Here is a 144,179-nt window from a genome sequence, read left to right on the forward strand (position 1 = left end):
AAGAAACTGGTGATTAAAAACAGCTCCCGAAAGTGATGAAAGAGTTACCCTATGAAACCGAATGGTCTACGTCAGCCCCGGAAAAACTAGATACCTAAACCCGTTAAATGCCTAAACTAATTAAATGCATAAACCACAGCGAAAATGAGCCTTCAATTAAAATTTGCGTCACCCTTGAAAGAATAGATGCATCATGTAGAAATGCTCGCGTTAGGCACCGTGCAGCTGGAATTAAAGAAGCAATGAAGATAAGAAATAAAAGGCACAATGCAGTATTCTTTCAACATCATTTCTTCACGGAACAGCTCAAAGAAAAAAAAGAAAGACGTGACAGCTGTGTGCATATTTCTTTGAATAAAAAAAAGAGTTTAAACAAACTTTCTCCTCATGAAACCAGCGCTAGGAAAAATGGAAGAAAAAAACAAACGTAATGAACCCATAGCTCTTCACTCAGACCGTGCGCCCTCATGTGGGTGGCGGCTCCCAGTTCATTCCATCCAGCTCCCCCTCTCCCGTGAGCTGCTTGCGCTCCAAAAACAAAAGCTTCTCCAATGTGCTCCTCCTTTTTTTTTTGGATGTGTGTGCCCTACGCTCCAAATTAATTTGTTCGTTGGCCCCTTGTGCCAAGCTCTCGCTCCCGTGTGCTCATCAATTGCTAGGGGTCACCTCTCCACATACGTGGATTGCTGCTGGATGTGCTTCTTTCTTTTTCCTTCCTGCACCCCCTCCTTTCGTAAACAATGTTCCAATTAATCCCCCGTGGCAGCTAGAACTCCCTATTCTAAAAACTGTGTACACCCCTCTTCAAGGACGTGGCTTCCCTATGTTGCTGGATGTGCACCCCTCCTCATACGTGCTGCTCTTTGGGAGTTGCTCTCCGTGCCAATCAATTAGAGGAATGCCCCCCCGTGTGCAAGCAATCTCTGGGCCGCTTCTCTCCTGCCACCACGTGCTGCTCTCTCTTCATCCACCAGGCCCTTGCGCGTGCTGCTTGAAGGCTGTGTTGGTGCTGTCTCGCTGGACAACATATCTTCATGTGTGGGCGTGCTTCTCCAATTGCTCGACACAACGTTGCTTTGCTAGAAAATGAAGAAATTTGGATGCTGCTAGACTGGACGTGTTGAAGGCCTGCTTCTTGGACGCACCCCCCTATTTCGCTGGATGCACCTCCTAAAGCAAGCCAACATTCTCTCTTCACCGTGCACTCCACTTTGATTCCAAAATATGTGGTTTGTAGAATGCTTTGCCAAAATGAATTCTCCATGGGCCCTAGGCCGTGTGCAGCTGCTGGATACTTGTATCTCTCATTCAATTTCCAATTGGAAATTCAAGCTTCTTTACGTGTGCAAAGTAAAAATGAATTTTCACTTTTGTTTCTCATTTTAGTCTAAAATGTAATTGATGAGAATTTTCTCTTTCAGTCCCAAAATATTATCCAACAATTTCCCTACAATTAATAATGCAAATAATTAGTCTGAAATAATTCAAATTAATTAAAATAAGAATTTTTGATCAAATTGAGCACAATTAGGAAAAATGAGAAAATACTGGACATTTAAGTATAATTCCCTGATTAATTCTAGCACATTAAACTAAGTGAAGTGAAGAAAATATGGACTCATCATAATAGACCACACTTAGTCTTTTGCACTCCTAGGCAAAATCAAGACGCAGATCAAGGAATAGCTCAAAGGACATCAGGGAAGTGACACAACTCAGCACACAGTTCTCAAGGAATCTGGACCAAGAAAGGAAGTAGACAATATCCAACATAGAATCAATGAGAGAAAGCAGATACTCATGAAATCATCCAAGCAATTAAAGACATGGCAAAATGATCAATCAGCTCAAGAGGTGAATCAAAAGTAACAAAACCTCACAGATGCACTATCAGTGTTTCTCTCAAGTGTATAAGGTAAAGAATTTCAACTCAATGCACTAAAGAAAGCAAACAACAACAGACTTAGCAAGACTCTAATATCAACACTCAAAACATATGCATGTTCAAATCAAAAGGTCTTTTGTGGGTGAAACGGGGCCAAGGACAAGGGAGGATAAATATGGATGAGAAGCTACAAACCAAAAGAAATAGAGGAGCAATGGGGGACAAGTGAAAATACAATCAAATTACACCCAACCCTCTAATTCAATCCTCTTCTTGACTCCATGATTCACAAATTTTTTTCTCATTTTTCTGTATTTTTATTTTTTTATCCGGTCTCTTTTTCTTTTCTCTCTTTTCAGAACAAAACTGTAAAAGACAAGATACACATATATTTACAACAACAAAACAAGAAGAGGAACTAACTAGCCAATTCATCAGAATCCCCAAGGAGACCACACTTGTTCCCAAAACACTTCCAAAGCTCCAAAATTCCCTAAAGTTAAGGTAACCATGGTTTTTCACTTAGGGTTAGTGTATGAGCTTCAAAACAAAGAAATGGAGAAAGTATAGGCTCAAAAGGGGTTATCAAAGGTTTAGAACACAGTAGGCTTATTTGGCTAGAGAGGCTCAAGAACAAAACTGCCTTTATCACTTCCAAACATGCACATCAATCAATAATTATCAACAAGAGTTAAGCCAAGGCATATGTGCAAGCAATCAAGAGACATATCACACACAAGAAAGAACATCAAGTGGCTCAAATCTCACACAGGGTAATTTATGTCACAATCAAATCAACCTCTCAAACATCATAATCATCTTCCCAAGCAAAGAAAAGCAAAGATTTCAAGCCAAGTATCAATGAAGTGAAGGTCAAGTCTATAAACTAAATAAAGTCCAGAAAGCAAGAGAAACATGCAAACTCTACACAAGACACGACCAAAATAACCTAGAAAAGAAAAAAATTTAACCAAGAAAACAAAAACTAACAAAGAAAAATAAAAATCTCCCCCAATAGACCACACTTAAACTACACAGTGTCCTCAATGTGTCATAACCATAAGATTAGAAATCAAATCAGTGAACAGATCATGGACAAGTGCAATAAAAGTAGAAAAAGGGGGAGAAGAGAGAAAGAAAACTCCCCTGGTCATGGTGGCAGTTGCCAATTTTGGACTATCAGGGAGATGTCGTCCACCACAGGATCCAGCAAGGAAGTTTTAAGGAAGAACTGCTTCATCCTCCAAATTTGATCGAGCAGGGAAATGTCTTCCATAGCTGGATCTAAGAAGTGATTGTTGATGAGCGGGTTCAGCTGGTGCCTATTGATCTTCAAACTATTGTGTATGTAAGCACCCTTGTCTTCCACTGCGGGTGCATGTTGGTCAAATTCATATGTACCTCCTGTAGCATGGTTAGTACATTGTGGCTCCAAAGAATTGACACACAGGGGTATAACACCCAATCCCAGTGTAACAGGCCGAACAACAGATAAACTCTCAGAACATGAATCAATTTCAAATTCAGAAACAATATCAACCACAGACTCAGATTCATGTTCAGTGCATGGAGAATAAACAAACGAATTTGATATCAAAAATTGATTCTCATCATGCAGAGAGGAAGAATTAAAAACAGACTCATCAACAATACAATCACCAACATACCTATCAATAGCATAATCATTAAAAGCATAATCATCAACAACATAGTCAAAATTAGGTATGTTTACCTCCACTTCCTTGAAGATTGGTAGAGTGTGGGAAAATGAAGGTGGTCTACCTGGTTCGGAATTACTGCTTATTTCTGCCTGCTCTTCAAAATATTCATCAGTCTCCTCAGGTGCAAGAGTAGGGACATCTGAAGGTGGGAAAGTATGTGGCGCAGTAGTAAGCTCATAACTCTGCTCCCCATCTTTTATGTGGATGACACTAACATCATCAGGAATTAGAACAGTCTGAAATGGTGATTCCTCTAAATCTTGAGACTGTTCCTGATTGAGTTGAGTGGTCATCTGCCCTATCTGATTGCTCAAACATTGAAGGTGTGCTCTGTTCTCTTGCTAAAACTGAAGGTTCTGCAGGGTCATCTGCTCCAACAACTCCTGCAATGTAAGCTCAGAAGTAGAAGGTTGAGGAGCTATCTAGGCAGAATCATAAAGTTGCAGCTGTTGTTGTTGCTGGACTGGCGGAGGCATACAAGCATTCTGAGATGGTGCTTCCTGATATTGCTGTGGAGCATCATACCATCCCAAACTAGGGTCATTCCATCCAGGATCGTTGCTGTAACCATACTAAGCGGGGAAGAATTCATCCAAGAACATATGCTTAAGATCTTCCCAAGAAGTGATAGATCCTGGAGGAAGACAATACAACCAATCCCTTGCTGCTTCTTGTAATGAATGTGGGAATGCCCTTAAGAACATGTGATCAACCGGTACATGTGGAGGCTTCATTGAAGAGCAAATGCTGTGGAATTCCTCCAAATGTCTGTGTCGGCATTCACCTGCAAAACCATGAAACTTAGGCAGCAAATGTATCAGTCCAGTCTTGAGAACGCAACGAACATCATCCTCAGTAGGTGGAACCGGTTCCCAAAGAGAACTCTCAGAAGTCGGAGGATGAGCCATATTGCTCTCAACATACAAATCAGCAGAATATGAATCACAATCAGAGTAACATGCAGAAGGAGAATCATAATCAGAGGCACTGGCAGAATAAGCAGTATTCACAAAATCAAAATAGGTAGACATGGAAAGATAAGGGGAAAGGTAGAAAGGGAATGCTAAAAATTACGAAACAAACAAAACACAACACAATTGAACATGCGACACGCACACACAAAAAAGAACATCACATCACAAGACAAGACAAAACACAACACACACTAACACAACGAAAGACCTAAGACCGAACCGTTGGTCCCCGGCAACGGCGCCATTTTGATGAGAGGGTCGCACCTCACACAAAAATTGATTACAAGATTAATGCAGTATAAACTAGGAAGTGACTCCTAGGTCGTCTCTCAAGGACCAAATGTGGTTTAGTCTCAGATCAAACACGTAGTGGGGGGTTTTGAAAGTGTTTTTGTGATTCGAATTGAACTAAATGAAAACTGGAAATTAAATACAACCAAACATAATTGAAAACACTGAAATAATTGACAAAGCGTGAAGACCGAACGGTTCTACATTGAGACCGAACGGTTTCTAAAACAAGTGACTGAATTGAAAATGCAGGAAGATAGAGAAGTTGATAAAAATAGACAACAGCATATTGAACAGAAACAATAAACCGAACATAACTGACAGTATAGTGAACGAAAACAGTAAACTGAACAATCCTAAACCGAACAGTGCACACCAACCAGCTAATTAAATTGGGCTTGATGAATTAATAAAATGAAATAAAATTGAACAAACTGGTGATTAAAAACAGCTCCCGAAAGTGATGAAAGAGTTACCCTATGAAACCGAATGGTCTACGTCAGCCCTGGAAAAACTAGATACCTAAACCCGTTAAATGCCTAAACTAATTAAGTGCATAAACCACATCGAAAATGAGCCTTCAATTAAAATTTGCGTCACCCTTGAAAGAATAGATGCATCATGTAGAAATGCTCGCGTTAGGCACCGTGCAGCTGGAATTAAAGAAGCAATGAAGATAAGAAATAAAAGGCACAATGCAGTATTCTTTCAACATCATTTCTTCACGGAACAGCTCAAAGAAAAAAAAGAAAGACGTGACAGCTGTGTGCATATTTCTTTGAATAAAAAAAAGAGTTTAAACAAACTTTCTCCTCATGAAACCAGCGCTAGGAAAAATGGAAGGAAAAAACAAACGTAATGAACCCATAGCTCTTCACTCAGACCGTGCGCCCTCATGTGGGTGGCGGCTCCCAGTTCATTCCATCCAGCTCCCCCTCTCCTGTGAGCTGCTTGCGCTCCAAAAACAAAAGCTTCTCCAATGTGCTCCTCCTTTTTTTTTTGGATGTGTGTGCCCTACGCTCCAAATTAATTTGTTTGTGGGCCCCTTGTGCCAAGCTCTCTCTCCCGTGTGCTCATCAATTGCTAGGGGTCACCTCTCGACATACGTGGATTGTTGCTGGACGTGCTTCTTTCTTTTTCCTTCCTGCACCCCCTCCTTTCTTAAACAATGTTCCAATTAATCCCCCGTGGCAGCTATAACTCCCTATTCTAAAAATTGTGTACACCCCTCTTCAAGGACGTGGCTTCCCTATGTTGTTGGATGTGCACCCCTCCTCATACGTGCTGCTCTTTGGGAGTTGCTCTCCGTGCCAATCAATTAGAGGAATGCCCCCCCCCCCGGTGTGCAAGCAATCTCTAGGCCGCTTCTCTCCTGCCACCACGTGCTGCTCTCTCTTCATCCACTAGGCCCTTGCGCGTGCTGCTTGAAGGCTGTGTTGGTGCTGTCTCGCTGGACAACATATCTTCATGTGTGGGCGTGCTTCTCCAATTGCTCGACACAACGTTGCTTTGCTGGAAAATGAAGAAATTTGGATGCTGCTAGACTGGACGTGTTGAAGGCCTGCTTCTTGGACGCACCCCCTATTTCGCTGGATGCACCTCCTAAAGCAAGCCAACATTCTCTCTTCACCGTGCACTCCACTTTGATTCCAAAATATGTGGTTTGTAGAATGCTTTGCCAAAATGAATTCTCCATGGGTCCTAGGTCGTGTGCAGCTGCTGGATACTTGTATCTCTCATTCAATTTCCAATTGGAAATTCAAGCTTCTTTACGTGTGCAAAGTAAAAATGAATTTTCACTTTTGTTTCTCATTTTAGACTAAAATGTAATTGATGAGAATTTTCTCTTTCAGTCCCAAAATATTATCCAACAATTTCCCTACAATTAATAATGCAAATAATTAGTCTCAAATAATTCAAATTAATTAAAATAAGAATTTTTGATCAAATTGAGCACAATTAGGAAAAATGAGAAAATACTGGACATTTAAGTATAATTCCCTGATTAATTCTAGCACATTAAACTAAGTGAAGTGAAGAAAATATGGACTCATCAGTCTCCAAGGGATCAAAATTCAAGAACTTTAAAGCCCAATAAGCCCAATGCTCCGTCTTCACTGCAGATGACATGCTTTCCCATAGACTAACTCGAAAGGAGATATTGTTGATGGATTGGCAAGTGTACCAAATCGCACAAGTAATATAAAATGGTAAGACCAAGTATCGTATCCCTGAAGACTCTCGACAGTAGACAGTTGTGTGATAACTCGATTAATTAAGACTTAAATAAAACGAGATTGTTGGTTTCAAATGCAAAGACATAAAATTAAATATGAATGCAAATTGATCAATAGTAGAGTAACACAAAGATGAACAGATGTTGTTTAATATGAGATAAATATGTTGTTAGGGTTTGATTTCACCATGTTTACTCTCATGACTAGTACAAAAATAGTGTGCAACCTTGAATATTTTGGGCCTTTCACGTCGAATTTGAGAACAACGTCATATCGGAAGACGTTACTAAATCATAAAATCATCAAATTCAACCTCAACTCTCTTATTCACACAACTTAACAGAAACACATGATTCCAAGCAAGTTTCTAAGCAGAAAAGGGCGCATTTAGTATTAAAATTACATCACAGATAACGGTATTTTCAACCATTATCACAACCCCAAACTTACAACTTTGTTTGTCCTTAAGCAAAACAGATTGTAACTCAGCTTTTCAGAACAATCACTACAATGACTCAACCTTTTTCAAAAACTTTTTCTTCTAGACAAGAAATCACTTTGATCAACTAAGCATACAAATGTCAGTTAAGATGAATAGATGCCTTATTCAATTAAAATTAGTGTGATGCTCATGTACTTCAACGGATGCTATCCTTAAGAAGGATCAATCAACCAAGAAGAGATGCAATCAGAAATTCAGAGAATTATTCCTCAACAAAGGAAGTGTTTCACTCAAGCACTCAAAAGTATATGACTCAAGCACTCAAGAGTGTATCACTCAACTCACAGGTGTATAATGAGGTTTTGGTGTCTTTTTCACTCTGCTATCACAATGTCACACAATTTAATTTTGCCTTTAATTTAGCCACAATCAAACATACTCACAAGCAGGTTGTCATCACAAGGACTTTTCATGGCTTGTAACTTGGCTAGGCTAAGAAGGAAATTGGTTTTTCTGGCCAACAAAATCCTTGAGTTAAGATGGACATTTATGGTTTCATCGTTCAAGCAAAAACTCTTTCTTTTTCCTAGCTTTCCCTTGCATTGAGCTTTTCTTTTCTTTTCATTTTTCTTTTTCTTTTTCTTTTTCTTTTCAAGTATTCACTGCTTAGCTCAATGTTTTTTTTTTCTTTTCCTTTCTCAATCTTTCCAGCAACCCCAAACTTGAACCTTTATCAATACCTCACAAGTATTCACAACTCAACTCAAGGTAAATAATTTAAAATAGGGTTTTAAAAACATGCTTAAGGCTAAAGGTTCAAAGGATGGAACAAACTGTTCTCTATTTATTTGGAAAAATTCATGAGTAGGCTAAAAAGGGATAAACAACAGATGGCCATGATAATGTGAAACATGCAAGCAAGTAATCCAATCACAGAAAATTTGGGCAAAATCATTCATGCTTCCAAAGTAATAACAATTATTCACAAAAACTCTAGAGTGCAATCCTCATACAGGTTAAATTCAAGTTCTAGAATTCAGAAAAACACCCTGCCCAGTATTTCAATCACAACTACCTCTAGTATCTGTTTCACATGTTAGAAGCAACCACCTATGTATCTTCACATCATGCATCATCTCAGCATCAACCCAAACAATAAGCATAAAAAAGTAATACTCATCAAAACACAACATCAGAAGAACCCAACCACTGCAATAAGATAGAGCAAAGTACATCATTCCTATACTATAGAAAAATAATAAAAATAGGAATATAAAAAGAAACAATAAAAATAACAACAATAATAAAAGTAGTAGAAGCAATAGAGATAAAAGAAATCTTGTTTTAGTACCATCCATCAGTAGATGCTTTCATCTGAATCTTCCAACATCCATCAGTAGATGTCAATCTTTCTCATCTTCCTCAGCATCCATTAGTAGACGTTGTCATTAACACCCATTAGTAGATGTTTAATCACATAGCATCCATCAGTAGATGCTTTCTGGGTGCCATACACTCCAAAACCCAAAACTTGAATGGTTGGATGGTGCAAAAGTGGTGAAACCTTAAGGTTTTGGTGAAATGGAAAGGGGGAAAGTGGAGAGAGCACTTCGGAGAAGTGTTTTGAGAGGCTAGATTGATGAAAATCAGAGAATGGAGGCTTGGGTGAAACCCTTGGGGTTAAAAACAGTGAAATTGGGCCAAGCCCGCTCAACCTTCGTGCTTAAAAATCCCACCTGCAAACACTACAAGAAATATTGAAATTATATACGGACTATTATATACGGATTTAAATCCGTATATAATTTAAATATTTTATACGGATATTACATACGGATTCTAAAAAAAATTATATACAGATATTATATACGGATTTTCCGTATATAAATTCCATACATAAAGTTGGCGCGTAGCGGCGGGAAAATTTCATAAGGATATATCCCCTGGAATTCCATTAACCGTATCTAAGTAGAATGAAGTATATTATATACGGATTTCAAAAAAAAAATTTAAAAAAATGTATTTTTATTAATTAGAAGCTGAAACGTATCATTCACTGTTATCCCTCTCGAACCGTCGAGCTACTCTCTCTGAAAACCTCGAGCTATCTCTCTCCTCGAACCCTCGAGTCCTTTCTCTCTCGAACCCTGGAGCTGTCGCCGTCCCTCTCTCGAGCCGTCTTCGCTCTCCCTGACCCTCTCTCCAGCCCTCTTCACAGTCCTTGTCCGTCGTGCTCTGCTTCTGTCTCCTCTCTCTCTATCGAAGTGTCCGTCGTGTTCCGGCGTTCACCAAGCAATCTCCTTGTTCGTCGGGTGTCGTAGTTGGATGCTGAAGGAGTATCTTCATTTGGTAAGTAAACCCTAATCCTAATGCTTAGTAATCGATGAAATCGTTAATCGCGAACCCTAATCTTTTTCGTTGTTTGTTTTATTTGACACATTTGTGGTTGGTCTCGCAAGCCGTGGTTGGAGTTTAGGAAGCATCGATTGAGGCTAGTGTTTGTCAGTGGTATGTAGGACTGAGACATATACCATTTGATTATGAAGGCCCTTAGTGAAGGAACCAAAGGTGAGTGAGTTCCTTTGCCTTTTGAAGTTTCTTAGATGCAGAAAAAATTGTTTGTACTGTGTTCTTTTGCTTCATTTGCTTAATAATATGTTGTTACAGTTGTCAATAATTTAATAATTCTAATTCCTATTTGTACACCCTACATTTCGCAGTCTAATCATATATGCAGCATATAAATAGGAAACATTAATGAGAACAATGTTATAACATGCAGTGTGCATAAATGTTAGCTTAATCTTTTCTCAAACAAGGCTATTGCAATGCTTTCAATTTGTATGTGTATTTGGTATATTTTGTTTGGAGAAAAACATGCTAGGAGCTTTACTGTATTCCTTTGGTATATTTGTTGTCTATAGGTCATCTAGCATGAAATAGGCACAGGACAAGCAATGCATGAGTGTTTTAATGGAAAATAATAATTATTTTTTAATTAAAAAGGTCTAAGGTCTAACCAAACAATAGAAATTCAATTGAAACTATAGAATTAGCGTCTGTTAAAAGTAGTTTACAACAACTTCAAAAAGACAACATCATAGTTACAACGTCATCCTAAAGGAAAATTCACTATGTTGAACTACAATAGAATTAGGACAGATATTTGACTTAGTTTTTGCTAAATAATGTAAATTTGTTGTTCCATTTTCTGAATGAAAATTTGTTTTCTCCTGTTTCTAGTGTAGTGGTCGATCCTTCCAATCCTTCTAGAAAGTATAAATTGTTTAGGTTAGATATTCTTTTGCTCATTATTATGAAAAATAAGATGCATTTAGCTTGGGTTCTTATATAGAAATTATGAGTTTTAATTTTTGCAACTTTTTTGGGACTAAATACAATTTACTAATAGTCAGGTTGTAAAGTAGTGGGACTTATAATCTATTGGGTGAGAATGCCAGTGTAAGCCTGTAATGGGATTTGCCAGATGATATTTGATATTTTTGGTGTATTCCAACATCTTTTCTATTTGGGTAGCACTTTCACATGTTTGGAAATACTTTTCTCCAAGGAAATTATCGCATATTTCTTTTAGCTCCCAGAGAAAGCTGGAAAAAAAAATAAAATGTCCATTTCTCTAAAATCACATATACCATGTCTGTTTATGATATATTTTATATCTCGTGCTTTATCTGTTTATGATTTGTAGCGTATATATTCAAGTGGAGATGTCTATCCAAGTTCTTCTAATCTTCCCAAAGGAGAGTATACTTTACAGTTATATTTGAGGTACATGCCTTTTCTTACCATAAACCTGGGATGAGAGTGCATATACTTCTTAATAGTATTAGTTCACTACTAGCATTCATCCGCTACTAATGAATTGAAATATATTTCAAAATTTACAAAGTCAAGTAATGTCCTTAAATATATTTCAATTCATTGGTAGTAGATGAATTCTAGTAATGAACTAATACTGTTAAGATAACTTGAAAGGTTGATTTATTTATTATACTTCTAATAAGAAAGCTAGCATAGCACAATTTGAATGTTTCTTGATTCATAAAATATTTATGCATAAAAGATCATTCAACTTAGTCCCTTACTGATAGAATACCAGTTGAGCAGAATTCTTAAATCACACAAAATACATACAATACAGCTGTATTTACTATGCGAAGTATGAGGAGACAAAACAGCCACTTTTATCTATATTCCCCCTTATACATACTTTTAATAGCATTGGACTTCTCCTTACTTTGTCGTAAATTGTCAACATAATGGTTATATTGAACATATTCTAACAATATATAGCTGCTATGATACTTATGATTAAACCTAATCTAATAATAAATTAACTCCTATTTTCTACCATTAACTGCCAAAATGAGAGTTATCATTACACTTGTATCTAATAAAATATTAGTTCTCACGATTGTTCTCATTGGTTCCCGTCACTTGCCTTCATAATAGTTCATAATTATTTGTTTCAGGCATGACAATGTGCAGATTTTGGAAAAGATGAGGCACTTGGTGTTATTCATTGAGCGAAATTTGGAAGAGAAGGTAGTTTATCATATCAATTTTAAGTATTTCACAAATGAACAATTGTTACTGAAGTCTAGAAGAGCTTTTCAACTATGATTGAAGGTTTTTGAAGTAGCTTTGAGAATGTAACTCATGGTAAAATTGGGGTCGAGGGACCATAAATCTTATCGAGGGTAGAGTTTTGAAAATATTACTAAATGGTATTTTATCAAATCACGTGGCAGCTGTCTTACACAAATCAGATGATGTGTTGGGTTAGACGTGCCCAAATTAAAGAAGCTTTTGCCTGGATTCTCGAAGTTTTATAATTCTCCAAATGTTTGACACTTGTGTTTGAAAATAATTTGTTTGTAGATGCCTTTATCAAAGAGTGCTTCTGCTGTCTAGCCGTAAATAATTCCATGTGGACCACTAGACTTTAGATTAAGTATTCTTTCTATCTGTTGACTGATTTTCTTTTTATGTTTTGATTGTTTTAGGATGTAATTCGGTTAAGCTTTTTCTCTCAACCTGATGGCCCACTGATGGGGAATGGTTCCTTTAAGTCCTCATCACTAGTTCCAGGGTATGTGAGTAGGTTTGTAGCCTTGGTTTAAATTTCTTCGTGTAATTGTGTTGACTTTTGGTTATTGGCAGTATAAAAGAAGGGCTGTTTATTGGTCCACCACAAAAAGAAAAACTTCCCAAGGTACATTGTTATCCCCTGTCAACATTTCAGATATTGCTACTGACAGTATATAACGGTGTTTGTAAAATTTCTGCAGAATTCTCCACCCGGATCTGTATTGCTAGGGACAATTTCATATGGGAATCTATCATATCATATGTAACTAAGGATATTGTCTAATTACATGTTTTCTTTTGAAAGATTGACGAGGACAAGGGAAAAGGTTCTTCCTTATCTTCCAAGAAGAATGTTACAGAACGCTTAAATGAAGAGGTACTACGAAAAGTCATACATTAGCAGAAGAACTTCCTTTGGTTATTTGTTTTCTGTTTTTACTTAAGGTTCAATTCATGCTCATTTTTGCATAACTTTTCTTAAGGAAATTGTGTTCTATTCGATATTTGCACCTTATAAAAATTCAGCATTTGAAATATTAGTTGACTTCTTTTTCATAATATTTTAGATAAAAACTCTTAAGAAAAGAAAATAAGAAAAAATCTGCTGAAAATTCTTTGCTGTTTTGATAAAAATGTTGCAGGAAATTATTTGATGTTTGGATATAAAAATGCTGCAGAAAATTGTTTGTTGTGTTGATTCAAATGCTACATAAATATTTTATTGTATTAGTTGGTTAAAATCTTGTTTAATATATATTTGTATAGTGTGGATGCAGGGCATATATATTTATTGTATGGGATGTTAGTCTTGATTGATATATTGTTATATATATTACATTTATTACGTTATATAAGCTAAGATAAGTTTTCGAAACCTGTGTCTTATTTTTGATAAATGTTGAAAGTTTTCAGTGAATTATATCTTTTATTAAATAGTTGTAAATGTTTATCTATATTAGATGATTTTTGGCAATTTGTTAGTTATGTTGACTTTTATCAGAAACTCATAACTATTCAATGCAGATGCAGATTCAACTATTTTTTTTTTATAAAATCATAAATTATATACGGATTTTTCCGTATATAATTATATACGGATTTTATATACGGATTTTCCGTATATAATTATATACGGATTTTATATACGGATTTTCCGTATATAATTATATACGGATTTTATATACGGATTTTCCGTATATAAATTATATACGGATTTTTCCGTATGTAAATTATATACGGATATATCCGTATATAACTTAGCTACGCTTCTTTTATATACGGATTTTTGTCCGTATATAATCCGTATGTAATATCATTTTATATACGGATTTTGGAGGTTATATACGGATTTTGACCGTATGTAACTGTGATTTTTCTTGTAGTGAAAGCCGCCGCCAGGGCGCCCGCGAAAGGACGCCTGGGCGGCGAGCGGTAGTGTATACCCCTTAATTTTTGAACTATTTTGGGTTTTCCCGGCCCTGAGTTCTCAAATTGAACCTAAAATTTTTAATTTCTTTTCCCTAGCTCTCACAGCAACACTCAAATCAAACAATTCACCTCTCTCCACCCCTCAAACATTCAGTTCTTTTTAAAAAAATTAAACACACAGGAAAAAAAAAATTCACACAATAACTGAATTAAAAAAATCCCAAAAAAAATATACAAATAAAAATAAACTCAAACCAAATAAACAAAAAAAAATTAAAAGTTTTCAAGACACTGGGTTGCCTCCCATTAGGTGCTTCTTTAACATCACTAGCTTGACCCAATAGGCTCATGTCTGGATCATGGAATTCCAACTTTAATCTTGGTGTTGTCCCTTTTGTCTTCACACCAACTTATCTTCAGCAACTTCCTCTTTGTAGGCTTGACTTCAAGACCACCAATCTTTTCAAGTACAAATAACGACATCAAGTTGATACTGGACCCTAAATCAATTAGGGCTTTCCCTATTTCATTACTCCCAATAGTGCAGGGAATAGTGAAACTTCCCGGATCTTTAGCTTTTGGAGGAAGTGGCTTCTGCAAGATCACATTGCAATTGCCTTGTACCTCAATTGTTTCCTCCTCTGGACTTTTTCTCTTTTTGTTGAATTTCTTCAGGAAGTTAACATAACCGGGAACCTGTTGCAATGTCTTAGTCATAGGAATTTTAATCTCCAATTCCTCAAAGATTTCCATGGATTGCTCAAACTGTCTTTCCTTCTCCTCCCTAGAATAATTCTTTAGGTAAGGAAGAGGTTTTTCATATAATTCTTTCTTTTTTTTCTTATCCTCTTCCTCTCCTTTTTTTCTTTTCTTCCCTCTCTTTTTCTTTTTTCTTTTATTTCACTCTCTTCTTTTTCTTTCTCTACATCTTTCTCTTTTTCGCTCAAACTTTCTTCTTCTTTTCTCTCTATTTTTCTCTCATCTGAAACTTTGTCACTTCTAGTAATAATAGCTTGACATTCCTCTCTAGGGTTAGCGTTCATGTTACTCCCAAGATCATCCAGCTTCTGAATTATGTGACCAAGTTGCTTGATTTCTTTTATGATGAGAATCAGACATTTGCATTAACTGTTGAAGTGTCTCATCCATCTTAGCCCATCTTTCTAATACAGAGGATTGTTGCTGCCATTGTTGTTGTGGTTCTCTATAAAATTGTCTGGCAGCAGGCCCAAACTGACTTTGATCCATGCTTGAGTGAGGTTCCCACCAGTGGTTGAAATTACCTTGGTGGAATTGAGTGCCCATATAGTTAATTTCTTGTTCGAATTGCATCTTGCAAGCATTAGACACAAAAATCCTAGAAAATACTGTTAGCACAAAAACAAAAATAACGACACAAAACACAAAATAAAAAAAAATAACAAGGATAAAAATAAAGTCAAAGTTAATTGAGAATCACACAAATAGAATAGTTTAAACCGTGAGTTCCCGGCAACGGCGCCAAAAACTTGTTGATGGGTAGGCAAGTGTACCAAATCGCACAACTAATATAAAATGGTAAGACCAAGTATCATATCCCTGAAGACTCTCGGCACTAGACAGTTGTGTGATAACTCAATTAATTAAGACTTAAATAAAACGAGATTGTTAGTTTCAAATGCAAAGACATAAAATTAAATATGAATGCAAATTGATCAATAGTAGAGTAACACAAAGATGAACGGATGTTGTTTAATATGAGTTGAATATGTTGTTAGAGTTTGATTTCACTAAGTTTACTCTCATCACTAGTACAAAAACAGTGTACAACGTCGAATATTTTGGGCCTTTCATGTCGAATTTGAGAACAACGTCATATCAGGAGACATTAAATTGGCATCGAATTTAAAAAATTTGACGTTAAATTTAACGTCGAATTTTATCAATAAACGACGTTAATCAATTTTTTTATATTTTTAATTAATTGTGATCCTTTTTTACAACTCTACGAGACCTGTAAAGCAAAAAAATAACAATTTTCAGTTTTTGGTATTTTGTAAAGCATGAACTATGAACGTGTAATATAGTATCAACAATAAACAACAATGACAAACAAAAAACAAGTTCAATCAAACAACAACAACAAACAAGTTCATCCAAACAACAACAACAAACAAGTTCAACAAAAAATAACAACAAACAAGTTTAACAAATAAGTTCTTCAAAACGAAAACTAACCTTGGTTCAACGAAATAAACTGTTGCATCAAGTGAGAGAGAAAGCAAAATACGCCTATGAAGCACAAGAACACAAAAATAATCGGTCAAAACAAACGAAAATCATACATAAAGTAGTAAATTAACATGCATTTGTATCAAATGAAAAAAAATATTACCTGTGATGGTCGTCAAACTTCGTTCAAGAAAAGTTTGAGAAGAGAAGAGGGTCTGGCGTGCTAAGATAAAGTGAATGAACTTTCAATCTCTCGCTCAAATTTTTCTTGAATTCACAAACCTTTTAACGTCTAGCACTAGGACATTCGACATTTTATATCCTTTTACGTCGAATTACAATTATAAACGACATTTAATAATTGCATTTATTTACAAAATTGCCACCGGTCGTTTTTAACGTTGGCTATTTAGTCGTTCGACGTTAAACGCGTGACGTTATACGTTGTTTTTGCACTAGTGCATGTATATAAGAATTCTTCGTTTTGAATTAATGTTAAGGTCACTCATTAAATTACTTAGAACCCGATCCATCGGTGCAATAAGCCTGCCTTAGTTCCTAGTTCATGAAATTCCTAGCGTTCCTAGAAAATTAAGTCTGAAGATCAAGAGCATAAGACGACCAATACTCATACCCTCATCCCTGAGAAATATACCCTTGGGAGAATTCAACAAGAACCTGAATTGTAAGGAACCTCCCAACACTCATGCAATTCACAAATCATGCTACTAAATGAGTTAAATAGAGCAAGCATTGAAACAGATGAATTCCCTAACAATTAATGAAAAAGCATATAAATTAAGAACCAATTGAAATACATGAGAGTTCACAAGGTTACATCATCCCCCAACAACAAATAGAGTTTAGTTCCCCATAGACATGGAGAAACTAGATGAATAATGGAAAAGCATGAGATAGTGAAACCTAAAAGTAGAAGAGGAAGCTCCCGCCTCCAGATCCGCCTTCAAAGAGTAGAAGAGTGTGATGTTGTGTTGCTCCAGCCAGAGATACCAAACCTAGGCTGCTAGGGTCCTTTAAATAGAACATAATAGAACAGAAATAAAGCCCAAGCCTGAGTCGCCAGCGCTCAAGTGATAATGCTAATTCCTACCATTATCTAAGCATCATTTTAGTAGCAAAATCAACTCTTCTTTAGCTTATTACTTGTTTAAATCCTCTCTTTTATTTAGTTTTAGTATTTATCTAAATTTTGAGCTACATTACGTAAATAATACTCTAATCCCTTGTTTTCTTTTACCTATTTCAATGTTAGGAAGATCCTCCATTACATTGAAGAGCCTCGGTGATCCAGGAAGTCATTGATTTAAAAGTCATTTTCGCTTAAGCGAGAATAATTTAGCTTAAGCGAGAATGACTATCTTCTCCAAGAAGTTTATTCTCGCTTAAGCGAGAATAATTTAGCTTAAGCGAGAATTCGGGTAGTATATATACTCACGAGGCAGAAAGAAAAAGGGTCTTTGGTTCTTTGGAGGCGCGATTTCACGTCTGGAGCTCATGGAGGGCGCGAGGAGCTTGTGGGAACATCTCCTCCTCTTCCTTTGGGTCTCCTTCTTCTTCCATCTTCCATGTTTGTAAGCTTTACGGTTCTCCATGGAAATGGAGAACCAGATTCATCTTGTTAGGGTTAGATGTAGCCTATGAACTCTTGTGTAATGAATGATTGTTTCGTATTTATAAATTCCTTTTCTATCTATTACTAGTATTCTTGTTTCCGATCTTAAAGTTTGCATGTAATGGGGACGTTCATGACTTGATTTTGGGGTTTCATTGAGCCAAGGATGGGATATGAAATCTTGAACTAAAACAAGAGTCCTTGTGGGTCATTGAGCCAGGGATGGGATATGATTCACATGTTTAGATCCTACCATTGATCAAATTGCATTCATGTTTATTTTATTGCATTTGCATCCAAAAACCCCAAAATTTGTTCTTTAGAGTCTTAATTAGTTGAGTAATCACATAACTGTTTAGTGTCGTGAGTCTCTTGGGAAACGATACTTGGTCTTACCTTTTATTATTACTTGATACGAATCGGTACATTTGCCAAGGTCTTAACAAGTTTTTTGACTATGTTTTTGGCGCCGCTGCCGGGGACTCGTGGTATAACTATTCTATTTATGTGATTCTTAACCGATTAGATTTTTATCTTTTTTTTTGTCTTTTTTTTTTCATTTTTTATCTTTATCATTTTATCTTTTTCTCTTTTATCTTTTTCTCTTTTTCTCTTTTTCTCTTTTTATCTTTTTGTCTTTTTAGTTTTTTTTTATCTTTTTATTTATTTTTTCTTATTATCTGTTTATCTTTTTATTCTTATTTTTATCGTTTCATCTTTTTATCTTTTTATCTACTTATCTTTTTAACTTTTTTTTATCTTTCTATCTTTCTATCTTTCTATCTTTCTAGCTTTCAATCTTTCTATGTTTCTATTTTTTTATCTTTTTATCTTTTTATCTCTTCATCTTTTTATCTTTTTAATTTTTTATCTATTTATGCTAAATGGGTTCTCTAGTGCAGTGTTCTTCAGTGTTTGTAGGATCAAATTCGAAAGTCTGTACTAGGAGTACAAGATCATCAAGAGAAGAAGTACAAAGAAGGTCACAGGGCGCGCCTGGGCGCCCCACTAAGGGAGTTGAGCGCCATCCTTCAAGTGTCATGTTCACCAAGTCCTGTGCATGAAGTGGTTAAAAATATCAAAGAGAATGAAGTTAGTGAGATTGAGGCTCCTTATTCAAGGAGGGTTAAGATGGTGAACACGAAGATGTTGCAGATAAGTTGGTGTGATGAAAGCAAAAGGAACACCAACGTCATAGATGCAGATTGTTGTTAATGGTGTTAGGCTCTTGACGTTAAACAAGCACTTATTGGGAGGCAACCCAATTTCTAACTTTTTCTTTTGGATTTGAATTTGCTTCGCTGGAATTACAGCATCTACTGATCGATGTTGGACATCATCTATTGAGGGATGCTAGGAGGACTCAGATGACAGCATCTACTAATGGATGTTGCTACGATGAGGGTGATAAATGATAGCGTCTATTGATGGATGCTATGTGATTAAGTGTCTAATGGATGCTACTGAAGGCGTCTACTGATGGATGCCGATGAAGATGAGAAAGATTAGCATCTATTGATGGGTGCTAATGAGAAGGTTTCGCATCTACTGATGGATGATGAAAGATTCAGATGAGAGCATCTACTGATGGATGCTATGCTACTAGACATCTACTAATGCATGTTACTGACAACATCTACTGATGGATGCTGCTGGATCAGGATTTTTATGTTTTCGCTTTATTTTATTAGAATTTTGTTTTATTTTTATTTTTGCTTATGTACTTGGTTTAATGAGTTGTGTGCAATGGTTTGGTATGATGTGATAAACTGTTGTTTGTGATGAGTAATATTCTTGTGTTTGCTCTATTGTTCTATGATGCATGTTGAGTTAATGATTGTTGAGGCTTTTTAAGCATAGGTGGTGGTTGCTCATAGTATTGTTCAAAACAGATGCATGATTTCAATTGTGATTAATATGATGGGCAAGATGTTTATCAAATTGTGGAACTTGAGTTAACCTGTGAGAGATTGGGCTCTAGAGTTTTTGATTGATTGAATAATATTGCTTTGGAAGCATGATTGATTTTTCCTAATTTCCTATGATTGAACCACTTGCTTACTTGTTACAAATGATCAAGGCAATGTTTTCCCTTCTCCCTTAGAGCCAATGTTTATAGGTGAACCCAATAAGGATCAATGTTTTCTCTAACCTTTGCACCTTAAGTCTAAATTTGAAAAGTGGAAAAACGCTTTTTGAAATCCTTACCTTGAGTTAAGTAGAGTATATTTTGTGGTAATGGAGAATGGTTCAAGTTTGGGGTGGTGAGAAACTAGAAAGAACTTTGTGAAATTCATTAAAAAGCATTGGGCAAAAGAAAAAAGTGAAAGCAAAAAGCAAAGGAGAAGAAAAGAAAGAAAAGAAAGAAAAGAAAAGGTTAAGCTCAATGCAATTAAAGTTTGGGAATGAGTTGAATATTGATTTTTCACATAAAAGAAGAAAGAGAGTTGAGATTTAATGAGAGTTGAGATTTAATGAGAATAAATGAATTGTGCACTCTCTTAACTCAAGGATTTTGTTGTCTAGAAAAATCCATTTTCTTCTTAGCCCAGCCTCAATACAAGCCTTGAAAATTCCTTGTGATGATAACTTGCTTGTGAGTGTGTTTGATATGTGGGTAAATGAAAGGAAAAGTTGATTCATGTGACATTGTGATGGTAGAGTGTAAAAGTGTCAACTCATTATACACCTTTGAGTTGAGTGAAACACTTTCGAGTGCTTGAGTGAAACACTATCTTTGGTGATGAATAGTTCCATGCACTTTATGATAACATTCTTGCTTGGTTGTTAATTATTCATGAGGTTTACATCTGTTGTGTATGTCTTGATTATGTGAGCACCATAGTTGAAGCTTGATTGACTAAAGCTTCATTATATCTTGACTAATCTTTTTTTGATGAGCAAACATGAGTGATTTACTTGTCCTAGAGGAAAATGCTTTTTGGTATGCTAAACCATTGTAGTATGATTGCGTTGAATCCAAGTTACATTTTGCTTGAAGACAAGAAAAATTTCAAGTTTGCGGTTGTGATAACAGTTGAAAAACCATTATTTTTATACTTAATTTTAATATTAAAAACACCCTTTATGACTTAGAAACTAGCTTGAAATCATGCTTTTGTTTAAGTTTTGGAAATAAGAGATTTGGATGGGTTTTATGCTTGGTTTTCCTTGTTTTGATAGGAATTAAGATGAATTGGATGAAAGAAGTTGAAGTAACAAGGAGTTGGAACCCAGAAAAGACAGAAACAGTACGAGACCGAACAGTAGGATGCGGGAGAATCCAAACCGAACGGTTAAGAACCCAAACCGAACGGTTACTGAGACTGACTGAACGGTCAGATAGAGGAGAAGACAAAGACCAAACGGTTCATAACAAAGACCGAACGGTGTGAAGGTGGTGGAACTAAGCCAAACGGTGTGAGCAAGAAAGACAACTGCCGAACGATGTAACTGAGGACCGAACGGTTGTAGGAAAACATAGGCAAATCAAACAGTTTGTGAGAGGAGAAGTTGAATGAAGTGGTAGAAGTCATGTCGAACAGTCAATAATGTAAGATCGATCAGTCAAAAGTGAAACCGAACGGTCATGAGTCATTTGAGAGCCGACGACGTGGGCTTGGACCTGTTTTCTATTATTGTTATTGGCTTGAACCTGTTTTCTATTATTTTTATGTTTTATTTAAGGACTTTCACGTCCTAGGGATTGTATCTTTTGATGGCTTGAGCATAGAAACACATTTTTCACCCCTTGAGGGCAGATTTGGGGATGCGAGAGTCTCTTCTTCTCTTTCTAAGGTTTTTCTATCTCTTCCATTCTTTCATTCCATTGTTCATCTAGTTTCTCCATGATAATGGAGAGCTAAACCTTATTTGTTGTTGGGAAAGATGTAACCTCTTAAACTCTCATGTATTGAATTAATTCTTGATTATATATGCTTTACTTCATTAATTGTTAGGGTTTTTCCCCTTTGCTCTTTGCATGCTTTGTTTAACTCATTCAATTGCATGATCATTGATTTTGTTGATATGGACACATACGGGGAAATCTAGAACTGGGGAAACACTGGTGCAGAATTGGCCTTTAACGTCACCCCATAGACGTCGGTCCACCAAAACCCCAACGTAAATAATTGACCGGTGGCATAAATGTAAATAAGTGAGTGTGTAGACGTCCGTTAGAGAGGGTCGGACGTCCATAATATTATAGACGTCCGTCCCCCTCTCACAGACGTTTAAAAGGCTGAAGCATTGAACTCTTCAACTACCCTGTCAGCCTCTTAGACGTCCGTTCTGGAGGGCGCCAGACGTCTATAATATTATAGACGTCTGACCCCCTCTAACGGACGTTTAAAAGGCTGAAGCAATCAACTCTTTAACTCCCCGTCAGCCTTTTAAAAGTCCGTTAGAGGGGGCCGGACGTCTATAATATTATAGACGTCCGACCTCCTGTAGAACAAACGTCTAAGAGGCTGAACGCAATTAACTCTTCAACTACCCTGTCAACCTCTTAGATGTCCGTTCTGGAGGGGGTCGGACGTCTATAATATTATAGACGTCCGGCCCCCTCTAACGGACGTTTAAAAGGCTGATGGGGGAGTTGAAGAGTTGATTGCTTCAGCCTTTTAGATGTCCGTTAGAGGGGGCCGAACGTCTATAATATTATAGACGTCCAGCCCCCTCCAGAACGGACATCTAAGAGGCTGAACGCAATTAACTCTTTAACTACCCTGTCAGCCTCTTATACGTCCGCTCTGAAGGGGGCCAGACGTCTATAATATTATAGACGTTCGGCCCCCTCTAACGGACGTTTAAAAGTCTGACGGGGGAGTTGAAGAGTTGATTGCTTCAGCCTTTTAAACGTCCGTTAGAGGGGCCAAACGTCTATTACCGTTGAGCGACACTTTTCAGTACCCGTTGGCAACGCTGAGGGGAAGAAGTGAAATGCGCTACTACCGCTGAGCGGTATTTACCGCTGAGCGGTATTTACCGCTGAGCGGCACTTTTATGGGCTTGGGCCTACTTTTCTGTATTTTTTAGAATAACATATAAGCTTTAGGACGTCCTAGGGTTTGTATCTTTGGTTGGAACGAAGCAAAAACACACTCTTTCACCCCTTAGAGGAGGATTTTGGATGCTAAGGCTCCTTTCTCAACTTTGTAGGATTCTATCATTCACTTTTCCATTGTATTTCATCTAGTTTCACCATGAATATGGTGAACTAAATGTATTTTGTTGTTGGGGAATCAATGTAAATCCTTAGAAACTCTCCTGTATGGAATTTGTTCTTCAAAATCATCTTTATGATACATGCTTTCTTTCATTAATAGTTAGGGTTTTTCCTCTTTGCTCAAAGCATGCATTGTTTAACTCATTCGATGTCATGATTATTGATTTTGTCGATATGGACACATACGGGGAAATCTAGATGTGGGGAATCTCTCCCAAAAGTATATTACCAACCTAGACATAGGAGTATGATAGTTGGTTGCCTTTAAGCTTCTGTTCACTATAATGCATGATTAATTGCTAGGGAGACAAGACATTGTAAACTAGTTATTATGATTAGGCTTTCTTCGCCGAGACATCGGGTTTTAAGTAATTTAGAAAGTGGCATTAACATTAATGCACTACTGGAAAAATAATTATTTCCGAGGGGTAATTACCGAAGGCCTTGTGGCCTTCGGTAAATGTATTTTACCGAAGGCTTTTCCGAGGGCTTGTGTAGTATCACTTTACCAAAGGGTAATGGCCGTCTGTAATGCACAGGAGTGATTACCGAAGGTAAATGACCGTCGGTAAGTGAATGATGTATATGAAATTAGAAAGTGAAATATTTCCCTCCCCTCATTTCGCGAAAACCCCTTCTTCCCCAATATTGAGATTCTGTGCCCTTCCTCCCTCGACGAACTGAGTGTGTCGCGTGTGCAGACTGCTTCCCACCCTAACCATCATTAGGATACGATTCTTCCCCAGTCCTCCATTATAGGTGAAGTCTCCCATTCTCCCATCTCATTTTCTTTTCCTGTTACTGTTTTCGAGAAGGCGTCAGTGGTGGAACCTTTCTTCTTGTAGCGTTTTGCAGTGTTCTGAGCTGAGGAAGGTGGTGGGTGGTTCAGTTGAAGGCTACCATTGTGGAGGGAAGATATTGGAGGAGGCGGCGTAGACGAGGCGGCGCAACCAGGGGAGTGTCGCTCTGTGAGAAGGTCTTCCACTACCGCTTCAGAGGCTATTGAAGGGGCTACTGTCGAGGTAAGTTGTCATTTTCATTGATGAACTATAAAAGCTAAGAAGAATGTGTTCTGACTTTGTTCAATGTATGCTCAGAATTAGTGTGTGCAATACGAATTTTTATAGAAAATATTGTTCAAAGTAGTCATTTTGATTGCTAATGTATGTTGATTATGAAAACTGATAACAAATACTGGATCAGAGTAAAAAGCTACTGGTACACCTAAAAAGCCAATTTCAATAAGCATAACTAGTGAAATACTAAAGATAACATTAAAGCTGAGTCCTGTTTCACAATTTGGTGTGTTTGTCTCTGTTGAAGCATGTGAAGGTTCGTTATAGAGCATGACCTAACCATGTCACTTGGTAAGGGAATCACGGGAAGGATATCACAGTTGCATATCTCAATCATGAACCCATCTGGGTGATGAAAAAACAACTGATCCACTTTGATGCCGCCTTCTTCCACCGTTCCACGCACGTATTCTATCTCCATTTCCTCAAGCTTCTTCTCCACTGCTCCCATTCTTTCACACTGTTTTCATTCATCACAAAAACCAAACAAACCATGTCAGTTTCCTTTTGTTCAGTCATTTTGTCAAACACACTGTAATTAATTTCAAGTAATGCTATGAAACAAATTTCATTTCACACTGAAACCTTGCCTGGAATGGTATGTGATTATCTTTCGGATTAATTTCTTTCTTTCTTTGAATGTTGCTGGGGTCCTCTACTTGAAGCAAGTGAATTCCAATTCCATATCCGAATAGCCTGTACAACAATGACTAAGAAGGAACAGAGTGAGGAGAATTTACCCCAGAAGAAAATAACATAAAAAAGTTTGATTCATTTTTTTGACATTTTTGTTCAACTGTGTTGATGTGTCCCTTTCTAGCTAGGGTGAGACAGGAAGGATAATGAGAGTTTGTTTTCTTGGGATTCAAAAATGAACCCACTATTCCTGCTTGGATATGGACACTCTGCCCTCTTAAATTATGATGTCAGGTTCTGCTGACATTATTTTCCTATCAAACTGCAAAATATTTTGGTTTCATTTTAAACCCTGAATGCTATTGTTTCTTTAGGTTTTCGTACATATGAGTTCTTGGCTTGCATTTTTATCTCCATGTATCTTTCTTCCTTAAGGATTATTCAGCATGCTGGATTTAACAATCATCAACATTAATCACCTTGTTCTGTTGTTGGATACATATAATATGCTCAAAATTTGTTCAAAAGTGAATTATTTAATGTCATTTGATTAACATATTACTAATTTGCATTAACTTGTTCTGGTTTAACATCTGACTTTTTTTACTGATATAAATAGTTAGCATCCCTTCTTCATAACATGTTTTATCTCATTTGATACATCTCATCTTTTACAACAGTTACTGTCTATATTAATGGTTGTTTCTGCATAAAAAACATAATAAATTTAAACATTAATGGGTTTTTCTGCATAAAAAAAAACAAAGGGCTGTGTTGGGGACCAGTAAATGTTTACCGTGGGTGTAGTACTGAGACACTGACCAATTTTGGATTTCTGGAGTAGTGTCTAAACAGTGTGGGGTATTTTAATTCCCAAACTCAGTGCTCTAACTGATAACCTTTTGCTGCCTGATTCCAAAGCTCGTGAAGTCATCATGAAATTTTAACGCCATGCCTCATGGTGGAAGTAACTTTACATGTTCGGATTGGTTATTGATTTGAGTTAAGTTCATATGTATGTGTTTTTGTGAATTGGTTATGAAAATAATTGTATGTTCTTTATGGTGCTATAATGTTGAGATTGATTTCTAAGAGAAGAGTACCGTGTGAATTCCATTGTTAGATATATAGTACCAATTTGATCATTTGATGTAAAAGACAATTTTTTGTGTTAGTGTAAGGATAATTCAATTACAAAATATCATTATATATACATCTAAGTTAAACACTAGACACTGTAACTTGTCACAGTCAAGGACTTTGTTTTCTTATTTGGATTTAGTGAAACTAGACATATGTATTCATAAGTAAAAATGTATGCAACCAGAGGAAGAGAAGTGATAACAACTTGTCTGGTTTCATTGCTTTGGCAGAGATTAATTGATGCTACTGTTTGATTAACTTCTTTGGATATTGAGTTGTCAAATATCAAAGAATTTGGTTTGTTGAATTCTGGTGCAGTATGATAACCTTAAGTACACTTCTATTTGATGTCTTAGGTCAGTTTTTAAAGGATTTGGGGGCAGAAGGGGAGGAAGACAGTGTAGAAAGAAGACTTGATCAGGAAAGGATAACAAAGGCCAAGGTATGCTCACCTAAACTGAAATTGCATGATTATATGTGATATGTTAAGTTATGTTGAATGGAGGTTACGATGTTGTATACATTGAGTTTTGTGAAACTTTGTTTTGTATTGTTTGAATTTGATTGTCAAATATGTAAGAGTATTTAGACTTAGAACCTAGAACCCAAAAATTGACTATAGGAGTTGTCAATTTTGACAATCTTGCTTGCTGGACAGCCCCTATGAATTGAGTAAGACCATATACGTTTACATAATCCAAATCATAAGACATACCTAATTTATGTATAAAATCATGATATAGTTATAAACTATATAGATTAAAGAAGTCAGTAAAGAAAAAAGAGTTCTATTATGGAACATAAGCCTCCTATTATGCCTTGTTTAGTAATACAAATTACTTTTATCAACAAAAGAAGAGTAGAGTTTCTACTTTTCCATTCTAATGTCGCCTGTTTCATTTGTCTTGGTAATTTACCAAAATAAAAAAGAGATAACAGAGAAATTGTTTAGATCAGATATGAGATACCAATAAAGGAGAAAGTAGATGATACATTTATTTTATCCAAATTCATGTTATCTAAGATGGAAAAGTACATGAATTGCCATTATTTTAGTCCCCAAGAACAGAGACACATACAACAGTACACAAAAGTATTCCTATTGATGAGAGTAACTAAACAGAAACAAATTGAATACTAGAGCCCATCCAATTTGAATCTGTTCCTGGAATCTTGAAGTGGTTTTTTGTTCCTAATTAAGCTGCACTATGAATTGACAATTTGTGCTCCTTCTCCACTTCCTAAGATGCCACCTATTGAATGAACACAGAAATCATGAACACATATTATTCAATGAGAAGGCTTGCTTCTCCTCTTACATTAGCATTACATTTATAAGGGAAATAAAGTAACTACCCATTTCCTTTCCAACTCAGTTTGGCTGGAACACAACTCACACACACAGCCCATACTGACAGCACACACACAACTCACACTAATCATTCTAACAATAATTCTAACACCACCGTAGTTGGAAAATGTTTATAAAACTGGACTGCACATTATAGAGGCCTTTTTGTATCATGTTTGATCTGTGAAGGATATAAAAGACAAAGAAAGTGAATACAATTGAATTGTATTCTGGTTTCAAATTGTTAAATTTGTTTCAGTTATTGTCCTCTGATTCTGAAGCTTTGTACAACATTTTATAGTGTTGTTGAAGGTTGCTTAAGGTGTAGCCAACCATAATAAGCAATGTAATGCAATCTGCATACTTTGGTTGCTCAAAATCCTTTCCATTTGACTGTTTCAGAATTTCATTGTACCTTTTCACCTTGCTGAACTTGTTTGAATTGTTTATTCTGCACTATACTAGCCTAAGAAACTTCACACAAACTGTCCTAACAAGTTTAAGATGGTAAATCAATGCTAATTACAAAGTCACACTACAAAACAACTTAGAACTCAAAATATGACACCCTAGAACCTAAAACTAGTTAGTAGAATACACTAAAAGTGGTCATAATGCAAACTGTATTAAAGTAGTAACCAAAACAGTAAAAGAACTATGTACACAAGTTTTAAAACATAAAAGAAAGATAGAAATGAGTGGACAATTCGAAAACACAAAGAAATAGAAGATTTGACTATTTAGTGACCTAAAATTACACTACACCATGGTAAATTTGGTAAGAATGATGATGAGCAATCTGTTAAACAGGCCTAAAAGTCTCTACACAAGTTGTTACCTCCTAGAAATGACTAAGAATGGACTGAAGAACTGATTCCTATTACAGTATCTTGAAATCACCAGTAAAACCTCAAAAAGGCTACTACAAATGCACTACAATGGTCAAATTTTGATGCCTGCACTAAACTAGCCTACGAAACTTGAAACAAACTGTCCTAACAAGTTTAGGATGGTAAATCAATGGTAATGAGAAAGTCACACTACAAAAACAACTTAGAACTCAAAATATGACACCCTAGAACCTAAAACTAGTTAGTAGAATACACTAAAAGTGGTCATAATATTAAAGCATTAACCAAAACAGTAAAACAACTATATACACAAGTTTTAAAACATAAAAGAAAGATAGATATGAGGGCACAATTCGAAAATACAAAGTATACAAAATCAAACAGCACTAAGAATGTATGCTGCACCAGAAAATGGACTTTAAAAGTGTGCTTTCAAACCCAAAAATGATTGGCAGTGTTTGTAAAGCTTAAGTGATGATGATAGCAACTTTATATCATCAATTTAAAGGTGTTTAAACATTGAAACAACAAGGAATCATAGTAAACTCGAAAATCACTAATTCACTTCCAAATTTAAGCAAAATTAACGGTTTTGGAAGTGATTTTGCCCTTGATGGCTAAAATGTGACCAAATGAACAGTGCACACAAGTTTAAAATGGTCAAATAAACTTTTTCAAACATTCACAATGCACACAAAGGAGCAGATGCTTCAAGTCACTGCTGCTATAGCCAATTATGCAGCATTTTTAAACCAAAATTAGCACTAGAAGTTTCATTTTTTAGTACCTATAAAAGTGTACTTATAAGGTGAGAAATTGTCATTTCACCTAATGTAGACTCATTCTAAGGTATGTAAACATCCTAACAAGTATAACTTAGTGAAATCAAGGTAGGAAAGTACTGAAAAACAAATAATAACCTAAAACTAAAAGTTTTAGTATTTAGCACCTAAAAGTGTGTTCAAAGGGTGAACAATTGCAAATACAACTAACGTAGACTAAATTTAAGTAATGTGAACATCCTAACATGTCTAAAGTAGTGAAATAAACCTAGGAAACTATTTAAAAGCAAAGAATTAGGTAGAACTAAAATTTTGAGTAGTTGGAAGGTATAAAAGTGTGCTTAAAAGGTGAGAATTTGCAACCACACCTAATGTACACTTATTTGAAGTAATGTGAACATCCTACCATGTGTAAAGTAGTAGTGGAATGAAGCTAGGAAACATGTCAAAAGCAAAGAATTACCTTAAACTCAAAGTTTGAGTTTTTAGAACATAAATACTTTGGGTATTTTAACTAATGTGATTGTCAGTACATACTTTTATAGCTATTTCATTGCCTCAATTATGTTTATATGTATTATATATCCATGCTTCTATAGATATTTGATTGCCTAAATTATGTTCATCTTTATATTGTATGTTCATGTATATTGTCTTTCATTTATTAGGCTACAACTTGATTAAGTTAAGTAGTCATTTAAAATCCTATGGTACTACCAACTTTCTCAATGAAATGAGAAGGGTAAAAATAATATAAACACTTAGAACGTACAAAATATGTGGAAGTACTCTAGACAAGAGAACTTCAGGTGTAATAAGTTGTCTCCTCCAACTTTAATACACAACCCCTTAGGATGTTTAATGCATTTCAATACTGAGGACTTGTCTTTGCATGCCCTTATTGAATGCCTATGACCATAGTGTTGAAATTGCCTTCCATGTTCGACTTCAGTAGTAATAGGTTTATTACTTATGTCACATGGAGTGTTGCTGTTTTGGCTAAGTTTATATTTGTTTGGCTTGTCACAGAACATGGCCCATTTTCCCAACCATCGTGGATGGATGTACGACCGTTGTTATAGTGGAAGGAGAGGTTTGAAAGAATCTTTTGTCATGGGAGTTGAAGAGTTCGTGGAGACGGCACGACGATATCAATATTATGCCCTTGATGGAGGGATTCGATGTCCATGCATCAAGTGCGAATGTACAAGCATTCTGAAAGATGAAGTCGTCAAAGTTCACCTTTACCAAAAAGGGTTCATGCCTAATTACACGGTCTGGACATTTCATGGTGAAGAAATTCCTTCGACCTCCACTGCAGCTGAAAAACGGCTTGCATCAGGTTCGAATACTGTTGTACATACATGTGAGATAGATCAATTTGCCTACATGCAAGAGATGGTCGACCATGCTCTTCGTCACCATGCTGCAGAAGCAGACGATAGTCATGATGAAGAGCCTCCAATGAAACGACGCAGAGGTTTTACAATTTACTGACAGAGGCAAATCTACCTGTATTTGAAGGTTCATCTGAGTCAAAATTGTCAGTGTGCATTAGACTCATGGCTGGCAAATCTAATTGGAACGTTCCCATTCAAGCAGTGGACTTCTATACAAAACTGATGTTAGATTTGACACCACAAACAATTTGATGCCGAAGAATTATTACCAAGCCAAACAATGTGTTTCAAAGTTGGGATTGGATGTGAAGAAGATTGATTGTTGTGTTAATGGATGTATGTTATTCTATGACAATGACAGTGGCAAAAATGATGCATTGTTGGTGGAATGCAAGTTTTGTGGCTCACCTCGATATCAGACAATGCATGCTGGACGGAGGCAAAAAAAACCAATTCCATTAAAGTCCATGTTCTACTTACCTATAATTCCAAGATTACAAAGATTGTTTACTTCAATGCAAACAGCAGAACACATGACATGGCATGATGGTAACAAAACTCCGGGACTTTTGCGTCATCCTTCTGATGGTGAAGCTTGGAAGCACTTCAATCGTAAACATGCATCCTTTGCTAGTGAACCGCGTAACGTCAGACTTGGTCTATGCTCTGATGGGTTTACCCCGTACATTCAGGCGTCTGCATCACCGTATTCATGTTGGCCCGTGATAGTTACACCATACAATCTACCACCTGAGATGTGCATGACAAAGCCTTACATGTTTTTATCGTGTATAATACCAGGTCCATCTAATCCCAAATCATTGATTGATGTTTACTTGGAGCCTTTGATTGATGATTTGAAGAAGTTATGGAATGGTGTTTGGACGTATGACGTTTCAAGGAGGCAAAATTTCCTTATGAGGGCAGCCTTGATGTGGACTATTAATGACTTCCCAGCGTACGGCATGTTATCTGGTTGGAGCACACATGGTCGATTAGCTTGTCCACATTGCATGGAACATACAAAGTCATTCCAATTGAGTCATGGCCGGAAAAGTAGTTGGTTTGACTGCCATCGACGGTTCTTGCCCATTGACCACCCCTTTAGAAGAAACAAAAAGGCATTTCGAAAAGGAAAGTTGAAACGGATATGCCCCCGCCAAAGTTGACTGGATCACACGTGTGGAGAAGAGTGAAAGACTATCCAAAAGTCACTGAATCTGGTCAGAATAGGCTAGAAGGGTTTGGGGAATGGCATAATTGGACTAAAAGAAGCATATTCTGGGAACTTCCGTATTGGAAGGACAACTTGCTAAGACACAACATCGATGTGATGCACACAGAAAAAAATTTCTTTGACAATGTCTTCAACACAGTCATGGATGTTAAAGGTAAGACAAAAGATAATGAGAAAGCAAGAAAAGATTTACCTTTGTATTGTGGACGAAAAGACTTAGAGTTGAAGGCACAAGGTAACGGCCGATTATTTAAACCAAAAGCAAATTACACCATGTCAAAAGACGAGACAAGAATAGTGTGTGCATGGATCAAGGAGCTTAGAATGCCAGATGGATATGCTTCTAACTTGTCCAGATGTGCCAATGTTCAGAACGGTACTATTCAAGGGTTGAAGAGTCATGATTGTCATGTATTCATGGAGACTTTCATCCCTCTTGCGTTCAGTTGTTTGCCAACACACGTGTTACATCCACTGATAGAAATCAGTAACTTCTTTAAAGATTTGTGTTGCACGACACTAAAGGAAGATTCCCTTAAAAAGATGGATGAAAATATCCCGATTATTCTCTGCAAATTGGAAAGAATATTCCCTCCTGCATTCTTTGATTCAATGGAGCACATTCCAATTCATCTTGCATATGAAGCTTGGCTTGGGGGACCCGTGCAGTACAGGTGGATGTATCCCTTTGAAAGGTTTATGGGAGAATCCAAACGGTCAGTTAAAAATAAAGCTAGAGTGGAAGGCTCAATTGTGCAGCTTACTTGCACAGAGAGACAACTTATTTTTGTTCACATTATTTCAAGAACTTCATGTTGTCTCCCACTCATGTCAGAAATGAAATGCAATGGCAAGTTGAACCACGTGAAGGTGCATTATCAGTTTTCCGACAATCAGGCCGTCACGCAGGGAAAGAATTCACTCATTGGTTAACTGATGCTGAATTCAACTCCGCTCATGTCCATGTCTTGATCAATTGCAGTGAAGTCAAGCCGTACCTTGAGTATGTCATCATCCATCTCTAATCTATCAAAAGGTTTAATTGTTATACACTAATTAATTTCATTTGTACCAGCTCATTTGTTGTGGCTGAGCAAGTCACAGAAGGAAATACTTCTGCTAGAATACACTCTGAGTTTCCCCATTGGTTTAGAAATCAGGTCCGTAGTTTTGTCCTTCGTTTAGAGCAAGGTTAATTTGACTGTTGTAGGTATAATTTTGTTAGTACCTTTGTAGGTTTTTAATCAGGCATTAACTCCCACGGTTCAAGAGTTAAGACATCTCTCCAATTGGCCAATGAGATGTGTCAAAGAATGGCACACTTACTTCATCAATGGTTACAAATTCCATACACATGAATGGTCTAAAGGAAAGAAAACATCAAATTGTGGTGTGTATGTCAAGGGCCTAACAGAGGGGTCTTATGATGATTTCTACGGCATCATTCATAAAATATATGAGTTAGAGTACAACAGCACTACTTCTCCAAACAGAGTGGTACTGTTTTATTGTGAATGGTTTGATCCTTCTAGAGCTGGTACTAGAGTCGATCCACGCTTTAATATTGTCGAACTGAACCAGAGATTAAGATATGGGCCTTTTGATCCTTTCATTCTACCATCTAATGTCAGACAGGTTTATTATGTGCCATATCCACCATTTCGCAATATTGACAAGCGTGGTTGGGCCGTAGCAATACAAACGAAGCCTAGAGGTCGCATAGACTCAAATGAAGTTGAGGAAGATGTAGCCTACCAACTTGACCAAATGTCACAATCACAAGAAATTATCGAAGTTGAACGTATAACCGCATTGGTCGACCCTGATGGTGATGGAGATGAATTAGAAGCAACAATACAAGGTGATGAAGAACAAGAGGAAGAAGAAGAAGAAGAAGAAGAAGAAGATGAAGAAGAACAAGAAGAAGAAGATGATGGTGATGATGACGATGAAGAAGAAGAACAAGAAGAAGAAGACGATGCTGAAGATGAAGATGAAGATGATGATGATGACGATGATTGAATGTTGAACATCTATTGTAGCAAATTGGACTATCATTTCATTACCATTATCTAAAATACCATCTTTAACTTGTTTGCAATTACGTATACATTGACTTTGAAAACAATTCATCCTTTATTTGTTTATATTTTTTTCGCTTTATTTGTAACCATTTGAGTGCAGTAATGACAGGACAAGGTTCAGAGCGTCCTGATAAAGGAAAAGGGGTAGCAAGGCCTACAAAGAGGCAACGGCAGGCACCAAAGTATGTACTTAGGGTGCCTGCTAGACTACCTACCCCTGCTCCCGGTACTACATCATCTGTGGGGCCTTCTCCTACCCCTAGTATACAGACTCCTACACCTGCAGTAGCCCCTACTCCTCCTCCTGCAGTACACCCTTCTACTACCACTGCAGTAGACCCTTCTCCTCCTCCTGCAATTGTATATTAATTTATTTTTTTAAACATCAGCCAATGGACAACCGCCACGTGGCATTGTGAAAACTGTGTCAAGAAAACATTGTTAAAAAAACGTTTTGCTTATTAGATATACCCACAAGTAGGAATGAGACAATAACAATGAATTTTGTAGTTGACTTTGCACAAACAATTCAAACGTAAGAGTTGTCAACTATGATGATGGTTGTCAAAAATATCTTTTTGTTTAATTTCTTATTGTAGGTTCTCAAAATAAATACTTAATTTCAAAGGCTTTTCTGGAACCACCCGAATTTTTGTCAGCAACGACATCGTTGTAGATTTCAATACGTGAAGACAATTAAATCCAAATCTATACAAAACATTTACAGGAAAATTCCTTGTGTAGGAAAGAAATTACTCCAACATTGAATTAACTTATATAGATTGTGTTTCAGTAGAGATGTGGAGACCGAAATACAAACCAAATAAAACCGGACTGCTTCCTTTTCTCAACTCTGTGATGATGTTTCCTCTCTCTTTCTACGCTCCGTTCTTTGGGTAAAGGTGGGCTGGGTACCTGCAAAGGCACTCCGACGCTCAAGTCAGTGAGAGTGATTAGATCAAGAAATCTTTTCTTAATTCTCCTTAGGGAAAAACGTACCTTTTTTCTGGTGTGCTTCGTATATTTAAATTAACATAATAAACCGTTTACCTGAAAATCCGGTCAGTTACGGAAGTGGAAGTTGTAACCGTCGAATTGTGCGCTGACACTGAGTCAATTATTTCCACGATATATGGTCGTGATTCGCGGCGTTATTCAGTCAAGGTGTGTAACTGCTTAACTGCTAGATCACGTTGTCACATTCTGTATGTCGATCATCATTCGTGTCGACCTAAGTGGATGACGTGTCGGACGTATGTCTCATGTCGCGACATCGCTTATGCGGCTGTCTGTCGAGCCTCTGTATGTCGATCATCATTCGTGTCGACCTAATTGGATGACGTGTCGGACGTATGTCTCATGTCGCGACATCGCTTATGCGGCTGTCGAGCCTCAAATGGTCGATAGCGTCACGTGGTCGTACGCTATTACGGTTGGTTATCAAGCGATCGACCAAGCTGCGTGGTCGAACGTCATTACAGTAACCTTCAGTGGTTGTTATTGGTTGACCGTTGGAGGGTTGGGTATCCTATAGTACAGATTGTTTTTAATTATCTTCAAATTTTTGAAATATTATAACAATTTAATTTAGAAATAAAAATCGAAAACGGTAGTTTGAGATGTTCGAGTCTTTTTCTTTCAAATTAAGAGACTAAGGTGTGAAATAGCACTTAAGAAAGGAAAAACAAAAGATAGTTTTACTTTTCATATATATATATATATATATATATATATATATATACAGAGAGAGAGAGAGAGAGAGAGAGAGAGAAATCGATAGATTCAACTTGAAGACGTTTCCTTCAATAAAATCCCTTTATATGTAACATCCATCTATATATAGAAGAAGGATGTTTTACACAAGCTATGATAGCTACATAACATGGATGTTTTGCACATGCTATGATAGCTGTGGAAACATTTTAAGGATTTAATAACTAATTTCTGGAGCACATGCACCATCTTTGAATCCAAAAACTCCATCATTTTCCTTCCCATGTATAAATGTACGGGGGAGCATACCGAGCTCTAGCCATTAATGGAAGCTTCCCATGGAGAGGCTAGGAATCTTGGTTGCATCGTGTTTCTTGGGGTTTGGAAGTACAACAACTGCCAGTATGGCACCTATGGCAGCCGCCACCGCGCCCAACACGAACGCCGGCAAGTTGCCACCACCAAACCAAGAATCCCATGGTCCACTAATTGCCGATACAATCATCTGTGCAAACCAAATATATAAGTCTTCGTTGAAATTCGTTCGTCCACCAAGGAAGTTGTATATGTTCTATTCTAGAATTCTTGATATAGTTATGACAAACGTAATGAAATTTCAACGTATTAAGTAAATATATTCTAACCTGAGGAATCACAATTGCAACATTGAGAAGACCCAAAGATAGTCCTGAAAATTTTGAAGCAAACAAAAAGGTTACACATTTTTATTTAGGCTTAAACATCGCCCTTTTTTCCATTAACATTAAGAAATTGGTAACTATGTATATATATATACCTTGTCCTGCTCCTGAGTTGCTAGAGTAGATAGAGGCTAAAGCAAAGGGAACACTATACGTAACCTGGTTACACGAAATGTATTAGTTTTCAGCAGGATAAACGACGATTGTAATTTGATGAAAATTAAAGATACAATTCAGATTTTTTTTGAAAATTCTTCTAAATGGTATCTAAACAAGTGATGATGGATGGAAACCCTAATATATTGTTGCACAAATGGTGAGTAAAGATAGAAAGATTACCGCCAAAGGAATACCAAGGACGCAGAAGAAGGCTAAGGATCCAGCTTTCACATTCATTGAGGGGTTTCCAATGAGGGCAGGGTTAAGGGCACGTTGATGCTCAGCGATTTTTGCAATGGGCACAGTCATTGCCATGCAAACTGCGAGAATAACATTAACGATTGCCCACAACCACTTGACTCCACCAACCAAGCGACCTAGTGGTTCTACACCCAAAGACGCCACAGCCAACACCACTGAATTCAACATGAGCCCCAAAGAACCAGCATGCACACCATCATCGTATGCCTTCTGACCCACATCACCGCCGTACACCTCACGACCCATCCAGTCAGTGTCGAACAACACATATGGGAACCACGCAATCCATGTAATAGCTGTCACTAGCATCAACATCCACATTGGCTTCTTCAGTCCCTTGAATGCAACGCACAACTCTCCGCAGAAGCATGAAACGTGCGTGTTCTCTGCCTCCTCAACCTTCATCTTCTCAGATGCCGGAATGAACTGAGGGTCATTCACGCAAGAGAGAACTATAATGCATAGAACAAGAAGAAGAACGATGGAGAAGAAAAAGCAACTCTTTAGGTTTGCGCAGAAGACGTTGCATGCCTCAGTTTCTGTGAAAGGGAAGATCTTGTGGAGACCGTCATAAGATCCTGCGGCATAGCCCAGGACGTTGCCGACAGCCATGAAAAAAGAGTAGAACGAGTTTGCGGTTCTCGTCTTCTTCTGATCGCCGGCAGCCAAGTCACCGAGGAAGGCGCGACATGGACCTTGGAGCATGTTGTTGGCAACATCTAAGATCCAGAAGCCAATGACGAAAATGGCGACGGCACGTGGACGGGTTTTCTTGGTGATGTCATCGCCAGCTAAGTGTCCTATATCGGCAGCGAAGCCAATAAGAATAATGGCTATGGCAACGAAAAGTGCACCGGCGAGGATAAAGGGACGACGACGACCGAAAGGAGACTTGCAATGGTCACTGCAATAGCCTACAATGGGCTGAACTACTAGGCCAGAGATGGGGCCACAGAGCCAGATGAAGGAGGCCCAAGCATGAGGAACTCCTAGGGTTTGTACATATGGTGTTAGAAGGGAGAGTTGTAGGGCCCATCCGAATTGGATACCGGCAGCGATGGATGACACCGCCACCATTTTACGGAGGGGACTAGGTTCCCTTTTTGGTTGCTCCTCCATTATTATTTGGGAGGCCTATAAACCAATGAGAGACGTGAAATGTGCTTTTTGCGCTTTCGGTGTCTCTCAGTGGTGACCTCTGGACAAAGAATTGGTGCATGTGCTCAATTTAAAACCGACACATCGAGAGGTTTATATAGAAGAATTAAGGTAGTAATGGTTTTAGGTCTACCATGAATGTAGGAGACACTCACGGTCATTATTAATGACTGAGAACGTGCACCATCCATTTATATGCTACATTCTGTTTTTAAGAAAGTTAGTTGGTAATGAGTGGCAATGTTTATGCTATTTGTTATGTCTGGTTTTTTTTGTTTCTAGTATTATTTTTAGTTCTAATTGAGATATGTGGTGGTAATCGGTCTTTGAGTAAATAATGATAATAATGAGTTAAATAATAATATTAATGTATGTTATTATATTAATGAAATTCTTTAGGTGATAGTTCATTTGATATATCACTGAATAATAAACAATTTTAATTTTAATGATAAAAAATAATTAATTATTATGATTACTAATTTAGATTTTAATTTATAAATTAAAAATTATTAACAATTAAAATAATTTCCAAAAATTATAATTGGTTTTTAAATTGATAACTAAAATAGTTTTTATAGTAAATTTCTAAATTATTCATTAATATTAGTTATTAAAGTTTTGACAACAAAAATATTAGTTTTTAATTAAAAGATTGGTCTCTAAACATTTCTTTTGTCACTAAAGATTGGGATTATTTAAGAGTTATAAAGTAACGCCTGAGATAAAAATATTTATCTTTTAAATTTTGTTTTATATGTAAAGTTAAACTGAATTATAGCAATATAGTAAATGTTTTAAGGTGTGTGACTTGTATTATTGAACCATTGTTTTATTAGTATCTTTTTTGCTGGTTTCAAAGTTTTACGAATTGTGAATTTATGTTATATTTGTGATTGAAGATTACTGTAAGAATCATGCATACCTTTTTTTTCAAAAACAAATAAATACGTATCCCGTCCGGTTCGTTGGGTCGTCAACTTTATCATACTCTTAGTTCTTGGAAATTGGATAGTCCTTATCAAAGAGTTAATGACCCATCGGTAACACACCTAATGATTGATCTGTAATGCTAATTAAACACCTTTATAGATGATTGATATGTAATGCTAATTAAACACGTTTATAGGTAAAATATGTTTATCAACCATTGAGTCGTGATTAGGGCGATTTTAATTGAAATGATATTCTAAAACTTATAAATACAAGTTTAAGGTAAGAAGGTAGGTGATCGTATGTATTACACTGTTGATAATTGACTTTAATTACAAAACGATCATTTACTGACTTAACTATTAAAGTACCTTTTGTAGGTCATCTCCCGCTCGGTGTAAGGAATATTGAAATAAAAACTTAGATTTCTAACCAGTTTCAAGGTTGTTTGAAATTTGGTGTTGAAGATAATTTGACCCCACTACCAAAACATTTCGACGCTCATAGTGGGGCTTGAGAAGATTGAGAATAGTAGTCCAATAGTGACCACAAGGAACGTGGGTAACACGGTGCAAGGAGGACAAGAGAACCATAAGGATCTAATGGAGATGATAATGATGTTGTAGCAACAAATGTTGGACATGCAGAAGAGGCATGAAGAAGAGCTAATGACCTTGAGAGTCGAACATGCGGCTGCTTGGCAGGAGCAGACTACCCAAAATTCTACTCCTAGAATGGCTTCTTGGCCTATCCAGACTAAGCCTGAAGAAACCACCAAGCTCATGCAAAAGGAGAGCACGGGAGTGAGTAAAGACCATAATTTTGTTCCAATAGTGAACACAACCGACTTATTGTTGTTCGTAAGTGTCATCATGGAGACGTGCATCCCCGAATAGTTGGTCCCACCAACCTTCAACATGTATCATGGATCATCTGATCTGGATGAGCACCTGAAAATGTGTTACCAATGAGGAGCATTGGTAAATTTGAAGATAAATGATTTTGATGATGTTGCAAGAAGATAAACTGTTCTAATTGTTTTAAAAGCACTTTGTAGATTATAAATGTATTAGGAAAGGCTTTAAACATGTAATACTTAGAAAAAATTGTACTTCCAGAATTGTTACACATTTAATCGATTATCAGAAGCTATAATTCTGTGGCAGTTATAATTCATCTCTGCGAATTCAGAATTGTTGGCTATATAAGGTTCTTCCAAAACTTTAAGAAGAAAACTCTAAGCTTTTTGAGAATACAGTGTGTCTGAGGAAGTTCTAAAAAGCTAGTTCAAGTGCTTTGCCTGGTCTCATGAATAGGAGAAGCTCGCGTTTCGTGTGTCGATAGTTGGAGCGGTTCTCTTCGAGTTGGCAAGGTGGTCATCTTCCGGTTCGTTCGTCGAAGGAAGGTTTTATCTCTCTGTTTTTTATTCACTCTTATTGTAATTTGTGAAACTAATTTTAGTGAAAACGTTAATCACTTTTTATAGTGATTAACAATTGGACGTAGATTCTTTTGAATCGAACCAGGATAAAAATCCAGTGTATCAATTTTTTCTACTCCCTACTCTCTTTATTGTTTTATGCACATTAACTGTTTGATAAATTTTCTCTAAAAAAATTGTTTTTCTAAAACGGACCATCAAAACTTGATTTGTGACCGTAACACGCTTTCTGAATATTTTATTCCGCTGCGCGACTCTATAACGGTACCGATTGTTCCGACAATTGGTATCAGAGCTTGCTTTGATAGTTTTACAAATTTTACGAAAATAGGCGGTCATAACCAAGTTTATGCTGAGGGTGCTTCTATTGACATACCTCCTTTGTTTACGGGGGAAAATTATGCGTTTTGGAAAATAAGAATGCAAATATTTTTGGAGTCTATTGACAAGGGTATTTGGGAAGTTGTTATGAATGGACCAATTGTTCCCACTATTTTTGTAAATGATATGCAGGTAGAAAAACCATTTTTACAGTGGACTATGGATGAAAATAGAATGACACAATATGATGTTAGGGCTAGGAACATAATTTTATCTGCACTAACCCTTGATGATTTTTTCAAAGTTTCTGTTTATGAAAGTGCTTAGGAAATGTGGGAATTTTTAAGAGTCACTCATGATAAAGTCATAGATGTTGTTAACTTGACATTATTCGATTCAAGCTCCTCATGCTCAAACAATTCAAATGAGCAAGAAAATCTATGCTTAATGGCCAGCAATGAATCATCTAAAAGCCAACTCTTGAAGAAAAAGAAGGACAATCAAGGCTCCTCATCAAGCTTTAAATGTTATTTATGGATGATGGAAGCTTAGACATGCTTAGAATGACCTGGACCTTGCAGACAAAGCTTCAAAAACCGAGAACAGTATTGGTGCAGCGGATTGAAATCAGCAGTGTGGATGCGGTGGAAATTGAGTGAGATTGATTGATGGTTGGTGTGTTTGAGTGGAATGAGTATGTGTGGGAACCTCACAGCTCAGAAGGCCTTCCTACAATGGAAGGAAGCTAGAGGAAAGGGAAGAGAAAGTAGAGAGAATAAATGACTCAAGAGCATTAGGGCTGGAAGTTAATTTTAGCAGCAATTTACTAAGCTCAAAAGTTCTTTACATGGTGAAAGAGGTCTCTTATTTATAGGGAAATAACAGCCTCAGATCTGAAATGACATTCAAAATGAAATGACAATTAAACTGAAATGAATGGCGCCAATTTTGGTTTGGGCAGCAGCTCACACAGCTCATGTGAATTCTTGGGCAGCAAGTTTGAAAAAGGAAAGCGCCAAATTCTGTTTTGATGGTTTTGGTCAGCAGCACACATGTAAAACACCTTTGTTTGATAGTTTGGGCAGCAAGCTTTTCCCCCAAGTCTTTATATTGGCAGCTGCTTTTTATTAATCCTACAAAGCAAGGAAAAATGTGCTTTTAATTATGGGAAAAAGAATCAATGTAAATTACCTTCCATAAAAGCAAAATGGTAGGTGATCCTTCTTCCTCTTGAATCCTCTTTGCCATGGCTCTAGTAAGAGGTCCAATATGCGCCTTAGATGGTCTTCCATCAGACCCTCCCTCTTGAAATGGATCTGTCCTCAGATCTGATTCACCCTGTTGATCATTCCCTGTGAAAGGAATTAAATCGCAGATGTTAAAAGTATGATTGACACCATAACTTTCAGGGAGATCTAAGATGTATGCATTATCATTTATTCTTTTGACCACCTTGAATGGACCATCTCCTCTTGGACTAAGTTTGGATTTCCTTTGAGAGGGAAATCTTTCCTTTCTCAAATGAAGCCAAACTAGGTCTCCTTCTTCAAAAACTATTTTCTTTCTCCCTTTGTTGTTGTATTCTGCATATTTTTGAGTTTGTTTTTCAATTTGGATTTTGACCTTCTCATGTAACTTCTTGATGAACTGTGCTTCCGAATTACCTTCTTTATGAAAAAAAGAAGATGATTCTGGAAGAGGTAGTAAATCAAGAGGTGTGATAGGGTTAAAGCCATAAACAACCTCAAAAGGAGAAAGATTAGTAGTTTTGTTGACTACTCTATTATAAGCAAATTCAATGTGAGGTAGATGTTCATCCCAAGATTTGTTATTACCTCTTAATATTACCCTTAATAGTGTAGATAAAGATCTATTTACTACTTCAGTTTGCCCATCAGTTTGTGGGTGACATGTAGTAGAAAATAGAAGTTTAGTTCCAAGTTTTCCAAAAATGGCTTAGAAACTTCACATCTCTATCAAACACTATAGTTTTTGGTAAGCCATGCAATCTCACTATTTCTTTAAAGAAGAGTCTAGAGATATAGCTAGCATCATCTACTTTGTGGCAAGGTATAAAATGAGCCATTTTACTAAAATGATCTACTACCACAAATATAAAATCATACCCCCTTTGAGTTCTTGGCAATCCTAAGACAAAGTCCATGCTAAGGTCTTCCCAAGGGGTATTAGCTATAGGAAGAGGTGTATAGAGTCCATGAGGCATAATTTTGGACTTAGCTTGTAAACAAGCTATACATTTAGAACAATGCCTTTGAACATCTATTCTCATGTGTGGCCAATAAAATTTACTTTTCAAAATATTTAGCGTTTTATCAACTCCATGATGACCCATGAGACCTCCTCCATGACTCTCTTTGATAAGAAGTTTTCTAATGGATCCTTAGGGTATACAAAGTTTTCCTTTATTAAAAAGATACCCCTCAGAAAGATAGAATCCATCAAAAGAATTCTTAAGACATGATGAATAAGTAGATGCAAATGTTTCATCATTTTCATATAAATCTTTTATGTCATCAAATCCTAATATTTGAGATCCTAGGGTTATTAACAATGCATGTCTTCTAGATAAAGCATCCGCAACAACATTAGTACTCCCCTTTTTGTGTTTGATGACATAAGGAAATTGCTCAAGATATTCCACCCACTTTGCATGCCTTTTGTTTAGCTTTGCTTCCCTTTAGTGTACTTGAGAGATTCATGATCAGTATGTATTATGAATTCTCTAGTTACCAAATAATGCACCTAAGTTTTTAAAGCTCTAATGAGGGCATACAATTCTTTGTCATAGGTAGGATAGTTCAAAGTTGCCCCTCTAAGTTTTTCACTAAGATAAGCTATGGGGTGTCCTCCTTGTATTAGAACAGCTCCTATACCTACCCCAGATGCATCACATTCTAGTTCAAAGGCTTTGGAAAAATCAGGTAAAACTAGAATAGGTGCATGTGTTAACTTGTGCTTCAAAGTCTCAAACGACAACTCTTGCTTATCACCCCAAAGAAAAGGTTTGTCTTTCTTGACTAGCTCATTTAAAGGAGTGGCTATGGTGGAGAAGTCTTTCACAAATCTTCTATAAAAACTTGCTAATCCATGAAAACTTCTCACCTCTCCTACATTTTTGGGAGTTGGCCATTCTTGTATAGCCTTGATCTTCTCTGGATCAACATGTACACCTTCTTTTCCAACTTTGAATCCAAGGAAAATCACACTTTCTTGACAAAAAGTACATTTGTCAAAGTTGGCAAAGAGATGATATTCTCTAAGAAGAAGCAAGACTTTTTTTTACATCAAAGTAGACCACTACAAACCTCCCTATGCATTCTCTAAGAACATGGTTCATTAACCTCATGAATGTACTTGGAGCATTGGTCAAGCCAAAGGGCATGACTAACCATTCATACAAACCAAACTTGGTCTTAAAAGCAGTTTTCCATTCATCTCCCTCTTGAATTCTTATTTGATGATATCCGCTTTTGAGATCAATTTTGGTAAAAATGTTTGCTCCATGTAATTCATCCAACATGTCATCTAATCTAGGAATGGGGTGCCTATATTTGACAGTTATATTGTTGATGGCCCTACAATCTGTACACATCCTCCAAGATCCATCCTTCTTAGGAACCAACAACACAGGCACAACACAAGGACTTAAACTCTTTTGGATCCACCCTTTATTCAACAATTCATTGACTTGTTTCTCTATTTCTTTTGTTTCCATGGGATTGGTCCTATAGGCTGGCCTATTAGGAAGGCTGGCCCCAGGCACTAAATCTATTTGATGTTCTATTCCTCTTAAAGGTGGTAATCCACTTGGTACCTCTTTAGGAAATACATCATCACATTCTTTTAAAAGTTTCTGCAACCCCTTTGGTAGAGAACCAAGTTCATGATTTATTGAAACAAGTGCCTCTTTGCAATAGAGAAGAAAATGAGGTTGTCCAAGAAAAAGATTTTTAGAAATGTTCAAAGTTTGAGGTTGGACAACTTCCTTATTTGAGGCATGGTTTAGGGTTTTCTCCTTTCCTTCTTTCCTACTTTTCTTTTCTCCATCCAACTTCTTTTTAAGAATTATTTGATCCTCTCTTACTTGTGAAGGTGTAAGAGGACACAACATAATTTTCTTTCCCTTGTGTTGAATGGTGATTTTATTGGTGACTCCATCATGTAAAGCTTGCTTATCATATTGCCAAGGTCTTCCAAGTAATATGTGCCCAGCTTCCATTGGTACTATATCACAAACAATTTGATCTTCATATTTGCCAATGGAAATGGGTACTCTTACTTGTTCTTTAACTACTATTCCATCATCCTCTTTGATCCATTGAAGTTTGTAAGGTTTAGGATGAGGAGTAATGGTTAAGCCAAGCTTCTCTACCATTCTAGAACTACAACAGTTACAACAAGAACCACTATCCACAATCATTGAACATGTCTTTTCCAAAACTTTACATCTTGTGTGGAATAGGTTCTCTCTTTGTGACTGTTCTAATTCTACATGTTTACTTTTCAGGAGTCTCCTTACCATAAGTAAGTCACCATCACAAGGTAAAGCTTCTTCTTCTTCAGAAGTGGATGTTTCAGACTCACTATATGAAGAACCCTCACTTTCACTCTCATGCTCAAGGATGTAAGTTGACCTTCTATTGCGGCACTCAGATGCATAGTGCCCTTTTTCCCCACATCTAACGCACTTAGTCTCCTTACTCTTATGATCTCTTGAAGGTTCTTTGACTTTTTCTTTTCCTCTCTCTCTCTCTAACTTCTTCATATCTTGGCTTGGTTAGACTACCCTCCCTCTTGTACTCTTTCTTATGGTTGGAACTATGAGGGTAATCTTTCTTATGGTTGGAACTATGAGGGTAATCTTTCTTAGTGGAGCTTTTCCTCTTGAGTTGTTGCTCCACCCTCACACAAAGTTGGACTAATTCATTGAGATCATTGTAGGGTATAAGTTCAACCCTATCTCTTATGTCATAGTTGAGTCCACTTTGGAACCTAGCAATTGTTATCCTTGGTTCCTCTCTTATTCCAGCTCTCAACATAAGCAACTCCATTTTCTGCCTATACTCTTCAACACTCATGTTTCTTTGTTGGAGTTTGTAGAGCTTATCCATTAATTCCCTATCATAATAGGCTAGTACATGTCTTCTTCTCAAGGTGGTTCTCAACTCATTCCAATATCTGATGGGAGGTAAGTGTCTTAGCCTATAATCCTTGACCAAGGCTGTCCACCAAATTAAGGCATAGCCTTGAAAGCTTAGAGAAGCCATGGTGACTCTCCTTTCATCATCTATTTGGTGGCACTCAAACAATTATTCAACTTTCATTTCCCATTCTAGGTACTCTTCCACATCATCCTTTCCATGAAAGGAAGGAAGATCAATTTTGGGCTCTCTTGGATGGTTCTCTCTAACTCTATGATGTCTTCTAGGAGGCATTTGGTAGTGATCATCATTGTGGTGACTACTATATTGCTCAAGCTCACTATGAGAAGATGATGATTCTTCTCTTCTCCTATGGGAAGATCTCTCTTTCTTTTTGTCTTGATTAATCAAAAGTTGACTAATCATGTCTTTGAGCTCACTAATCTCTCTATCCCTTTGTTCAAATTTTTGCTCAAATTCCTCCCTTAAAGAACTCTCACTATGGGGTTTCAAACTTCCTTGCACACTTGATTGACTCGATCTTGTCAAAGGATAAGGTTTTCACAAAGTTTTCAAAATATTTGACAAGTAATGAGTGAAAAGATTTTCACAAGCTTTCTTTGTTTTTGGTGAAAAATTTCTAAAGAGATTCTAGAGGCAAAAGATGTTTCTAAGTAGCTCCCAGGAAGAAGAGGTGACTCACAAATGGACAAGCTTAGAAACCAAGTTCTTCCTTAGCCAGAGTTTCCTTAGAGTTATCTTTTACCTTAGTTTCTAAGTAGAAATTCTTCAAATTCTTTTCAAATGTTATGAAATGAACCTAAAACCAAAGAAAGGTGGGCTAAATGCTATGCAATCCTATATACCACGGAGACTTAAAAAAAACAAACAAAAAGATTAAGCAAGAAATTAAAGAAAGCAATAAAGATGCAAGAATGTAAATGTTAGACGGCCCTAAGTGAAAGTGAAAGTGACACTTGGAGCCCCTTGACACACTTCCACACTAAAGAAAACGAAATTGGAATATTACAATGTTCAATTGTGAACTTGGAATTGCTTCAAGAGCATTTTCCCAAGTCACTTAACTCAAAACAGCAAAAGTAAACCGAAATACACTTTTCAAACAACAAATTCCGTGATATAGACTTGAAATGAGGCCAAGAATTTAATGAAAACTTTGTCTTCTTGCTGCTGCATAAAGCTAATTGAATTGGAGATGCAAGTTGTTGCTGTAACAGAATTTACAGCTTGCTGGACAGTGATGTTTAGCTGCTGTTGAGTCTTCCTTCTTGCTCCACTTTTAATGCTTAAACCACTTCCTAGGAGGCTACCAATGTAGGAGAAGGATTCTGGTGCTGGATGCCCCAAACAGCTTGCACATACACTCCAAAACTCAGCAAAATCACACCAATCAGTTTAAAAATCTGCACCAAACTATGCTGTTGTTTTGAAACTTAGGATGCCAAAAAATAGACACAAACAATTGGAACAACACACAAATGAAAGTAGGTACACAAGAGGAACTTATCAAAGGCACTAGAATGGATGAAGAAAGCAAGAAAAACACAAGCACAGTTCAGAAATTATTCCAAATGCAAACTGTTTGATAATTTTCAGAAGTGTTTGATAAAATGCCCCAATGAATTTCAGATTTTGTGTTTTTGATTTTTCAGGGCCTGTAATCTGGATTGGTTGGTTCTAACAGCTTTTTAACACTTGATACTTCTTCTTTTGATCATGTATTTTCATTTTTAAACATTGAACCAAATTTTTCACAATCTAGCAATGAATTTTGCACTAAAATTACCAAAACAGTGGCTGGAAAACAAAAACTGCACTAGAAAAATGAACTAAAATAGTGGTTTTGAAACCCAAAATGAGTGGCAGTGATTCAGCAACTTTGATGAATGTTCAAACAACTTTTCTTGGTGATATTAAACATGTTTAAACTCTTAAATAGCTGAAACAATGATTAATATTCAGAATCACTAATCCACTTCCATTTTTAACTCAAAAATGATGGTTTAAATATCCAATCTGCATCTAAATTCATTTTTGACCAAATGAGCAGTATTAACAACTTTCAAACATCCATTTAGACTTGCTCAACCTTTCCAAAAGCACAGAAACAACAAGATTCGAAAATCACCCTTGCTATGGCCAAATTATGCAGCAAAAACCATCAAGGAACCAACCAAATTTAGCTTTTCATGGAATCAAAAACTGGACAGCAAAGGCAATGACTCTAAGAAGTGTATAAACACAGATCTAAGCTAGATTTAATGTGCTTAGCATGACCAAAATTCAGATTAGACCAATTCAAATAGATTAGCACGGTGAAGAGCTAGAATTTCAAGCTGAAATGGTGAATGGTTAAGGATTTTGAACAACCACACTATGCATACTGCATTTTAGTGCTTATTCTGGTTTGCTATACCTTTAGACACATTCAACAACATTATACAATGTTGTACCAAGCTCCAGAATCAAAGAAAAACTGCTGAAACAGTTTTAGACGTGTTTGATGAGTCAATATTTTCTCAATTTCACTTAGTTTATTGTACCAGATTTTATTAGGGAATTGTGCTAAAATGTCCGGTATTTTTCCGTTTTTGCTAATTATGCTTAATTTGACCAAAAATTCTTATTTTAATTAATTTGAATTATTTGAGCTAATTATTTGCATTATTAATTGTAGGGAAATTGTTGGATAATATTTGGGACATTTTGGAGGTCAAAAGAAGATGTGACATAAATTTTGTTTAAACTAAAAAGAGAGAGGTGTGGGTTTCATTTTTCTTTATGCACATGGGAGTGGTGTATGCTTGAGAGAAAAGGGGTGCAATCCACACGTCTAGGGCATCTCTGTCCAACACAACAAGCAAAATGCAAGGTGCTACACGGCCATGACAACTTATTTTGGCAAAACAATTGGAATAAAAGTGGGAGCCACCACACTTTTTCTTGGCTGGAACGTGCAACACATACACATGATGGGCTTCACATTCCCAGCACATTTTGGTGAGCACACGGCAAAAACATGGGCCCATGGAAGCAAGCATTGGAGGCACACGGAAAGGTCCAGCAAAGAAGTGAAGACGTGGTGCTGGAAGAAAGAAATTATTCACGGTCCAGCAAATGGGAAGTTGCCACGGCCCAAAGAAAAAAAAGGGGGCTGCACATTGGCAGAAAGGAGGTGCAGCAGCAACTCACGGTCCACCAAGCTAAAGGGAGAGCCTACGTGAAGAAGCCCTGAGGTCTGGGAATTGTGCACACTTGGAGGGCTCCAGCCGCCACTTAAAAAGAGGTTTATTTATTAGTTTAAGGGGGGGGAGCTCTTGGTATTACTCCACTTCCATGATTCTACACATAGAGAAGTTACGGAGGAGTACACCCAGCATGGATTGAAGAAGGAGAAAGCAAACTGGTGTGGAGACTGGAAGGAGAAGCATTCGGCCAGGAGCAAGCCAGGCACTACTTGTTTGTTCTTTCACTTTGAATGTTTTTATTTCAAGAGAACTGTAATGTGTTTTTCGTGATGAATGAATTGGTTGATGTTTATTCCTTTTCTTGAATCCTGATTGCATATTTCATTTAGCTTCCTGCTCCTTTATAAAATCTCTTCTTGCATTTTGTAACCTTTGGGAAGGTGATTCTCGGCTTTGTGTTGAACCAAAGAACAAGTTCATTTATTTTGCTTTAGCAGTAGAGTAGCAAATAGATTTCCATCACCTAATCAGTAAAAGAAAATAACTCAAAAAGAAAGTGTTTATTTGATGAGGGAGTTCTCGGTTTCGGTTTCTTTCAATTACAGAAGCAAGGTTTTACTTCTTTTAATTCCTTAGATGCTAGAGAAAGATGCTATCACTTAAAAGAAATGAACCCAAAAAATTGTCAAATTTGAGAAAGAGCTCTCGGTGTAGTGGAGAAGAGAGCCATGTCCAACGTTGGAGATGTGGTGTCACGGTTTAGTAAGGAGAAAGTGGTGTGTTGTCACATATGAAGGGTTTTAATTACTTAGGATGGTGACTTTCTTTAGTGGTATAGTTGAACACGGTGATAGCTTTCATTTCAAATGCTTTTGGGAAATAAGTGGAGCATGTGGTGATTAAAATAAAATAAGATGTTGGAAGTGCACCATTCACGTAAGGAGTAACCAAGAAAAGCATGTAAATTATTTTAATTTTCTTTGGATTGAATACATGGATGTGTCACGGCTAAGGAGGTAGTTCTTTATAAGCATTTGCAATGTTTAATTTCTTTTGGTAGATGAATGGGTCATAAGTTTTATTTTCTTTCATTTCCTTTGCTTTAAAATATTTTATATCATATTTTGAACTGATTTTCTGTATTTTAGATGTTTCGGATTGATTTTACTATTTCAAGTTGCTGTAATTTCATTTTAATGTGTCAATTTCGTTTTTACTGTCTTAATCTAGTTTTACTATTTTGAATTTTATTTAAAACGCTTTTTTTTATTTATTCGCAACCAAACCATCAAACCCCCCCACTATGTGTGTGATCTGAGATTTGAACCACAAATTGGTCCTTGAGAGACGACCTAGGAGTCACTGCCTAGTCTATACTGCATTCTTTTATGCACAACTTTTGTGGGACGTGCGACCCTCTCAACAAAATGGCGCCGTTGCCGGGGACCAACGGTTCAGTCTTAGGTCTTTTGTTGTGTTAGTGTTGTGTTGTGTTGTGTGATGTGTTTTAGGATGTTTAGGTAGTCTTGTTTGGGTTTACTTCTTTTATCAATTTTTGTGTGTTTAGATTTTTATCATTTTTGTATTTTGTGCATTTAGTTGTTGTTTCTGGAAGTTTCAAATTATGTAAATAATGGTTTTCCCCCATGTTATGTTTCTATATGTTTGGTTTAATCTTTGTTTGAATTGGAAGTCCAGGTCTGAGACAGGTTTTGCACTACAATAGAGGAGATGACAGATTCTCAAGACTGGATATATGAGCTGATCAAGAGTCTTCCCAAATTCCATGGGTTGGCACATGAAGATCCATACAGGCACCTCAAGGAGTTTTGTTTGGTGTGTTTGTCGATGAGGCCTGTTGATGTTTCAAAGGAGACAGTGTTGATGAAAGTGTTTCCAATGTCCCTTCAAGGTGCAGCAAGAGACTGGTTCCTATACCAATATCCTTTTGATAGTTGGCAGGAAACACAATAGAGATTCCTCAACAAGTTCTTTCCAGCAGCAAAGGTAGTCAGCATTAGGAGGGAGATCACTGCCATTGAGCAATTTCAAGAAGAAAGCCTGGCAGATTATTGGAGAGGTTTAACAGGCTCTGCACAACCTGTCCAAACCACCAAATTTCAGAGCATTTGCTCTTGATTTACTTTTATGAAGGGCTCCTGGACAATGAAAGGATATTAGTGGATGTAGCTGCTGGTGGATCTTTGATGGACAAAACTCCAACAGAGGCAAAGAAGTTGCTCTGCAAGCTGGCGGGTCAAAATCCAAGTGAGGTAGTAAAGGAAAAACCTGAGCAGGTTTACTGTAAACTTGAAATCCCTACTCATGTATCTGAGGTTCAAGTAAATTTTAATGTTTTTGAATTGGTAAAACTTGAACCATTTAAGCCTGTTCTGGATTCTGATATTGATATACATGTGCACACTCATGTTGTGGATTCATTATTCCCTGTAGAGCACATTGACATACCTGATGTTCACTATCCTTGCACTGATCTTGATTTAAATGATAGCCTTGAGGATGCAGCTGACGACTTGGAGATTGGTAAGAAAATTTTCAATGAGCAAAAACAGGTTTATTCTGAACTTAAGATTCCAAACTCTTTACCTGATTTGCCTATACATTCAAATGCTTGTGATTTGATGCACACTGATTCTATAGGATTCATGACTGATACTGATACAGATTTGATTGACCATTTTAAAATTTTTGATTCAGTATCAGCCATTGAACCCATTGGTATAGAGGTTGTTTTGAATGGACATGATTGCCGTGATGAAATTTTGAATGATAATAGCCTTGAGCTGACCTTTGATTCTATTGATGATGCATATATCAATATTGATTTTGAGGTAGAAACTGTGCAATTTGATAACTCTATAGAGTTAGGACTGAACTTTGATCTGACACAGTTCTCTGAGAACTTTGAATGTGATTGTGAATCTGGTTCTTGCCCGATTTGTATTGAAATTGATTATGTGTTACAGACAGATTCTAAGCGTATAACAGATGCTATTAATTGTGAGTTTGATGACCATGTTGCAGAATTAAATGAGAATACAGGTGCTGACATTAAGGAAATCATGATTAATGAAGGAGAGTATACTGCTACTTCTTTGACTGAGCCAGAGATCTCCATTCCGGTGTCACACACTCAACAACTGCCAGTAGAAGGAAAGCTACTGATGGAACAGTTTGCTGGGAGAAGAAAGAAGAAACATCTCGTTTTGGATGATATGGCAGTACTGATGAAGTTGTTCCTCCTCAAAACTTGTTTGCTGAATCCTGTGGTAGAAGACATCTCCCTGATAGTCCAAAATTGGCAACTGCCACCATGACCAGGGGAGTTTTCTTTCTCTCTTCTCCCCCTTTCCGTACTTTTATTGAACTTGTCCATGATCTGTTCACTGTTCTGATTTCTGATCTTATTGTTTGTGACACATTGAGGATACTGTGTAGTTTAAGTGTGGTCTATTGGGGGAGATTTTTATTTTTCTTTGTTAGTTTTTGTTTTCTTGGTTAAATTTTTTTCTTTTCTAGGTAGTGTTTGTTTTGTTTTGTGTACAGTTTGCATGTTTCTCTTGATTTCTAGACTTTGTGTAGGTTGTAGATGTGTCCTTCACTTCATTGATACTTGGTTTGAAATCCTTGCTTTTCTTTGCTTGGCAAGATGATTATGATGTTTGAGAGGTTGAATCGATTGTGACAATTACCCTGTGTGAGATTTGAGCCACTTTATGTTCTTTCTTGTGTGTGATACGTCTCTTGATTGCTTGCGCATATGCCTTGGCTTGACTCTTGTTGATAATTCTTGATTGATATGCATGTTTGGAAGTGATAAAGGCAGTTTTGTTTTTGAGCCTCTCTAGCCAAATAAGCTTACCTTGTTCTGATTCTTTGAAAACCTTTTTTGAGCCTATACTTTCCTCATTTCTTTGTTTTGAAGCTCATACACTAGCCCTAAGTGAAAAACCAATATTACCTTAACCTTAGGGAATTTTGGAGCTTTGGAAGTGTTTTGGGAACAAGTGTGGTCTCCTTGGGGTTTCTGATGAATTGGTTGGTTGGTTCCTCTTCTTGTTTTATGTTTGTAAATATGTTGTGTATCTTGTCTCTTATAGTTGTGTCCTAAACAGAGAGAAAAAAATAGAGACAGGATGAAAAAATAATATAGAAAAAAAAATGAAAAAAAAAGAATTTTTTTTTTGTGAATAATGGAGTCAAGAAGAGGATTGAATTAGAGGTTTTGGGTGTGAGTTGACTGTGTTTACACTTGTTCCCCCATTTCTCCTCTATTTCTTTTGGTTTGTAGCTTCTCATCCACATTTATCCTCCCTTGTCCTTGGCCCCATTTCACCCATAAAAGACCTTTTGATTTGAACATGCATGTGTTTGAGTGTTGATATTAGAGGCTTGCCAAGTCTGTTGTTGCTCGCTTTCTTGAGTGCATTGAGTGACATTGATTTACCCTAAACACTTGAGAGAAACACTGATAGTGCATCTGTGAGGTTTTGTTACTTTTGATTCACCTTTTGAACTGATTAATCATTTTGCCATGTTTTGAATTGCGTGGATGATTTCATGAGTATCTGCTTTCTTTGATTTTGTGTTGGATATTGTCTACTTCCTTTCTTGGTCCAGATTCCTTGAGAACTGTGTAATTCTGTTTCTGTCAATATTTTCTCAATTTCACTTAGTTTATTGTACTAGATTTAATTAGGGAATTGTGCTAAAATGTCCGGTATTTTTCCGTTTTTGCTAATTGTGCTTAATTTGACCAAAAATTCTTATTTTAATTAATTTGAATTATTTGAGCTAATTATTTGCATTATTAATTGTAGGGAAATTGTTGGATAATATTTGGGACATTTTGGAGGTCAAAAGAAGATGTGACATAAATTTTGTTTAAACTAAAAAGAGAGAGGTGTGGATTTCATTTTTCTTTATGCACATGGGAGTGGTGTATGCTTGAGAGAAAAGGGGTGCAATCCACACGTCCAGGGCATCTCTGTCCAACACAACAAGCAAAATGCAAGGTGTTGCACGGCCATGACAACTTATTTTGGCAAAACAATTGGAATAAAAGTGGGAGCCACCACAGTTTTTCTTGGCTGGAACGTGCAACACATACACATGATGGGCTTCACATTCCAAGCACATTTTGGTGAGCACACGGCAACAACATGGGCCCATGGAAGCAAGCATTGGAGGCACACGGAAAGGTCCAGCAAAGAAGTGAAGACGTGGTGCTGGAAGAAAGAAATCATTCACGGTCCAGCAAATGGGAAGTTGCCACGGCCCAAAGAAAAAAAAAGGGGGTTGCACGCTGGCAGAAAGGAGGTGCAGCAGCAACTCACGGTCCACCAAGCTAAAGGGAGAGCCTACGTGAAGAAGCCCTGAGGTCTGGGAATTGTGCACACTTGGAGGGCTCCAGCCGCCACTTAAAAAGAGGTTTATTTATTAGTTTAAGGGGGGGGGAGCTCTTGGTATTATTCCACTTCCATGATTCTACACATAGAGAAGTTACGGAGGAGTACACCCAGCATGGATTGAAGAAGGAGAAAGCAAACTGGTGTGGAGACTGGAAGGAGAAGCATTCGGCCAGGAGCAAGCCAGGCACTACTTGTTTGTTCTTTCACTTTGAATGTTTTTATTTCAAGAGAACTGTAATGTGTTTTTCGTGATGAATGAATTGGTTGATGTTTATTCCTTTTCTTGAATCCTGATTGCATATTTCATTTAGCTTCCTGCTCCTTTATAAAATCTCTTCTTGCATTTTGTAACCTTTGGGAAGGTGATTCTCGGCTTTGTGTTGAACCAAAGAACAAGTTCATTTATTTTGCTTTAGCAGTAGAGTAGCAAATAGATTTCCATCACCTAATCAGTAAAAGAAAATAACTCAAAAAGAAAGTGTTTATTTGATGAGGGAGTTCTCGGTTTCGGTTTCTTTCAATTACAGAAGCAAGGTTTTACTTCTTTTAATTCCTTAGATGCTAGAGAAAGATGCTATCACTTAAAAGAAATGAACCCAAAAAATTGTCAAATTTGAGAAAGAGCTCTCGGTGTAGTGGAGAAGAGAGCCATGTCCAACGTTGGAGATGTGGTGTCACGGTTTAGTAAGGAGAAAGTGGTGTGTTGTCACATATGAAGGGTTTTAATTACTTAGGATGGTGACTTTCTTTAGTGGTATAGTTGAACACGGTGATAGCTTTCATTTCAAATGCTTTTGGGAAATAAGTGGAGCATGTGGTGATTAAAATAAAATAAGATGTTGGAAGTGCACCATTCACGTAAGGAGTAACCAAGAAAAGCATGTAAATTATTTTAATTTTCTTTGGATTGAATACATGGATGTGTCACGGCTAAGGAGGTAGTTCTTTATAAGCATTTGCAATGTTTAATTTCTTTTGGTAGATGAATGGGTCATAAGTTTTATTTTCTTTCATTTCCTTTGCTTTAAAATATTTTATATCATATTTTGAACTGATTTTCTGTATTTTAGATGTTTCGGATTGATTTTACTATTTCAAGTTGCTGTAATTTCATTTTAATGTGTCAATTTCGTTTTTACTGTCTTAATCTAGTTTTACTATTTTGAATTTTATTTAAAACGCTTTTTTTTATTTATTCGCAACCAAACCATCAAACCCCCCACTACGTGTGTGATCTGAGATTCGAACCACAAATTGGTCCTTGAGAGACGACCTAGGAGTCACTGCCTAGTCTATACTGCATTCTTTTATGCACAACTTTTGTGGGAGGTGCGACCCTCTCAACAGTGTTGCACCAGATTTAATTTTTGCAACAAAATTCACACCAAATTCAAATCTGATTTACACTTTTAATGCTTCAACTTGTATAACCCGGGCTAGATCAAGTCCTCATTGCCTTATTTGGTATATATACAGCTTGTTTAGCACTTGCAAATCAATTAACACAATATACTCCAACAGAATCAGGAAACTAAACAAAATAGAAAAAAAATACTACAACAATTGCACAAGACTATAACAGCACGGAATTTTGAATTATAAGGCTGAAATTGACTCAAAAAATGAAGTTTCACCGATTAAAATGAAAGGACAACATCAACACACAAAGGAAACTCAAATTGAACTACTGGAAAAGTAATACATAGCAAAACAGAAATGAAAAACAACACCTCTGGAAACAAAACAGAACACACTGATTTGGAAAACTGAAACAGAAATTAGATCACCATTGGAAGGAGAAAATGGAAGAGGAACTTAGCTTTGGTTTGCGTGGACAACCAAGGCTCTGATACCACTTGATGGAAGCTTAGACATGCTTAGAATGACCTGGACCTTGCAGACAAAGCTTCAAAAACCGAGAACAATATTGGTGCAGCGGATTGAAATCAGCAGTGTGAATGCAGTGGAAATTGAGTGAGATTGATTGATGGTTGGTGTGTTTGAGTGGAATGAGTATGTGTGGGAACCTCACAACTTAGAAGGCCTTCCTACAATGGAAGGAAGCTAGAGGAAAGGGAAGAGAAAGTAGAGAGAATAAATGACTCAAGAGCATTAGGGCTGGAAGTTAATTTCAGCAGCAATTTACTACGCTCAAAAGTTCTTTACATGGTGAAAGAGGTCTCTTATTTATAGGGAAATAAGAGCCTCACATCTGAAATGACATTCAAAATGAAATAACAATTAAACTGAAATGAATGGTGTCAATTTTGGTTTGGGCAGCAGCTCACACAGCTCATGTGAATTCTTGGGCAGCAAGTTTGAAAATGGAAAGCGCCAAATTCTGTTTTGATGGTTTTGGTCAGCAGCACACATGTAAAACACCTTTGTTTGATAGTTTGGGCAGCAAGCTTTTCCCCCAAGTCTTTATATTGGCAGCTGCTTTTTATTAATCCTACAAAGCAAGGAAAAATGTGCTTTTAATTATGGGAAAAAGAATCAATGTAAATTACCTTCCATAAAAGCAAAATGGTAGGTGATCCTTCTTCCTCTTGAATCCTCTTTGCCATGGCTCTAGTAAGAGGTCCAATGTGCGTCTTAGATGGTCTTCCATCAATGGATGTAGTGAAAGAGGCCATATAAAAGCTATTTGTCCAATTATCAAGAAAATTCACAAAAAGAAGAAGGTCCACATTGCTTGGGTTGATAATGAATTTGATTTACAAAAGGCGTTTCTTGAATTACTTGATGAATCTGAAACATTGAATGCTGCTCATAAAAATATGAAAAAGGAATTTAAAGAATTGAAATTGAAGTATGAAAAAGTACTAGATGACGAAGTTGTTTTGAGAAACAAAGTTAGTAGTCTAGAAACTAAATTATCTGAATCTGATGTTATTGTACAACCTATTGAGTGTTTATCTTGTAAAAGTCACATGTTTGACATTGACATACTGGAAAATTTACTTTCTAAAGGAATCAAGCCTATCTCACATGTTCAAAATGTTTTTAGAAAGAGCAATGTTAGAAATATAAACATGCATCATCATAAAAAGTCTAAATTTAAGAGAACTAATAGAGTTTGGGTTGAGAAAGGGACTTTTGTGAAAAATAAGGTGCATGATGTTTGTTGTTTTTATTGCATGAAAAAGGGACATACTTCAAACCAATGTAGAATTAAACATTTTGATGTTCCAAATGGGAAATATGCTTGGATTCCTGTTATAAAGTAATATGTCTCTAACCTCAAAGGACCCAAATGAGATTATGGGTACAAAAACTATACTGGTTTTACTTTGCAGGTTAATTTTTCAAAAGGATACGAGAGCTTTATGGTATTCTGCTGTTTGAATTGATGCTACAAGCCAGGATGTAACTCCATCAAGTGGTATCCAAAAGCCTTCGTTCAAGCACCAAGTATTTGAGCTAAGTGTTGTTTAAACTGTGATGTTGCATCTTGTTTTTACTTGATCTTTCATTATTTAATTATTGTTATATTCATTTCTGGTTAGGCAAATGATATGTTCATCACTATTTCATTCATCCTGTGTTGTGTTCTTGTCTGTTTACACATTTTGATCAAGTGAAATTCATCTATTTAAGATATTCATGTGTTGAATTTCATTCATGTCATGTAAAGCCATGTGCATTGTTATTTCAGTGCTTTGTTGATAATTATCTATTGAATTTGTGTTTAACTGACTTAGTTTTCAATTTCATGAGTACGTTGAAGTTACCTTTGGTGTAATCTCTGTCAAGCATAAAAAACTATGAAAAAGTCATTTAAATGAGTTGGCTGACAGATTTTCATTAGCAATTTTGGATGATTAAGACATGTGAAATTTAAATTGTCATTTCTATTTCAAAGATTCTATGGAGACTTGTTTTTAAGTTCAAATGCATAATGAATGAGTTATGATAATATACATTGAGAGCTTGGATGCAGTAAATGAACAGATCAAATTTGCATAATTTTGATGTAAATTATTTTGTTTAAAAATGTTGAAAGATAAAACCTGAATCAGCTCTTGTGATTGAATTTTTGCATATGTTGTTTTGATATGCATAGCTAAATTTGTGAAGTTGAACAAATTGGGATATGAGAGTGCATGAATCAGTTGGTGTTTGGGAAGTTGAAGTTTGTGCTGTCAAAATTAGTTTTTGAACTGATTGTGCTAGCTGAAATGCTTTCTTGTTGAACCTGGAGTAGCTGTGATCACATTCATTTAAGCTACTATTGCATTCATTCTAGCTCATAAATTATTTGTAGAATCATTAATTTCTAATTCGTTTGGAAACTGACTGTTGAATTCAATGAATTAATTAAGTCTGATAAAAGTTGAATTTGATCTACCTAGAATTATTGAAACTAGTTTGGAATTGCAAATACTAATTTCAACTAGCTTGTAAGTATTTCTGCATTGCATTGGACTGAATAGATCTTACAATATTTTTCAGAATCTGTTTTTAAGTTTAAGGGAAATATTACATTTAGGGGGAGAAATTTTTGTTTTGAATTCCTAGGATGTTTTATCATGTTCATGTCTTGCTTTATGTGCCCTTGTAATCTTTAATGTTTTCATGAATAATATGATCTATTGTTTTAGTACATACATTGTTTAATTGAGGGGGAGCTCATATTAAGGGGGAGCATTATAACTCTTTTTGCTTATGATCAAAAAGGGAGAGAAATATGTATGTAGTTACTACTAACTCTTATTGTTGTCTATCAGTTTGTATCTTTTGCAGATAACCCAAAGTTGCTTTTAAAAAGTGATTTTTGATCATCATCAAAAAGGGGGAGATTGTTACCAATGAGGAGCATTGGTAAATTTGAAGATAAATGATTTTGATGATGTTGCAAGAAGATAGACTGTTCTAATTGTTTTAAAAGCACTTTGTAGATTATAAATGTATTAGGAAAGGCTTTAAACATGTAATACTTAGAAAAACTTGTACTTCCAGAATTGTTACGCATTTAATCGATTATTAGAAGCTATAATTCTATGGCAGTTATAATTCATCTCTACGAATTCAGAATTGTTGGCTATATAAGGTTCTTCCAAAACTCTAAGAAGAAAACTCTGAGCTTTTTGAGAATACAGTGTGTCTGAGGAAGTTCTAAAAAGCTAGTTCAAGTGCTTTGCCTGGTCTGTGAATAGGAGAAGCTCGCGTTTCGTGTGTCGATAGTCGGAGCGGTTCTCTTCGAGTTGGCAAGGTGGTCATCTTCCGGTTTGTTCGTCGAAGGAAGGTTTTATCTCTCTGTTTTCTATTAACTCTTATTGTAATTTGTGAAACTGATTTTAGTGAAAACGTTAATAAGTTTTTATAGTGATTAACAACTGGACGTAGATTCTTTTGAATCGAACCAGGACAAAAATCTAGTGTATCAATTTTTTCTACTCCCTACTCTCTTTATTGTTTTATGCACATTAATTGTTTGATAAATTTTCTCTAAGAAAATTGTTTTTCTAAAACGGACCATCAAAACTTGATTTGTGACCGTAACACGCTTTCCGAATATTTTATTCCGCTGCGCGACTCTATAATGGTACCGATTGTTCCGACAATGTACATCAGCCGCATGGCTTTCCACACCGCTAACGATGTAATCTAGTACAAAGCTTTCTCCCTACCACTTCAAGGAGAAGTGTTGGCGTGGTTCCATCTTTTACTGCCCATATTTTTGGAGAACTTCAAGAAGAAGTCTTCGGTCAACAGTTTGCATCGAGTCGAGTCCAAGACCTGACAACCCTATCTCTAATGAATCTGAAGTAGAACAATGATGAATCGCTTTAGGCCTTCATTTCGTGTTACAACCAGACCGTATGGCAAATTAAGGATTTGCATCCTGACTTTGCCTTACAACACATCGTGATGGCTTTAAAGCCAAGACTGTTTGTTGATAGTTTGTGCTGAAAAGCTGCCCAAGTCTATGGAAGAGTTGAAAGAGTGGAAGATATGTGGGAGTTTTGTTAACTAATTGGCAAGTGTACCAAATCGTATCAAGTAATATAAAATGGTAAGACCAAGTATCGTTTCCGAAGAGACTCGTGACACTAAACAATCGTATAATAAATTAACTAGTTAAGGCTAAAGAACGATTCCATGGAATGACATTTAATGCAATAAAAGTAAACATAATAACTTGAGTGTAAAATTGATCTTTTGAAACTAAAACAAGAATGAATGAAAGGTATTGAGATGATATGAGATGATGATGTTGTTGGGGTTAGATTTCACCTACTTCACTTTCATGCATATTATAACTCATCTTCTTCATTGGAATGTTAATGTCACTTACAAAATTACTTAGAACCCAATCCCTTGGCGTAAAAAGCCTAGCCTTGATTATTAGACAACAATCCCTTGAAACCCTAATAACCAATTTTGCATTAAGAAAAGAAGCTTAAGACAACTAAACATCCTATTTCTATCCCTAGATAATATTTCCTTTAGATGAAATCCTCCAGATCATGGTTCCTAAGTATTTCCCAGTAACAAAAAAATCAATTCATCAATCTATGAGTGGCCAAAAGCATAACAAACATTAAGAATAGGAGAAAATCACTAGCATCCAATGAAAGAAGCATAAAATATTCAAAACATGTTCAACTACATGAAGATCAAAGGTTACATCTTTCCCCAAAAATAAATGAATTTTGCTCTCCATTGTCATGGAGAACGTTGGCTTACAATGGAAGAATGTAAATGAGATGGAAACCCTAGAAGGAAATAAGGAAAGCTCCCACATGCCCAATCTTCCTCCAAAGGGTCGAAGAAAACCTTTTTGTGCTTCAGCCGTCAAAAGATATCCACCATAGTTCGTAAAGGCCTTCAAATAGATCAGAAGTGCCACATAAGCCAATGTTGTTGGTGCTTAGTGCCCCAACTAGGGGCAACCAGGCGAGACTCCGCGAAGAGTGGCGCTCAGCACCCCTTGAGTGGGCAACCAGGCGTGCTACGGGATAATTGGCGCTCAACACCCAAGAAGAGGGCAACTAGGCATGGTTGTGTGGCCTCCAATGCTCAACGCCCCAGAAGAAGGCAACCAGGCATCCTTATGCGACCATCAGCGCTCAAAGCCCCTAAAAGGGGCAACCAGCGCCCAGGGCCCAGAAAAGGTTAACCAGGCGTCCTTGAGCCTTCTACAGCCTTCTTTTATGGTACTTTTGTTGTCCTTTCAGGGTTCCAACTCCTTGATAATTTATTCTTCTTCCAAAATATACCAATAACCTACAAAATTGAGGGAATTAGTGATCAAAATCATTAGGTATAACCTCGACTAACTTATTCACAAAATTTAACTAAAAATAAGAGTTTAAGTAAGCTTCACAGTCAAAGAGAGTTGATTTAGTATCAAAATTGCATCACTGATAACAGTAAAATCAACCATTCTCACAACCTCAAACTTGAAACTTTGCTTGTCCCCAAAAGAGGGCTTAAACAACATAGTCATACTACAATGGTCTAGCACACCAAAAAGCATTTTCTCCTAAAACAAGTAATTACTCATGTCTGCTCATCATAGCAAGATCAGTCAAGATATAATGATGTTTTAACCAATCAAGCTTCAACTATGGTGCTCACAACACAAAGCATACACAACTGATGCAAGGCCTTAAGAGTGATCAATAACCAAAGCAAAATGTTATCCTATAGTGCATGGAATCTTTCCTCACCAAAGAAAGTGTTTCACTCAAGCTCAAAGGTGTACAATGAAGGGTCTCTTTCACTCTACCATCTACCATCACAATGTCACACAAATCAACTTTGTCTTTCATTTAAACAACATCAAACACATTCACAAGCAAGTTATCATCACAAGGACTTTTTAAGGCTTGTATTATGGCTGGCTAAGAAGAAAACTGGTTTTTCTGGACAACAAAGTTCCTTGAGTTAAGAGAGTGAACAATTTACTTCATAATTTAACATTAACCTCTCTTTCTACTTTTCACTTGAGAAACCACTTCTCAACTTAATCCCAACTTTTATTCATTAAGCTCATCCTTCTCTTCTTCTTCTTTCTTCTCTTGCTTTACTCAATGCTCTTTTTCTTTTTCTTTTTATTTCTTTTTCTTTTTTTTCAATTTCCCAACAACCCTAAACTTGAATCATTCTCTTATACCATACATGCATACTTTACTCAACTCAAGGCCAAGATTTCAAAGGTTCTTTCACATCCAACTCAAGGTTCAAAGGATAAAACAAAAATATTTATTTGGGTTAAAATGTTAGCACTAGCTTACAAGGGAGAAGAACATATGGCCTTGATCATTTGTAACAAGCAAGAAAATAGTTCAACAGAGAAACTCCGGCAAAATCAACTATGGTTCCAAAGCAATAACATTCAACAATAAACTCCAGAGCCCAACCTCTCATAGGTTCACTCAAGTTCCACAATTTTATAAACATCCTGCCAATTAAGACTTAAGAACAATTTTTGGGGTTTTGAATGCAAATGAATTAAAAATAAACATGAATGCAATTTGATCAATTGAGGCTAAACACTAGAATGAATGGATGAAGTTGACAATATGAGATGATAATGTTGTTGGGGTTTAGATTTCACTGTCCTTACTCTCATGCATATATTAATTCATCTTCTTCATTCAATTGTTAACGTCACTCTCTAAATTACTTAAAATGCGATCCCTCGTTGAAGAAAGCATATCCTTAATTACTAGACCACAATCCCTTGCATCCCTAATAATTAATTATGCATTACGATTAGGAGCTTAATGTTAGAATCGCTGCAACAGAATTATTAGCGTGGAACAAACCAAGAGGGGGGGGGGGTGAATTGGTTATATACTTTTATTGTACCTTTTATTATTTTTCTCTTAATTTTTCTTAGTGGGCAGATAATTAAATATAAATGACAGAGTAAGGGAAAGAGAAAAATTGCACAGGTGATTTTATCCTGGTTCAGATCACTCGGATCCTACGTCCAGTCGCTTATCTCAAACAAGATAAACCTTTTTCACTAACACAAAACAGTTACAAATATTAATCACAAAGAAAAACAATTTGTAAGAGTTTAGAAATACCACCTCTCTTGAAACCACAAGAGACAAACTTACACTTCCTTTAAATCTTCACAAAGGATGACCACCTCCTTCGAATGCTTCACAAAGGATGATTCTCTTCCAGGCACTTCCTCGGATACACCAAGGATGAACAAGCTATTCCTCTGTCACCGTAGTAGCACTTTAGGACTTTGCAGACAAGAGTTTCCTTAGCTTCAACAATCTCACAGAGTTCTCAAAGAGTTCAAAGATGTTTTTCACAAGGGAAGAGTTGTTTTTGAGATTAAGAGTGAGCCACCTTATAGACTCAGCCTAATACCCTTCCATTCTTCGAAAACGGGCCATCTAACGTATTTAATCGATTAACACAAGTATTAATCGATTAAAATGAGTACAACGGCTAGTTTTTCAAATCTGAAACCCCCAACGGCTAGTATTAATCGATTATTCTCAGGCATAATCGATTAACTAATCGATTATTATTAGCTTTAATCGATTATTACAGGGGCAATTGGGTTTTCAGTGCCAGCCTCGTTTTAATCGATTAAAACTGGGTTTAATCGATTAAAAAAACTTGTGGATGATTCTCAACAGTAAATAAATCAACTATAAATTACAAGAATCAACCCTAAAACATATTTGAGCACTATTACATCAACTTTGATTATTATAAAAGCTTTATAAAATACAAAGATCTTCAATTTGTCTTTATGGATCTTGACTTGTGCAAATCTGTTCATCATCAAAACTTCATCTTTGATTTTTGCTAACATTCTCTCCCTTTTTTATGATGATCAAAAATTCTTCTGAGTTTAAAGCTTTTTAATAATCTGAAACAACCACAACTTACGAAAGGAGAGATTAATAGAAAAATAAAGAAATAAAGAGTTTAAACTATCTTCTCCCTCTTTTTGATCATAAGAAAAAAACATGTGCTCCCCCTTAATAAAAAGAAATTATGCATAGAAGAAAAAGAAAGGAACAACTTTTTATTGAATTTAAAAAAATGCATAATTATAAAGATAAACAACAAAACAAACAAAGAGGATCTAGAACTCATCACTTGCGTCACTATTAAAGTGACGCTCTAATTCTGAAATCTTAGTGTCTAGATGCTTGAGATGAGTACATATTTCTTCATGGCGAGTGTTTTGAATGTTCATCATCTCATTTTGGAGGCGAGCCATCTCAGTCATTTGTCTAGAGAGACTCTCTAGAATATATTCCTCGTGCACATGAGATGGGCCAGTAACATGTGTGGGGTCAGGCATGGGGATATCCGCAGCTTCGTCTTCATTTTCTTGCCCACCAATGACATCCTTAGGGTGGATGTAGGAGAGTCCTTGTTTGATAAAACCCATTTGCCTCAGGGAGTTATCTCCAATCTTATGACCCGAAAGGACAGTCTCATGATGTTCATTTGTGACATCTACTCCTTTGTACTCACAAATTTGGGAAACAGGAAGAGGATATGGAAGAGGTGCAGCATCTAACCTTTTGGCTTTGAACATTATTGTCTGAATCAGGTGAGGCCAATTGAGTGGAATGCTCTGAAGTATTCCATACATAATGATGAGATCAGTCTCAGAGCATTGGGCATGATTTGACCCTCTAGGGCACAAAAGCCACACAATAAGGTAGAAGAATGGCCCTTTAGTCAAAACTGCATAGCAAGATGTAAATGCTACTTGTCTCACGGATTCAGCACACACTTTACAATCTGCTACAGTACAATCAGTTTGGCTTTTCCCAAACTACACGGAAAATTCACAACTAGTTCAGCAGACTACACAATGCAAAGCAATGTCAAATGAAACTCAGAAATAGCTAAGCAAACCCAATTTATTAGTCTGAATTAACATAAAGAAACAGTTTGCGCATGTTAAGGAAAAAAATGAAACCATATGATATCCAAACAGAATATTCAAGCAAATATGGTTTACTATTTTTAGTCATGCACAAATCTAACACGAAACTGCACAATAGAATAAAGAGACTCCCTATTCAGCTTGGTGTAGTTTATGCAGGTAGCAAAGCTCCTTTTGCTCCACTTGAGGTACTCTTGTGTTAGACTTCCCACACTTACAAACTGCTTTTGAACAACTTTACTCCCTGTAAATGTTAATCAGAACAAAAACTGCACAACTAAATGGTCAGCACATTTCAAGTTCAAAACGTATTTCAGCACTTAAACAAAAACACACTCTTAACAAGAAATTTGGCTCTTAGATGCAGCCACACAAAGCTCACAAAAATCAGTCTCTCTTAAAGCTTAAAGCACTCAAAATGGAAAGAATTGGAAGGGAGATTCTCCCTTGGCAGTACAAAGCTGGAAAGTCTTTCAGACCACCACCACCTAAGATGCTACCAAGCACACAAACCTTCTTTCAATTTCCAGAAATCCAGAGTGAAAAAGCTTCTCAAGTAATAAAGAAATGGCTAGGCAAAGATCAAAGTAATGGACAGACAGGTAGAACAGAACAGGACAGCCACTAAAGCAAAGGAATTGACAGCACAATACAATAACCACTGTAGACAGACTCTAGATTAGATGAAAAAAAACAATTAAAGCTCAAATTAAGAACAGCAGAATAGAATGCACATGCATTGAGACAAAACTAGAACATTCAACAATGACAAGCAAGAAACAAAGCTTTTGATCACAGTAAGCACAACAAATAGAACCTAAGGAATAGAACTAGAACAGATTTTAAAAACAATAAAAAGGACTTAAGTTGAACCAGTTATGATTGAAGAAAGTTATATCTGATTTTTGGCAGAGATAGTTTACTGAAACAGTGAACACTATTGTTAATTGCACCAGTTCTCCTTGCTTTTTTTTTTTCACAATTTGATAGCCAAATCTGAGTTGGATAACACTTTAGAACTTGCTATTTTCAGTCACAGTTCACAACAGATCACTTAATCAGTTTTCAACTTAATCAGATTTTTTTGTCAAAGGAAAATGAACATGGTTCAACGCAAAGAAAATATCCAAAGGAAAACAAGAGACTAATCACTCTCAACCACAATTATAGTTTCAAATACTACTAGTTTAGGCTTCCTTGAGTGACCAAAATGTATTCTCAATTGCAGAATTGATAGCAAAGTGAAAACAGTGAATGCACATTATGGATCACAAACTCAGAAGTTCAAACTAAGTTCAATCATTGTTGTAAACAGTTTTAATGCAATTATGCAGATTCATATACCTCAATAGATGCCAATGAAACAAAGTCAATACTGGGAAAATTTGAATCAGAACTTGGCAAAGAATTTAAAACCAAGTATGAATGACTCACAGACTCTGCAAAGAAAAACCAGTTCGGTGTAGCTGGCCAAATAACAAATCTGCTAATTAATCAATGTGCAACTGAGCTAGGCTGAGCCTTTCATTGCTCACTTGGTATGCACTTGTTACTGATTAGGCAGAAACCAAGCAAAGCTATCATTAAACAGATTCAAGAACATGAGATTCATTATCTCCACCACTGAAATATGTCACCAAGCTCATTTATCCAAATATCATAGCTTATTTAAGGTGAACAGAACTTACTCAGTGCAAACAACACAAATGAATCACAAAACACAAGCATCAGCTAGTTAAACTCGAATTAAATTGACAATTAAAACAAAGCACAAGACTAGAACATGACAGAAATGTGATTTTCAAATTAAAAGACTCAAACAAATTGGATTCACCGAATAAAATGATAAAAAAAACATTGACTCAAGGCACAGACAAGCACAAAATCAGAAAATGAGTTCAACATCAAACCAGAAAACACCTGGAATTGATTCAATGAAGACACAAACCAGATCACAAGACAGTAATAGAAAATGATGAACAAATCAGAAATTGAACGAAACAAAACGCAAAAAATCAAAAAGAGATGAAACTATCAGACGATGACATGAAACAGAATGCGAATCAAATGAACAAAATATGAATCGGCCAAGACCGAATCGAAACAACTCAACTCGGACTCAAGCGAAAACAGAGAACGCGAGACAACTTACCTCTGAAGCGTGCTCGAACCTGAGCTCTGATACCACTTGATGGACGAACGCCCGAGGAGAGGCCGAATGAGCGTGTCGCGAGCTCCTTCGAAGCTTCCTCAAGAGATGAACGTAGCGGAAAGTAGACGAAGCTCTAAATCGGGAGCTGAATCGAAGGAAAACTACTAAACTATGAACAGACTCAAGAAAACCCTAAGATCTAAGGTTTAATCGGTAGATAACCTTAGAGACACGAAGAAAACCCTAGAAAAGGGGAAAAGCTCAAAATGAACCGATTAAACGGTTCAAACGCAAGATTGATCGATTCAAAAGCGTTTAAACGGTGCAAATGGAGGTTTAATCGGTAGAAATCAAAGAACAAATGGTAAAAAGGGTTTCAATCGGCTAAATGGAGAGAAATGGTCTGAGAAGGAAGAAACCCTAATGTGTGGTTGGAGATTGAAAAAAGAAGAACGAAGATGTGGTTCTGTGATGAAGAAGAAGTGAGAACATATGAGAGGATGAAACTTACAGAGGTGATGAAAATCTGAAGATGTGGCTTGCGAGATGGAGAAATGCTCTCGCGAGAGAGAGAATGTGGAGAATGAAGATGTGTCGTGAAATGATGAAGACGTGGTGAAGCGTTACGCGTGGTTGAAGGAACACTCCACGCACAGGAAGCGGATTGGTGAATAAAGGCGTCGTGGAGGAGAGAGAAACACCGTAGAATTTGAAAAATGGAAGTGAGAGAGGTGCTTGGAAGGTGGCTAGAGGGAGTCTTTGGACTCTCTAGCCTATGACTTTCAAGAGAGAATAGTTTCTGATTCAGAAAATTCAATTCTCATTAATCTCCAAAGTAACAATACAATAGCAGAGCTGGGTATTTATAGTAACCCATGCTCCTTAAGAGCTAAACTATAAAAGATAAAAATACAAAAGGAGGACTACATCAAGTACGATTCCATCAGTAGGCCTTCTTTTTCTTGAAAAATCTTTTCTCCTTTTTGTCTTCACCCTTCTTTTGATTTGGGCAGTCTGCTTTTAGATGCCCCTTTTCTCCACAGCCGTAGCATCGGTAATTTGAGGAAGATACTTGATTATCTTTCTTTTCGTATCTAAATCTTCCTTTACCCTTAGACTTCATGAACCTGTTTAATCTTTTGATCACAAGACTTAAATTTTGCTCTTCGTCCGAGTCTTCATCTTCCGATTTACCTTTGCTTCTTTCAACCTCCGACTTTAATGCCAAACTCTTCTTGTTGTTTTTGGCGTTTGCTTCTTCTTCATCAAGTCTTCCAAGATCTAGTTCATGTTCCCTCAACTTTCCAAAGAGTGCCGCCATAGTCATGGTGTTGAGGTTTTGTGACTCCGAGATTGCAGTCACCTTTGGTTGCCACGACCTGTCTAAAGATTTCAAGATTTTAATGTTAAGTTCATCGGTATCAAATGACTTACCCAGTCCAATGAGATGATTGACAATGTTGGTGAAGCGTTTTTGAACGTCTGAAATTGTTTCTCCTTGCTTCATCCGGAACATTTCATACTCTTGGATTAAGGAGTTCTTCCTTGCCCTCTTTACATCATCTGTTCCTTCATGCGTCACTCTGAGTACGTCCCACATTTCTTGAGCAGTTTTGCAGACAGAGACCCTGTAGAACTCATCAACAGTCAATGCTGATGCAATGATATTCCGGGCTTTTACGTCATTCTGAAATCTTTTCTTTTCTTCAGTGGTCCATTGACCACGGGGCTTTGGTTCCTGTGTATTGTTAGTAGGAACAGAAGAGCCAGACGCAATAACATCCCAAATTTCACAATCAATAGATTCAATAAATATTTGCATTCTTACCTTCCAGAATGCATAGTTCTCACCTGTGAATAGTGAGGGTCTATTGATTGATGCACCCTCTGCAAAGGTTTGATGTGATCCTGCCATTTGAATGACTATCAAAGCAAGATTTGATACCAATTGTTAGAATCGCTGCAACGGAATTATTAGCGTGGAACAAACCAAGAGGGGAGGGGGGTGAATTGGTTATATACTTTTATTGTGCCTTTTATTATTTTTCTCTTAATTTTTCTTACTGGGCAGATAATTAAATATAAATGACAGAGTAAGGGAAAGAGAAAATTACACAGGTGATTTTATCCTGGTTCAGATCACTCGGATCCTACGTCCAGTCGCTTATCTCAAACAAGATAAACCTTTTTCACTAACACAAAACAATTACAAATATTAATCACAAAGAAAAACAATTTGTAAGTTTAGAAATACCACCTCTCTTGAAACCACAAGAGACGAACTTACACTTCCTTTGAATCTTCACAAAGGATGACCACCTCCTTCGAATGCTTCACGAAGGATGATTCTCTTCCAGGCACTTCCTCGGATATACCAAGGATGAACAAGTTATTCCTCTGTCACCGTAGTAGCACTTCAGGACTTTGCCGACAAGAGTTTCCTTAGCTTCAACAATCTCACAGAGTTCTCAAAGAGTTCAGAGATGTTTTTCACAAGGGAAGAGTTGTTTTTGAGATTAAGAGTGAGCCATCTTATAGACTCAGCCTAATACCCTTCCATTCTTCGAAAACGGGCCATCTAACGCATTTAATCGATTAACACAATTATTAATCGATTAAAATGAGTACAACGGCTAGTTTTTCAAATCTGAAACCCCCAACGGCTAGCGTTAATCGATTATTCTCAGGAATAATCGATTAACTAATCGATTATTATTAGCTTTAATCGATTATTACAGGGGCAATTGGGTTTTCAGTGCCAGCCTCGTTTTAATCGATTAAAACTGGGTTTAATCGATTAAAACAGCTTGTGGATGATTCTCAACAGTAAATAAATCAACTATAAATTACAAGAATCAACCCTAATACATATTTGAGCACTATTACATCAACTTTGATTATTATAAAAGCTTTATAAAATACAAAGATCTTCAATTTGTCTTTATGGATCTTGACTTGTGCAAATCTGTTCATCATCAAAACTTCATCTTTGATTTTTGCTAACACATAAGACGACCAATCCTCCTATCCCCATCTCTGGGCAATGTTGCTCTTGGGAGAAATTTCCCAGATCATGATTCGTAAGACATCTCCCGATACTTAGACAAATCATAAAATATAAGAATTTAGCAAAGGAGAAAATCCCTAACAATTAATGAAAGAAGCATATAATAATTCAAAACAAATTCAAATACATGAGAGTTTAGAGGTTACATCTTCCCCAACAACAAATAAGATTAGTTCTCCATCATTATGAAGAAACTAGATGAATAATGGAATGAAAGAGATAGAAAAACCCTAGAAACTGAGGAGGAGAGCTCTCACATCCCTAAATCTGCCTCCAAGGAGCAAAAAATGTGTTTATGTGCTCAAGACATCAAGAGATACAATCCCTAGGACGTCCAAGTGCTTAAATAGATAAAAAAAGTAACAGAAAACGAGTCCAAGTGCAACACGTTGGCGCTCAGCGCCCTAAGTGGGGCAACTGATAACGGTTGAAAAAATGTTATTTTTATACTTAATTTCGATATTAAAAACAACCTTTATGACTTAGAAACTAGCTTGGAATCATGTTTTTACTTAAGTTTTGGAAATAAGTGAGTTGGACGGGTTTTATGCTTGGTTTTCCTTGTTTTGGCAGGAATTAAGATGAATTAGATGAAAGAATTTGAAGTAGTAAGTAGCTGGATTTAGTAAAGGAAGTAAAAGTGCACAAAAGAAGAGTCGCATTCACCGCTCAACGCAACTTTTACCACTGAGCGGCGTTCTGAAGCACCACAATCACTGTTGAGGGATAAAACTGTAGCTGAGCGTCATTCTGAAGAGCCGCACTTAACGTTGAGCGGCAAAAGTGCCGCTCAACACCATTTAATTGGACTTGAGCCTATTTTCTGTAATTTTTAATAAACTATATAAGGGTTTAGTCGACCTAGGGTTAGTATCTTTGAACAGAAAGAGGCGAAATCACACTTTCTTCAGCCCTTGGAGGAGGATTTTTGATGCGGAAGCTCCTTTCTTCAAATTCTAGGGTTCTATCTTTCATTCTTTCAATGTTTTTCATCTAGTTTCACCATGTTTATGGTGAACTAAACCTCCTTTGTTGTTGGGGAACCGATGTAATCCTTTGAAACTCTCATGTATTGAATTGATTCTTGATTTTATATGCTTTACTTCATTAATTGTTAGGGTTTGTCTTCTATACTTTATGCATGCTTTGTTTCACTCATTCAATTGCATGATCATTGATGTTATTTATATGGACACATATAGATACGTCTAGACCTGAGGAAATTCTCCCAAGAGCAATACTACCAAGACATAGGGATAGGAGGATTGTTTGCCTTTAAGCTTCTGTGTGAATGTAATGCATGAATAATTGCTAGGGAGACAAGACATTGTAAACTAGTGATTAGGAGTAGGCTTTCTTCACCGATACATCGGGTTTAAGGTAAATTAGAAAGTGGCATTAACATTAATGAAGAAAGATGAATTCTTGAATACATGACAGTGGATAGGATGAATCGGAAACCCCAAAAACATCATCATTCCATATTTTACATCAATCACTTTTGCTTCTTTCAGTATTTGCATCTAAACCTACAAGATTTCGTTTACAAGTCCAATTTAATCAACAAATCACATAACTATTTAGGCCATGAGTCCTTTGGGAAACGATACTTGGTCTTACCATTTTATTATTACTTCATACGATTCAGTAGACATGTCGAGTGTTAACAGTGCCCAGGCGTTGTGCGAGAAAAAATTGGCGCGTAGTGCCCTTACTAGGGCGCCCAGGCGCCCAAGGTACAAAGCTGGCGCTCATGCGGCCAAAATTGAGCGCCCCGCCCTAGCGGTAGCATTACAAAACTCACTTTTTTTGCTGTTTTGCTTGCTTTTATGGCTTATTCAGCTCTATACATTGTTGGAGATTCTTCCAAGCACATTATTGGCTACAAAATAAAGTGAATTTAGTGATAAAATCATAAAGTATACCCTTTACTCACTTATTCAGTAAACTAGACTAAAAACACGAGTTCAAGTAAGCTTCTATGTCAAAAAGGGTTGATTTAATGTCAAAATTGAATTAGAGATAACGGTATTTTCGATCGTTATCATGTATATATTGTGTTATGTGTGTTATATATGCTTATGCTTACTATGAGATTTGTACAAGCATAGTTGTGGATACATTGTGTTGATTATTGCATACTACTGTGTTTAAAATGTGATTATATCTCTGTATGCACAATATGAGCTTTGGAAATTGAAATATCACATGCACCAAGCATATCTGTATGACTTAATCGATTGCAATGGTGTGTTAATCAATTAAAGTCATCAGACAACTTAACTTTTAAACTGTGGCAAAACAACAAGTTTTGAATCGATTATGTTAGTGGTTAAATCGATTAAAACTCGTATGTTTGCACAAATATTTTCAAGTGTGCTGTGTTGGATTTTGAGAAGAAAAGTTTCAAAAATATGCTAGTTGTTAAAGCCTAATTGATTACATGGATCATGAATTCAATTAAGTCTGTTAAAGATTTGAAAGTTATTTCATTGTTTGGCATATCTATCTCAACAATCATATTTTTAAATATGTTGACTGATAACGGTTTAAAACACCGTTATCTGTGATGTAACTTTGATACTAAATGCACCATTTTTGACTTAGAAACTTGCTTTAACTCATGTTTTTTCTTTCGTTTTGTGAATAAGAGAGTTGAGGTTATACTTGATGATTTTGCACTAAATTCCCTTGATTTTGTAGGCTATTGCAATGATTTGAAGGAAGAGTTAAAGTACCAAATAGTTACAATGCAGAAAAGTCAACTAGAGTGCAGAAAACTCAACCAGAGTGCAGACAAGTAAACCAGAGTGCAGAAAAGTCAACTAGAATGTAGTCTGCGAGGCTTGGGCGCCCTGTTTGGAGGCTTGAGCGCTAGAAATCTACCTCCTCCGCCTAGTCGCCCTAAATGGGGAGCCCGAGCGTCGTGCTTCGTGGATTAGGCCCAAGTTTTGCTCTATTTCGACTCTTCTGGACTAGGCCCTGTTTCTACTCTTTTCTGACTTTATTTAAAGGACCTAGCTCTAGGTTTTGCATCTCTGGCTAGAGCAACACAACAACAAACTCTTCTACTCTTTGAAGTCGGATCTGAAGGCGAGAGCTTCCTCTTCTACTTTTAGGGTTTTACTATCTCATGCTTTTCCATTATTCATCTAGTTTCTCCATGTCTATGGGGAACTAAACTCTAGTTTTTGTTGGGGAATGATGTAACCTTGTGAACTCTTATGCATTAAAATTGATTCTTAATTTATATGCTTTTTCATTAATTGTTAGGGAATCCATCTTTTTCAATGCTTGCTCTATTTAACTCATTTAGTAGCATGATTTATGAATTGCATGAGTGCCGGGAGGTTCCTTACAATTCAGGTTCTTGTTGAATTCTCCCAAGGGTAATATTTCTCAAGGATGAGGGTATGAGTACTTGGTCGTCTTAAGCTCTTGATCTTCAGACTTAATTTTCTAGGAACACTAGGAATTGCACAAACTAGGAATTCAGGAAGGCTTATTGCGCCGAGGGATCGGGTTCTAAGTAATTTAGTAAGTGACGTTAACATTAATGTAAATAGAAGAATTCTTATATACATGAGAGTAAACTTGGTGAAATCAAACCCTAATTATGTTTTAAGACTTGTTGATTATTTAAGACTTGTGACTGAACGGTGTTTTTGCATTCATATTTAATTTTATGTCTTTGCATTTGAAACCAACAATCTCGTTTTATTTAAGTCTTAATTAATTGAGTTATCACACAATTGTCTAGTGCCGAGAGTCTTCAGGGATACGATACTTGGTCTTACCATTTTATATCACTTGTGCGATTTGGTACACTTGCCAATCCATCAACATTGGGGAAAGGATATAACCTCTTGAACTCTCATATATTTTGAATTGATTCTTAATTATTTATGCTTCTTTCATTAATTTTTAGAATAATTCTTCTTTACATAATGCTTGCACTGTTTAACTCATTCAGTAGCATGATGTATGTGATTTGCATGATTACCGGAAGGTATCTTACAATTCATGATCCGGAGAATTATTCCTAGAAGATGTATTGCTCAGGAGTGGGGGTATGAGTTCTGGTTGTCTTAAGCTTCTATTCTTCAGAATTAATTATTAGGAATGCTAGGAATTGTATGAATTAATAGTTAAGGATAGGCTTTCTTCGCCGAGGAATCGGGTTTTATGTATTTTAGAGAGTGACATTGACATTTATGAAGAAGTAGAATTCGTATATACATGAGAGTAAACTTGGTGAAATCTAAACCCCAACAACATAGTCATCTCATATTTTCAACTTCATTCATCCACTATCACTACAATAAAAACGCGTATTACCGAAGGTTAATTACCGACGGCTTTCAGGCCTTCGGTAATGTATGGGTGAAATTAAATACCGAAGGCTTTTGCTCTTCGGTAATATCTTCGATGCTTTAACTTCAAAATTTGAGCATTTGTTCTTCAAATTTCCCAGAAGTAGAACAACCTCCCTCCCTTTTGTCGAAACTCACTCCTTGACTTAGGGTTGCGACCTTCGTGGCGGTCAACCGGTTCGATGTTGTGGTGTGGACGCTGACGGAGGTTCGTTGTTGAGTGGCGCTCTTCCATTTCCTACTCTCTATTCGAAGCAGTTTTTTGGTTTAAAGCGTGGGTTGTCGTCCTAAGGCGGTTTGAAGTGGTTATTGTTGCGGATCGTTGGTGGCTGGTTTGCGGCTAGGGTTCGGGGGTTTTGGTCCTTGTGAGTGTTGCGACAGGTTCCAAGTCCTCTCTGCTTCTCAGAGAGAGAGGCAGGTTCAGTCCTACTCGCTACTTCGTCGAAGAGGTCATCGGCTTTGATGAGACCGATCTCTACCGCTCATGGGTTCAGGTATGCTCTTTCGCTCTCCCTTTCTTTCTGATTCCGCTCATTCACTTCTTTCCGATGATCTTCTCCTTTTCGTTTTATAGGCTTCATCCACCAGGAGTCCTCAGGAGAGGAACACCAGGTTGGAGAACATGTGCTGGCGGATTTGGAACCTCGCTCGCCAGAAGAAGCAGGTTCGATCATCGACTCTCAATTCTCAATTCTTGATTCTCGATTCTCGATTCTCAATCCCATTGATTATAATTATTATCAATTATGTGTTGTGATTTTTCTGCTTGATGATGTCTATTGATCGTGCTGTGTGTGTTGTGATGGATTTGAGTAGTTGGAGAGTGAGGCGGCGCAGAGAGTGAACAAGCGCCGCTTGGAGCGCGAGCGAGGGCGGAGGGAAGCCACCGCGGATATGTCGGAGGACTTGTCGGAAGGAGAGAAGGGAGATCCGGTCAGTGACGCGTCAGCTCACGGCGATGCCAACAGAGCCAGGCTTCCCAGAATCAGTTCTGCAGATGCCATAGAGACTTGGGCCAACAGTCAGAAAGGGAAGAAGCTCTACATTGTACTCGTCAGGTAGGTGTCCTTCACCTCTGTCTTTTTGCTTTTGGTTTTATTGTAATGAATGTGTAATTGAATCGAGCTCTGATGATAAGTGGATTGATATTGAAGTTAGACTGTTTGTTTCTTTATTCTGTTGTGTAGAGTATAATATTCCTATATTTCAATTCTTCCACAAAAATACATAAATCATAACACTCAATGCATATATATTCAGTGTCGTCAAGAATGAACGACAAGTTAATTATTAAAGAAAATCATTTCCACCATCTTAAAAGTGTATAATATTCCTATATTTTACTGTAAGAACAACAAGTAAGAAAAACATAAATAGTTATATTTTTGGCAATTAATGATTTCATGGAATATGCTTGCAAAACTTTTATATCAAATATATGAGAATGTATTATTTCTAATTTTAGTTTCATGAGAATCTTTCTTGATACATTTTGAAAAAGAAATTAATGTTTAATAAATGCAAAACCATGTTACAGACCCTTTTATAAATTTTATGACTCTGGATATATATATATATATATATATATATATATATATATATATCTCGTAGTTTTCATATAATTATTAAGGAAACTTACAATATCCAAACCTTGATTGAAACTTGCTTCGATGGAATGAAGGGTGTTTTTCCAAACTGAAATTATTACAGTTAAAGAAAAATCAAAATTTGAAAACTATACTTAGACTTGGGCCAACAGTCAGAAAGGGAAGAAGCTCTACATTGTACTCGTCAGGTAGGTGTCCTTCACCTCTGTCTTTTTGCTTTTGTTTTTATTGTAATGAATGTGTAATTGAATCGAGCTCTGGTGATAAGTAGATTGATATTGAAGTTAGACTGTTTGTTTCTTTATTCTGCTGTGCAGAGTGTAATCTGTGTATTCGCTGATTAGATTAAGCTATGATTGGTTTGATTTCGTTATTTGATTTTAACAAGAAGGGGCATATGTGTGCAGAATTCATGGCCTAATACGAGGTGAGAATATGGAGCTAGGACGTGATTCTGATACCGGTGGTCAGGTAGCGCTTTCATTTTTATTTGTTTTTTAATTTCTTCGAAATGGTGATTTTAATTTATATACAAAATAGACTTATTTAAAACAACTCGTTTCAGCTTTTGATAGAAAGTTTATTCCAACTTTTTTTAGTTTTCTTTTTCTGCCAGTGTTCAGGGAAAAACTTATCCAAAAAGGATCTTTGTCTTCCTTTTGTTTTTTCACACTGCTAGTATGTGCAAACTAAAATCTTTCCATCTGTCTTTGTTTCTGCTGAATAGGTTAAGTATGTGGTGGAACTAGCGAGGGCATTGGGGTCTAGGCCAGGAGTTTATCGGGTTGATTTGCTAACTAGACAAGTGGCGGCTCTGGATGTAGACTGGAGTTATGCGGAGCCAACAAAAATGTTGACACCAAGAGACGCGGATGATTATGGAGATGACATGGGAGAGAGTAGTGGTTCTTATATTGTTCGTATTCCATTTGGTCCGAGAGATAAATATATTCCGAAAGAACTTCTCTGGCCATACATTCCTGAATTTGTTGACGGAGCACTTAACCACATTATACAGATGTCCAAATCTCTTGGGGAACAGATTGGCAGCGGGCATGCTATCTGACCAGTCGCCATCCATGGACATTATGCAGATGCAGGTGACTCTGCTGCTCTTTTAGCTGGCGCCTTAAATGTTCCTATGCTTTTTACTGGGCACTCGCTTGGCCGTGATAAGTTGGAACAACTTCTGAAGCAAGGTCGACTATCGAGAGATGAAATAAATGCAACTTACTAGAAATTTATGGTTTATTATGTGTATTTTTCTGGTTGGTATATATATATATATATATATATTTTAGTGCACTGGGTTTTATGATGTTTAGACCGTGACTGGATGTGCTTAGGTGTTTGGAAAACTTATATAAGGATCATCTTTAAACAACATAATGTTGATGCAAAATTAATATATACTTGAATATGTTGGATGAAATATGATGTAGGGAAATGATTATAGCGTTGCATATTCCCTGGTTGTTGTAGTTTTATGAATGGTTTCGAGATTCTTGAAAAGTCATTATGTGTGAATTGATGCTAGGATAGAATTTGTGGTTGTTATGTATGATTGAAAATATATGATTTCTGGAAATATAGTGGAATATTGGAGGAACCGAGAATGATGTTCTATTTCTAACTTTTGACATGCTAATCAAAGTATGATAAATTTGGTTGTAGTGTGAGTATGTTGTATGAAGAAAATTTACTAGCTGTCCTTTTTCTTTCTCGAAATAGAATTAGGAATTTTAGTACATAATAATTAGAGAAGATTAGAGTTTCTATTGGTTGATACTATTATGAAAGTTGGATTTAGGTATGTTTTGATACCGTTACTTCTCATATTGGTTGAAAAAATATACCTTTGATGTACATTTCCAGCAGTATGGTAATTTTTTCCCAATATCTATGACTTCTACTTACATTTATAAACTACACCAAAGCAGATCATAAACTACACCATAATTGGTTACTGGACAGCAGAAAATTCGCCCTTCGGAAATTACCGAAGGCTTTTGGCCCTCGGTAATTACCGAAGGATTTTGGCCCTCGGTAATTACCGAAGGCTTTTGGCCCTCGGTAATTACCGAAGGGCAAAAGCCCTCGGTAAATGTTAGCGACAAGGGATTTACCGAGGGCTCTTTGGTCGTCGATAAGCCTTCAGTAATTATCTTTTACCGACGGTTTTGGGCTGTTTCCGAGGGCTTCTGGCCTTCGGTAATGCCCTTTTTTTTTTGTAGTGTATAGTGTTTAGCCTCAATTGATCAAATTGCATTCATGTTTATTTTTATTGCATTTGCATTGAAAACCACCAAAAATTGTTCTTAGGTCTTAATTGGTTAAGCAATTACATAACTGTTTAGTGTCGTGAGTCCTTTGGGATACAATACTTGATCTTACCATTTTATATTACTTGATACGATTCGGTACACTTGCCGAAGTCTTAACAACAAGCACTCTATCAAAGTTTACTCTAGAAAGAGATAATCTAGATGTTGTTTTAAGGTCTTAGGGTAGAGCAATAAACAGACAAGGCATAGGTGAGCGATAGAATTAATTCTAAAAGATTCTTTGATCTGAGCAAACCTGTTACAAATGCTTGTTTTTATTGTAATACTATAGGACATACTGTCAGGAACTGTTACTATAGAAAGGTTGGAGTTCCTAGTGGGAAATACAAGTGGATTCCAAAGGAACAACCTCCTGTAACTAACCATAAAGGACTCAAGTTTGTCTAGGTACCTGTTTCAAAAGCTTTCAATTGTTTTGCAGGAAAGTAAGTTGTTGCTGAAGCAAAGTAGTGCTCAAGGATGGACTGCAGTGGAACATTACACAAATTCTTGAGTATCTCAATGTGGTAACGAAAACTGTTATTTTCATGCACTCATGCATTATAAGCATCTGTGCGAATGACTATTGTGTGCATGTTTGATGAGTGTCTATATGATTGATGTGTTTGAATGGAAAAATGTTTTTCACGATTTTTAATCTGTTATATTATATATGAAATTGATTTGGATTTTTGTATGTTTCTTTGTTTTAAGTGAAACCCTGTTAAACATGAAATCGATTCTGATAGTAATAAAATCGATTATATATCCTGATATGGGCTTCTCTATTTTAAAAATTTAAATATGTTGAAATCGATTGGTTCAACTTTGGCGAGAAAAAATTAGTTTTGGATTCCCTCCAAATCATTTGTCTGACCTATTAATTCTAAATCAAGAAGCTTGTCAATAACACTTTCACTGCAAGCTCTATGATCTTTCTCTCTTGGGTTTCCTGAAATTCAACTTCTACATACTATATAAATGGCTTCTTCGTCGTCTGAAACTAGGAAGCAAAAACATGCGACAAATGTCAAACATTGATGGGTGGATCAGCGATGATAGTGCACTGTCTAAATTTTTGGATAGTTGGAGAATGAGGAAAATCATCTCTCACAAATATCTAAAGCTAAGTTTCTTAAGCAATGAAGGATTTATTTTTCCTGGATGGCTCAACAGACAAGGCTTGAAATATTTTGTAGAAATGGCGAACCCATGGTATCCCGAATTAGTAAGAGTGTTCTATTCGAACCTAAAGATCAGTGATGGAACTCTTTGCTCCAGAGTGAAAGGAGTTGACATCAAACTAACAGATGTAGTTTGGACAGATATTGCTGATTTTCGGTTGGGTGGAGACAAATGCCATTTGGGTATGGAAGGATTTCATGACTTCTTTGTATATCAAGATTGTTTGAGAAATCCAAAATCATTGAGGGATTATTCTAACTACAAGACAGGTGGAATGAAAAAAAGATGATAGGCTATGCGTTTTTGTCATTTCTTGGCTTCTGATGCCAAAAGGAAGTAATCAAGCACAAGCAACAACTGAGGAATTGTTCCTTTTGAAAGCAATTAAGGAAAATGTTCAAGTTGATTGGCACGTTACAATATTTGAGAATTTTGTCAAGGTCACTAGACTAGAGTCTGTGATGTTACCTTACTGCGTGTTTATTTCTAAAGTGCTTATTCGCTTTGGAGTGGAATGTGTAAAATAGTTCAGTGAGTCTTATGGGACAAGTAATATGATTGAGAAGTCTACCTTACACCATATGGGACTCCAACATGGACCAGATGGTTGGTTATTCAAGGATGAGTACACAGATGAGGAGGAAGAAGCAACTGGGTCATCATTCATTCCTTATCCTCCTCACTCTGAATTTGAAAAGTACATGGTAAGAGAGATGCGCTCTTTGAAAATTCACTGCCAAAACAATAATCAAGATGTTTTGGAAATCAAGAGGCATCTAAACATGAAGGATTTAAATGAGGAGGTTGAAGCTGAAGAAGAGAGTGACGAAGAAGAGGATACTCCAGAAGAGAGTGAAGAAGAAGAAATGGAAGAGGAAGAAAGTGAAGAAAATAGTATTGCAAAAGAAAGTGCTAGTGACATGCTTATCTACAACTTTAAAGGAAAGAAAAATAAGAAGAAAGTCTAGGAATAGTTACTTAAATCCTTGGTTATTTTTCTGTTACCTTGTTGTGTTTCTTTTGCTAATGGCATTGTTATGCCATATATTTTGTTTTCATCTGGTTGTAATTATTTTCTTATTATGAATGAAAGTTATACTTCGATTTTAATGAATTTGAGTGTGAATTTGTGTTTGATGACTTAATCTGATTGATAAATCGATTAATTAATTTGTATGTATGCAATTCAATAATTTCATTGTTACATTCTTATCATTACATAATAATACTTTAACTATGTTGATTACTGTACTACATAAATACTAAAATGTTTGATCTAGATAAGCCTGAAGGGTTATGTAGGAATATAGTTTGTTGACTGAGCTAAGATGGAAAATCAACATTACTCTACGGATAAAATCGATTAAGATGAAGTTCTAATCTATTGAGATTCAACATTTGGTTTGAAGTTTCTAAACATCTGATATATGATACTTTAAACCATGACTTATTATCGGTTATATGTTTATTCAGCTTATATCTCTTTGTGTTGATCCGCTATGAATTTGATTTGAGATTATAAGTGATTAAACTATTGTGATGATTCAACATGTATCAAAACTACTCTGATATGACTTTTGTACTATTTCTCTGATACATTTCTTGAATATCCTTGAGTGATACACAACTCTGATATATTTGTATTATGCATCTGTGATTTAATGTTTGAGTATGCATAATGACCAGGGGAGTAATGTATATTGTTTAATGGTTCACATGTTAATGAAAGGGGGAGAAAATGATGGAATCATGTGAAGATTTTTGACCGGGGAAACATCAAATTCATTCTGTTATACTAATTGATGCATCTCAAATTGCTTCATTATCTTTGTTTCAATTATTGTGTACTAAATGTCCTTTTTTGCTAATGCCCAAAGGGGAGAATATCTGATGTAATTGAATTGTGTTTTCTAAGATGATTGAACTGTGTTTAATTGTGGACTATACAACATGGTTTTATTAATCATGGTTGTGCATCATCAAAAAAGGGGGAGATTGTTGATAGGGGGAGTAAAGTGTTAACTAAACCCAAATCTCTGTGATATTTGTTTTTGATGATCACAACACATTGTTAATAAAAACACATGTGTATGTACTGTGTTATGTGTGCTATATATGCTTATGCTTACTATGAGATTTGTACAAGCATAGTTGTCGACACATTGTATTGATTATTGCATATTACTGTGTTTGAAATGTGATTATATTTGTGTATGCATAATATGAGTTTTGGAAATGGAAAAACCACATGCACCAAGCATATTTGTATGACTTAATCGATTACAATGGTGTGTTAATCAATTAAAGTCATCAGATAACTTAACTTTTAAACTGCAGCAAAACAACAAGGTTTGAATCGATTACGTTAGTAATTAAATCGATTAAAACTCGTATGTTTACACAAATATTTTTCAAGTGTGTTGTGTTGGATTTTGAGCAGAAACTTTTTCCAAAATATGATAAGTGTTAAAGCCTAATTGATTACATGGATCATGTATTCAATTAAGTCTGTTAAAGATTTGAAAGCTATTTCATTGCTTGACATAATTGTCTCAACGGTCATATTTTTAAATATGTTGACCAAGAATTTATTACCAATCGATTACATTAATTGAGCATTCAATTAATGGCTTTGACTGTTGTTAATATGTTATAATTATGTAGTGTAAGCGATTAGATTAATAGCATAATCGATTAAAATGTGTCTGATTTGACTTACACTATATATAGACGTATGATTTGAAATTCTTTAAGACAATTGAGTTTAACAATTTTCATATTGATTTCAGATTGAGCTTTGAAGTTTTACAGAAGAAAGAAACGCTCCAAGAAACAAGAACTATCATGGTGTAAAAGTCTTGAAGATTTCTTGAGAAGCAAGATTGATTGATTCGTAAAGTCTGATCGTTCTGGACAAACAAAGGTGTTTATTGCATGATCAGCAGCTTTAGCAAACGCTGAGTATTGTTGTTTCCTTGTGGTGTATACAGGAAGAAGAACGGGGTTCATGACTTTGTGAATAAGGGAGTAGAGATTATACTTTATGATTTTATCATTATATTCCCTTTATTTTGTAGCTAATAATGTGCATGGAAGAATCTCCAACAATGTATAGAGTTGAATCAGCCATAAAAGCAAGCAAAACAACAAACAAAATGAGTTTTGGAATGCTACCGCCAGGGCTGAGCGCCCCTAAGGGGGGCTGAGCGCTAATTTTTTCCCACACCACACCTAGGCACCCTTCCAAGGGCGCTGAGCGCCAGTTTTCTCACAGTTTCACCCGGGCGCCCTAAATGAGCGCCAGCGTGTTGGGCCTGGACCCATTTTCTGTTATTTTTTTGATCCATTTAAGGACTTGGACGTCTTAGGGATTGTATCTCTTGATTGCTTGAGCACAGAAACACACGTTTTGGTCCTTTGGAGGCATATTTGGGGATGTGGGAGCTCTCCTCTTCAATTTCTAGGGTTTTTCTATCTCTTTCATTCCATTGTACACCTAGTTTCTTCATGACGATGGGAATTAAACTCTTTTGTTGTTAGGGAAGATGTAACCTCTAAACTCTCATGTATTTGAATTGGTTTTAATTAATATATGCTTCTTTCATCAATTGTTCGGAATATATGCCTCTAACAATTTCTTGTTGGTATCAGGACAACCGGTATCGTAGACTCTCACAATAGAATAAAAGTAAGCGGAAAGCGTGTTACGGTCACAACTCAAGTTACAATAGTCTGTTTTAGAAAATTTATTTTCTTAGAGAAAATCTATCGAACAGTTGATGTGCAGAAATTATAAAGAGTGTAGGGAATAAAAAAATTCACACACAAAATTTTTATCCTGGTTCGAATCAAAAGATTCTACATCCAGTTGTTAATCACTATAAAAACTGATTAATGTTTTCACTAAAAATAGTTCAACAGATTACAATGGAGTGAAAGAGAATATAATGACAAAACCTTTCTTCGACGAACAAACCGGAAGAGTGCTTCCTTCGACCAATGAACTGAAGGCGAGCAACCACACTTTCCTTCGACCAACGAATCGGAACAGTGTAGTCAGAATCTTTCTTCAACCAACGAACCGGAAGATAGCAGCATTGCAACTCAAAGAGAACCGCTCTGACCTTTGATACACAAAGCACGAGCTTCTCCTATTCACGAGACCAGGCAATGCAATGAACCAGCTTTTTAGAACTTCCTTAGTTACACTGTATTCTTAAAAAACTCAGAGTTAACCCTCTAAGGGTTTTAAAACAACTATTTTTAAACAGCTGGTCTGAAATTGAAAAGACACATTACAACTGCTAGTGATAATCGATTATTGTTAGTGATAATCGATTATTCAAGTCCATTACAGGGTATTTCAAAAAGTGATAATCGGTTATCTTGAGGAACAATCGATTATTCCAAGGACTTGGGCAGTTCTCATCAGGACTAGTGATAATTGATTATTTGAAGTAATAATCGATTATTTGAAGTAATAATTGATTATTCCAAAGCAAAATGGCTTTTTAGTAAAGCTCATGATAATCAATTATTCTACCACGTAATCGGTTATATACGTAACTAACTTAAAGATACGAGATTTCTAAGTGATTACATGTTGAAATCTTTCCTACTACATTTGCAAACTACAAAAGTTCTTTTAAAACAATTATAACTTGATTCTTCGAGTTTATCACTTGTAGCATCATCAAAATCTTTTATCTTCAAAGTACCAATGCTCCTCAATGGTAACATTTCTAATTTTTTATAAGCCACTTAGTTACAAAGACAATAAAAGAGAACTTGACAAAGCTAGAAGGAAGACTTATTCATTCCATGAATTTGATACGATTGATAATGATTTATATCATAAAGCTAGGGAAAATACTCCATTTTTTGGTGAGAATACTAGTGCATTAATATACCTAGCTCGGGAAAAGGAAATTAATAACATGCATCCATTCATTGTTAGAAGAAGTAAATTTGAAACCTATTTCCATTCTAGAGATAGTGAATCATATGACCTTAGTCTCTAGACTTCTAGATTTGAAGAGCATGCAAGAGATTGGTGGGATGAAAGACAATATCATGTTAGGATAGGTAGAAATTCCTCCATTCGTGATTGGTATGAATTAAAATCTTGCATGAGGAAAAAGTGTGTGCCTTCAACTATTAAGAGAAACCTACAATTAATGAGAGATTACATTGAAAAGGGAAAAACATTTTTTGAAAGTTTAAACGAGAATGGTTTCCTTCTTAGAGAACTAGAATTTGAAATTAAACTTAAGGAGTTGAAGGCTAAGAAAATAGAGTTGAAGTAATAAACTAGAAAGAGATATTGAGAGACAAAAAGAGGAACAAAGACAAGAAGAAGAAAAGAGAGAGAGAAGAGTAGATGAGCGAAGAAAAGAAGAAGGGAGAAGAGAGAAAGAAGAGAGAGGGAGAGAGGAAGAAGAGAGAAAGGAAGAAGAGAGACGAGAAAGAGAGAAAAAGAAGCGAAAAATTGAAGAGAAGAAGAAAAGAAGAAAGAATAGGATAATAGAGAAGAAGAGTAATTGTACTCATGGCAACTTCAACTCCTTCAAACATCATGGAACCTAAAAAGGAAGATTTCCAATTCTTTACTTCTTTTCCAACCATTCTTGAGTCTTCATAACGGTTGCTTTAACCGTTATTTGAGAGTAAATTTTGATAACAAATGAACCCTTTTTGACTTATAAACTTGCATGTACTCTTGTTTTTAGCTTATTTTGGTGAATAAGAGAGTTGAGGTTATACTTGAAAATTTTATCACTAAATCCCCTTGATTTTGTAGGAAATTGGGATGAATTGGAAGAGGAGTTAAATATCAAGAAGTTGGAACTCAAAAAGGACAAAAAGAGCATCAGAAGAGAAGGCTACCAAAAGTCGCAGGACGCTTGGGCGCCCTCCGTTGGGGGCCTCAGCGCAGAAGTCTCGTAGTCACGCTTGGGCGCCCTTTTTAGGGCACTGAGCGCCAATCTTCTTGTAACATTCCACACTTGGGCATCATTCCTAGGGCGTTGAGCGCCATTCTTTCCCAAGCTTGCCTGGTGATGAACAAATCTTCAATCCCCGAAAATGGAGTCAAAAACTTGTTAACCCTTGGCAAGTATAACCGAATCATATCAAGTAATAAACCTGGTAAGACCAAGTATCGTTCTCCTAAAGGACTCACGACCAAGACAATTATGTGATTTATTGATTAATTAAGACTTGTGAACAAATTGTTGTAAGTTTCAAATGCAAAAGACTCAAAAGTAAATATGTATGTATGTGAAGATCAATGGCCAAGAAGAAACAAAACACATGAATTGAAATATATAGATGAATATGTTGTTGGGGTTTATCAATTTCATCCTATCGACTCTCTTGTATTTAGGAATTCATCATTCTTTTCATTAATGTTAATGCCACTTTCTAAATTACTTTAAACCCGATGTCTCGGCGAAGAAAGCCTAATCATAATCACTAGTTTACAATGTCTTGTCTCCCTGTAATTAATCATAATCTTCTTGTAACATTCCACACCTGGGTGCCCTTCTTGGGCGCTGAGCGCCATTCTTTCCCAAGCTCTCCTGGGCACCCAAGTAGGGGTGCTGAGCGGTGTCAACGTTGGCCCATGATCCAATTCAGCCCTATTTAAGGATTTCCTCGACCTAGAGAGGGTATATTTTGACAAAATTGACACAAACTCAGATTTTCTCCAACTCTTTAGAGGCAGAAGTGGATTCGGAAGCTCTCCTGTTCAGTTTTTAGGGTTTATCTTTCATTCCCATTCCATTGTTCATCTAGTTTCCCCATGACAAGGGGGAACTAAACTCAATTTGTTGTTGGGGGATGATGTAACCTTGTGAACTCTCATGTATTTAAATTGGTTTTAATTATTTATGCTTCGTTCATCAATTGTTAGGGATTTTCTCCTTTGCTCTATGCTTGTTATGTTTTGATCGTTCATGGCATGATTTAATGGTCTTCTTTGTTATTGGGAAATACCTAGAAACCACGATCTGGAGAATTTCTCCCAAAACCAGTATTGCTCAAGGATGGGGTATGAGTTTTGGTCATCTTAAGCTTCTAATCGTAATGCTCAATTAATTATTAGGGATGCAAGGGATTGTGGTCTAGTAATTAAGGGATCGGGTTTTAAGTAATTTAGAAAGTGATGTTAACAATTGAATGAAGAAATCTAAACCCCAACAACACAACCATCTCATAATTTCAAGATTATTCATTCACCCTTGTGTTGTCTTCAATTGATCAAAAGTGCATTCATATTTACTGTCTTGTTTTTGCATACAAAACCTTAAATTGTTCTTTAAAAGTCTTAATTAGTTGAGTAATCGCATGACTGTTTAGTGTCGTGAGTCTTCTGGGATACGATACTTGGTCTTACCATTTTATATTACTTGATATGATTCGGTACACTTGCCGATATCTTAACAAGTTTTTGGCGCTGCTGCCGGGGACTCGTGGTTTAAACTATACTTTTGTGTGATTCCTAACCGATTAGATTTTATCTTTAATTTTATCTTTTTATCTTTTATTTTTATCTTTTTATCTTTAACTTTTATTTTATCTTTAATTTTATCTTTTCTATCTATTAGTGCTAATTGAGTGCTCTTGTGTTTTGTTCTCTAGTGTATGTAGGGTACAATTCGAACTAGAAGCACAAAAGTCTCTAAACCTCTTTTTGCAAATCTGGATAATAGTAGAAGAAAAAGGATAAACAAGACATCCAGAGAACTTTTTCCTTCTCCTAAGACTCTTTTACAGCCTTCACCTCAAAGATCTGACCAGGAAACAGAAGATATGGCTGAAGAGCAGAATGTAGACGCACCGTGGCAGATTATGCAACAGTCATTGGCCCTTATCATTTTAATAGCATTGCAAGGCCGAGGGTTAATGCTGCAAATATGGAGATGAAGCATGCTTTGATTCAATTGGTGAAGAGCAACCAATTCAATGGATTACAACATGAAAATCCATATGATCATCTGACCACATTCAATGAGATATGCAATACTGTGAAGATCAATGGTGTGCCAGATGAAGTTATTAAACTTAGCTTGTTCCCTTTCTCTTTGGGAGACAATGCTAAGATGTGGTTGAACTCTTTTCCAGAGAACAACTTTATTGAGTGGGAAGTCGTGGTTGCAAAGTTTTTGAAGAAATACTTCCCACAATAAAAAGTAAATAAAGGTAAACAAGAAATTTCTTCTTTTCAGGCAAGGCATGGATGAAACGTTAGGTCAAGCATGGGACCGATTTAAAGGCTTGTGGAGAAAGACGTTCACTCATGGTTTTGATGAAACCACAATAGTCATTCTATTCCTTGGAGGTCTAAGCTCACAAACTAAATTGATGTTAGATGCCTCAGCTGAAGGTAATATCAAGTGCAAGACTCCAGAGGAAGCTTATGATTTGATTGAAAATATGGCTACTAATGATAATGAGATGCACAGTGAAAGAACTCAACTGCAACAAAAAGAAGTTCTACAATTACAATCTCAAGATGTTTTGCTGGCACATAATAAGATTATGACTCAACAACTAGAGACTCTAATGAAGAAAATCACTCAATTGCCAAGGGAGTTGCATAGCGTTTCTCAAGTTCAACAACAACTTTATGAGTTGTGTGGTGGAGATGATATTAATAGTCAATGTGTTATGCCAGAAGTTATCCAAGAAGAAGTCAATTTTATGGGCCAAGGTAATCAATTTTGTCCAGGTAATTAGATGTGAGAAAAGAAAAAGAGAGGTTGAGTGAAAAAGAAGAAAATGAGAAAAAAGAAAAGGAGAAAGATGAGGGGAGCGAAAAAGAAGAAGAGGACGAGAGAAAAAAAGAAAAAAATGTTTGAAAAACTCCTTCCTTATCCAAAGAATTATTCTATGAAGGAGAAAGAAAAACAGTTTGAGCGCTTTATGGAAATTTTTAAGAAATTGGAAATTAACATACAATTCTCTAAGGCACTACAACATATGCCTTCATATGCTAAAGTTTTGAAGGAACTTCTCACGAAAAAGAGAAAATACATTGAAGAAGAAACTATTAAAGTGCAAGGGAATTGCAGTGCTATCATACAAAAACTCTTACCTCCTAAGTCTAAAGATCTAGGAAGCTTCACTATTCCATGTACTATAGGGAAGTTAGCTGTTGGAAGAGCTTTGATTGATTTGGGAGCCAGCATCAATCTAATATCGCTCTCTATGTTTAAAAAAATTAAAGGTTTGGAACTTAAACCTGCACGGATGACTCTCCAACTAGCGGATAGATCCCTAAAATATCCTTTTGGGGTGGTTGAAGACGTGCTTGTTAAAATGGAGAAATTCTTGTTTCTAGTGGATTTTGTCATTATGGAGATGGAAGAGGATATTGATGTGCCTCTCATTCTTGGGAGACCCTTTATGAAGACGGCTCAAATCTTAATTGATGTGGATAATGGCAAAGTCAAGGTGAGAGTACAAGGTGAAGAGGTGAATTTTGATGTGTTTGAAGCTATGTCTTATCCAAAAGATGATAAGGCGTGTTTTCATCTTGATGCACTAGATGAAGTATGTATGATTCAAGAGAATATGGTACGTTGCTCTTCTCCTTTAGAGGAAAGGCTTATTGATGCATGTGAAGATTTGAATGAGGAAGAAGAGGAATTGATTGATGAGTGCTTGACTGACTTGGATTCATTGAAAGAAGTCCCTTTTCAGGAGTCGAAAATTGAAGAGATTAATACCCAGGAAAAAGTCAAGGAAAAAAAAATGGGATTGAAAATGCTACCTCCACATTTAAAGTATGTTTTCTTAGAAGAAGGTGGGAATAAGCCGGTCATCATCAATAATTCTTTATTCCCAAAAGAAGAAGAGTTGGTGGAAGTATTAAAAGCCAACAAAGAAGCTATTGGATGGTCATTCTCAGATCTTAAAGGCATAAGCCCAACTTATTGTATGCACAAAATATTCATGGAAGATAAGTATAGACCATAAAGAAGACTAAATCATGTGATAAAAGAGGAGGTCAGAAAAGAAGTGATGAAGCTTCTAGAGGCTGGTATTATATACCCTATTTCTGATAGTGCATGGGTAAGCCCGGTGCAGGTAGTGCCAAAGAAAGGTGGGATGACAGTTATATATAATTATAAGAATGAACTCATACCTACTAGGACGGTTACTGGGAGGAGGATGTACATTGATTATAGAAAGTTGAATAAAGCCATAAGGAATGATCACTTTCCTCTTCCTTTCATGGATCAAATGTTGGAAAGGTTGGTGGGACAAGCTTTCTATTGCTTTCTGGATGGATACTCAGGGTATAATCAAATTGTGGTAGATCCACAAGATCAAAAAAAGACAGCTTTCACATGTCCTTTTGGTATTTTTTTCTTACAGAAAAATGCCATTTGGATTATGTAATGCGCTAGCTACATTTCAAAGATGTATGCAAGAAATCTTTGCAGGTATGATAGAAAAATGCATAGAAGTCTTCATGGATGATTTTTCGGTGGTTGGTGATTCCTTTCAAGTGTGCTTGTCTAATCTGGATAGTGTTCTTAAAATATGTATGCAGACAAATCTGATTCTTAACTAGGAAAAGTGTAATTTTATGGTGACTGAAGGTATTGTTTTTGGGACACAAAATTTCTTCAAAGGAAATTGAGGTTGACAAAGCAAAAGTGGAAGTCATTGAGAAACTTCCACCACCTACTAATGTGAAAGGAATAAGGAGTTTTCTAGGACATGCCAGGTTTTATAGAAGATTGATTAAAGATTTTTCAAAGATTGTCAAAACTTTAAGCAATCTCTTTGTCAAAGATGTTCCTTTTGTGATGGATGATGAATGCATGAAGGCTTTTAATACTCTGAAGAAGATATTGGTTTCTGCGCCAGTAATTGTAGCTCCAGATTGGAATCAAGACTTTTAATGGAGAGAGAAAAACTGCAAAGGTTCTCCAATCAGGATTTTATTGGCCTACTTTGTTTAAAGATGCTCATAATCATGCTAGAAATTATGATAAATGTTAGAAACTGGAAGCATCTCAAGACAACATGAAATGCCATTACAGGGCATCTTGGAGGTTGAAGTCTTTGATTGCTGAGGGATAGATTTTGTTGGACCTTTTCCACCGTCTTCTAATCATGAATATATTTTGGTGGTTTTTGATTATGTGAGTAAGTGGATGGATGCAGTGGCTTGTCCTAGGAATGATGCCAGCACTGTTATTAAATTTTTGAAAAGGCAGATTTTTGCTCGGGTTGGGGTTCCTAGAGTACTCATCAGTGATGGAGGATCTCATTTTTGTAATGCTCAACTTGCAAAAGTACTCAGGCATTATGGTGTGAGACATAAAGTAGCGGCACCTTATATCCACAGACAAATGGGCAAACTGAGGTTTCGAATAGGGAGATAAAGAGGATTTTGGAGAAGACAGTTGCTTCATTCACTACTACAAAATTTGCTATAGATAACGCCCAATAGATAACGCTTTTTTAAATAAGCACTATCTATGAGTATGCAAAACAATAGATAGCGCTTATTTAAAAAAAAGTGTTATTTATATACATGACAATAGATAACACTTTTTTAAAAGAACGCTATCTATAGATCATTTATATTACTTTATTAACTCATAATTTAAAATAAATCAATAGATAGGACTTTTTCAAAATAGCGCAATCTATTCTAGTGTAATAGGTAATTTTTTTTATACCAGCGCTATCTATTTGAACACAATAGATTGTTGATGAATCGGAAAGTGTACCGAATCACACAAGTAATATAAAATGGTAAGACCAAGTACCGTATCCCAAAGAACTCTCGACACTAGACAGTCGTGTGATAACTTGATTAATTAAGACTTAAAGAAAACGAAATCATTGGTTTTAGATGCAACGACAGAAAATTAACTATGAATGTAGTTTGATCAATAGCAGAATAGCACAATGACGAACCGATGTTGTTTTTAATATGAGATGAGTATGTTGTTGGGGTTAGATTTCACCAAGTTCCCTCTCATGTATGTAAGAATTCTTCTTTATGCATTAATATTAACGTCACTCACTAAATCACTTAAACTCAATCCCTCAGCGAAATAAGCTTGTCCTTAATCACCAATTCATGCAATTCCTAAAATTCCTAGTAATTAAATGTGAACATCAAGAGCTTTAAGACGACCAAGACTCATACCCTCATCCTTGAGAAATATTACTCTTGGGAGTAATTCAACAAGAACCTGAATTGTAAGGAACCTCCCAAAACTCATGCAATTCATACATCACGCTATGAATTAGTTAAACAAAGCATGTAATAATCACAGATGAATTACTCTAACAATTAATGAAAAATCATATATTATTAAGAATAAATTCAAATACATGAGAGTTCACAAGGTTACATCATCCCCTAACAACAAATAGATTTTAGTTCGCCATAGACATGGTGAAACTAGATGAATAATGGAGAAGAATGAGATAGAAAAACCCTAAAAGTAGAAGATGGAAGCTCCCGCATCCAAATCCGCCTCTAGAGACTGAAAGAGTGTGCTGATGTGCTCCCTCTGCAAAAGATACCAAACCTAGGACGTCTGGATCCTTTAAATAGAACGAAAACAGAACAGAAACAAAGTCCGGCCCATGTCGCTGGCGCTCAAGCGCCCCACTTAGGGCGCCCGGGCGGTGAGCGGTGGTTCCTAACGCTTAAGCCTCAAAAAGGGGCGCTCAAGCGCCCCACTTAGGGTGCCCGGGCGGTGAGCAGTGGTTTCTGGCACTTAAGCCTCCAAAAGTTTATCATTCCTCTTTTGTTCTCATTTTTCCTTCTTCTCGTGATTCCATTTGCGTATCATTCCCACTAGTTTTCACTCCCTCATTCCCTACCACCATTAGTGGTTAAAAAACCCTAGGCTTTTAGGAAGAAGAGCAACGAGTGTGTGGAGGAAAAGAATGAGTTTGGTTGTAGGTTCGTACCAGAAATTCATCTGGGTCTCACCCTAAAGCCCCAATCTCAATCCCTAACCCCTCTTTTCTCCTACCTCTCCTCTATCAAAATTGTCATCGTCTCAGGCTCCGTCGTTGCTTCCGGCGGCAATGACGACATCATCCATCTCTACGACCTCTCTATCGCATCCTCCCTCAGTTCCCTCCACCAATACTCTGCCTCTGTCACCGTCCCCTCCTTCTATGCCCCACCTAATCTCCCCTTCCCCTGCAACCTCATCTCTGCCGACGTCGCTACTCCCTCGCCATTTTTGACGCAGACGGCATCATCCATCTTACCACGCTCTTCGTCCATTGCAACACTACTATCATCGACCTTGCCCTACACCCGTCCGATGAGCGCGCCCTCACCGTTGCCTCGACAACTGCCTCGCCGTCTTCAACCTCGTTTGCGGCCGCCGCAATTGCTGCTTGCATCTCAACAAGGAAGCTACTCTGGTCAAGTTCAATGCGTCCGGCGACCACTTTTTTATGGCCGCGAAGGAGAAGGTTTTTGTCCACTAAACTAAGGATGCACGCATATTGTTCGAATTAGAATGCTCCAACCCAGTTTTGTGGGTTGCTCCTGCTAGCATATGTGCTTCTTCAATTCGTTCTTTGTTTTCTCGAATTATCATCGCACACCAAGTTGGTTAATTTTATTTTCTTTGTCTGTTCTTTTGGTGTTGTTGATTTATCTTTTATGTTAATGATGCATTTTCTTTATCTTGTAAGAAGAAGAAGAAATGTTCCCTTGGATAAGGAATTCATAACCATTAATTTTGATAGGAAAGGAGAAAGGAAAATAATGGTACTGGCATTGCTGATTGATGTTAATTCACTAGTAGAAAAATGGTTTTTTACACCTGTTAAAAAAGGTTTTTTATACTTTATTTTGAGTAGCTATATAAGTAGGGGTTATAAAAAGTTTTGATTTTTTACACCTTTATATCTATAACATGTGTAAAGTTTGATATTTTATACCTGCTATTCCTAGAATAGGTATAAAAAAGGCTTATGTATTGCTAGAAATAACTCGCTTTTTATACCTGTTAGTGCCAAAACATGTATTAAAGAATCTCATTTTTATACGTGGTGTTATTATAACCAGTGTAAAAAACAAGACTTTTTATACATTATTTTTAATATTTAGTTTGTATGTGTTAGTATCCATATCCAAACCTACATAAAATTCAATTCCATAATACAGTATAAATAATCAATAACAAGCAAAATAATAAATATTGTTTCTATTAACACATCAAATGTAATATTTACCTAACAATGTTCCTAAATATATTTACATAACATAATTACATATAAAATAGTTTCTAAACTGAACATATAATATTGAAACATCTAAGCATTTACAAATGGTTAAAAGAAATGTAGCCCACTCTTCTCAAACGTCTTTTATAACATGTTGTTCCATTTGAGACATGTCATCAAATATCTACACAAAGAATAATTTGAGTCAAGTTATAATATTAATGGCTTAAAATCTTAACTATAAAATGTAAGGTTCTACTAACAAAATGTAAGGTCTCACTGAGAAATTTAAATAGAATGTCAAGCTTGGATAATATATCAAGTGACTCTGATATCAAAATGAATAGCTTAAAGATTTTTAGCATAAATGAAAATAAAATGTAATTCATATAAATTAAAATGAAAATTAAATTGTAGAATTGAGAAGGATTGTAGATAAACCACTAAATTAAACCAAGACAAATGTGTGAGCTGTTTGGTGAAGACATGAATGATTTTACCCAGTGAATAAGTTTTTTCTTGTTCTTCTTTTGCTTGTCTGTTGATTACATTCACATCTTCAACAAATAATGGCTTATGCAACATCCCAAAATACAGTGTGAAAACTATATAATAGAATAATCACATCGATTAATATTACAAATCAGTCTTACAAAATAAATAACATACACTTGTGGCCGAACGACCTTACAGAGAAACAAGAAAACTAAAACCGAACAACATAAGCAAACCCGACCGAACGGTTTACAAAAGGCTATACCGAACAGTCCTACAAAATAAGAAGGAAAAGATGATTAAACGATCATCTTCTTCCAGCAGCTCGTCTCCTTCTGCTCACATCCACATGGATGATCATTGCAACGGAAAGACAACCGAACATACAAAACAGACAAGACAGGAAACATAGGGTAAGCTTATGTAATTCAATTCATGTATAAACATATATTTCACGCAATCAACCAAACAAGATAATTCATCACTCGTTCATGCAAAGCCTAATACTAGACTGACTATTCGGACTGTATGAATTCTGTGTAACTATGACGTCGTGCACCTGGGTGATGTAGTAACTGGGATACCCTCAACAGCTGTCACCCGAGGTTAGTCCTATCTGTCCAAATTAACCATAAGGACTAGGACCTCCACTACAAAAAAGTAGGCCATTACCGAAGGCCAAAAGCCCTCGGAAACAGCCCGAAACCGTCGGTAGAAGACATTTACAGACGGCTTATCGACGGCCAAAAAGCCCTCGGTAATTCTCTTGTCGCTAACATTTACCGAGGGCTTCTGCCCTTCGGTAATTTACCGAGGGCTTATGACCTTTGGTAATTTCCGAAGGGTAGAAGCCTTCGGTAAATTACCGAAGGGCAGAAGCCCTCGGAAATTACCGAAGGGCAAAGGCCCTCGGTAAATTACTGAAGGGCCGAAGCCCTCGGTAAATGTTAGCGGATGTGGGTATTTACCGAAGGCCTAAAGCCTTCGGTAATGACCAAGCGATGGTATTTACCGAAGGGCAAAAGCCTTCGGTAAGTTCGAGAGATATATCACAACCATTTGTATATGAAACCAACAACAAACCTGCACAGAAATTTTCATACCCAAACAGACCTGCATAACAATTTTGAAGCACATACAAACCTGCATAATGTGCATCTCAAAGATGCAATCATTGATCAATAATATCCATCATAGAACATCGATTAATGCAGAGAACATGTATTTATATTAATACGATATCAGAATGTAACATAATGATATTCTAACATCCAAATTATCCAACTGATCTAACATCCATCCAAATTATCCAACTGATCTAACATCCAAATGATGTAAACTCCAAATGTGATAATATCCAATTGTTTCTATAACTTGATTATAACAAAATGAATTCAATACTGTACATAGTTATCATCAGAATGATCTTCATCATCCTGCTCCCGTATAGATGGTTGGACTGCTGTGGGTTGGACTGAATTGGGTTGGACTGATGAGGGCTGCTGAGGGACAGCGGGTGACGAGGAGGGTTGTGGCTGGGTCGGAGGGATAACATATTCATCTTGTGAAGTACCAGGAAACACTCTCATGACCAGGGCCTTGAAGTTTGTAAACTCTGCTCTCAAATCAGTGATTTCCTGGTCACGTTGCTGCAGTGCCTGCGTGAGGCGGAGAACGACCTCGTCAGGAGTAGTGGTGGAAGAAGAAGGTTGGTGCTTTAGAGTGTCTCCTCTCGATGCTGTATAGTTTGCAGCAAGTTGTCCTGCACCGTACACTCGTCCCTTTTTCTTGCCACCAACGATGTCGATCTAGCACTATGTCCTACGGATGTCATCTTCTGCATTACTGGCATCATCCGGTGTAGGAGCTGACTCATGTTCAGATCTAACCTGTGAAAGTCTCGTAGAAAATTCTTCCTGTTGAAACATTAAAAGCAATGTTAGGGAATGATAGAATAACTTAAATGAAACTGTTATTGTAGGAATAGTAATAGTAATAGTGTTATTCGCTTACATGAGTCTTCCGAGATCTTTCATCAACGAATTGATTAGTGCCCTTCCTTACATGAGTCTGTGCAAAGACCTCATCAACATGGACCGCCCGTCCCAGAGCTTTTGCCTGTAACATAATTTAGAATTATAAGTGTACGTATGAAATAAATACATAACTTATATATGAAAGAAAAAGTTATGTAATGAAATTATACCATACGAATGGCATGCTCATGAATGGTGATCGACCCACCAGTATGCAGGGTGCCACCCCTTTCAGACGCTCTGTTCCTCTAGGCTTTGGCACATTTATTGCGAAACTCTACTGTATTCTAATGAGTTAGTAAAGAGTTCCAAATTTGTTCACCCAGCCAGTAAGGGCGCTGTCCTGCATTGCGGGCGTCCCTAAACATCTCTGACAGTCGATGAGATGCTTTCATGTGGAAATTTCTGTGTATCTGACTTTCATGTTCAGGTTTCCACTGCACCTTCATCTGTAACATTAAAGAGAACAAACATTGATTACAAAACATACTCAAATAAGAGGGACAATTAGTTAAATAGATTGTTCACCTGAAAGCCCTCCCAGAATGGCTTTTAGTCGTCATCAGGTATTGCTCACCAAGTAGGCGATGGACTTAGAAACTGTTGCTTAATTGAACGTGTGATGGCTTGGGAAGCAACCCTAGATGGAATAAACCTGGAGGATAATAGTCATTTGAATTACAATAGGGTTTAAACATCAAATTATATCAAGAGATTAAAAACTTACCCTTTACCATACGGCTCAATCCATGGTCGATCATGGAGGGGCGGGTCAAGACCTTCACCATCACCACTTGAATCTTGATTAGCAGATGGTGTGACAGTGTCAGAAGGTGGTACAACAGATGAAGAAGGTATAGAAGTAGGGTCAGGGACAAGAGTGGGGGTTATAACCACAGGGGGAGGAGTGGGGGTTATAACCACAGGGGGAGGAGTGGGGGTTATAACCACAGGTGGAGGAGTGGGGGTTATAATTACAGGAGGAGGAAGAGGGTCTGTTGTAGGGGTAGGAGTAGGGTCTACAGCAGGCGTAGGAGGCTGTACTGTAGGGGTAGGAGGAGGCCCCACAGGTGATGTACTGTCGGCAACAGTGGTAGGTAGTCTAGTAGGCACCCTAAGTACATACTTTGGTGCCTGCCGTTGCCTCTTTTTAGGCCTTGCTACCCCCTTTCCTTTATCAGGACGTTCTGAACCTTGTCCTGTCATTACTGCATTGAAATGGTTACAAATAAAGCGAAAAAATAGAAATGATTAAGTAAGGATCAATGGTTTTTAAAGTAAATGTATAAATAATTGCATACAACTTTTAACATGGTATTTTAGATAACTCTATTGAAATGATAGTTCAATTTGCTACAATGGATGTCAAACATTCAATCGTCGTCATCATGATCTTCATCTTCATCTTCTTCTTCATCATCGTCTTTATCATCATCATCTTCGTCTTCTTCTTCATCATCGTCATCATCATCATCATCATCATCTTCTTGTTCGTCTTCTTCTTCTTGTTGTTCTTCTTCTTCCTCTTCTTCTTGTTCTTCATCACCTTGTATTGTTGCTTGTAATTCATCTCCATCACCATCAGTGTCGACCAATGCGGTTATACGTTCAACTTCAATAACTTCTTGTGGTTGTGACATTTGGTCAAGTTGGTAGGCAATATCTTCCTCAACCTCATTTGAGTCAATGCGACCTCTAGGCTTGGTTTGTATTGCTACGGCCCAACCACGCTTGTCAATATTACGGAATGGTGGATATGGCACATAATAAACCTGTCTGACATTAGTTGGTAGAATGAAAGGATCAAACGGTCCATATCTTAATCTCTGGTTGAGTTCAACAATATTAAAGCGTGGATCGACTCTAGTACCAGCTCTAGAAGGATCAAACCATTCACAATAAAAAAGAACTACTCTATTTGGAGAAGTAGTGTTGTTGTACTCTAACTCATATATTTTATGAATGATGCCATAGAAGTCATCATAACAACCCTCTGTTAGGCCCTTCACATACACACCACAATTTGATGTTTTCTTTCCTTTAGACCATTCATGTGTATGGAATTTGTAACCATTGGTGAAGTAAGTGTGCCATTCTTTGACACATCTCATTGGCCAATTCGACAGATGTCTTAACTCTTGAACCGTGGGAGTTAATGCCTGATTAAAAACCTACAAAGGTACTAACAAAATTATAAAAGCAAGAGTCAAATTAACCTTGCTCTAAATGTAGGAAAAAGTACGGACCTGAGTTCTAAATAAATGGGGAAACTCTGAGTGTATTCGTGCAGAAGTATTTCCTTTTGCGACTTGCTCAGCCACAACAAATGAGCTGGAACAAATGAAATTCATTAGTGAATAATAATTCAACCGTTTGAAAGATAAGAGATGGATGATGACATACTCAAGGTACGACTTCACTTCACTACAATTGATTAAGACATGGACATGAGTAGAGTTGAATTCAGCATCAGTTAACCAATGAGTGAATTCTTTCCCTGCGTGACGGCCTGATTGTCGGAACACTGATAATGCACCTTCACGTGGTTCAACTTGCCATTGCATTTCATTTCTGACATGAGTGGGGGACAACATGAAGTTTTTGAAATAATGTGAACAAAAATACGTTGTCTCTCTGTGCAAGTAAGCTGCACAAATTGAGCCTTCTACTCTAGCTTTATTTTTAACTGAACGTTTAGATTCTCCCATAAACCTTTCAAATGGATACATCCACCTGTATTGCACAGGTCCCCCAAGCCAAGCTTCATATGCAAGATGAATTGGAATATGCTCCATTGAATCAAAGAATGCAGGAGGGAATATTCTTTCTAATTTGCACAGAATAATTGGAATATTTTCATCCATCTTTTTAAGGGAATTCTCCTTTAGTGTCATGCAACACAAATCTTTAAAGAAGTTACTGATCTCTATCAGTGGATTTAACACGTGCATTGGCAAACAACTGAACGCAAGAGGGATTAAAGTCTCCATGAATACATGACAATCATGACTCTTCAACCCTTGAATAGTACCGTTCTGAACATTGGCACATCTGGACAAGTTAGAAGCATATCCATCTGGCATTCTAAGCTCCTTGATCCATCCACACACTATTCTTGCCTCGTCTTTTGAAATGGTGTAATTTGCTTTTGGTTTAAATAATCGGCCGTTACCTTGTGCCTTCAACTCTAAGTCTTTTCATCCACAATACAAAGGTAAATCTTTTCTTGCTTTCTCATTATCTTTTGTTTTACCTATAACATTCATAACTGTGTTGAAGACATTGCCAAAGAAATTCTTTTCTGTGTGCATGACATCGAGGTTGTGTCTTAGCAAGTTTTCTTTCCAATAGGGAAGATCCCAGAAGATGCTTCTTTTAGTCCAATTATGCCATTCTCCAAACCCTTCTATCCTATTCTGACCAGATTCAGTGACTTTTGGATAGTCTTTCACTCTTCTCGAAACGTGTGATCCAGTCAACTTTGGCGGGGCCATATCCGTTTCAACTTGCCCTTTGCGAAATGCCTTTTTGTTTCTTCTAAAGGGGTGATCAATGGGCAAGAACCATCGATGGCAGTCAAACCAACTACTTTTCCGACCATAACTCAATTGGAATGACTTTGTATGTTCCATGCAATGTGGACAAGCTAATCGACCATGCGTGCTCCAACCAGATAACATGCCATACGCTGGGAAGTCATTAATAGTCCACATCAAGGCTGCCCTCATAAGGAAATTTTGCTTCCTTGAAACGTCATACGTGCAAACACCATTCCATAACTTCTTCAAATCATCAATCAAAGGTTCCAAATAAACATCAATCAATGATTTGGGATTAGATGGACCTGGTATTATACACGATAGAAACATGTAAGGCTTTGTCATACACATCTCAGGGGGTAACTATCACGGGCCAGCATGAATATGGTGATGCAGACGCCTGAATGTACGGTGTAAACCCATCAGAGCATAGACCGAGTCTAACGTTACGTGGTTCGCTAGCAAAGGATGGATGTTTACGATTAAAGTGCTTCCAAGCTTCACTATCAGAAGGATGACGCAAAAATCCCGGAGTTTTGTTACCATCATGCCATGTCATGTGTTGTCATGTTTGCATTGAAGTAAACAATCTTTGTAATCTTGGAATTATAGGCAAGTAGAACATGGACTTTATTGGAATTGGTTTTTTTTGCCTCCGTCCAACATGCATTGTATGATATCGAGGTGAGCCACAAAACTTGCATTCAACCAACAATGCATCATTTTTGCCACTGTCATTGTCATAGAATAACATACATCCATTAACACAACAATCAATCTTCTTGACATCCAATCCCAACTTTGAAACACATTTTTTGGCTTGGTAATAATTCTTCGGCATCAAATTGTTTGGTGGTGTCAAATCTAACATCAATTTTGTATAGAAGTCCACTGCTTGAATGGGAACGTTCTAATTAGATTTGCCAGCCATGAGTCATGCACACTGACAATTTTGACTCAGATGAACCTTCAAATACAGGTAGATTTGCCTCTGTAAGTAAATTGTAAAACCTCTGCGTCATTTCATTTGGAGGCTCTTCATCATGACTATCGTCTGCTTCTTCAGCATGGTGACGAAGAGCATTGTCGACCATCTCTTGCATATAGGCAAATTGATCTATCTCAGATGTATGTAGAATAGTATTCGAACCTGATGCAAGCCGTTTTACAGCTGCAGTGGAGGTCGAAGGAATTTCTTCACCATGAAATGTCCAGACCGTGTAATTAGGCATGAACCCTTTTTGGTAAAGGTGAACTTTGACGACTTCATCTTTCAGAATCCTTGTACATTTGCATTTGATGCATGGACATCGAATCCCTCCATCAAGAGCATAATATTGATATCGTCAGGCCGTCTCCACGAACTCTTCAACTCCGATGACAAAAGATTCCTTCAAACCTCTCCTTCCACTATAACAACGGTCGTACATCCATCCACGATGGTTGGGAAAATGGGCCATGTTCTGTGACAACCCAAACAAATAAAAACTTAGCCAAAACAGCAACACTTCATGTGACATAAGTAATAAACCTATTACTACTCAAGTCGAACATGGAAGTGAAGAGAAGTCCTCAGTATAGAAATGCCTTAGACATACTAAGGGGTTGTGTATTAAAGTTGGAGGAGACAACTTATTACTACTGAAGTTCTCTTGTCTAGAGTACTTGCAAATATTGTGTAGGTTCTAAGTGTTTAGTGTATTTTTACCCTTCTCATTGCTTTGAGAATGTGTGTAGTACCATAGGTTTTTAAATGACTACTTAACTTAATCAAGTTATAGCCTAACAAATGAAAGACAATGTAAATGAACATACCATATACACATCAACATAATTTAGGCAATCAAATATCTGAGAAAAGCATGGATATATACTACGATTTGTGGTTTATGGAATTCTTTGCTTTTGAATAGTTTACTAGGTCCATTTCACTACTCTAGACATGTTAGGATGTTCACATTAGTTAAATTAAGGTTACATTAGGTCTAATTTTAGGTTGAAGTTGCCAAAGTTTAAGATTTATGTTGTTTTTGTAGTGTGAGTTTGTAATTAGCTACGTTTTTTCATCTCTCGTTGCTGCTTTATATTTTAAAAAGGTTAAGGTTTTCTTTTGATCAACTTTTTGTTTTTTTTTGTATAGTTAGTTTGGTCCTTTATCTTACGATTTGAAGTATTTGGGTTAGTTTTTTATAACAGGTGAATTAAGAATGAAATTTTTTATAGGAGAGGATCCACATTTGGTCTTTTGAAAGATGGTACTTGTAAAAAACAAAAGGAAAAAAATTACTCAAAATCTGATCTGTTGATTGTTAGTTGCTATGATTGTTGTTATCTTTCTCTAGTAGTAACTTGTGGCCGTTAACTAAATTTATGGTTTGTGGTTATTATTTTGTTTGCACTGAAGCAAGGGCCATTCCAAGGTTCTAGAATTTGTTGTCTTAACCTTGTTTCTTGTGTGGCATCACTGCTACTTTGTTTGTAAAAGCAAGGGCAAAGTTTATATGGCTTTGATGGAAATGGTTGGCAAGGAGGGTTTGAGAACTGGGGTGTTGAACTTCAGTTTTGGGAAGCTTATGATGGTTGGTGGTGGTGAAAATAGTGGGAGAGGAGTGAACTTGAAAGCTGGGGTGATCACTGATTGGAAAGATATTCCAGTGGAGCTTTTGATGCAAATTTTGTCACTTGTTGATGATCAAACGGTGATCATAGCTTCTGAAGTTTGTCGTGGGTGGAGAGAGGCAATTTGCTTTGGCCTTACCCGGTTGTCACTCTCATGGTACATCTTTATTTCTTATCTTCCCTTCAAATGCTTTTTTTTTTATTTAGTTATAATTTAACTTCTCTGTGTTTTCTTATTTCTAAATGCAAACATTATAAACCACAAAAAATTATATTTTCACTCTCTAGTTTATGAATGTACATGATGTTTTTCTACGTATCTTCTATTAGCTTCAAATTGAAACTGTTATTCTTGGTTTCATTGGTTTATTATATGATCATGAATTGATTTCGTTTTGCTGCAATTTCGAATCTGCCGTAAGTTTTAGCTGACCTTTAAGATGTGTTTATGGATTGCTACCATAGAGACTTGGTGAGATTGTAGCCCATTTTAATTTGATATGATTGCTTTGCATTTCATATAGCAATATGGATTAATTCCTTTCTCTGCAAGACAAGAGGATGAAGTGTGTCTATGGTGTTGAACAACTATAAGCTACTGCTAATAGGGCAACTTGGTTTAGAAAATTTAAACAAGGAAACTGATGAAATCTACTTGAGATTCCAGGTCAGTGTTTGACTATAGCAACCCTGTCAGTGTTTGACTATAGCAACTAATGAAATTTAAGCAAGACTGCCAAGAATGGAAGCCATTGCGCAGGGCCTTTGGGGCAATGTTTGACTATAGCAACCCTCCAAGTGGTGAAATCTACTTGAGATTCCAGGTCAGTGGCAGTGCAGGGATTTATTGGGTTCAGTTCAGGAATGCTATCTCTAGTGATTAGACGGCCAGAGCAACATATGACACCATGGTGCAGCTTAATTACGAACAAAAAACCACTTCAAGATTCCAGGAACAGATTCCAATTCATCTGGCATTCTAGTATTCAATTTGTTTCTGTTTAGTTACTGTCATCAATAGGAATGTTTGTGTGTACTACTGTATGTGTCTCTATTGTTGGGGACTAAAATAATGGGAATTCATGTACTTTTCCATCTTAGATAACATGAATTTGGATAAAATAAATGTATCATCTCCTTTCTCCTTTATTGGTATCTCATATCTCATCTTTAATTTTCTCTGTTATCTCTTTTTTATTTTGCTCAATTACCAAGAGAAATGAAACAGGCGAGATTTCTATGGAAAAGTAGAAACTCTACTCTTCTTTTGTTGATAAAACTAATTTTTATTAGTAAAGAAGGCATAGTAGGAGGCTTACGTTCCATAATGGCTGCTCATAGTGGAAGATTTCACTCACACTCATACACTATAATTTGTTCTTACATGGGATTTCCAACACTTTTTTCTAGGTTCTAAGTCTAAAAACTCTTACATATTTCACAATCAAATTCAAACAATTCAAAACAAAGTATGACAAAACTCAATGTATACAGTATCATAAACTCCATTCAACATAACTTAACATTCAAAGTGGACATTCACAACATTTTATAACAACATCAAATTCATGAAACAAGAATGAAAATAACATATCACATATAATCATGCAATTTCAGTTTAGGTGACCGTACCTTCGCCTTTGTTATCCTTTCCTGATCAAGTCTTCTTTGTAGACTCTCTTCCTCCCCTTCTGGCCACAATTGCTTTAAAAACTCACCTAAGACATCAAATAGAAGTGTATTTAAGGTTATTCATTAGATATTGTTCCATTAATTTAATAACCATAGCAACAGTTTAAGCATTACCTAATAGTATCCAAAAAGGAATAACAATAACCAACTAAAACATCACCAAACAAATTTATCATACTGCACCAGAATTCAACAAACCAAATTCTTTCAATTTGGACAACTTTTGCCCAAAGAAATTAATCAAATAGTAGGTTCCAAAAAAATTATGCACTAGAGAAAGTCCCTAGTTGGGTGGTTCGATACTAAAACACGTATGGAAGAGATTTAAACACACAGCTCAATGTTCAAGCAACTTTGTTTGATGATTTTATTTGTGTTTAAACTCTAAAATGAGTTATAAACAGCTTGCAGCTCAAAATCAATACTCCACTTCCAATTTAACTCAAAAAGTGATGGTTTAGAAAGAAAATTTTCATATAAACCAAACTATGACCCAATGAGGTGCATAAGACTTTAATTTTAATTCTTTCTTCCTTTTTTAAACTTTTCTAAAGTGTGAACAATTAAAAATAAGAAAACAAAGTCCTGTAGACTTGTTTTATCAGGCCATCTTAAATCATTTTTCTTGTTCAACTATATTGATGAAATCTAGCTAAGGTCGTTTGATTTAAATAAACATATGCTTAGCCCATTTCCTATTCAATAAACTTCTTTTCTTTAAGATATATACATATATACTATGTGAGAATAAAACGTGAAAAAGGTTAGTGTTCAAAAACTTTCTCAAACAAATTAAATTTGATTTTACTAATTCAGTCGTCAAACATGGAGAGGGAAATGAAGGTTGGTTCAAGTATGACTCAACATACACTGATATAGAGTTACCTAAAATGATAAGCAATTTTTGAATTGAGTTTGAATCAACTTGATTTATGTTTATTTTCTTTATTAATATGATATAGAGCATTTCCTAGGTTACATTTCAGTGCCTACTTCGTTTCTAAAGTTTACTTAATTGCCTATTCAATCTTTGGCCATCCAAGTTGTCAATTTGAATTCTAAAATTTTTTGTTGTCCATAACCAATTATGGTGCAGTTTTTTCTCTGCTTTGGTGCTAATTTCCTGTGATTTTTTAATACTGTGAAGACTTTGTGGTTCAATCCAGTAGCTTCAATGTTACCAAAATAGTGTTTCTCAATCTGTTTTGAAGTAGCATCATAATAAGTTTAAACTTTGAATCATCTACGTATATTAGAGGTTGTTTGTACTTTACTGTTGTATATCACATAACCTTTTAATTGTAATCTTTCTTTCTTTGTTGTTTTGTGTACTTGTGTTTACATACATACAGGTTCTGGTGTAGTGAGAAGAAAATTAGGCTCTACATATCACTAATGTAGGACACTGATTGAAAGAGAAAGAAAGATTGACCAAGTGCTGAAAAATCCATTTTGCCTAATCCAGTGCACTAAACAGCAGAGAGAACACTCATTTTTATGACCTTTGTGTGGCTAATCTTTGGCAATAAGAGAGAGTGATATGTGGACAGTTTCTAAACAGATAACAAACCTTTATGATTTGAAAAGCCAAAACTGTTTACATTCATTTTGAGTGTTGAATTCACTTTGATTAGGTGGTCCAAAACCATGCTGATATGATCACATGCATCTTGCTTTACACAAGGAATTTGGACCACAAACTACACTGTAGCAGTAGCGGCCAATAACATAATTATTTATTCTTTGAATTTGTTTTTGAGTATTCTTGTTAGCCAAAGCTACAAGCCAAGAGGTCATCTGAACCTAAACCTTCCTTTGTGTTCTATTCAAACAACCAATTTGGAAACACTGTAAACTTTTTTTAATGTTGGACAAACTTGGGAAGTGGAACAAAATTCACTTCAGTTGTTGAAGGCAAATTAAAAACCGAGAGAAAATATATTTTGGAGTCCTTAAAGGACCCTCTTATACTCTTCAAATTGTTGTCCTTGTACATTTCTGGTCCAGTTTTTTATCTGCTTTGGTGCTAATTTATGTCTGAAATAGTGGTGTTCTAAAGACTTTGAGGTGCAGTCCATTTTTAGAAACATTTGAGTGATTGGAAGTACATAGGCTATAAGGGATTAGGCATCACTTTCCAAATCCAAATCAATGCACTGGAACAAGTACCAGTTTAAATTGACAGACACAACTGAAAGATTCTAAGAGTCTTGTTCATGTGAGTATTATTTAAACTTACTGGTGAACCTAAGTCTAGTACAACAAGATTCAAGACCAACACATGCAACTACCTATATTCATATTATGCAGTGATTATTGTTGCAGTGCAACTCACAGTATACAATTAAACTCAAGAGCAATCCCAAATTTCTCCTACAATTGTGCAACTAAAACACTCTGCCTCATTAAGTTCATCCTAGTGGATCTACGTTCACCATTGTTCTCAATCATGCAAATTAAATGTTAAATGATCCATGTACTGGTGAACATAATCCCATGGTCGAATTATGCAGATTGGCAAAACAGTGTCACATTCTTGCTTTCTTGTAGGTACCTCATGCATAAGGCATTGTCTAGGAAAGGGATTGTTGTTTTTAATATTGCAATGTAACCTACACATCTTCCAGTGGAGAAGATGCTTCTACTGTTGCAATGGAAATCATTGCACACCCTCAACAAAACTCATACAATCAAGTTAATAACTTGAACCCCAGTTTGTGCAAGTGGTGAACAACCATGGTTCATGTGAGGAGCTTTATTCTTTCCCCACTCACTCCTCCGCACTTGAGAGGGGTCACCATCATCACCAATTTCCTTATTCCACACCAACACCAGATCTCCTCAGCCTTCTCCACTTGCCAATGACCTTTGAAAACCAAAGCACCAATCTTCCAAAACTCTCTGGCCCTATGGGAACAGCAGACAACATGCTCTCATCTGTTTCCTATGACCCTTTCTTGCATCTCAACCTGCAAGCACCTCCCCCAGCTCTTGGAAATGATTTTGCCTTTGGAGGAGGGGGTGTCATACAAGGCAGTGGAATTGCCTACCAAGATTTTGGAAATGGGGTGGTGGAGTTCACTCAAGATGTCGGAAAATTAGAGGGGGGGGAAGGACCAACCAGTTTACCAGTACCACTACTGAGAGAAAAAGGAGGTGGATTTGAGTAGTAAATTTGATGCTTTGAAAGAACTCATCCCAAACCCTCCAAGGTAACATTTTTGAGTAAATTATACTGTTGACATTCTGTCAAATTATAGACATTTTTCTTTCCTGCTATTTCTATTTCAAGTTAACTCTTCAATTGTTTAAAATGTCTTTTTTCTAGGAAAGGTTGTTTTAAACGTAAAGAAAATGTAAACTTTGACAAAAATATCTTATTTTTAAACCCAGCATTGATTAAAGCTAATGTCTTTGAGTATAAAGAAAGTACAACTGAGTGATTGATTTTGTTCTGTTTTGTTAATTGAAAAGGATAATTGTGGTTTGGTAATACTAATATATTGTGAAGAACCAATATTAGATTTAGAAAAACAAGGATCAAAAACAGATGCAAAAACCTTTGGTAGTGACCTTTAAACCTGAAATCATACGAGTGGGTTGAGGCTTAGATTATCCATCTTTGCTCAATGGAGGATATCCTGAATATACTATTTTTTAGAGAGAATAAGTCCTCCATCAAGGATGGAGAATATGTCTACCATCAATCGTTGTTTTGATTATCTACATTTTAATTAACTAAGACTATAAAAAAGGTTGTGACTGAAATGAAGTTTGAATGCACTATATTCAGTGCAACTTACTTATAAGGTTATGGGTATTAGGTATAGGACAGAGATATCAGTGTCCATGTAGGACAGGCTTCCTTCTATAGGTCTATACATTAACCTTGACAGGAATATAACACCTTCCATAGGTATAGGACAGAGATATATGGAATTTTTCGCTACTTATGCTATATGGAATTGGCTTTTTAGGTGTACCAGTAGCTTTTTACTCTCATTGAGTAATTGTTATCAGTTTTCATAATCTACTGATATTAGCTTGCTTTAGTTTTAAAATGGCTAATTCTAAAAAATGCATTAGCAATCAAAATGCCAACTTTGAACAATTTTTCTATAACAAATCATATTGCACAAACTAATTCAGAGCATACATTGAACAAAGTCAGAAGAAATGCTTCTTAGCTTTTATAGTTCATCAATGAAAATAACAACTTACCTCGACGGTAGCCCCTTCAATAGCCTCTGAAGCAGTAGTGGAAGAGCTTGTCACGCAGCGACACTGCCCTGGTTCTTCAAGCCTCGTCTATGCCGCGTCGTCAGTATCCTCCCTCGACAATGCTAGCCTTCAACTCAGCCACCCACCACCTTCCTCAGCTCAGAACACTGCAAAATGCTACAAGGATAAAGGTTCAACCATTGACGCATAATCGAAAACAGTAACAGGAAAACAAAATGAGATAAGAGAATGGGACACTTCACCTATAATGGAGGAGTAGGGAAGAAGCGTATCCCGATTGTGGTTAGGGTGGGAATTTCTCTGCACAAGCCAGCCAGTGAGTTCGTCGATGAAGTTAGGGCAGAGAATGTGAAGATTGGGGAAGAAGGAGTTTTCGCGAAATGAGGGCTTCGGAAATATCTCACTTTCTAATTTCATATACATTATTCACTTACCGACGGTCGTTAGCCTTCGGTAATCACTCATGCCCATTACAGACGGCCATTACCCTTCGGTAAAGTTACGTTACACAAGCCTTCGGAAAAGCCTTCGGTAACTACATTTACCGAAGGCCAAAAGGCCTTCGGTAATAACCCGTCGGTAATAATTGTTTTTCCTGTAGTGCTCTTGCCATTTCCACACATGACTTACCCCCCTCTACGTGAGGACGAGTAATCACGGAACATCAGGATGAACCGCCAGCTTAGCATGCCCACATTTATACTTTACAAATTCCAATATACATTCATGAGCTATTCCTCCCCGGAACGCTCGTCCATAATCCAAAACATTTCATCCATATCATTTCTATTAATCTTTCATTATTAATAATCTCAATTAAACCCTTCGTACAAAGATCACTAAGGATACCAATTACCGAATGTTAAACATCAACCTTAAACCAGACCGAACGCTTGGAGTAAGACCAAGGGTCTCCAGTTCCAAACAGATCAAAACCGAGAGATAGAATCATTGGTTTTAAGAAAGGGAGCGATTAACATAATAGTTCTCAAGAACAATTAGGAATCAACATTTTATTTAGTAGGTGAGCCAATTGAATGAACTGACTCCTGAGTTAGACCGAACACTAATAGGCCTAGGTCGAATACTAAGACTCTAGGCTGAAACCAATTTAAGACAGACACTGTGAAAACCTCAAATAAGGGTAAAGAATTGAATAAGGTGAATAAACCGAACGTCAATAAATATACTTAGCTTTTGAATGAGTTAAACATCAAGAACACTCAGAATGTCAGTCGAAGACCGAGCACAGAAAAGGGCAAACCCTATTGAGTTTGAACGAACGTTCTTATATATAAATATATATTATTCAGAAATTAGAATGAGTACCTAGTGTAAGACCGAGCACTTGGTGGAAGACCGAGCACTACTCAGTACGAGCGCTTAGTGTAAGACCGAGCACTACTAAACTTACAGGAGAAAGGCTTGATAATTATAATAAGATACCATTTTAGTAGTGTTTAAAAACAAACGAAAATATACAAATACATATAGATATACTTAAGTTTATAACCGAATACCAAGGAACAACTACGCTTGGCCGAACGCTCATGCACAGTATTACGAAACGAAGACGCTTGTCCTCAATTAGGATTCTTCCCAAATGAAAGAATCCAATTCCAACAAAGTTCACTAGAATAATCGAACGGTCAAGGAGCGTTCAGTGACGAACGTACACTTTCATAGGGAAATTTCATACTAGAATTCTTTATATCAATTCATCTCTCAACATTTATTTTTATAAACTCAAACATCCATATCATAGTAAATAATCATACTTCATATAGTCAAAACATATCAACAATCATACCTCATACATTCAGCCACTCAACAAACATGCATTCATTATCAACGAACGTAAAAAAATGAACATACAATTAAATTATATAAGATTCCCTTACCTCTAAGCGTGACCGAACGTTCAACAATGCAGAAATATATCTCCTCACTACTGAAATCTTAGAGTTCAACGATCACCCCTTACAAACTAAACCAAACAGGAAAAACAGAGTACTCAGAACAAAGTGACCTATTCATGCAACCAAGAATCTGGTTCGCATGGGTAAGAAGAACGAACGTTCTAAAGAGAAAGTGACTTACCAGTTTCAGAACCAAAAACTGATCGGTTCAACTGGAAGCTCTTGACGTCGGGAGTGTTCCAACGGTTCCTGAGTGGTGATCGGAGAAGAGAAAGTGAGTGTTTTGTAGAGAGAAGGAAAAGCTTTTAGAGAGCAGGAGGAGAAAAATGAAGTTTCAGAGTTTGGAAGAGAGGTTGCATACAGAGAGTGGCGTGAGTTTTGAAAAACTAAGATTTGCTACCACCGTCAAGGACGAACGACNTGTTGGAGATTCTTCCAAGCACATTATTGGCTACAAAATAAAGTGAATTTAGTGATAAAATCATAAAGTATACCCTTTACTCACTTATTCAGTAAACTAGACTAAAAACACGAGTTCAAGTAAGCTTCTATGTCAAAAAGGGTTGATTTAATGTCAAAATTGAATTAGAGATAACGGTATTTTCGATCGTTATCATGTATATATTGTGTTATGTGTGTTATATATGCTTATGCTTACTATGAGATTTGTACAAGCATAGTTGTGGATACATTGTGTTGATTATTGCATACTACTGTGTTTAAAATGTGATTATATCTCTGTATGCACAATATGAGCTTTGGAAATTGAAATATCACATGCACCAAGCATATCTGTATGACTTAATCGATTGCAATGGTGTGTTAATCAATTAAAGTCATCAGACAACTTAACTTTTAAACTGTGGCAAAACAACAAGTTTTGAATCGATTATGTTAGTGGTTAAATCGATTAAAACTCGTATGTTTGCACAAATATTTTCAAGTGTGCTGTGTTGGATTTTGAGAAGAAAAGTTTCAAAAATATGCTAGTTGTTAAAGCCTAATTGATTACATGGATCATGAATTCAATTAAGTCTGTTAAAGATTTGAAAGTTATTTCATTGTTTGGCATATCTATCTCAACAATCATATTTTTAAATATGTTGACTGATAACGGTTTAAAACACCGTTATCTGTGATGTAACTTTGATACTAAATGCACCATTTTTGACTTAGAAACTTGCTTTAACTCATGTTTTTTCTTTCGTTTTGTGAATAAGAGAGTTGAGGTTATACTTGATGATTTTGCACTAAATTCCCTTGATTTTGTAGGCTATTGCAATGATTTGAAGGAAGAGTTAAAGTACCAAATAGTTACAATGCAGAAAAGTCAACTAGAGTGCAGAAAACTCAACCAGAGTGCAGACAAGTAAACCAGAGTGCAGAAAAGTCAACTAGAATGTAGTCTGCGAGGCTTGGGCGCCCTGTTTGGAGGCTTGAGCGCTAGAAATCTACCTCCTCCGCCTAGTCGCCCTAAATGGGGAGCCCGAGCGTCGTGCTTCGTGGATTAGGCCCAAGTTTTGCTCTATTTCGACTCTTCTGGACTAGGCCCTGTTTCTACTCTTTTCTGACTTTATTTAAAGGACCTAGCTCTAGGTTTTGCATCTCTGGCTAGAGCAACACAACAACAACTCTTCTACTCTTTGAAGTCGGATCTGAAGGCGAGAGCTTCCTCTTCTACTTTTAGGGTTTTACTATCTCATGCTTTTCCATTATTCATCTAGTTTCTCCATGTCTATGGGGAACTAAACTCTAGTTTTTGTTGGGGAATGATGTAACCTTGTGAACTCTTATGCATTAAAATTGATTCTTAATTTATATGCTTTTTCATTAATTGTTAGGGAATCCATCTTTTTCAATGCTTGCTCTATTTAACTCATTTAGTAGCATGATTTATGAATTGCATGAGTGCCGGGAGGTTCCTTACAATTCAGGTTCTTGTTGAATTCTCCCAAGGGTAATATTTCTCAAGGATGAGGGTATGAGTACTTGGTCGTCTTAAGCTCTTGATCTTCAGACTTAATTTTCTAGGAACACTAGGAATTGCACAAACTAGGAATTCAGGAAGGCTTATTGCGCCGAGGGATCGGGTTCTAAGTAATTTAGTAAGTGACGTTAACATTAATGTAAATAGAAGAATTCTTATATACATGAGAGTAAACTTGGTGAAATCAAACCCTAATTATGTTTTAAGACTTGTTGATTATTTAAGACTTGTGACTGAACGGTGTTTTTGCATTCATATTTAATTTTATGTCTTTGCATTTGAAACCAACAATCTCGTTTTATTTAAGTCTTAATTAATTGAGTTATCACACAATTGTCTAGTGCCGAGAGTCTTCAGGGATACGATACTTGGTCTTACCATTTTATATCACTTGTGCGATTTGGTACACTTGCCAATCCATCAACATTGGGGAAAGGATATAACCTCTTGAACTCTCATATATTTTGAATTGATTCTTAATTATTTATGCTTCTTTCATTAATTTTTAGAATAATTCTTCTTTACATAATGCTTGCACTGTTTAACTCATTCAGTAGCATGATGTATGTGATTTGCATGATTACCGGAAGGTATCTTACAATTCATGATCCGGAGAATTATTCCTAGAAGATGTATTGCTCAGGAGTGGGGGTATGAGTTCTGGTTGTCTTAAGCTTCTATTCTTCAGAATTAATTATTAGGAATGCTAGGAATTGTATGAATTAATAGTTAAGGATAGGCTTTCTTCGCCGAGGAATCGGGTTTTATGTATTTTAGAGAGTGACATTGACATTTATGAAGAAGTAGAATTCGTATATACATGAGAGTAAACTTGGTGAAATCTAAACCCCAACAACATAGTCATCTCATATTTTCAACTTCATCATCCACTATCACTACAATAAAAACGCGTATTACCGAAGGTTAATTACCGACGGCTTTCAGGCCTTCGGTAATGTATGGGTGAAATTAAATACCGAAGGCTTTTGCTCTTCGGTAATATCTTCGATGCTTTAACTTCAAAATTTGAGCATTTGTTCTTCAAATTTCCCAGAAGTAGAACAACCTCCCTCCCTTTTGTCGAAACTCACTCCTTGACTTAGGGTTGCGACCTTCGTGGCGGTCAACCGGTTCGATGTTGTGGTGTGGACGCTGACGGAGGTTCGTTGTTGAGTGGCGCTCTTCCATTTCCTACTCTCTATTCGAAGCAGTTTTTTGGTTTAAAGCGTGGGTTGTCGTCCTAAGGCGGTTTGAAGTGGTTATTGTTGCGGATCGTTGGTGGCTGGTTTGCGGCTAGGGTTCGGGGGTTTTGGTCCTTGTGAGTGTTGCGACAGGTTCCAAGTCCTCTCTGCTTCTCAGAGAGAGAGGCAGGTTCAGTCCTACTCGCTACTTCGTCGAAGAGGTCATCGGCTTTGATGAGACCGATCTCTACCGCTCATGGGTTCAGGTATGCTCTTTCGCTCTCCCTTTCTTTCTGATTCCGCTCATTCACTTCTTTCCGATGATCTTCTCCTTTTCGTTTTATAGGCTTCATCCACCAGGAGTCCTCAGGAGAGGAACACCAGGTTGGAGAACATGTGCTGGCGGATTTGGAACCTCGCTCGCCAGAAGAAGCAGGTTCGATCATCGACTCTCAATTCTCAATTCTTGATTCTCGATTCTCGATTCTCAATCCCATTGATTATAATTATTATCAATTATGTGTTGTGATTTTTCTGCTTGATGATGTCTATTGATCGTGCTGTGTGTGTTGTGATGGATTTGAGTAGTTGGAGAGTGAGGCGGCGCAGAGAGTGAACAAGCGCCGCTTGGAGCGCGAGCGAGGGCGGAGGGAAGCCACCGCGGATATGTCGGAGGACTTGTCGGAAGGAGAGAAGGGAGATCCGGTCAGTGACGCGTCAGCTCACGGCGATGCCAACAGAGCCAGGCTTCCCAGAATCAGTTCTGCAGATGCCATAGAGACTTGGGCCAACAGTCAGAAAGGGAAGAAGCTCTACATTGTACTCGTCAGGTAGGTGTCCTTCACCTCTGTCTTTTTGCTTTTGGTTTTATTGTAATGAATGTGTAATTGAATCGAGCTCTGATGATAAGTGGATTGATATTGAAGTTAGACTGTTTGTTTCTTTATTCTGTTGTGTAGAGTATAATATTCCTATATTTCAATTCTTCCACAAAAATACATAAATCATAACACTCAATGCATATATATTCAGTGTCGTCAAGAATGAACGACAAGTTAATTATTAAAGAAAATCATTTCCACCATCTTAAAAGTGTATAATATTCCTATATTTTACTGTAAGAACAACAAGTAAGAAAAACATAAATAGTTATATTTTTGGCAATTAATGATTTCATGGAATATGCTTGCAAAACTTTTATATCAAATATATGAGAATGTATTATTTCTAATTTTAGTTTCATGAGAATCTTTCTTGATACATTTTGAAAAAGAAATTAATGTTTAATAAATGCAAAACCATGTTACAGACCCTTTTATAAATTTTATGACTCTGGATATATATATATATATATATATATATATATATATATCTCGTAGTTTTCATATAATTATTAAGGAAACTTACAATATCCAAACCTTGATTGAAACTTGCTTCGATGGAATGAAGGGTGTTTTTCCAAACTGAAATTATTACAGTTAAAGAAAAATCAAAATTTGAAAACTATACTTAGACTTGGGCCAACAGTCAGAAAGGGAAGAAGCTCTACATTGTACTCGTCAGGTAGGTGTCCTTCACCTCTGTCTTTTTGCTTTTGTTTTTATTGTAATGAATGTGTAATTGAATCGAGCTCTGGTGATAAGTAGATTGATATTGAAGTTAGACTGTTTGTTTCTTTATTCTGCTGTGCAGAGTGTAATCTGTGTATTCGCTGATTAGATTAAGCTATGATTGGTTTGATTTCGTTATTTGATTTTAACAAGAAGGGGCATATGTGTGCAGAATTCATGGCCTAATACGAGGTGAGAATATGGAGCTAGGACGTGATTCTGATACCGGTGGTCAGGTAGCGCTTTCATTTTTATTTGTTTTTTAATTTCTTCGAAATGGTGATTTTAATTTATATACAAAATAGACTTATTTAAAACAACTCGTTTCAGCTTTTGATAGAAAGTTTATTCCAACTTTTTTTAGTTTTCTTTTTCTGCCAGTGTTCAGGGAAAAACTTATCCAAAAAGGATCTTTGTCTTCCTTTTGTTTTTTCACACTGCTAGTATGTGCAAACTAAAATCTTTCCATCTGTCTTTGTTTCTGCTGAATAGGTTAAGTATGTGGTGGAACTAGCGAGGGCATTGGGGTCTAGGCCAGGAGTTTATCGGGTTGATTTGCTAACTAGACAAGTGGCGGCTCTGGATGTAGACTGGAGTTATGCGGAGCCAACAAAAATGTTGACACCAAGAGACGCGGATGATTATGGAGATGACATGGGAGAGAGTAGTGGTTCTTATATTGTTCGTATTCCATTTGGTCCGAGAGATAAATATATTCCGAAAGAACTTCTCTGGCCATACATTCCTGAATTTGTTGACGGAGCACTTAACCACATTATACAGATGTCCAAATCTCTTGGGGAACAGATTGGCAGCGGGCATGCTATCTGACCAGTCGCCATCCATGGACATTATGCAGATGCAGGTGACTCTGCTGCTCTTTTAGCTGGCGCCTTAAATGTTCCTATGCTTTTTACTGGGCACTCGCTTGGCCGTGATAAGTTGGAACAACTTCTGAAGCAAGGTCGACTATCGAGAGATGAAATAAATGCAACTTACTAGAAATTTATGGTTTATTATGTGTATTTTTCTGGTTGGTATATATATATATATATATATTTTAGTGCACTGGGTTTTTGATGTTTAGACCGTGACTGGATGTGCTTAGGTGTTTGGAAAACTTATATAAGGATCATCTTTAAACAACATAATGTTGATGCAAAATTAATATATACTTGAATATGTTGGATGAAATATGATGTAGGGAAATGATTATAGCGTTGCATATTCCCTGGTTGTTGTAGTTTTATGAATGGTTTCGAGATTCTTGAAAAGTCATTATGTGTGAATTGATGCTAGGATAGAATTTGTGGTTGTTATGTATGATTGAAAATATATGATTTCTGGAAATATAGTGGAATATTGGAGGAACCGAGAATGATGTTCTATTTCTAACTTTTGACATGCTAATCAAAGTATGATAAATTTGGTTGTAGTGTGAGTATGTTGTATGAAGAAAATTTACTAGCTGTCCTTTTTCTTTCTCGAAATAGAATTAGGAATTTTAGTACATAATAATTAGAGAAGATTAGAGTTTCTATTGGTTGATACTATTATGAAAGTTGGATTTAGGTATGTTTTGATACCGTTACTTCTCATATTGGTTGAAAAAATATACCTTTGATGTACATTTCCAGCAGTATGGTAATTTTTTCCCAATATCTATGACTTCTACTTACATTTATAAACTACACCAAAGCAGATCATAAACTACACCATAATTGGTTACTGGACAGCAGAAAATTCGCCCTTCGGAAATTACCGAAGGCTTTTGGCCCTCGGTAATTACCGAAGGATTTTGGCCCTCGGTAATTACCGAAGGCTTTTGGCCCTCGGTAATTACCGAAGGGCAAAAGCCCTCGGTAAATGTTAGCGACAAGGGATTTACCGAGGGCTCTTTGGTCGTCGATAAGCCTTCAGTAATTATCTTTTACCGACGGTTTTGGGCTGTTTCCGAGGGCTTCTGGCCTTCGGTAATGCCCTTTTTTTTTTGTAGTGTATAGTGTTTAGCCTCAATTGATCAAATTGCATTCATGTTTATTTTTATTGCATTTGCATTGAAAACCACCAAAAATTGTTCTTAGGTCTTAATTGGTTAAGCAATTACATAACTGTTTAGTGTCGTGAGTCCTTTGGGATACAATACTTGATCTTACCATTTTATATTACTTGATACGATTCGGTACACTTGCCGAAGTCTTAACAACAAGCACTCTATCAAAGTTTACTCTAGAAAGAGATAATCTAGATGTTGTTTTAAGGTCTTAGGGTAGAGCAATAAACAGACAAGGCATAGGTGAGCGATAGAATTAATTCTAAAAGATTCTTTGATCTGAGCAAACCTGTTACAAATGCTTGTTTTTATTGTAATACTATAGGACATACTGTCAGGAACTGTTACTATAGAAAGGTTGGAGTTCCTAGTGGGAAATACAAGTGGATTCCAAAGGAACAACCTCCTGTAACTAACCATAAAGGACTCAAGTTTGTCTAGGTACCTGTTTCAAAAGCTTTCAATTGTTTTGCAGGAAAGTAAGTTGTTGCTGAAGCAAAGTAGTGCTCAAGGATGGACTGCAGTGGAACATTACACAAATTCTTGAGTATCTCAATGTGGTAACGAAAACTGTTATTTTCATGCACTCATGCATTATAAGCATCTGTGCGAATGACTATTGTGTGCATGTTTGATGAGTGTCTATATGATTGATGTGTTTGAATGGAAAAATGTTTTTCACGATTTTTAATCTGTTATATTATATATGAAATTGATTTGGATTTTTGTATGTTTCTTTGTTTTAAGTGAAACCCTGTTAAACATGAAATCGATTCTGATAGTAATAAAATCGATTATATATCCTGATATGGGCTTCTCTATTTTAAAAATTTAAATATGTTGAAATCGATTGGTTCAACTTTGGCGAGAAAAAATTAGTTTTGGATTCCCTCCAAATCATTTGTCTGACCTATTAATTCTAAATCAAGAAGCTTGTCAATAACACTTTCACTGCAAGCTCTATGATCTTTCTCTCTTGGGTTTCCTGAAATTCAACTTCTACATACTATATAAATGGCTTCTTCGTCGTCTGAAACTAGGAAGCAAAAACATGCGACAAATGTCAAACATTGATGGGTGGATCAGCGATGATAGTGCACTGTCTAAATTTTTGGATAGTTGGAGAATGAGGAAAATCATCTCTCACAAATATCTAAAGCTAAGTTTCTTAAGCAATGAAGGATTTATTTTTCCTGGATGGCTCAACAGACAAGGCTTGAAATATTTTGTAGAAATGGCGAACCCATGGTATCCCGAATTAGTAAGAGTGTTCTATTCGAACCTAAAGATCAGTGATGGAACTCTTTGCTCCAGAGTGAAAGGAGTTGACATCAAACTAACAGATGTAGTTTGGACAGATATTGCTGATTTTCGGTTGGGTGGAGACAAATGCCATTTGGGTATGGAAGGATTTCATGACTTCTTTGTATATCAAGATTGTTTGAGAAATCCAAAATCATTGAGGGATTATTCTAACTACAAGACAGGTGGAATGAAAAAAAGATGATAGGCTATGCGTTTTTGTCATTTCTTGGCTTCTGATGCCAAAAGGAAGTAATCAAGCACAAGCAACAACTGAGGAATTGTTCCTTTTGAAAGCAATTAAGGAAAATGTTCAAGTTGATTGGCACGTTACAATATTTGAGAATTTTGTCAAGGTCACTAGACTAGAGTCTGTGATGTTACCTTACTGCGTGTTTATTTCTAAAGTGCTTATTCGCTTTGGAGTGGAATGTGTAAAATAGTTCAGTGAGTCTTATGGGACAAGTAATATGATTGAGAAGTCTACCTTACACCATATGGGACTCCAACATGGACCAGATGGTTGGTTATTCAAGGATGAGTACACAGATGAGGAGGAAGAAGCAACTGGGTCATCATTCATTCCTTATCCTCCTCACTCTGAATTTGAAAAGTACATGGTAAGAGAGATGCGCTCTTTGAAAATTCACTGCCAAAACAATAATCAAGATGTTTTGGAAATCAAGAGGCATCTAAACATGAAGGATTTAAATGAGGAGGTTGAAGCTGAAGAAGAGAGTGACGAAGAAGAGGATACTCCAGAAGAGAGTGAAGAAGAAGAAATGGAAGAGGAAGAAAGTGAAGAAAATAGTATTGCAAAAGAAAGTGCTAGTGACATGCTTATCTACAACTTTAAAGGAAAGAAAAATAAGAAGAAAGTCTAGGAATAGTTACTTAAATCCTTGGTTATTTTTCTGTTACCTTGTTGTGTTTCTTTTGCTAATGGCATTGTTATGCCATATATTTTGTTTTCATCTGGTTGTAATTATTTTCTTATTATGAATGAAAGTTATACTTCGATTTTAATGAATTTGAGTGTGAATTTGTGTTTGATGACTTAATCTGATTGATAAATCGATTAATTAATTTGTATGTATGCAATTCAATAATTTCATTGTTACATTCTTATCATTACATAATAATACTTTAACTATGTTGATTACTGTACTACATAAATACTAAAATGTTTGATCTAGATAAGCCTGAAGGGTTATGTAGGAATATAGTTTGTTGACTGAGCTAAGATGGAAAATCAACATTACTCTACGGATAAAATCGATTAAGATGAAGTTCTAATCTATTGAGATTCAACATTTGGTTTGAAGTTTCTAAACATCTGATATATGATACTTTAAACCATGACTTATTATCGGTTATATGTTTATTCAGCTTATATCTCTTTGTGTTGATCCGCTATGAATTTGATTTGAGATTATAAGTGATTAAACTATTGTGATGATTCAACATGTATCAAAACTACTCTGATATGACTTTTGTACTATTTCTCTGATACATTTCTTGAATATCCTTGAGTGATACACAACTCTGATATATTTGTATTATGCATCTGTGATTTAATGTTTGAGTATGCATAATGACCAGGGGAGTAATGTATATTGTTTAATGGTTCACATGTTAATGAAAGGGGGAGAAAATGATGGAATCATGTGAAGATTTTTGACCGGGGAAACATCAAATTCATTCTGTTATACTAATTGATGCATCTCAAATTGCTTCATTATCTTTGTTTCAATTATTGTGTACTAAATGTCCTTTTTTGCTAATGCCCAAAGGGGAGAATATCTGATGTAATTGAATTGTGTTTTCTAAGATGATTGAACTGTGTTTAATTGTGGACTATACAACATGGTTTTATTAATCATGGTTGTGCATCATCAAAAAAGGGGGAGATTGTTGATAGGGGGAGTAAAGTGTTAACTAAACCCAAATCTCTGTGATATTTGTTTTTGATGATCACAACACATTGTTAATAAAAACACATGTGTATGTACTGTGTTATGTGTGCTATATATGCTTATGCTTACTATGAGATTTGTACAAGCATAGTTGTCGACACATTGTATTGATTATTGCATATTACTGTGTTTGAAATGTGATTATATTTGTGTATGCATAATATGAGTTTTGGAAATGGAAAAACCACATGCACCAAGCATATTTGTATGACTTAATCGATTACAATGGTGTGTTAATCAATTAAAGTCATCAGATAACTTAACTTTTAAACTGCAGCAAAACAACAAGGTTTGAATCGATTACGTTAGTAATTAAATCGATTAAAACTCGTATGTTTACACAAATATTTTTCAAGTGTGTTGTGTTGGATTTTGAGCAGAAACTTTTTCCAAAATATGATAAGTGTTAAAGCCTAATTGATTACATGGATCATGTATTCAATTAAGTCTGTTAAAGATTTGAAAGCTATTTCATTGCTTGACATAATTGTCTCAACGGTCATATTTTTAAATATGTTGACCAAGAATTTATTACCAATCGATTACATTAATTGAGCATTCAATTAATGGCTTTGACTGTTGTTAATATGTTATAATTATGTAGTGTAAGCGATTAGATTAATAGCATAATCGATTAAAATGTGTCTGATTTGACTTACACTATATATAGACGTATGATTTGAAATTCTTTAAGACAATTGAGTTTAACAATTTTCATATTGATTTCAGATTGAGCTTTGAAGTTTTACAGAAGAAAGAAACGCTCCAAGAAACAAGAACTATCATGGTGTAAAAGTCTTGAAGATTTCTTGAGAAGCAAGATTGATTGATTCGTAAAGTCTGATCGTTCTGGACAAACAAAGGTGTTTATTGCATGATCAGCAGCTTTAGCAAACGCTGAGTATTGTTGTTTCCTTGTGGTGTATACAGGAAGAAGAACGGGGTTCATGACTTTGTGAATAAGGGAGTAGAGATTATACTTTATGATTTTATCATTATATTCCCTTTATTTTGTAGCTAATAATGTGCATGGAAGAATCTCCAACAATGTATAGAGTTGAATCAGCCATAAAAGCAAGCAAAACAACAAACAAAATGAGTTTTGGAATGCTACCGCCAGGGCTGAGCGCCCCTAAGGGGGCTGAGCGCTAATTTTTTCCCACACCACACCTAGGCACCCTTCCAAGGGCGCTGAGCGCCAGTTTTCTCACAGTTTCACCCGGGCGCCCTAAATGAGCGCCAGCGTGTTGGGCCTGGACCCATTTTCTGTTATTTTTTTGATCCATTTAAGGACTTGGACGTCTTAGGGATTGTATCTCTTGATTGCTTGAGCACAGAAACACACGTTTTGGTCCTTTGGAGGCATATTTGGGGATGTGGGAGCTCTCCTCTTCAATTTCTAGGGTTTTTCTATCTCTTTCATTCCATTGTACACCTAGTTTCTTCATGACGATGGGAATTAAACTCTTTTGTTGTTAGGGAAGATGTAACCTCTAAACTCTCATGTATTTGAATTGGTTTTAATTAATATATGCTTCTTTCATCAATTGTTCGGAATATATGCCTCTAACAATTTCTTGTTGGTATCAGGACAACCGGTATCGTAGACTCTCACAATAGAATAAAAGTAAGCGGAAAGCGTGTTACGGTCACAACTCAAGTTACAATAGTCTGTTTTAGAAAATTTATTTTCTTAGAGAAAATCTATCGAACAGTTGATGTGCAGAAATTATAAAGAGTGTAGGGAATAAAAAAATTCACACACAAAATTTTTATCCTGGTTCGAATCAAAAGATTCTACATCCAGTTGTTAATCACTATAAAAACTGATTAATGTTTTCACTAAAAATAGTTCAACAGATTACAATGGAGTGAAAGAGAATATAATGACAAAACCTTTCTTCGACGAACAAACCGGAAGAGTGCTTCCTTCGACCAATGAACTGAAGGCGAGCAACCACACTTTCCTTCGACCAACGAATCGGAACAGTGTAGTCAGAATCTTTCTTCAACCAACGAACCGGAAGATAGCAGCATTGCAACTCAAAGAGAACCGCTCTGACCTTTGATACACAAAGCACGAGCTTCTCCTATTCACGAGACCAGGCAATGCAATGAACCAGCTTTTTAGAACTTCCTTAGTTACACTGTATTCTTAAAAAACTCAGAGTTAACCCTCTAAGGGTTTTAAAACAACTATTTTTAAACAGCTGGTCTGAAATTGAAAAGACACATTACAACTGCTAGTGATAATCGATTATTGTTAGTGATAATCGATTATTCAAGTCCATTACAGGGTATTTCAAAAAGTGATAATCGGTTATCTTGAGGAACAATCGATTATTCCAAGGACTTGGGCAGTTCTCATCAGGACTAGTGATAATTGATTATTTGAAGTAATAATCGATTATTTGAAGTAATAATTGATTATTCCAAAGCAAAATGGCTTTTTAGTAAAGCTCATGATAATCAATTATTCTACCACGTAATCGGTTATATACGTAACTAACTTAAAGATACGAGATTTCTAAGTGATTACATGTTGAAATCTTTCCTACTACATTTGCAAACTACAAAAGTTCTTTTAAAACAATTATAACTTGATTCTTCGAGTTTATCACTTGTAGCATCATCAAAATCTTTTATCTTCAAAGTACCAATGCTCCTCAATGGTAACATTTCTAATTTTTTATAAGCCACTTAGTTACAAAGACAATAAAAGAGAACTTGACAAAGCTAGAAGGAAGACTTATTCATTCCATGAATTTGATACGATTGATAATGATTTATATCATAAAGCTAGGGAAAATACTCCATTTTTTGGTGAGAATACTAGTGCATTAATATACCTAGCTCGGGAAAAGGAAATTAATAACATGCATCCATTCATTGTTAGAAGAAGTAAATTTGAAACCTATTTCCATTCTAGAGATAGTGAATCATATGACCTTAGTCTCTAGACTTCTAGATTTGAAGAGCATGCAAGAGATTGGTGGGATGAAAGACAATATCATGTTAGGATAGGTAGAAATTCCTCCATTCGTGATTGGTATGAATTAAAATCTTGCATGAGGAAAAAGTGTGTGCCTTCAACTATTAAGAGAAACCTACAATTAATGAGAGATTACATTGAAAAGGGAAAAACATTTTTTGAAAGTTTAAACGAGAATGGTTTCCTTCTTAGAGAACTAGAATTTGAAATTAAACTTAAGGAGTTGAAGGCTAAGAAAATAGAGTTGAAGTAATAAACTAGAAAGAGATATTGAGAGACAAAAAGAGGAACAAAGACAAGAAGAAGAAAGAGAGAGAGAAGAGTAGATGAGCGAAGAAAAGAAGAAGGGAGAAGAGAGAAAGAAGAGAGGGAGAGAGGAAGAAGAGAGAAAGGAAGAAGAGAGACGAGAAAGAGAGAAAAAGAAGCGAAAAATTGAAGAGAAGAAGAAAAGAAGAAAGAATAGGATAATAGAGAAGAAGAGTAATTGTACTCATGGCAACTTCAACTCCTTCAAACATCATGGAACCTAAAAAGGAAGATTTCCAATTCTTTACTTCTTTTCCAACCATTCTTGAGTCTTCATAACGGTTGCTTTAACCGTTATTTGAGAGTAAATTTTGATAACAAATGAACCCTTTTTGACTTATAAACTTGCATGTACTCTTGTTTTTAGCTTATTTTGGTGAATAAGAGAGTTGAGGTTATACTTGAAAATTTTATCACTAAATCCCCTTGATTTTGTAGGAAATTGGGATGAATTGGAAGAGGAGTTAAATATCAAGAAGTTGGAACTCAAAAAGGACAAAAAGAGCATCAGAAGAGAAGGCTACCAAAAGTCGCAGGACGCTTGGGCGCCCTCCGTTGGGGGCCTCAGCGCAGAAGTCTCGTAGTCACGCTTGGGCGCCCTTTTTAGGGCACTGAGCGCCAATCTTCTTGTAACATTCCACACTTGGGCATCATTCCTAGGGCGTTGAGCGCCATTCTTTCCCAAGCTTGCCTGGTGATGAACAAATCTTCAATCCCCGAAAATGGAGTCAAAAACTTGTTAACCCTTGGCAAGTATAACCGAATCATATCAAGTAATAAACCTGGTAAGACCAAGTATCGTTCTCCTAAAGGACTCACGACCAAGACAATTATGTGATTTATTGATTAATTAAGACTTGTGAACAAATTGTTGTAAGTTTCAAATGCAAAAGACTCAAAAGTAAATATGTATGTATGTGAAGATCAATGGCCAAGAAGAAACAAAACACATGAATTGAAATATATAGATGAATATGTTGTTGGGGTTTATCAATTTCATCCTATCGACTCTCTTGTATTTAGGAATTCATCATTCTTTTCATTAATGTTAATGCCACTTTCTAAATTACTTTAAACCCGATGTCTCGGCGAAGAAAGCCTAATCATAATCACTAGTTTACAATGTCTTGTCTCCCTGTAATTAATCATAATCTTCTTGTAACATTCCACACCTGGGTGCCCTTCTTGGGCGCTGAGCGCCATTCTTTCCCAAGCTCTCCTGGGCACCCAAGTAGGGGTGCTGAGCGGTGTCAACGTTGGCCCATGATCCAATTCAGCCCTATTTAAGGATTTCCTCGACCTAGAGAGGGTATATTTTGACAAAATTGACACAAACTCAGATTTTCTCCAACTCTTTAGAGGCAGAAGTGGATTCGGAAGCTCTCCTGTTCAGTTTTTAGGGTTTATCTTTCATTCCCATTCCATTGTTCATCTAGTTTCCCCATGACAAGGGGGAACTAAACTCAATTTGTTGTTGGGGGATGATGTAACCTTGTGAACTCTCATGTATTTAAATTGGTTTTAATTATTTATGCTTCGTTCATCAATTGTTAGGGATTTTCTCCTTTGCTCTATGCTTGTTATGTTTTGATCGTTCATGGCATGATTTAATGGTCTTCTTTGTTATTGGGAAATACCTAGAAACCACGATCTGGAGAATTTCTCCCAAAACCAGTATTGCTCAAGGATGGGGTATGAGTTTTGGTCATCTTAAGCTTCTAATCGTAATGCTCAATTAATTATTAGGGATGCAAGGGATTGTGGTCTAGTAATTAAGGGATCGGGTTTTAAGTAATTTAGAAAGTGATGTTAACAATTGAATGAAGAAATCTAAACCCCAACAACACAACCATCTCATAATTTCAAGATTATTCATTCACCCTTGTGTTGTCTTCAATTGATCAAAAGTGCATTCATATTTACTGTCTTGTTTTTGCATACAAAACCTTAAATTGTTCTTTAAAAGTCTTAATTAGTTGAGTAATCGCATGACTGTTTAGTGTCGTGAGTCTTCTGGGATACGATACTTGGTCTTACCATTTTATATTACTTGATATGATTCGGTACACTTGCCGATATCTTAACAAGTTTTTGGCGCTGCTGCCGGGGACTCGTGGTTTAAACTATACTTTTGTGTGATTCCTAACCGATTAGATTTTATCTTTAATTTTATCTTTTTATCTTTTATTTTTATCTTTTTATCTTTAACTTTTATTTTATCTTTAATTTTATCTTTTCTATCTATTAGTGCTAATTGAGTGCTCTTGTGTTTTGTTCTCTAGTGTATGTAGGGTACAATTCGAACTAGAAGCACAAAAGTCTCTAAACCTCTTTTTGCAAATCTGGATAATAGTAGAAGAAAAAGGATAAACAAGACATCCAGAGAACTTTTTCCTTCTCCTAAGACTCTTTTACAGCCTTCACCTCAAAGATCTGACCAGGAAACAGAAGATATGGCTGAAGAGCAGAATGTAGACGCACCGTGGCAGATTATGCAACAGTCATTGGCCCTTATCATTTTAATAGCATTGCAAGGCCGAGGGTTAATGCTGCAAATATGGAGATGAAGCATGCTTTGATTCAATTGGTGAAGAGCAACCAATTCAATGGATTACAACATGAAAATCCATATGATCATCTGACCACATTCAATGAGATATGCAATACTGTGAAGATCAATGGTGTGCCAGATGAAGTTATTAAACTTAGCTTGTTCCCTTTCTCTTTGGGAGACAATGCTAAGATGTGGTTGAACTCTTTTCCAGAGAACAACTTTATTGAGTGGGAAGTCGTGGTTGCAAAGTTTTTGAAGAAATACTTCCCACAATAAAAAGTAAATAAAGGTAAACAAGAAATTTCTTCTTTTCAGGCAAGGCATGGATGAAACGTTAGGTCAAGCATGGGACCGATTTAAAGGCTTGTGGAGAAAGACGTTCACTCATGGTTTTGATGAAACCACAATAGTCATTCTATTCCTTGGAGGTCTAAGCTCACAAACTAAATTGATGTTAGATGCCTCAGCTGAAGGTAATATCAAGTGCAAGACTCCAGAGGAAGCTTATGATTTGATTGAAAATATGGCTACTAATGATAATGAGATGCACAGTGAAAGAACTCAACTGCAACAAAAAGAAGTTCTACAATTACAATCTCAAGATGTTTTGCTGGCACATAATAAGATTATGACTCAACAACTAGAGACTCTAATGAAGAAAATCACTCAATTGCCAAGGGAGTTGCATAGCGTTTCTCAAGTTCAACAACAACTTTATGAGTTGTGTGGTGGAGATGATATTAATAGTCAATGTGTTATGCCAGAAGTTATCCAAGAAGAAGTCAATTTTATGGGCCAAGGTAATCAATTTTGTCCAGGTAATTAGATGTGAGAAAAGAAAAAGAGAGGTTGAGTGAAAAAGAAGAAAATGAGAAAAAAAAAAGGAGAAAGATGAGGGGAGCGAAAAAGAAGAAGAGGACGAGAGAAAAAAAGAAAAAATGTTTGAAAAACTCCTTCCTTATCCAAAGAATTATTCTATGAAGGAGAAAGAAAAACAGTTTGAGCGCTTTATGGAAATTTTTAAGAAATTGGAAATTAACATACAATTCTCTAAGGCACTACAACATATGCCTTCATATGCTAAAGTTTTGAAGGAACTTCTCACGAAAAAGAGAAAATACATTGAAGAAGAAACTATTAAAGTGCAAGGGAATTGCAGTGCTATCATACAAAAACTCTTACCTCCTAAGTCTAAAGATCTAGGAAGCTTCACTATTCCATGTACTATAGGGAAGTTAGCTGTTGGAAGAGCTTTGATTGATTTGGGAGCCAGCATCAATCTAATATCGCTCTCTATGTTTAAAAAAATTAAAGGTTTGGAACTTAAACCTGCACGGATGACTCTCCAACTAGCGGATAGATCCCTAAAATATCCTTTTGGGGTGGTTGAAGACGTGCTTGTTAAAATGGAGAAATTCTTGTTTCTAGTGGATTTTGTCATTATGGAGATGGAAGAGGATATTGATGTGCCTCTCATTCTTGGGAGACCCTTTATGAAGACGGCTCAAATCTTAATTGATGTGGATAATGGCAAAGTCAAGGTGAGAGTACAAGGTGAAGAGGTGAATTTTGATGTGTTTGAAGCTATGTCTTATCCAAAAGATGATAAGGCGTGTTTTCATCTTGATGCACTAGATGAAGTATGTATGATTCAAGAGAATATGGTACGTTGCTCTTCTCCTTTAGAGGAAAGGCTTATTGATGCATGTGAAGATTTGAATGAGGAAGAAGAGGAATTGATTGATGAGTGCTTGACTGACTTGGATTCATTGAAAGAAGTCCCTTTTCAGGAGTCGAAAATTGAAGAGATTAATACCCAGGAAAAAGTCAAGGAAAAAAAATGGGATTGAAAATGCTACCTCCACATTTAAAGTATGTTTTCTTAGAAGAAGGTGGGAATAAGCCGGTCATCATCAATAATTCTTTATTCCCAAAAGAAGAAGAGTTGGTGGAAGTATTAAAAGCCAACAAAGAAGCTATTGGATGGTCATTCAGATCTTAAAGGCATAAGCCCAACTTATTGTATGCACAAAATATTCATGGAAGATAAGTATAGACCATAAAGAAGACTAAATCATGTGATAAAAGAGGAGGTCAGAAAAGAAGTGATGAAGCTTCTAGAGGCTGGTATTATATACCCTATTTCTGATAGTGCATGGGTAAGCCCGGTGCAGGTAGTGCCAAAGAAAGGTGGGATGACAGTTATATATAATTATAAGAATGAACTCATACCTACTAGGACGGTTACTGGGAGGAGGATGTACATTGATTATAGAAAGTTGAATAAAGCCATAAGGAATGATCACTTTCCTCTTCCTTTCATGGATCAAATGTTGGAAAGGTTGGTGGGACAAGCTTTCTATTGCTTTCTGGATGGATACTCAGGGTATAATCAAATTGTGGTAGATCCACAAGATCAAAAAAAGACAGCTTTCACATGTCCTTTTGGTATTTTTTTCTTACAGAAAAATGCCATTTGGATTATGTAATGCGCTAGCTACATTTCAAAGATGTATGCAAGAAATCTTTGCAGGTATGATAGAAAAATGCATAGAAGTCTTCATGGATGATTTTTCGGTGGTTGGTGATTCCTTTCAAGTGTGCTTGTCTAATCTGGATAGTGTTCTTAAAATATGTATGCAGACAAATCTGATTCTTAACTAGGAAAAGTGTAATTTTATGGTGACTGAAGGTATTGTTTTTGGGACACAAAATTTCTTCAAAGGAAATTGAGGTTGACAAAGCAAAAGTGGAAGTCATTGAGAAACTTCCACCACCTACTAATGTGAAAGGAATAAGGAGTTTTCTAGGACATGCCAGGTTTTATAGAAGATTGATTAAAGATTTTTCAAAGATTGTCAAAACTTTAAGCAATCTCTTTGTCAAAGATGTTCCTTTTGTGATGGATGATGAATGCATGAAGGCTTTTAATACTCTGAAGAAGATATTGGTTTCTGCGCCAGTAATTGTAGCTCCAGATTGGAATCAAGACTTTTAATGGAGAGAGAAAAACTGCAAAGGTTCTCCAATCAGGATTTTATTGGCCTACTTTGTTTAAAGATGCTCATAATCATGCTAGAAATTATGATAAATGTTAGAAACTGGAAGCATCTCAAGACAACATGAAATGCCATTACAGGGCATCTTGGAGGTTGAAGTCTTTGATTGCTGAGGGATAGATTTTGTTGGACCTTTTCCACCGTCTTCTAATCATGAATATATTTTGGTGGTTTTTGATTATGTGAGTAAGTGGATGGATGCAGTGGCTTGTCCTAGGAATGATGCCAGCACTGTTATTAAATTTTTGAAAAGGCAGATTTTTGCTCGGGTTGGGGTTCCTAGAGTACTCATCAGTGATGGAGGATCTCATTTTTGTAATGCTCAACTTGCAAAAGTACTCAGGCATTATGGTGTGAGACATAAAGTAGCGGCACCTTATATCCACAGACAAATGGGCAAACTGAGGTTTCGAATAGGGAGATAAAGAGGATTTTGGAGAAGACAGTTGCTTCATTCACTACTACAAAATTTGCTATAGATAACGCCCAATAGATAACGCTTTTTTAAATAAGCACTATCTATGAGTATGCAAAACAATAGATAGCGCTTATTTAAAAAAAAGTGTTATTTATATACATGACAATAGATAACACTTTTTTAAAAGAACGCTATCTATAGATCATTTATATTACTTTATTAACTCATAATTTAAAATAAATCAATAGATAGGACTTTTTCAAAATAGCGCAATCTATTCTAGTGTAATAGGTAATTTTTTTTATACCAGCGCTATCTATTTGAACACAATAGATTGTTGATGAATCGGAAAGTGTACCGAATCACACAAGTAATATAAAATGGTAAGACCAAGTACCGTATCCCAAAGAACTCTCGACACTAGACAGTCGTGTGATAACTTGATTAATTAAGACTTAAAGAAAACGAAATCATTGGTTTTAGATGCAACGACAGAAAATTAACTATGAATGTAGTTTGATCAATAGCAGAATAGCACAATGACGAACCGATGTTGTTTTTAATATGAGATGAGTATGTTGTTGGGGTTAGATTTCACCAAGTTCCCTCTCATGTATGTAAGAATTCTTCTTTATGCATTAATATTAACGTCACTCACTAAATCACTTAAACTCAATCCCTCAGCGAAATAAGCTTGTCCTTAATCACCAATTCATGCAATTCCTAAAATTCCTAGTAATTAAATGTGAACATCAAGAGCTTTAAGACGACCAAGACTCATACCCTCATCCTTGAGAAATATTACTCTTGGGAGTAATTCAACAAGAACCTGAATTGTAAGGAACCTCCCAAAACTCATGCAATTCATACATCACGCTATGAATTAGTTAAACAAAGCATGTAATAATCACAGATGAATTACTCTAACAATTAATGAAAAATCATATATTATTAAGAATAAATTCAAATACATGAGAGTTCACAAGGTTACATCATCCCCTAACAACAAATAGATTTTAGTTCGCCATAGACATGGTGAAACTAGATGAATAATGGAGAAGAATGAGATAGAAAAACCCTAAAAGTAGAAGATGGAAGCTCCCGCATCCAAATCCGCCTCTAGAGACTGAAAGAGTGTGCTGATGTGCTCCCTCTGCAAAAGATACCAAACCTAGGACGTCTGGATCCTTTAAATAGAACGAAAACAGAACAGAAACAAAGTCCGGCCCATGTCGCTGGCGCTCAAGCGCCCCACTTAGGGCGCCCGGGCGGTGAGCGGTGGTTCCTAACGCTTAAGCCTCAAAAAGGGGCGCTCAAGCGCCCCACTTAGGGTGCCCGGGCGGTGAGCAGTGGTTTCTGGCACTTAAGCCTCCAAAAGTTTATCATTCCTCTTTTGTTCTCATTTTTCCTTCTTCTCGTGATTCCATTTGCGTATCATTCCCACTAGTTTTCACTCCCTCATTCCCTACCACCATTAGTGGTTAAAAAACCCTAGGCTTTTAGGAAGAAGAGCAACGAGTGTGTGGAGGAAAAGAATGAGTTTGGTTGTAGGTTCGTACCAGAAATTCATCTGGGTCTCACCCTAAAGCCCCAATCTCAATCCCTAACCCCTCTTTTCTCCTACCTCTCCTCTATCAAAATTGTCATCGTCTCAGGCTCCGTCGTTGCTTCCGGCGGCAATGACGACATCATCCATCTCTACGACCTCTCTATCGCATCCTCCCTCAGTTCCCTCCACCAATACTCTGCCTCTGTCACCGTCCCTCCTTCTATGCCCCACCTAATCTCCCCTTCCCCTGCAACCTCATCTCTGCCGACGTCGCTACTCCCTCGCCATTTTTGACGCAGACGGCATCATCCATCTTACCACGCTCTTCGTCCATTGCAACACTACTATCATCGACCTTGCCCTACACCCGTCCGATGAGCGCGCCCTCACCGTTGCCTCGACAACTGCCTCGCCGTCTTCAACCTCGTTTGCGGCCGCCGCAATTGCTGCTTGCATCTCAACAAGGAAGCTACTCTGGTCAAGTTCAATGCGTCCGGCGACCACTTTTTTATGGCCGCGAAGGAGAAGGTTTTTGTCCACTAAACTAAGGATGCACGCATATTGTTCGAATTAGAATGCTCCAACCCAGTTTTGTGGGTTGCTCCTGCTAGCATATGTGCTTCTTCAATTCGTTCTTTGTTTTCTCGAATTATCATCGCACACCAAGTTGGTTAATTTTATTTTCTTTGTCTGTTCTTTTGGTGTTGTTGATTTATCTTTTGTTAATGATGCATTTTCTTTATCTTGTAAGAAGAAGAAGAAATGTTCCCTTGGATAAGGAATTCATAACCATTAATTTTGATAGGAAAGGAGAAAGGAAAATAATGGTACTGGCATTGCTGATTGATGTTAATTCACTAGTAGAAAAATGGTTTTTTACACCTGTTAAAAAAGGTTTTTTATACTTTATTTTGAGTAGCTATATAAGTAGGGGTTATAAAAAGTTTTGATTTTTTACACCTTTATATCTATAACATGTGTAAAGTTTGATATTTTATACCTGCTATTCCTAGAATAGGTATAAAAAAGGCTTATGTATTGCTAGAAATAACTCGCTTTTTATACCTGTTAGTGCCAAAACATGTATTAAAGAATCTCATTTTTATACGTGGTGTTATTATAACCAGTGTAAAAAACAAGACTTTTTATACATTATTTTTAATATTTAGTTTGTATGTGTTAGTATCCATATCCAAACCTACATAAAATTCAATTCCATAATACAGTATAAATAATCAATAACAAGCAAAATAATAAATATTGTTTCTATTAACACATCAAATGTAATATTTACCTAACAATGTTCCTAAATATATTTACATAACATAATTACATATAAAATAGTTTCTAAACTGAACATATAATATTGAAACATCTAAGCATTTACAAATGGTTAAAAGAAATGTAGCCCACTCTTCTCAAACGTCTTTTAACATGTTGTTCCATTTGAGACATGTCATCAAATATCTACACAAAGAATAATTTGAGTCAAGTTATAATATTAATGGCTTAAAATCTTAACTATAAAATGTAAGGTTCTACTAACAAAATGTAAGGTCTCACTGAGAAATTTAAATAGAATGTCAAGCTTGGATAATATATCAAGTGACTCTGATATCAAAATGAATAGCTTAAAGATTTTTAGCATAAATGAAAATAAAATGTAATTCATATAAATTAAAATGAAAATTAAATTGTAGAATTGAGAAGGATTGTAGATAAACCACTAAATTAAACCAAGACAAATGTGTGAGCTGTTTGGTGAAGACATGAATGATTTTACCCAGTGAATAAGTTTTTTCTTGTTCTTCTTTTGCTTGTCTGTTGATTACATTCACATCTTCAACAAATAATGGCTTATGCAACATCCCAAAATACAGTGTGAAAACTATATAATAGAATAATCACATCGATTAATATTACAAATCAGTCTTACAAAATAAATAACATACACTTGTGGCCGAACGACCTTACAGAGAAACAAGAAAACTAAAACCGAACAACATAAGCAAACCCGACCGAACGGTTTACAAAAGGCTATACCGAACAGTCCTACAAAATAAGAAGGAAAAGATGATTAAACGATCATCTTCTTCCAGCAGCTCGTCTCCTTCTGCTCACATCCACATGGATGATCATTGCAACGGAAAGACAACCGAACATACAAAACAGACAAGACAGGAAACATAGGGTAAGCTTATGTAATTCAATTCATGTATAAACATATATTTCACGCAATCAACCAAACAAGATAATTCATCACTCGTTCATGCAAAGCCTAATACTAGACTGACTATTCGGACTGTATGAATTCTGTGTAACTATGACGTCGTGCACCTGGGTGATGTAGTAACTGGGATACCCTCAACAGCTGTCACCCGAGGTTAGTCCTATCTGTCCAAATTAACCATAAGGACTAGGACCTCCACTACAAAAAAGTAGGCCATTACCGAAGGCCAAAAGCCCTCGGAAACAGCCCGAAACCGTCGGTAGAAGACATTTACAGACGGCTTATCGACGGCCAAAAAGCCCTCGGTAATTCTCTTGTCGCTAACATTTACCGAGGGCTTCTGCCCTTCGGTAATTTACCGAGGGCTTATGACCTTTGGTAATTTCCGAAGGGTAGAAGCCTTCGGTAAATTACCGAAGGGCAGAAGCCCTCGGAAATTACCGAAGGGCAAAGGCCCTCGGTAAATTACTGAAGGGCCGAAGCCCTCGGTAAATGTTAGCGGATGTGGGTATTTACCGAAGGCCTAAAGCCTTCGGTAATGACCAAGCGATGGTATTTACCGAAGGGCAAAAGCCTTCGGTAAGTTCGAGAGATATATCACAACCATTTGTATATGAAACCAACAACAAACCTGCACAGAAATTTTCATACCCAAACAGACCTGCATAACAATTTTGAAGCACATACAAACCTGCATAATGTGCATCTCAAAGATGCAATCATTGATCAATAATATCCATCATAGAACATCGATTAATGCAGAGAACATGTATTTATATTAATACGATATCAGAATGTAACATAATGATATTCTAACATCCAAATTATCCAACTGATCTAACATCCATCCAAATTATCCAACTGATCTAACATCCAAATGATGTAAACTCCAAATGTGATAATATCCAATTGTTTCTATAACTTGATTATAACAAAATGAATTCAATACTGTACATAGTTATCATCAGAATGATCTTCATCATCCTGCTCCCGTATAGATGGTTGGACTGCTGTGGGTTGGACTGAATTGGGTTGGACTGATGAGGGCTGCTGAGGGACAGCGGGTGACGAGGAGGGTTGTGGCTGGGTCGGAGGGATAACATATTCATCTTGTGAAGTACCAGGAAACACTCTCATGACCAGGGCCTTGAAGTTTGTAAACTCTGCTCTCAAATCAGTGATTTCCTGGTCACGTTGCTGCAGTGCCTGCGTGAGGCGGAGAACGACCTCGTCAGGAGTAGTGGTGGAAGAAGAAGGTTGGTGCTTTAGAGTGTCTCCTCTCGATGCTGTATAGTTTGCAGCAAGTTGTCCTGCACCGTACACTCGTCCCTTTTTCTTGCCACCAACGATGTCGATCTAGCACTATGTCCTACGGATGTCATCTTCTGCATTACTGGCATCATCCGGTGTAGGAGCTGACTCATGTTCAGATCTAACCTGTGAAAGTCTCGTAGAAAATTCTTCCTGTTGAAACATTAAAAGCAATGTTAGGGAATGATAGAATAACTTAAATGAAACTGTTATTGTAGGAATAGTAATAGTAATAGTGTTATTCGCTTACATGAGTCTTCCGAGATCTTTCATCAACGAATTGATTAGTGCCCTTCCTTACATGAGTCTGTGCAAAGACCTCATCAACATGGACCGCCCGTCCCAGAGCTTTTGCCTGTAACATAATTTAGAATTATAAGTGTACGTATGAAATAAATACATAACTTATATATGAAAGAAAAAGTTATGTAATGAAATTATACCATACGAATGGCATGCTCATGAATGGTGATCGACCCACCAGTATGCAGGGTGCCACCCCTTTCAGACGCTCTGTTCCTCTAGGCTTTGGCACATTTATTGCGAAACTCTACTGTATTCTAATGAGTTAGTAAAGAGTTCCAAATTTGTTCACCCAGCCAGTAAGGGCGCTGTCCTGCATTGCGGGCGTCCCTAAACATCTCTGACAGTCGATGAGATGCTTTCATGTGGAAATTTCTGTGTATCTGACTTTCATGTTCAGGTTTCCACTGCACCTTCATCTGTAACATTAAAGAGAACAAACATTGATTACAAAACATACTCAAATAAGAGGGACAATTAGTTAAATAGATTGTTCACCTGAAAGCCCTCCCAGAATGGCTTTTAGTCGTCATCAGGTATTGCTCACCAAGTAGGCGATGGACTTAGAAACTGTTGCTTAATTGAACGTGTGATGGCTTGGGAAGCAACCCTAGATGGAATAAACCTGGAGGATAATAGTCATTTGAATTACAATAGGGTTTAAACATCAAATTATATCAAGAGATTAAAAACTTACCCTTTACCATACGGCTCAATCCATGGTCGATCATGGAGGGGCGGGTCAAGACCTTCACCATCACCACTTGAATCTTGATTAGCAGATGGTGTGACAGTGTCAGAAGGTGGTACAACAGATGAAGAAGGTATAGAAGTAGGGTCAGGGACAAGAGTGGGGGTTATAACCACAGGGGGAGGAGTGGGGGTTATAACCACAGGGGGAGGAGTGGGGGTTATAACCACAGGTGGAGGAGTGGGGGTTATAATTACAGGAGGAGGAAGAGGGTCTGTTGTAGGGGTAGGAGTAGGGTCTACAGCAGGCGTAGGAGGCTGTACTGTAGGGGTAGGAGGAGGCCCCACAGGTGATGTACTGTCGGCAACAGTGGTAGGTAGTCTAGTAGGCACCCTAAGTACATACTTTGGTGCCTGCCGTTGCCTCTTTTTAGGCCTTGCTACCCCCTTTCCTTTATCAGGACGTTCTGAACCTTGTCCTGTCATTACTGCATTGAAATGGTTACAAATAAAGCGAAAAAATAGAAATGATTAAGTAAGGATCAATGGTTTTTAAAGTAAATGTATAAATAATTGCATACAACTTTTAACATGGTATTTTAGATAACTCTATTGAAATGATAGTTCAATTTGCTACAATGGATGTCAAACATTCAATCGTCGTCATCATGATCTTCATCTTCATCTTCTTCTTCATCATCGTCTTTATCATCATCATCTTCGTCTTCTTCTTCATCATCGTCATCATCATCATCATCATCATCTTCTTGTTCGTCTTCTTCTTCTTGTTGTTCTTCTTCTTCCTCTTCTTCTTGTTCTTCATCACCTTGTATTGTTGCTTGTAATTCATCTCCATCACCATCAGTGTCGACCAATGCGGTTATACGTTCAACTTCAATAACTTCTTGTGGTTGTGACATTTGGTCAAGTTGGTAGGCAATATCTTCCTCAACCTCATTTGAGTCAATGCGACCTCTAGGCTTGGTTTGTATTGCTACGGCCCAACCACGCTTGTCAATATTACGGAATGGTGGATATGGCACATAATAAACCTGTCTGACATTAGTTGGTAGAATGAAAGGATCAAACGGTCCATATCTTAATCTCTGGTTGAGTTCAACAATATTAAAGCGTGGATCGACTCTAGTACCAGCTCTAGAAGGATCAAACCATTCACAATAAAAAAGAACTACTCTATTTGGAGAAGTAGTGTTGTTGTACTCTAACTCATATATTTTATGAATGATGCCATAGAAGTCATCATAACAACCCTCTGTTAGGCCCTTCACATACACACCACAATTTGATGTTTTCTTTCCTTTAGACCATTCATGTGTATGGAATTTGTAACCATTGGTGAAGTAAGTGTGCCATTCTTTGACACATCTCATTGGCCAATTCGACAGATGTCTTAACTCTTGAACCGTGGGAGTTAATGCCTGATTAAAAACCTACAAAGGTACTAACAAAATTATAAAAGCAAGAGTCAAATTAACCTTGCTCTAAATGTAGGAAAAAGTACGGACCTGAGTTCTAAATAAATGGGGAAACTCTGAGTGTATTCGTGCAGAAGTATTTCCTTTTGCGACTTGCTCAGCCACAACAAATGAGCTGGAACAAATGAAATTCATTAGTGAATAATAATTCAACCGTTTGAAAGATAAGAGATGGATGATGACATACTCAAGGTACGACTTCACTTCACTACAATTGATTAAGACATGGACATGAGTAGAGTTGAATTCAGCATCAGTTAACCAATGAGTGAATTCTTTCCCTGCGTGACGGCCTGATTGTCGGAACACTGATAATGCACCTTCACGTGGTTCAACTTGCCATTGCATTTCATTTCTGACATGAGTGGGGGACAACATGAAGTTTTTGAAATAATGTGAACAAAAATACGTTGTCTCTCTGTGCAAGTAAGCTGCACAAATTGAGCCTTCTACTCTAGCTTTATTTTTAACTGAACGTTTAGATTCTCCCATAAACCTTTCAAATGGATACATCCACCTGTATTGCACAGGTCCCCCAAGCCAAGCTTCATATGCAAGATGAATTGGAATATGCTCCATTGAATCAAAGAATGCAGGAGGGAATATTCTTTCTAATTTGCACAGAATAATTGGAATATTTTCATCCATCTTTTTAAGGGAATTCTCCTTTAGTGTCATGCAACACAAATCTTTAAAGAAGTTACTGATCTCTATCAGTGGATTTAACACGTGCATTGGCAAACAACTGAACGCAAGAGGGATTAAAGTCTCCATGAATACATGACAATCATGACTCTTCAACCCTTGAATAGTACCGTTCTGAACATTGGCACATCTGGACAAGTTAGAAGCATATCCATCTGGCATTCTAAGCTCCTTGATCCATCCACACACTATTCTTGCCTCGTCTTTTGAAATGGTGTAATTTGCTTTTGGTTTAAATAATCGGCCGTTACCTTGTGCCTTCAACTCTAAGTCTTTTCATCCACAATACAAAGGTAAATCTTTTCTTGCTTTCTCATTATCTTTTGTTTTACCTATAACATTCATAACTGTGTTGAAGACATTGCCAAAGAAATTCTTTTCTGTGTGCATGACATCGAGGTTGTGTCTTAGCAAGTTTTCTTTCCAATAGGGAAGATCCCAGAAGATGCTTCTTTTAGTCCAATTATGCCATTCTCCAAACCCTTCTATCCTATTCTGACCAGATTCAGTGACTTTTGGATAGTCTTTCACTCTTCTCGAAACGTGTGATCCAGTCAACTTTGGCGGGGCCATATCCGTTTCAACTTGCCCTTTGCGAAATGCCTTTTTGTTTCTTCTAAAGGGGTGATCAATGGGCAAGAACCATCGATGGCAGTCAAACCAACTACTTTTCCGACCATAACTCAATTGGAATGACTTTGTATGTTCCATGCAATGTGGACAAGCTAATCGACCATGCGTGCTCCAACCAGATAACATGCCATACGCTGGGAAGTCATTAATAGTCCACATCAAGGCTGCCCTCATAAGGAAATTTTGCTTCCTTGAAACGTCATACGTGCAAACACCATTCCATAACTTCTTCAAATCATCAATCAAAGGTTCCAAATAAACATCAATCAATGATTTGGGATTAGATGGACCTGGTATTATACACGATAGAAACATGTAAGGCTTTGTCATACACATCTCAGGGGGTAACTATCACGGGCCAGCATGAATATGGTGATGCAGACGCCTGAATGTACGGTGTAAACCCATCAGAGCATAGACCGAGTCTAACGTTACGTGGTTCGCTAGCAAAGGATGGATGTTTACGATTAAAGTGCTTCCAAGCTTCACTATCAGAAGGATGACGCAAAAATCCCGGAGTTTTGTTACCATCATGCCATGTCATGTGTTGTCATGTTTGCATTGAAGTAAACAATCTTTGTAATCTTGGAATTATAGGCAAGTAGAACATGGACTTTATTGGAATTGGTTTTTTTTGCCTCCGTCCAACATGCATTGTATGATATCGAGGTGAGCCACAAAACTTGCATTCAACCAACAATGCATCATTTTTGCCACTGTCATTGTCATAGAATAACATACATCCATTAACACAACAATCAATCTTCTTGACATCCAATCCCAACTTTGAAACACATTTTTTGGCTTGGTAATAATTCTTCGGCATCAAATTGTTTGGTGGTGTCAAATCTAACATCAATTTTGTATAGAAGTCCACTGCTTGAATGGGAACGTTCTAATTAGATTTGCCAGCCATGAGTCATGCACACTGACAATTTTGACTCAGATGAACCTTCAAATACAGGTAGATTTGCCTCTGTAAGTAAATTGTAAAACCTCTGCGTCATTTCATTTGGAGGCTCTTCATCATGACTATCGTCTGCTTCTTCAGCATGGTGACGAAGAGCATTGTCGACCATCTCTTGCATATAGGCAAATTGATCTATCTCAGATGTATGTAGAATAGTATTCGAACCTGATGCAAGCCGTTTTACAGCTGCAGTGGAGGTCGAAGGAATTTCTTCACCATGAAATGTCCAGACCGTGTAATTAGGCATGAACCCTTTTTGGTAAAGGTGAACTTTGACGACTTCATCTTTCAGAATCCTTGTACATTTGCATTTGATGCATGGACATCGAATCCCTCCATCAAGAGCATAATATTGATATCGTCAGGCCGTCTCCACGAACTCTTCAACTCCGATGACAAAAGATTCCTTCAAACCTCTCCTTCCACTATAACAACGGTCGTACATCCATCCACGATGGTTGGGAAAATGGGCCATGTTCTGTGACAACCCAAACAAATAAAAACTTAGCCAAAACAGCAACACTTCATGTGACATAAGTAATAAACCTATTACTACTCAAGTCGAACATGGAAGTGAAGAGAAGTCCTCAGTATAGAAATGCCTTAGACATACTAAGGGGTTGTGTATTAAAGTTGGAGGAGACAACTTATTACTACTGAAGTTCTCTTGTCTAGAGTACTTGCAAATATTGTGTAGGTTCTAAGTGTTTAGTGTATTTTTACCCTTCTCATTGCTTTGAGAATGTGTGTAGTACCATAGGTTTTTAAATGACTACTTAACTTAATCAAGTTATAGCCTAACAAATGAAAGACAATGTAAATGAACATACCATATACACATCAACATAATTTAGGCAATCAAATATCTGAGAAAAGCATGGATATATACTACGATTTGTGGTTTATGGAATTCTTTGCTTTTGAATAGTTTACTAGGTCCATTTCACTACTCTAGACATGTTAGGATGTTCACATTAGTTAAATTAAGGTTACATTAGGTCTAATTTTAGGTTGAAGTTGCCAAAGTTTAAGATTTATGTTGTTTTTGTAGTGTGAGTTTGTAATTAGCTACGTTTTTTCATCTCTCGTTGCTGCTTTATATTTTAAAAAGGTTAAGGTTTTCTTTTGATCAACTTTTTGTTTTTTTTTGTATAGTTAGTTTGGTCCTTTATCTTACGATTTGAAGTATTTGGGTTAGTTTTTTATAACAGGTGAATTAAGAATGAAATTTTTTATAGGAGAGGATCCACATTTGGTCTTTTGAAAGATGGTACTTGTAAAAAACAAAAGGAAAAAAATTACTCAAAATCTGATCTGTTGATTGTTAGTTGCTATGATTGTTGTTATCTTTCTCTAGTAGTAACTTGTGGCCGTTAACTAAATTTATGGTTTGTGGTTATTATTTTGTTTGCACTGAAGCAAGGGCCATTCCAAGGTTCTAGAATTTGTTGTCTTAACCTTGTTTCTTGTGTGGCATCACTGCTACTTTGTTTGTAAAAGCAAGGGCAAAGTTTATATGGCTTTGATGGAAATGGTTGGCAAGGAGGGTTTGAGAACTGGGGTGTTGAACTTCAGTTTTGGGAAGCTTATGATGGTTGGTGGTGGTGAAAATAGTGGGAGAGGAGTGAACTTGAAAGCTGGGGTGATCACTGATTGGAAAGATATTCCAGTGGAGCTTTTGATGCAAATTTTGTCACTTGTTGATGATCAAACGGTGATCATAGCTTCTGAAGTTTGTCGTGGGTGGAGAGAGGCAATTTGCTTTGGCCTTACCCGGTTGTCACTCTCATGGTACATCTTTATTTCTTATCTTCCCTTCAAATGCTTTTTTTTTTATTTAGTTATAATTTAACTTCTCTGTGTTTTCTTATTTCTAAATGCAAACATTATAAACCACAAAAAATTATATTTTCACTCTCTAGTTTATGAATGTACATGATGTTTTTCTACGTATCTTCTATTAGCTTCAAATTGAAACTGTTATTCTTGGTTTCATTGGTTTATTATATGATCATGAATTGATTTCGTTTTGCTGCAATTTCGAATCTGCCGTAAGTTTTAGCTGACCTTTAAGATGTGTTTATGGATTGCTACCATAGAGACTTGGTGAGATTGTAGCCCATTTTAATTTGATATGATTGCTTTGCATTTCATATAGCAATATGGATTAATTCCTTTCTCTGCAAGACAAGAGGATGAAGTGTGTCTATGGTGTTGAACAACTATAAGCTACTGCTAATAGGGCAACTTGGTTTAGAAAATTTAAACAAGGAAACTGATGAAATCTACTTGAGATTCCAGGTCAGTGTTTGACTATAGCAACCCTGTCAGTGTTTGACTATAGCAACTAATGAAATTTAAGCAAGACTGCCAAGAATGGAAGCCATTGCGCAGGGCCTTTGGGGCAATGTTTGACTATAGCAACCCTCCAAGTGGTGAAATCTACTTGAGATTCCAGGTCAGTGGCAGTGCAGGGATTTATTGGGTTCAGTTCAGGAATGCTATCTCTAGTGATTAGACGGCCAGAGCAACATATGACACCATGGTGCAGCTTAATTACGAACAAAAAACCACTTCAAGATTCCAGGAACAGATTCCAATTCATCTGGCATTCTAGTATTCAATTTGTTTCTGTTTAGTTACTGTCATCAATAGGAATGTTTGTGTGTACTACTGTATGTGTCTCTATTGTTGGGGACTAAAATAATGGGAATTCATGTACTTTTCCATCTTAGATAACATGAATTTGGATAAAATAAATGTATCATCTCCTTTCTCCTTTATTGGTATCTCATATCTCATCTTTAATTTTCTCTGTTATCTCTTTTTTATTTTGCTCAATTACCAAGAGAAATGAAACAGGCGAGATTTCTATGGAAAAGTAGAAACTCTACTCTTCTTTTGTTGATAAAACTAATTTTTATTAGTAAAGAAGGCATAGTAGGAGGCTTACGTTCCATAATGGCTGCTCATAGTGGAAGATTTCACTCACACTCATACACTATAATTTGTTCTTACATGGGATTTCCAACACTTTTTTCTAGGTTCTAAGTCTAAAAACTCTTACATATTTCACAATCAAATTCAAACAATTCAAAACAAAGTATGACAAAACTCAATGTATACAGTATCATAAACTCCATTCAACATAACTTAACATTCAAAGTGGACATTCACAACATTTTATAACAACATCAAATTCATGAAACAAGAATGAAAATAACATATCACATATAATCATGCAATTTCAGTTTAGGTGACCGTACCTTCGCCTTTGTTATCCTTTCCTGATCAAGTCTTCTTTGTAGACTCTCTTCCTCCCCTTCTGGCCACAATTGCTTTAAAAACTCACCTAAGACATCAAATAGAAGTGTATTTAAGGTTATTCATTAGATATTGTTCCATTAATTTAATAACCATAGCAACAGTTTAAGCATTACCTAATAGTATCCAAAAAGGAATAACAATAACCAACTAAAACATCACCAAACAAATTTATCATACTGCACCAGAATTCAACAAACCAAATTCTTTCAATTTGGACAACTTTTGCCCAAAGAAATTAATCAAATAGTAGGTTCCAAAAAAATTATGCACTAGAGAAAGTCCCTAGTTGGGTGGTTCGATACTAAAACACGTATGGAAGAGATTTAAACACACAGCTCAATGTTCAAGCAACTTTGTTTGATGATTTTATTTGTGTTTAAACTCTAAAATGAGTTATAAACAGCTTGCAGCTCAAAATCAATACTCCACTTCCAATTTAACTCAAAAAGTGATGGTTTAGAAAGAAAATTTTCATATAAACCAAACTATGACCCAATGAGGTGCATAAGACTTTAATTTTAATTCTTTCTTCCTTTTTTAAACTTTTCTAAAGTGTGAACAATTAAAAATAAGAAAACAAAGTCCTGTAGACTTGTTTTATCAGGCCATCTTAAATCATTTTTCTTGTTCAACTATATTGATGAAATCTAGCTAAGGTCGTTTGATTTAAATAAACATATGCTTAGCCCATTTCCTATTCAATAAACTTCTTTTCTTTAAGATATATACATATATACTATGTGAGAATAAAACGTGAAAAAGGTTAGTGTTCAAAAACTTTCTCAAACAAATTAAATTTGATTTTACTAATTCAGTCGTCAAACATGGAGAGGGAAATGAAGGTTGGTTCAAGTATGACTCAACATACACTGATATAGAGTTACCTAAAATGATAAGCAATTTTTGAATTGAGTTTGAATCAACTTGATTTATG

At 36.5% G+C, this 144,179-nt stretch overlaps 7 protein-coding genes and 2 pseudogenes across 7 annotated transcripts; 6 read left to right on the top strand and 3 right to left on the bottom strand.

The window, feature by feature from the left end:
* Positions 1-11,232: 11,232 nt before the first annotated feature.
* LOC148200554 (tripeptidyl-peptidase 2-like) lies at positions 11,233-12,928 on the top strand. Its single transcript, XM_088112984.1, has 5 exons — positions 11,233-11,339; positions 12,044-12,116; positions 12,578-12,663; positions 12,735-12,786; positions 12,863-12,928. The coding sequence occupies exons 2-5, from the start codon at positions 12,072-12,074 to the stop codon at positions 12,926-12,928; spliced, it is 249 nt and encodes an 82-aa protein (XP_087969110.1). The 5' UTR covers positions 11,233-11,339; positions 12,044-12,071.
* Positions 12,929-35,507: 22,579 nt separating this feature from the next.
* Positions 35,508-37,764, bottom strand: LOC124835648 (sucrose transport protein SUC8-like). The gene is made up of 4 exons (XM_047310615.2): positions 36,478-37,764; positions 36,234-36,297; positions 36,082-36,125; positions 35,508-35,942 (listed from the first exon to the last, which is right to left on the bottom strand). Exons 1-4 carry the CDS (start codon positions 37,675-37,677, stop codon positions 35,760-35,762), a joined length of 1,491 nt encoding a protein of 496 aa, XP_047166571.2. The 5' UTR covers positions 37,678-37,764; the 3' UTR covers positions 35,508-35,759.
* Positions 37,765-50,989: 13,225 nt separating this feature from the next.
* Positions 50,990-52,120, top strand: LOC148200555 (uncharacterized). Its single transcript, XM_088112985.1, has one exon. It carries the CDS (start codon positions 50,990-50,992, stop codon positions 52,118-52,120), a length of 1,131 nt encoding a protein of 376 aa, XP_087969111.1.
* A 23,174-nt stretch (positions 52,121-75,294) lies between these two features.
* LOC148200556 (putative sucrose-phosphate synthase) lies at positions 75,295-77,535 on the top strand. Its single transcript, XM_088111222.1, has 4 exons — positions 75,295-75,364; positions 75,517-75,758; positions 76,715-76,778; positions 77,035-77,535. The coding sequence occupies exons 1-4, from the start codon at positions 75,323-75,325 to the stop codon at positions 77,371-77,373; spliced, it is 687 nt and encodes a 228-aa protein (XP_087967348.1). The 5' UTR covers positions 75,295-75,322; the 3' UTR covers positions 77,374-77,535.
* A 15,214-nt stretch (positions 77,536-92,749) lies between these two features.
* Positions 92,750-93,439, top strand: LOC148200557 (uncharacterized; annotated as a pseudogene).
* A 4,516-nt stretch (positions 93,440-97,955) lies between these two features.
* On the bottom strand, positions 97,956-98,693 carry LOC148200558 (uncharacterized). Its single transcript, XM_088113280.1, has one exon. The coding sequence runs from the start codon at positions 98,691-98,693 to the stop codon at positions 97,956-97,958; it is 738 nt and encodes a 245-aa protein (XP_087969406.1).
* A 15,434-nt stretch (positions 98,694-114,127) lies between these two features.
* LOC148200559 (putative sucrose-phosphate synthase) lies at positions 114,128-116,364 on the top strand. Its single transcript, XM_088111246.1, has 4 exons — positions 114,128-114,197; positions 114,350-114,591; positions 115,544-115,607; positions 115,864-116,364. Exons 1-4 carry the CDS (start codon positions 114,156-114,158, stop codon positions 116,200-116,202), a joined length of 687 nt encoding a protein of 228 aa, XP_087967372.1. The 5' UTR covers positions 114,128-114,155; the 3' UTR covers positions 116,203-116,364.
* Positions 116,365-131,566: 15,202 nt separating this feature from the next.
* Positions 131,567-132,255, top strand: LOC148200560 (uncharacterized; annotated as a pseudogene).
* Positions 132,256-136,767: 4,512 nt separating this feature from the next.
* On the bottom strand, positions 136,768-137,505 carry LOC148200561 (uncharacterized). Its single transcript, XM_088113278.1, has one exon. It carries the CDS (start codon positions 137,503-137,505, stop codon positions 136,768-136,770), a length of 738 nt encoding a protein of 245 aa, XP_087969404.1.
* Positions 137,506-144,179: the final 6,674 nt, after the last annotated feature.

The sequence above is a fragment of the Vigna umbellata genome, chromosome 4, assembly GCF_029865625.1.
Source record: "Vigna umbellata cultivar VRB3 chromosome 4, Vumbellata_1.0, whole genome shotgun sequence".
Classification (NCBI taxonomy): domain Eukaryota; kingdom Viridiplantae; phylum Streptophyta; class Magnoliopsida; order Fabales; family Fabaceae; genus Vigna; species Vigna umbellata.

Bases quoted from the DNA above. Each gene is read 5' to 3' on its own strand.
- LOC148200555 (XM_088112985.1), top strand. From the start codon at position 50,990: ATGGACAAAACTCCAACAGAGGCAAAGAAGTTGCTCTGCAAGCTGGCG.
- LOC148200561 (XM_088113278.1), bottom strand. From the start codon at position 137,505: ATGAGATGTGTCAAAGAATGGCACACTTACTTCACCAATGGTTACAAA.
- LOC148200554 (XM_088112984.1), top strand. From the start codon at position 12,072: ATGAGGCACTTGGTGTTATTCATTGAGCGAAATTTGGAAGAGAAG. The intron at 12,664-12,734 runs GTATGTGAGTAG...GGTTATTGGCAG, and splicing joins TCCTCATCACTAGTTCCAGG to TATAAAAGAAGGGCTGTTTA. The intron at 12,787-12,862 runs GTACATTGTTAT...AAATTTCTGCAG, and splicing joins AAAAAGAAAAACTTCCCAAG to AATTCTCCACCCGGATCTGT.
- LOC124835648 (XM_047310615.2), bottom strand. From the start codon at position 37,677: ATGGAGGAGCAACCAAAAAGGGAACCTAGTCCCCTCCGTAAAATGGTG. The intron at 36,126-36,233 runs GTATATATATAT...CAAAATTTTCAG, and splicing joins CAACTCAGGAGCAGGACAAG to GACTATCTTTGGGTCTTCTC. The intron at 35,943-36,081 runs GTTAGAATATAT...TGGTTTGCACAG, and splicing joins TTGCAATTGTGATTCCTCAG to ATGATTGTATCGGCAATTAG.
- LOC148200558 (XM_088113280.1), bottom strand. From the start codon at position 98,693: ATGAGATGTGTCAAAGAATGGCACACTTACTTCACCAATGGTTACAAA.
- LOC148200559 (XM_088111246.1), top strand. From the start codon at position 114,156: ATGTGCTGGCGGATTTGGAACCTCGCTCGCCAGAAGAAGCAG. The intron at 114,592-115,543 runs GTAGGTGTCCTT...ATATGTGTGCAG, and splicing joins CTCTACATTGTACTCGTCAG to AATTCATGGCCTAATACGAG. The intron at 115,608-115,863 runs GTAGCGCTTTCA...TCTGCTGAATAG, and splicing joins ATTCTGATACCGGTGGTCAG to GTTAAGTATGTGGTGGAACT.
- LOC148200556 (XM_088111222.1), top strand. From the start codon at position 75,323: ATGTGCTGGCGGATTTGGAACCTCGCTCGCCAGAAGAAGCAG. The intron at 75,365-75,516 runs GTTCGATCATCG...GGATTTGAGTAG, and splicing joins TCGCTCGCCAGAAGAAGCAG to TTGGAGAGTGAGGCGGCGCA. The intron at 76,779-77,034 runs GTAGCGCTTTCA...TCTGCTGAATAG, and splicing joins ATTCTGATACCGGTGGTCAG to GTTAAGTATGTGGTGGAACT.